General features: G+C 51.4%; 9 protein-coding genes and 5 non-coding genes across 17 annotated transcripts in view; 8 read left to right on the plus strand and 6 right to left on the minus strand.

Annotated features, from left to right (window-relative positions):
* Nucleotides 1-4,338: 4,338 nt before the first annotated feature.
* Nucleotides 4,339-13,514, minus strand: KCTD2 (potassium channel tetramerization domain containing 2). Its single transcript, XM_039562288.1, has 6 exons — nt 13,213-13,514; nt 11,732-11,840; nt 11,066-11,157; nt 10,321-10,416; nt 8,440-8,565; nt 4,339-7,731 (listed from the first exon to the last, which is right to left on the minus strand). Exons 1-6 carry the CDS (start codon nt 13,468-13,470, stop codon nt 7,702-7,704), a joined length of 711 nt encoding a protein of 236 aa, XP_039418222.1. The 5' UTR covers nt 13,471-13,514; the 3' UTR covers nt 4,339-7,701.
* A 37-nt stretch (nt 13,515-13,551) lies between these two features.
* Nucleotides 13,552-16,172, plus strand: ATP5PD (ATP synthase peripheral stalk subunit d). Its single transcript, XM_039562289.1, has 6 exons — nt 13,552-13,633; nt 14,055-14,184; nt 14,765-14,861; nt 15,352-15,423; nt 15,769-15,831; nt 15,958-16,172. The coding sequence occupies exons 2-6, from the start codon at nt 14,063-14,065 to the stop codon at nt 16,087-16,089; spliced, it is 486 nt and encodes a 161-aa protein (XP_039418223.1). The 5' UTR covers nt 13,552-13,633; nt 14,055-14,062; the 3' UTR covers nt 16,090-16,172.
* Nucleotides 16,173-22,142: 5,970 nt separating this feature from the next.
* On the plus strand, nt 22,143-22,215 carry TRNAR-UCG. Its single transcript has one exon. It is a non-coding gene; the product is annotated as a tRNA-Arg (tRNA).
* Nucleotides 22,216-22,437: 222 nt separating this feature from the next.
* Nucleotides 22,438-22,510, plus strand: TRNAR-CCU. The gene has a single exon. It is a non-coding gene; the product is annotated as a tRNA-Arg (tRNA).
* A 1,735-nt stretch (nt 22,511-24,245) lies between these two features.
* On the plus strand, nt 24,246-24,318 carry TRNAR-UCG. Its single transcript has one exon. It is a non-coding gene; the product is annotated as a tRNA-Arg (tRNA).
* Nucleotides 24,319-25,232: 914 nt separating this feature from the next.
* Nucleotides 25,233-25,305, plus strand: TRNAR-CCU. Its single transcript has one exon. It is a non-coding gene; the product is annotated as a tRNA-Arg (tRNA).
* A 993-nt stretch (nt 25,306-26,298) lies between these two features.
* Nucleotides 26,299-26,371, minus strand: TRNAR-UCU. Its single transcript has one exon. It is a non-coding gene; the product is annotated as a tRNA-Arg (tRNA).
* Nucleotides 26,372-27,001: 630 nt separating this feature from the next.
* MRPL58 (mitochondrial ribosomal protein L58) lies at nt 27,002-29,183 on the minus strand. The gene is made up of 6 exons (XM_039562597.1): nt 28,988-29,183; nt 28,647-28,683; nt 28,483-28,542; nt 27,789-27,871; nt 27,515-27,684; nt 27,002-27,237 (listed from the first exon to the last, which is right to left on the minus strand). Exons 1-6 carry the CDS (start codon nt 29,150-29,152, stop codon nt 27,153-27,155), a joined length of 600 nt encoding a protein of 199 aa, XP_039418531.1. The 5' UTR covers nt 29,153-29,183; the 3' UTR covers nt 27,002-27,152.
* Nucleotides 29,184-32,098: 2,915 nt separating this feature from the next.
* Nucleotides 32,099-51,877, minus strand: CDR2L (cerebellar degeneration related protein 2 like). The gene is made up of 5 exons (XM_010407488.4): nt 51,369-51,877; nt 38,925-39,037; nt 37,420-37,568; nt 36,344-36,508; nt 32,099-34,857 (listed from the first exon to the last, which is right to left on the minus strand). Exons 1-5 carry the CDS (start codon nt 51,445-51,447, stop codon nt 33,972-33,974), a joined length of 1,392 nt encoding a protein of 463 aa, XP_010405790.1. The 5' UTR covers nt 51,448-51,877; the 3' UTR covers nt 32,099-33,971.
* Nucleotides 51,878-54,583: 2,706 nt separating this feature from the next.
* Nucleotides 54,584-81,751, plus strand: HID1 (HID1 domain containing). Its single transcript, XM_039562336.1, has 19 exons — nt 54,584-54,778; nt 62,013-62,162; nt 64,456-64,626; nt 67,308-67,421; nt 69,014-69,120; nt 69,584-69,700; nt 70,419-70,641; nt 71,010-71,066; nt 71,163-71,303; nt 71,695-71,785; nt 72,425-72,576; nt 73,789-73,867; nt 74,500-74,664; nt 75,777-76,004; nt 76,487-76,620; nt 78,099-78,179; nt 78,562-78,653; nt 78,979-79,137; nt 79,602-81,751. The coding sequence occupies exons 1-19, from the start codon at nt 54,713-54,715 to the stop codon at nt 79,663-79,665; spliced, it is 2,391 nt and encodes a 796-aa protein (XP_039418270.1). The 5' UTR covers nt 54,584-54,712; the 3' UTR covers nt 79,666-81,751.
* Nucleotides 81,752-82,932: 1,181 nt separating this feature from the next.
* On the minus strand, nt 82,933-91,397 carry OTOP3 (otopetrin 3). Of its 2 annotated transcripts, none has more exons than XM_010407487.4 (8): nt 91,180-91,397; nt 90,026-90,229; nt 89,270-89,679; nt 88,060-88,196; nt 87,102-87,160; nt 86,411-86,529; nt 84,673-85,601; nt 82,933-83,948 (listed from the first exon to the last, which is right to left on the minus strand). In XM_010407487.4, the coding sequence occupies exons 3-8, from the start codon at nt 89,652-89,654 to the stop codon at nt 83,778-83,780; spliced, it is 1,800 nt and encodes a 599-aa protein (XP_010405789.1). In that variant the 5' UTR covers nt 89,655-89,679; nt 90,026-90,229; nt 91,180-91,397; the 3' UTR covers nt 82,933-83,777. The 2 variants fall into 2 exon arrangements, with proteins under 2 accessions (XP_010405789.1, XP_019146196.1); XM_019290651.3 differs by having other exon boundaries at nt 89,270-89,684; nt 91,180-91,396.
* Nucleotides 91,398-96,127: 4,730 nt separating this feature from the next.
* On the minus strand, nt 96,128-122,593 carry OTOP2 (otopetrin 2). The gene is made up of 8 exons (XM_039562546.1): nt 122,376-122,593; nt 103,104-103,306; nt 101,678-102,106; nt 101,081-101,217; nt 100,396-100,454; nt 99,606-99,739; nt 98,269-99,158; nt 96,128-97,720 (listed from the first exon to the last, which is right to left on the minus strand). The coding sequence occupies exons 3-8, from the start codon at nt 102,072-102,074 to the stop codon at nt 97,550-97,552; spliced, it is 1,788 nt and encodes a 595-aa protein (XP_039418480.1). The 5' UTR covers nt 102,075-102,106; nt 103,104-103,306; nt 122,376-122,593; the 3' UTR covers nt 96,128-97,549.
* Nucleotides 105,730-116,154, plus strand: USH1G (USH1 protein network component sans). Of its 2 annotated transcripts, XM_010407485.4 has the most exons (3): nt 105,731-106,448; nt 113,852-115,093; nt 115,788-116,154. In XM_010407485.4, exons 1-3 carry the CDS (start codon nt 106,285-106,287, stop codon nt 115,789-115,791), a joined length of 1,410 nt encoding a protein of 469 aa, XP_010405787.2. In that variant the 5' UTR covers nt 105,731-106,284; the 3' UTR covers nt 115,792-116,154. The 2 variants fall into 2 exon arrangements, with proteins under 2 accessions (XP_010405786.2, XP_010405787.2); XM_010407484.4 differs by lacking the exon at nt 115,788-116,154 and having other exon boundaries at nt 105,730-106,448; nt 113,852-115,097.
* Nucleotides 122,594-132,630: 10,037 nt separating the features above from the next.
* Nucleotides 132,631-135,288, plus strand: part of FADS6 (fatty acid desaturase 6) — a 5,373-nt gene continuing 2,715 nt past the window's right edge. The window contains exons 1-4 of one of the 2 annotated variants that reach the window (XM_039562552.1): nt 132,631-132,794; nt 133,023-133,375; nt 134,121-134,287; nt 134,547-134,727. In XM_039562552.1, coding sequence (XP_039418486.1) covers nt 132,757-132,794; nt 133,023-133,375; nt 134,121-134,287; nt 134,547-134,727 — 739 coding nt within the window. In that variant the 5' untranslated portion in view covers nt 132,631-132,756. Of the gene's footprint in view, nt 132,795-133,019; nt 133,376-134,120; nt 134,288-134,546; nt 134,728-135,288 lie in introns of both variants that reach the window. The other variant, XM_039562551.1, reaches the window with a different exon arrangement.

Here is a 135,288-nt window from a genome sequence, read left to right on the forward strand (position 1 = left end):
CTCCTGACTGCTACCAGAGCCTGTGCTTTGTGTAGAAGTGTGGTGCCAAGAAGGACAGCATTCCCTGAGGCAATGGGGATCTGGAGATGAGTCTGAAGAGGATGTTTCGTAAACTCACGCTGGAGGTGTCTTTGGAAGCGGGTCTGGCTCGTGCTGTGTGGCACTCTAACCTGCCACACTGCCCTGGCCTGCCCTGGGAGTGGGCAGAGGGCGGGACTGATGGTGGCATGGAGTATCTGAACACATGGAGGTCCTTGCTAGGAGCCTGGCTGAGGTTGCTGAGGATATCTGGAAGCTGCTGGTGCTTTTCTTCCAGCAATTGCCTGCGTTTGTGAAGATGAGGAGAGGGGTGTGTTCCTGGGAAAATGAGGCTTTTCAAGAAATGAAGTTACCTTGTCATTAGGAATTAGGAAAATTCCTGCAGTAGGTGAGATGTGGCAGAGGAAAGGGGCAGTGGGATACGATGCAGCTGTGGGTACAGTCTAACCCTGCTGCAGGGCATCTCTTTCACAGATTGACATTTTGAGCCTGAGCTGTGGCTGAAGGTTCCCTCTAACAAGCTCTTAATTATAATTATAATTGGCTTTTATTAATGAGGAATAAGGGACTCAGTGGGAGTAGGATCAAGAGAAGTGTTTCCTTGTGGCTGACTGCTGGGTCGATGGAGGAGGTTGTGCGGGGTTGAAGGTGCTCAGTCAGAAATTTTGGAGCATGGTTTTTAGGAAGCCAGCTGGTTTTTGGGCTTCAGCTATTCAGCTTGGCTTTTTATCTCTCAGCAGATGCTCTGCCACCCCAGCCAGGCCCTGCTCAGATCTCCTGTCCAAGGAAGATGTCCTGCTCTGAGAAAGGTATAGGTGATGCTTAGAGGTCACAACAGGGTAGGAGAGAAGATCCAGCAACTTAGTGCTGACACTTAGGCTCTTCCTGCCCATATCCAGAGTGATCATAATGCTCAATTTTGTGGTTTCTGGAAGAGGAAAGGCAGGAGCTTGTTATCCCAGTGGGAAGTGCAGATCCCTGTACACCTTAGGGTCATATTGTCGGGGGGGTATGGAAACAGTAAAATGTGGCTTTGACCCTGTGTTTCATGGGCAAATCCCCTTTGGTTTGGCAAATATGACCATCCCCTTCTTACTTTTTACATGTTTCTTTGTATTAAAATTTTAGGGACATTAGATTGAGGATGACCATTTATTAGGCGTTTTCTATCCCTGTCTAATCTTCCTGCTTTTCTAAGACATCTTGAACTCAGTGCTCAGGTTAAAGGCCTGTCTCCTTGCTTGGTTGCCCAAATGGTTTTCCTCATTTTTAGGCACTGTCATTTGAATTCATCAGGATCACTGGTGCATGTTTTCCTGGCTGTGGTAAAGGACCTGCTGCCCAGACTGTCCTGAGCTCAAGGATTTTCTTGGTGACACAGAGACCAGTGGAGCTCTCAGCTCACTGAGGGACAGTTTCATGTGTCTCACACTTGAGTACTCTCTGCACTTCAGACTGCTGATGGACTTGGGTCACATTCCCATCTGCTAAAGTCTGGGAAACACCTAGGAGAGCTCTAATAGGAAATATTGCCAGAAGGTCAATTATCTTTTGAGATAAGCCTTTTCTCATCTGTTACACCACAATCTGAAGGTAATTACTGGGGCATTGCAGCTCTTTGTTTACCGTGGTATGGAGTAACCAATGTGTTTCTCCAGCCTGGGAAGCAAGAGGGTATGTGGTGGTTATTTACCCATGTGAAAGTTGGGTTAAACCTTCAATAACTGCCTCAAAACCAGATCTAGGTGGAAGGACATGGCCAAGGTCCTTGTTTCCCAAACAAGTTACTAAGCTGGGTTGAAAATATCTGCAGGCTTCCTGTCTGCAGACAGATCTGGCTTGATTACTTTGTTCCGGGTGAGGGTGGGCGGGTAAGTGACAAATTGACCTTTGCCAGTGTGCGAGAGCCTGAGGCAGAGCAGAACAGCGTGTGGAGGGGTTGTGCAAGATGCATGTATGGCTGTAGCAGGACCTCTGCACCTCTGGGTTTCACCCTCCCACATGTGCAGAGGGGAAATGCAGCCGCAGTTTCCACTGCATTTTGCTGGAGCCCCAGGCCAAGCAGTTGGATGCTGATAGGTGCCTGACACTGCTGAAACCCTTTCCTATCTTTAATGTCAATTACTGTTTCCTCTTTGTCCACAGACACAAGCAGGCAGGCCGGAAAAACAAATTAATTGTGTTCCAGGCAAAACTGTTGGGCAAGGTGAGCTGCCAGCTGGGGTGACTAATGGGAATGTTGTGGGGAGGTGAGCACCAGCCCCAGGGAGTCAGGTGGGCCCTGGACACAGCCTGGGGGACAAGAGGGAGCCTGAGCCTCTCTTTCCAGAGGAGGATGTGGAATTGCTCCTTTCATGTGCTTTCCAATGTAGAAAAGTCTGATGATGGGGTTTTCAAGTCCCTCTCTCATAGCTTGGTGCATGCACTACCTACTGACTTTACCCTGGCTATCAGAAAATCTGTGATGTTTTGTTAGTCATCTTCCCCCCAAGCACTTGGCAAAGCCACCTGGAGAATTTTTTCCCCCTACTTGTCTCTGGGGGTAGGAGGGATCAAGTCCTGCTATGGGCAGGTACTAAATCCCTTGGGTGTTTTTGTGATGCCATTCACCTCCTGCCTTGGTGGTGGCACAGCCCCATGGACAGAGCCCCTCGCTCACAGGAGCCGCTTGTCCCTGGGGATGTCCCTTCACTGGGTATCTCACATCTTCTTGGGGCAACAGCATTTGGAGGTAGCCTGGGGTGCTCTGACCAACTCAGACAAGAGTCAGGGCCGTAACCCTCTGCTGAGGCCAGTTCTGCTGCAAACCATCCCCCTTTCATTCTCTGCTGCTGCAGCAGCTCTAGAGCAGCCTGGGTTTGGTAACAGCGAGAGCTGAGCTCTGGGCTAGCTCCTGGCAGCAGCAGGACCAGCACATTAAGAGCTGGTGTACAGGGTTCATTTTTATTTTGGCTAAGTTAACACACACTGCCAATCCCACACAACCTCTCGTCGCTTGGTAATGCTGAGGCATCACCTGTTTCCTGCAGCAAGTAAATAAATAAATTTTTAAAGGAGTTAATGGATTGCACAGCCTTGGATGGGAAAGTGAGGGATGGTGCAAAGACCTGGCAGCTCCAGCTTGTGGTTTCTGTAGGAACCACTGAGTGATGCTTGTGTCTCCTGCATGGTGATGTGGCATTGTGTTAGAGGAACCGCCTGCCTGACAGACCTGGAGCTGGTTAAAGGTCCTGCACAAAGGCTTTTCCAGCTGATGTGGCCTTATAGGACAGCCCTAAGGTGGGGTAGCAGGGAGGTTATGGCATTATGGAAATTGCTGGCTGTAACCTGAATTTCTGCTGACAAGCCCTCCCTGTGAACAAATACATGTGTGGTGTCAGCAGTGCCAGCCCTGCAGTTTCCACCTCTGCCCAAGACTCTGCTGGCACTTGAAGTGTGGCTTTGCTTAGGGCAAATTCACTGGCAGTGCAGACCTCAAGTCAGGTCTAGGATAGAGAGATGGGTCAAGAGGTTTGAAAATACTGTCTTAAATCAACTCATGCTATGTGGTGACTTGGCTCAGCCATGGTTTCTGGTGAGCTCCCTGTGTACAGAGTCTCATCCTCTTCCACTGTGCTGGTGTTAAACCCTGGTTTGGGGATGTGTCAACCCATCCCTGCTCTGTGGCTTTGAGGGTTGGGTGGCAGTGAGGATGGAGACAGGCAGCTTTCAGAGCACCCAGAGGAGGCAACAGCCACTTGGAATCAAAAGCAGGATTAAATCAATCCGGGATTTCCCATTCTTCACTTGTGTCCTTGCTCCTCTTTTTCACTGTGTTTGGCCTGAATCGCCAACTTCTGGCAGCACCAAAGCTGCAACAGTCAAGACCCTTCTTCTGTGTGGTCCAGTGTCAAGCAGGGGTTTAGCAAGTGACAGCTGACAAAAAAACCCCTCTTCCTTTTTTAGCTACTTACATTTAGTGGTTGTATTAATGTTCTACTTGCTTGTAGTTGTCAGTGGAAATGGTTAAGATAAATGTGGAATTTGAGATTATTTTATAGAAGAAAACAGAAACAAGCTTCAGTTGTACCTTTATCCTGGAAAGCAGCCTAGGACTCCAGAATCTCATTAGATTCTCCTTTTAGCAAATGATTGTTATAAATGAAATGAAGCCAGAAGCAAGCGCCCAATCTGCACATTTCTTCCCCCATAATGCAGTATCTGTGTGGTGCAGGGAAAGCAGCAGGCTGCACACCACCCTTCCAACTTTTCAAACCCATTTCAGAATCTTTATTGGGAAAAAAAATTAATCACAGCATCTCAACTGTTATTCAAACACATTTAATAAACAAAGAGAAACAGTAGCAAAGGGCACTGACATGTGACAAACTGTACAAAACCTCCAGGTAGGAGCCCATGGCCCGGCTGCTCCAGCCCCCACCCTGCAGCCAACCAGGCCCCCTTCGCCTCAGCCCACTCAGTCACCCCTGAGAAAAATCAGTTTTTAAAAATGTGCAGAAACAAAGACACTTCAAGAGGTTATTTCCAGTTTTGCCATAATGGAACAATTTAGGCCACTGGGAAAGTTTTTAAAAAAAACCTAAGTGTCATATGCTCCATTCCCAGGATTAATGCTTTAAAGTGAACCTTCCCAAGAGGCACAAGCACTCTTGGACAGCCAGTAGATCTACCCCTGCTCTCCTACTCTACTCATTGCAACACGCTACACTTTTTTAGAGAGGATGGGACACATTTCATCCTAATTCAGCACTAATTTTGATATAGTTGTGACTGAGTGAAAGGCAATGGAAGGAAAAGCCCTGTTTGAGCACAGAAGGGATGCAACTGGTGCATAATGTTGAGACCAGCCCTGTCTCAGGCTAAAGGTGACCTAGCACAGTCAGGGAAGGAGGAATCCTTCACTGGGAATGTACTTGCTCTGGATGGACTTCATGCCTGGTCCTAAATATCACCCAAAAGCTTGAGCATCCAGTACCAATGATTAGTTTTCTACCACACACTTCTGTGGAACTTCAAAGGACCCTGCAATGGAACCCAAAGAGCCTGTGGTCCTCTGGCACCTCCTCACTGCCAAAAGCAACACAGAAGGGAAAACCAAGACGCAACTCTGATCTTTCTTGTGCTCATCAGTTAAACAGCTCTGCCATTCACCTGCTAATGGTCACTTTTAGGTGCTCTGTGGCTCCAAGGGGAGAGCAATGGCATCAGTGCATCAGGCAACCCTCCAGTGGGCTTCACCATGTGTGGCGTTTTTGGTGACACAGAAAAGCTAGGGAGGTGTTTGTTATTCTTATCTACTTGAGCTGTACTGGACAGAAAGTCTCCCTCTGCAGCCAGCGTTGCTTTGAGCTCCATGGTTGAACAAGGTGCTCAGCTGGCATCAATGTGACAAACACAGCCTGACCAGTTCCTGTTGCCTTTAGTTTGGTATTTCTTGACCAGTTCCCAGAAACTCCCTCCTCTGAGGAAGGTGAATAAGACAAATGAGAATGTGAAAGGGCTTTTTACGTTGCTAACTTGCATACATGTGCTTCTTGATTTCTTAGCTGTAAGCACAGACAGTGACTGAGGCTACAGGATACGGACAGAGGAGGGAGATCTGTACACATCACAGTGTTGTTCAGGCCCAGCCAAGGTGTGTGGTCTGATCACACCAACACCAGCTCACCATGGTATAAACAGGGCAGCCAGAGGGAAGCAGAGCTGGGTTTTTCAGTGTGTTGGAAAGCCAGCTGTGATTCAACAGCCTGTCACTGACACAACGTGAATTCAAAGACATTTGGCACAGTCTGTTGTTACCAGGACTAATCTAGCCCAGACATTAACCAGTCTGTCTTAAGAATGAGGCAAAGGCTCCACCGGAGGAGGTACACTGGCAAAGCAGGATGGGGAGGACAGGCAAGAGGACGTGAAAAGGACTGGAGAGAGGCAGAGCACAGTGGTGCCACTCAGTGTCTTTGCTGCACGTCTTGGTCACTGAACTGGTTGTTAGACTGTTGGTAGGACCCTCTCAGCAACAAGTGGTTAAGATGGGAAACCTGCCCAATTCTATGTCAAAACTTTAAGCAGAACATGGGTAGCTGAAGCCCTCCAGAAAGGAGCCCAACTCCTCAGTCCAGGTGAGGAATTTTCTGGTAGCTTATTGAGAAACATCTGCTCTGAGCTTTTCAGTGTCTGAATTCCAGCATCTCTGAAGCTTTGCTGTAATGTCAGTTTGGGACTTGACTGAAAATGACCCAAGTGCCAGGACACTTGGGCTACAAAGAACAAAGCCAGGATGAAAGGGGAAAAACATGCAGCAAATTCCTATGAAATTCCATTTACCAGACTAGGAGGGACATGCCCTTGGTTAGGGGTGGCACAGAGTAACAGAGGGGAGCCAGTGACTGCAGTTTGGCTAAGATTAGAATTCAAGAGAGGCACAAACGAACATTTTGCACATCCATCCAAGGCATTCCAAAAAAAAAAAAAAAAAAAAAAAAAAAAAGGAAAGTCACAAAAGTTGACACATCACTTTGGACAAGAAACATTACAACAGTTTGGCAACTTTTCACCAAACCCCCCCCCCCACCCCAGCTCCGTGATGTCCCTCTGTAATTTGAGGTGATCTCTTAAAGGTGGGGACATGAGGGGGTTGCAGGTAAATCACTGTGTGTAAATAGGGGATCTCCTCCGCAAAGGATCTCGTGGGGTCAGGCAAACCTACCTGCTTGGTACAGTACAAAAGAAATTCTGCCTGGAGCCCTCCCTGGTGAGGGAAGGAGACAGAGCCCACACTGCTGGAGACAAACAAGGCAAAGCTGAACTTGGCAGCAGCAAGTCCCTAAACCTTGTGACTTTGCACCAGGCTACGACATGGCCATGGCAGGGTACTGGACAGGAAGATGTCACCACTCTTCCTCTGTGGAGAAGTGTGAAGGACAGGACTATCACTCTATCGCTATTTTGGGTGAACACAGGCCTCTTTGTTTATGCATGCAAAGTAATGGGCTTTGGAAAATACCAGGAGCCCATGTGTAATAGTGTTAACAGTGAGACCTGTGTCAGATGGATACACAACTCCCCTCCCCTCAGATCTAAACTCAGCTCTTAGGAATTGAACAAGGAACAAATACAAAGCAAGGATGGAAAAGGTTTGTGTGGGTTTTTTAGGAGTGGTTGTTTTGTTCCTCCTTTTAAAGCCCTGTTCTTTGGACTGGGGGGGAAGGGGGGAGCATTGCAAGGTTGCTGCGCTTTTTTGGTGGCAGACCTGGGTGCAAGAAATGGCACAGCTCAAATACAGACCTTCCCACCCACAGCAGCCTGTGGAAGGTGGGATTGATTACAAGGGCCTGAGGACCTGAGTAACCTTCACAAAGGTTCCAACTGGGAATCCGGCCCAGCCATTGTTGGAAAAATTCAATACAGCGCTGGCCAAGAAAATAAAACAAATACTTGTGGAAAGGACTATCCAAATGGAAGAGTCTTTTCCTTCCTCGGTTTCCAGGGTAAGAGAAAAGCCTTTGGTTATGACCAGAATTATTTGCCATTGGCAGGACAGGCTCGGCTTTGCTTTGCATTAGCTTGGTTACTGTACAAGGGCTGGGTTGCTCTGCGGAGAGATGCTCTTCCCAGCTGGACTGCCCTGTGACATCTGGGAGTTTAATGGAGTGGACACTTGAATTACATCCGGGATCCTCGTTCCTGAAGAATCTGAAACAGAAGAGACCTTCTATGAAAACCTCTGACAAGTTTAAATGCAAAAGTTCCTGTTCAGGGTCCTTGTTTTTTGCAGAGAAAGGAAACACAGACTAATGTGAGATCAGCTTGCAGGCTTTTATGCCACCACAACAACTGACAGGCTGGTTAAGGGTGAGTGAGCCCCTTCTCTAGAAATACTGCTCAGCTGCTTGCCAGGAGGTAAGGATGTTGCCTTTTGTTTCTATTCTGGGGAAAAAAAAAAGGTGGATTCATAAATGGTTTGGTTCAGAAGGCACCTTAAAGCTTATCTTGTTCAACCCCTCTGCCATGGGCAGGGACACCTTCCACTAGACCAAGTTGCTCAGAGCCCCATCGAACCTGGCCTTGAACACTTCCAGGGATGCGGATGGTTGAAAGAGAACAAAAATCTTGTCTCTCCCTGCAACATCCTTCAACCACAAAACCTGACTAACCTCAAAGGTCCTTGCTACTCTGTTCTCCTTCTTCAAGTTACTCTTTCCTTTAGTATTTTGGTCTCAATTTGAAGTGCACAAAGAGCCTTAGCTCTTGTCCTACAGTAAAACAAGAAATCCTCCAAGAAGGGATGATAGAGAAGGCAATGGGAAAGCTGATCCACAAAACTGCTGCAGCAGCTTGGTGCAGGGAAGGTTTTTCTTTCCTAGGGGAATCCAAATTGATACATCTGAGCAAGTGCCTTACCTTGGCCTTCTCGCTTGGCTCCTTGACAATGCCATTGGTAGAATTGTTGAGCTCCCTGGACACAACACAGAGGAATTCTGCCTGGTCTTCGTTTCCATAGTTATAGGAAGATCCAATGCTGATCAACTGTGCAACAGGAGACAACCAAGGTAACTATCAATAAGTCTTGATTTGATTCCTACAGTTGCTGTGAGATAGGACTGTCCCAGGAGATCTGTCCTGGACCCGAAGTGTCCCCTGCAGCCTCCGGTGTGCGTGTGTGTGTAAGGCACAGACACAGCCGAGCTCCACAGCCCTCTAGTGGCTGCTGGAGCCCCAGGAAGGAATTCCAGCCTGAAACTAATGCTGAACACAGCAGAACATTGCCCAGTTTCTGAGGGTGGAAAAAGGGAAAACAGATTGTGCAATATATAATATCCAGTTCACTCAGACGTGGGCAGGCACTGCAAATTGCCTGGTCCTTGCTGAACTCAGCTCCCAACCTGCCCTGTGACTGATGTGGAAATGGGAATTCTTTACCCCAGGCAGATGTTGGATTAACTGGGGACATGTGGCAAACAGACACTGTCCTTTATGTGGATGCTGCCAAGATGAAATCTGGTATCTGTGTAAACGGGATTATATTCTATTACTGTTGTGTTGAGGGGGTCTGGAGTCAATCCAAGAAATCCCATCTGTCTCATTTATCATTATTACATTAAAAGGACATCCTGGAGTGCAGAGCTAATTTGTCATTTACAACTCAGTTCTGCTTTCCAGAAAATAAATCCAAGTCATCTGAAGAAAGCATTGTGACTCTTATCAACTGTGTGTATCCAGGAAACCTTAATGTGCAGCATGCACCTTAACTTCCATGTCCTGATGGATTTTAGAAGAGCCAGCTCCATATTTATGTATGATAGATTTGAAAACAAAGATTAGGAAAGATCTAAGGGTGCAGGTTCCCATGAAAGGCACTGCCTGTAGCCTCAAGGTTTTGGGGATGTAGATATGGATGTGTGAAAGGCAGATTCTGTGACCTGTTGGACAGCAAAACATGGGAGTTGGAGAACTGCACTTCCATGGAGCAGTGAGTGGTTCTCGGTCACAAGATTTCACTATTTCCTCACAGGGGCAAGTTTTTGGCCGCCTCTCCACTCTGAGATAGTTTTCAGGTGTTACAGAACACATCCATAGGAACAAATGATGGGAATTGCTGTTCCTAATCCTCTGCCTCACTTTGTGTCAGCACATTTCCCACAGCATCCATTTGTACTGAAGCTGGACCAACTGGGAAGACACTGCTGTAAACCACAGAGCCCATTCTGTACTTTCTTAATATAACATAACACACAGGCCAGCTGGCTCCAGTTCTCCCTCCTCAGAAATAAGGGAACTGTGTTTGATCCCAGAAACCAAACCTGGAACTAATGCCATATGCAACTGCAGTGACACCCAGCCCTTGGAACCAGCTGCACTGCAAAGACATCTGCACAAAGTTCTCATATCACTCAGTGCCTCTTTAGCAAATGCAGCAGCTATGGCTTTGAGGTTCCAAGAAAGTCGTGCTGTTTCTTCATGACTCTGGTAATTTTCCTGGATACTGCTGGTGGATAGAACTGTTATACTGTGGCCTGGTGTATGTGAGGAAATGCAGGAGAAGGGAAGAATTGCTCTGGGATTTGACAAGGAGACAAGATGTCCTGAGAGAAAATGAAATCTCTCTGGCAGCTGGAGTGACTTCTGCTCTCCCCCATCAGTAACTGGACACAAGTGGATTGCTGCTCAGGTCAGGCTGCTTACTCAGAAGAGCAGAGCAGTGTGAAGTGCAACTCAACAGGAAACTCTGCTTATTTCATATTCAGCTTTTAAAGGAATTCTGCCATTCTTTGGTAATGGTACCTGTTCAAATTTCCATCCGTCGGACATGGTGGACACCATCTGTGTGAGCTCTTCCTCTTGGCACTGCAGCACTCTGTACACGTGTTTCACAGGTCCCTGGAGCACAGAGAAAAATTGTTGTAGTTTAGTAATTCCTGTCTAGTATCACTCTAGAAAATTAATAAGCCTCTCCTGCTCTTGTCTTAGGAAGTCAGAGCCCCACAGGCTTTCTAAGGGCTTTTTCATCCACCTGATTCCAAAACAGAACCATACGCCTGGCACTCTTCTCTTAAAAGCTTTCCAGGTGTCTAAGGTATAGTGACAGCAAAACTTCTTTAGCTTTCAAAGCCATTTGCTGCTTTTTGAAAATGTTTCTGAAATTGCATCTACTGGGTGTGCTGATACAAGCTGAGCATCAATGGGAAAAATGCCACAGAGAGACAAAGGGAAGACAATGGTTTAGAGAAGGAAGAGTTTGAGCTATTCTTTACCAAAGCAGTATGTTTTGCTTTATAACCACCCATTTCTGCTCCTGGCCCCTCTCCTGTAAGTGCCCCTTGCCTTTCCCTGCAGTGCTGTGATGACTCAGTGGTCTGTGCTTTATAGAGCCACACTGGAGACTCGTTCCTAGCCACACCCTGCATCCACCTCACAGCATTTATTCCCCTGTTACTGCTGAACTAAAGAAATGCTACTGCAAGGGTCTGCAGCCATGCCTGTCCTTTCTGTGGCACAGAACTGACTCCATAACCCAGAGGTGCGTTACTTGAGAGGTTCTGTTCTCGTTGTCCCGTATCCGCTCCTTCACCAGCCGCACGAGGGACGCGATGTTGTAAAACTCAGCTTCTTCCAGCACCCCTGAGAGAGGAACCCAAAGTACAAATTCTGTTACTTTGCACAGGGTAGAACGAAGATGATTCTGCCACAAGGATGCAACACCTGCTCCTGACTCCAAATCTAGCCCAAATGTCAGAATTCCAAATGTGCCACCCACCTCCTGCTCCCAGGCTAGGAGAAAATGCCTGACTAGCTGTCACCTCCTTTTGTGACTTAAGAAGATCTTTAAGAAAGATTGTTCCCCGTTCCCTGGGATAATCAGAAATCTCCAGGTACAGTGTCTATTTCTTCACCCAGCCCCATCAAGGGAAAGCCCTCAGAGCTGCCTGTTTGGGGAGAACCATGGTCTGTGAGGGGCAGATGGGCTGTAACAGACCTTGGGCTCAGCAGAACAGCGACAAGGTGTGCTGTGAGCTGCAGCCTCTGCTTTCGGGAAGACACAGAACCTGATGACTTAATCCCCGTTAATGAGCAATTAACAGTACTAACAGCACTCCTGGGAAACTTGCTCACACCCTCACACCAGTCTCTGATAAGGGCTCCTGGATGTGCTATCAAACAGCACTTACAGCATTTCCTGGTGTTTTTCTCTTACCTTCCTCTGCTAGCTCCTTGTTTATGATGAGCTTCCCGTGCCGGAGGTAGTTCAGTATCGGACCGAAGTACGTGGGGTCTCTGTCAATGAGATAGGCCCCTGTCTCATCCTGAGAACAAAACAGGCATGGTTCAGTGGTATAACGGAAAAATAATTTCAACCTAACATAATAAATTGAAAAGTTTCTCTTTGATAACCTGGATTCATTTGCCTGTGGGAGGTATACAAATGCCACATTTAAACCATTTTTGTTTTTCAGTATCTGATCCACGAACGTTGCAGCCCAGTAACGCTGGCAGATGCCTTATATGAAGTACTTGTACACACAGTTTATAGACCTGGAAAAAAAATCTGGGCTTAGGAGGGTTTTTTCACTGCAATAAGAATGAAAACCTGGCAGCTGTGTTCTGGTTAAGCGTGATCTCCAGACTAGTTTAACTAGGAGGCTCTGGAGGAAAATGGGATCTCCAGTTCTAACTAAGGGCACCTGACCTGAGCCAAAATAGCTCATTTTTTTTCCCCTTTCCACTACTGCAAACACACATTGCAATGCTCCAGCCATGTGTCCAGCAATACAACAACTATTGGCATTAAATAACCAACAATTTGCAGCCAAAAGCACCTCTTGAGCAGCTTTGAAGCACTGACAAACCCTCTGCAGAACTCTCACATCCCTCTCCTAATGACTTCAAAGCATTGTTTCTCCTGCCAATCGACTCTAAAGCAGTAAGAAACTGTGCAAACCCACTGTGAATATCTCCTCACTGACACTGCTGACTGATATTTCGATCACAACCAGGATTTACCTTGTGATTAAACCCTGAATGGAGCAGCAACAGACCTGGCTAATTGTGGCTGACCCCCTCACAACACATTGACAACACCTTGTGCAGCCCATCCTTTGGAAAATCTGCTGTTGCAAGAATAATTGTCTGCAAAATCCTTATAATAAACTGCAGTGACTTCAAAACTGTCCAGCCATGCAAGGAATGTGCACCGTGATCTTTGTTGAGAGCGAAGTGAAATATATTAAAAAACCAAAACAACAACAAACACGCTCAGGGTGAGAAATTGTAACAATCCTGTTTGTAGGAGTTTCCTTCCCTGCTCTCACTGCTACGGCAGGGTGGGTTGCTCCTTGAGCGGAGTCTTGTCATCGTGGGAGGTGGAGGGATCAGAGCCTGCGGCATCTGGGTGTCACAGGCACGAGGGCAGACCCCAACTCCCGTTCCTGGGGATGCCGCCACCTCCCCGGCCGCGGGACACGGGGGACAAGGCGATGATGTGTCAGAGTAACGCGCCCCTGCACCGTGGGAGATCGGCCCGTCCACACCCCGGGGCCGCAGAGGAGGCTCGGGGCCACCGGCAGCCGGGGGTGCCAGCCCGCCCGTGGGACGGGTGCTGGTGACACCGGCTGCCGTGGCGGCTCAGGGAGGGGCTGTCCCGGTGTGCGTGGGGGCCCGGCCCCGCCGCGGCCTCACCTTGTCGGAGCCGAGCTCGGGCCCGTCCTGGCAGCAGAGACGGCACAGGAAGGACTTGGGCTCCCGGCACAGCGTCTGCCGGGTGCTCACGAAGTACGTGCCGCCCACGTTCAGCCGCACCCACTTGGAGGCGGCGGCGGGCGGGGACAGCGCCCCGGCGGACCCCGCCGCCGCTCCGGCTGCGCGGGGGCTGGGCGGCCCCGGTGCCCCCCCGGGGCTCGGGCTGGGCGTGCGGCCCCTCGGCGGCCCCTCGGCCATGGCGGAGCCTCAGTGCCCGCCCGCCGCCATCGCCGCCCGCGCCGCTTCCGGCCCGCGCCGCTTCCGGGAGGATGACTTCCGGTGGGGACGCGTTCTGATTGGGTGACGAGGGCAGAGGGGGCGGAGCTTCCGGCGGCGGGGACGGCGGTGTCGGTCAGTGAAGGTGAGCGGGGGGCCGGGAGCGGGAGCGGGTCCGGAAAGGGGTCCCGGGGACGGAGAGCGGCCGGGGAGCCGGGAACGGGGATCTGGAATCCTGCGACTGCGGGACAGAACAGGCTGGGGAGGTCCTCGGCGTTGGGAGGCTGGTGGGAGAGGACGGGGGCCAGCGCGAGGTCGCGGCGGGGCTCAGGAGCGGCCCCTGTGTCCCGATCCCGCAGTGTCCGCATTCTCTCCGTGTCCCCGTCCCGTTCCGTGTCCCCGTCCCGTTCCGTGTCCCCGTCCCGTTCCGTGTCCCCGTCCCGTTCCGTGTCCCCGTGTCCCGCCCCATCCCGCCCCCTCGGTGCCGCGTTCCCGGCCGGAGCCGCCTCTCCGGCCCCGCTGCCCGGTCCCGCCGGCGCTGTGACCCACCGCTGTCTCCGGGCCAGGCGGTGCCATGGCGGGACGCAGAGCTGCCCTTAAGGCCGTGGACTGGGCGGCCTTCGCCGAGCGGGTGCCCCCGAACCAGCGAGCCATGTTCAACGCGCTGAAGACCCGCAGCGATGCGCTGACCACCCGGTGAGTGCCCGCCCGAGTGCCCGCCCCGCTCCGGCAGGGCTCGCTCAGCCCTCGCCCAGCCACCCAGCTGTGAGTGCTGGTGTCTGTCGCTGTCTGTGGTCCCGCAGGAGTGTCCTCACAGGTATTAAAGCAGGTCACCTTGAGGCAGCTGGTGGCTTTTTTTGGCAAGTCACCTTTAGTTAATCTTCCCCAGAGTAAACCCCGTAGCTGCGGTTCTGTGAACGCACTTTGCTTTGGCACAAACTTTATCACTCTGTTAAATGCTCTACAAATTCCTGTACAGTTCTCAAATCGTTTAGCATCCTCTGCCTGATACAAGTGCTGGCTGTTGCAGGAATGTTGCTGATTGATTGCCTCTGGCTCAGTGTTGTAAAACAGCCTCACCCTTCCTTAGGGGTGCACCCAGAGGGGCTGAGTGAAGCAGGGCTGAGCTGCAGGCTGAGCTCTGCCTGTCTGTCCAGAGGAGCCTGTTCCAAGGCCAGAGGGATTTGTTTCAAACCTGAAAACACTTAAACTAAACACAGTAGGCTGTGCTGATGCTCAGGTTGCTGCTCATGTCTGCTGTGCTCCATCCCTTCAGGTTGGCCGCGCTGCCAGAGAAGCCCCCGGCCATTGACTGGGCTTTCTACAAAGCTAATGTTGCCAAAGCTGGAATGGTGGATGAGTTCCAGAAGAAGGTCAGTCTCCTTGCCAGCTGGGTATTGCTCTTTGGAGTTTAACTGGGAAATTGAGAGGAAAACACCAGGCTTGGCAGAGGAGGTTGGTTGTGTCACTATGAAAATTTGCCTCCCAAGACTGGGGGTACCTGCTGAGCTCAGATGGGTCTGGGAGCTTTGTGTTGGGGGCAATAACTCTGTGATAGGGTAAGTCTGTGGTGTGGGACCTTCCTGCTTCCTTACAGTGCTGGAGGAACGGGTGGTGCTGTGTGTCCTGGGGGTGGTGGGCGGGACAGAGGAGATGGCTGGAAGCTCCTGGGTGAGCAAGTACTGCTTGGGAGGGACAGAGGACAGCTGCACTGATCACTTTCAGCTCATTAACTTACATGTCTGTGAGCAAATCCTATGAAGAAAGGAGGGAATGCTCCCCTGCTGCTAGAGAAGATGACCTTGATGTGAAGGATTGTTTCAGTCAAACAAACCTTACAAAAATTTGTCTTTCAATTTACAGTTCAGTGCACTAAAGGTTCCTGAGCCAGTGGATACAGAAACTGCCAAGATTGATGCCCAGGAGAAGGAAGCTGTAAGTGAACCATTCCCTACTGCTGGGGTTGTCCCTGCCTTCTGTGGGGCTGGGAAGGAGTGAGAGGCAGGGGATGTTCTGGCTGTGCCCCTGCACGGGCAGCGCAGCCTGAGCCAGGGCACAGCTGTGCCCTTCACACGTGTCCCTGGCTTTCTGAGCAAGGGGATCCCTGCACAGGGAAGGTTTGGGCTGTTTGGGATCTGCTGGAAATTCCATCGCTTACCCAGTGTAACAATGACGGATTTTAATGCCAATTTAAAGCGTGGAGGGGGGTGTGTGTGCAGGTTCACTCTGGGTCAGCGTCTTTATCATAACCACACTGCCCACATCCTCTGCTCTCCCCAGGCCAAGAGCACTGCTGAGTACATCCAGGCTTCCAAAGCCCGCATCGCCCAGTACGAGCAGCAGGTGAGGCTGGGCTTTGCTTAGGGAATGTTCTCTGGACCCCCCTGGCACACCCCCTGTTCTCCTGGGTGTGCTTTGCTCCTTCCTGCTGACCACTGACTTGTGATGTGTCTGTGCCTGCTTCCACAGCTCCAGAAGCTCAAGAACATGATTCCCTTTGAACAGATGACGTTTGAAGACTTGAGTGAAGCTTTCCCTGAAACCAAATTGGACAAGGAGAAGTATCCATACTGGCCCCACAAGCCAATTGCTGATCTGTAAACTGGTCTGGAAGCAGTTTAATGACTGTCAGACTCCATGATCTTATAAATAAAGAGCTTTCTCTCTCTGTGGCTTACGTCTTAGACATGAGTTCTGAGTAGTGTGGAGCAATACAGTAACTTGCAAACATCCCACTTTTCCTGGATTTGGTGTTTTCTACCCATGAGCTTGTTTTTGTAGCAAGGACCAAGCTCCCAGCCTGACCTGCTGATCAAACTGAGCCCTGTGAAATGCAAATAAACCCCCTGTCCCTCTCTGTAAGCACAAGGTGCAGGGGATGGAGTTCTCCTGCCCTTGCAGGCAGACAGTTGCTCAGAAGTTGAACGTGTGAAGCCCTTTGAGATGCTGGAGTGTATGTGGCAGTGATTTGTGTGTGTCTGGAGTGTCTCAGGACTTCTACAGGCAGAAGTCTGGGGCTGTTTTCTGGGCTGGTTGTGATTGTTTAGGAGAAGCCAATTGCAAAAGTTGTTGAAGCAGTGTTGGTGTGTTGAGATACATATTTAAAAATGGGGTTTTTTTTTAGTTATTTTTAAAAATATTTAATTCTAGTGATCCTATTCTCTTCTCTGCCCTGGATTTCTGAATGCTGGAACTCACAGAAACAGTAGTACAGACTTGCATTGTTTTATATAATAATCTGAGGTTTAATTCTTAAAAACCTTCCCTCAAGGTGGAGACTTCTCTAAGGGAAGGGAATCAACTCCCTTTTGCCTAGGGCATGTTTGAGGTCAGAATTACAGATACGTACAATGAAGGTGTCATCCCCAGATTTTACAGCTGTTTTATTCAAATACCTTAGTAGCCCCCAGAATACTTCAAGAACATCTGTAGTTCTACTGAACCAGAGTACAAAGCACTATGCATACAGATCTCAGGTCCTGTGGCTTTGGATTTTATTTTAATTTTATTTTATTCAGGCAACTGAAACAAGTGCAGCTCTATGAGTTGAGCAGGAGCAAACTACAGCAGAGGGTCAGAAGCAACACAGTGGAGAACAACTGAGCTGGCACTGGGCAGAGCTGATCTTCAGCTGCTCCATTTTACAGAAATCACAGTAAAAAAAAACAGGGACAGGAAGAGGTGGCTGTAAAGAAGCACCTTCTCCAGAACTGGCAGAAACGGGTCCAGCTCCTGCAGCTGCCAGAGGTGCTTGGTTGGCTGCCCTTGTCCCTGGGCCTTCCTGGGAGGGTGCAGCAGTTGGGGGCTCCCCTTGGCCAGGTTGCCTGGGGGTCTCTTGGGCAGCTCGTGTGGGTCTACAGAGGGCAAAGGGCAGTGCCACCACGGCTCACACTGCCTGGGGCACTGTTTGCCCTGAGGAAACCCACCCTGACTCCAACAAACATGCAGGAAAATGCCCCAAACCTGCTTTGTTAAAGGTGTTATGGGTTGTTTTACCTTGCTGGAAGCTTCTGAGGACCTTGTCCAAGCGCAGGGATTTGCGCTGCTGGTACAACAGGAAGAAGGTGTCTAACGCAGCCATGATCATGAGCAGGAAGGTGCCCAGGAAGAACACCACTGCAGAACAACAGGAAAACAGAGAAAACTCTGGATAAGTGGCATTTTCTTACATTCCATTGCCTGGTGGGGAACAGGAAAAGTCCAACTCCAGCAAGCTGATCAAACTTAGCTGTTCATGACTTCAGTGTTCATGAACGTGTCTGTAAACAACCAAAGACCTTCCTTAGGGCTGGTACCTGGGTGAAAATCAGGGTTTATTCGATAAAGGTGGGTACAGGTACCTATGATGGGTGGTTTGTTGGAAGAAGTTGGGAGGCTGTTGTTGAGAATCACAGCCAGCATGGAGCTGCCGAGGATGATGGCAATCTGGAAGTTGATTTTCTCCTCGAGAGAGCTGGGTCCAAACAACACAGCCATGTCCAGCAAGTACAGGGCACATGTTGGGAGGATCAGGTTCAGAACGTAGAGAGTCGGTCGTCTCTCCATGGAAATCTGTTGAAGAAGATGGGCAAAATTTAGGTGAGCAGGAGATGACTCAGTGTGTTAGCAAATGTTGGTCCCCTAATGTAAAAGATCCTCTTGTTTTATACAGGGTTTTTTTGGTGCCAAATCAGTGCAATATAATATGGAAGTGCCACCATACCACATAGGTGACCAGAGAAAATCCTCTGTCATCCATCATTTCCGTGTATTCAATGATGCTCAGGTTGGTGAACTTCCATTCTCCATCAGTTAGGAAGAAACTCTGGCTGTCTTTCATCATCTCAGCTGGTGTCCGTCTTGTCTTCATGACAAAGTCTGTTACTGCTTGGGCAGGAGGCAGAGGGGGGAGGGAAATTGAAGGAAGAATTTAGGAATTTGTTAGTGGTCAGTTATTCCTCTCCCTTTCCCACACAGCTGAGGGTGTGCAGACAGGGAAGGGGAAGGTTTCACGCACTGCTCGGGTTTCTCAGCCCATGAGGGAAAAATTAAAGAGGCTTAGCTGGACCTCTGGGAATGTGGATCAGAGGGGAAACATTTGGTGAATTAGGGCAGTTGTTCTTTGTGGATGGGACTCGGAAGATTTTGTGTCACCTCTGCTTATATTTCAGCCCTACCTGTTGGGATGAACTCTGACTGCAGTTTGAATCCTTGAAACTGTGCTGTTAATGGCTGGATTTGATGCCCTTGGAAATCTTTCCCAGCCTTAGGATTCTATGATTAATTTCCTCCCATTTCCATGGCTTTCAGGTGTGTTTAAAGATCAGTCCTGCAAAATTCTTTGTGAACAAGTAGCAGTTTTGCAGGAAGCCTCTTGTTTTGGGTCTCTCGGTTTGTAGAAACTGGTCCTGGGAGGGACTTGCCACAGAACATCCAGATTGTTCCAGAGATGTTGCTGGGAAATGTGCCAGGACAGAATGGCAGCATTTTAACTCATTTTCCCTGGTCTCACATGACCTCAACCCCACTGTGAGCGTGTGGTGCTGCTCAGGAGCCCAGGAGTTACCAGGGCCCATCTCATCTATTCCTCCTTCTCCAAATTCAGCCCAGAGGTGGTAAAGCCCAGCCTGCAGCTGTACCTGGGTAGAGGAATGAAGCTATAGTCAAGTTGCACATCTGGGTGTCGAAGGGGAACTTGAGGATTATCAAACTGCACGTCAGGGTGACCTGGAAGGGCCGGGTGGAGTTGAAGCTGCCGTTGTGCATGAGGACCATGTAATTCAGCTCCGGGTTTTGCCCGTTCACTCTGGAGGGAACAGAAGGGGAGAGTAACTGAGCCTGAGATGCTGCCTGTCCCATAAAACCAGGCTGTGGGCACCCTGTTGGCTCTGAGCCACCACCCAGCCATGGGACACAGCAGGAGGAGAGGAAACCAGGGCTGGGAGAAGGGCTCATGAGTCCTTTGGGACCAGGATTTGCTGTAGCTCCGCATCTCCTGAGCACCTCCTGCCTCTCTGCCCTCTGCTTCCTGCCCTCACCAGGGCAGGGGCTCACTCCTGGCTCTGCCTCCCACTCCTTTCTCCCTCTGGAGAGCTGGTGGAGGTGCCCATCCCTCTGTCAGACTCTCAATACCTTTCCATACACTACTAAAGGTCACTTTATTCCACAGCAGTGCTGGTTTCTGCTGCTTCCTCAGCTTTAGCTACAGCGCAGATGGGATATTTCAGAACCTGTTACAGTATTACGGAGCCACTAAGTGCTTTGTATAAACTGTGGTCACCAATAATCTAAATGAGGAGGCTCTCAGTTACAGAGAGCTCAAGGGAACAACTTTTAGCTGTCTGAGTTTATCCCATTTCCTACAGTAAAACCAACAGTTTGCATCCATTGGATTTCTCTTAAGCCAGTGCATAAAAATGAAAGGGGAACCTACCGCTCTAAGATGAAGATGGGGGGAGACCAATACGTATCCATGGGCAGGACAATTTCGGAAATGTTACAGAAATCCCGTGGGTCCCAGGTTGCAAAAGGGTTTTGCCATTCCTGAGGGAAGAAGTTGCCGGAGAGAGATGAGCTCTGGGCTGGGCACCAGGCATTGTGTTGAGCAAGAGGAGAGAAATGCTCTTGAGGGACCTACCAGGTTCAGGACAAAGTAAAAACTGACTGTCTGGAGCTTTTCCACCTGGAGAAACAAAGATATTTAGCTGATTTTCTTAGATGTATCCAGGGCATCCAGTGCAGAACCCAGAAGCACTTCCCTGAGCACAGATTGCAGGAACTTGGCTGGGGAGGAGAGCTCGTGGCTCTTGCTCCTACAGCTGAAGAGTGGGAGCACACGGTCCGAGGAAAAACTAACAGATTATTGTTAACATTTCCATGGTAGTGTCCTGGAAATGCACTGCCCAGTTCAGGCACTCTGCAGGGTTTTTGGAGCCTTCTACAAAGGCTGCTCATCTGGATGCGACTTCTGGAAGGAGTGGGAGAAAATACTCCAGATCTTCCAAAAGTGCTTTCAAACAGCAAAAAGCTGAAGTGGAAGGGGCTGATTCTCACCCCTGTGGCCTTGCTGGCAGAAGACTTAAATTAAACCCTAGCCTAGTAATAGCCCAGTTTCCTGTTGTGAAGACTCATTTTGAGTGCTTACCACAGAGAGAATTGCCACCAGGAAGAAATCCATCTTCACTTCCACAGGCTCCTTTAGGTTTGTCTTGGGCAGAATGTACGTGTGCAGCTTGTCGTGAGAGGAGATGTTCAGGTAGTCAACAATGTCATAGTAGGTGCAGAGGTACTTTGGAGCAGCCCCTGCTAGAAAGAGAATTCCACTTGAAACACAAGAACATCAGGTAAGACCTCACCCTGTGAGAGATGCACCAAAAGAGAAGGGGTGTGGAGCTGTGGATGTGAAAAGCATCATTAACACACAAACATTCCTTCTCACACAGATGAGAACAGAATTCCTTGAAGGTTTTCTATCCCCCTTGCACTTACCTGTCCCAAGAGAAAAGGTGAGGATGGCTACAAAAACTCCCTCCATCATCTCCTGCTTCCAAATAAGGAGGAGGATGGTACCGTGTGTCTTATGAACGGGTCCAGGACACGTCATTTGTTATGTAGAAGTTGATTTGATATTTATTAATGAGGGATGGATTTTTGTAAACAGACATGTTATCTATTGGAAGGAAGAATTTGCTAATGGTTTGATGCACTCAGCCAGCTCTTGGGAGCAGCCTTTAGTGTGGTCAAGGAAAAGTAAGTCATTAAAAAAAAAATCCAACCATTTGAGGGAGAGGAAAAGAAAGGGCCCATTCCCACAAAGAAAAGGCAAACAGCCAGAGCTACTCAGTAGCAAATTTGGTCTCATTTACAGGGCTGAGAGTTTGCTGCAACCCCACTGAAATGGATCAGGAATTAGTGCCTGTGTGACTCAGGGCTGTGGGGGATGCTGCTCTCCTTTAAGCCCAGTCCTGCTCCCCCGCAGACCACACCGTGTCCTCATTTCCCACTGAGCCTTCCATGCACCCATGGATTTTCTGGTTCTGCCTCCTTGCTGGTCTCCCATGCTCCCGATGTTCTTTTCCAAGTCCTCACAGTTAAGATGAAAGGCTCAGAGACTTCTGGGTTTCTTATCTGTCTGTGTTTTCCTCTGCTGCCTTCCTCTCCATCTCTGCCTTTTATTTCTGCTGTCACCTCAGTGATCCCTGTGGGTCCCTCCCAACCCAGGATATTCCAGGATTCTGTGATTCTGTGAATGGCTCCAGGGCAGCAATTGCAGTCAGCAAGTCCCACACTTGATTCCCCCTCAGGCAGCAAAAATCCCCACGGCAGCAGACGGTCCTTCCCCAGCTGTGTCTCCTTCCATCCCCCCTGTCCCCCGCGGACCCCCGTGTTCCCCAGAGACTTCTGTGTCCCCCACAGACCCCCCTGTCCCCCGCGGACCCCCGTGTTCCCCAGAGACTTCTGTGTCCCCCACAGACCCCCCTGTCCCCCGCGGACCCCCGTGTTCCCCAGAGACCTCTGTGTCCCCCACAGACCCCCCTGTCCCCCGCGGACCCCCGCGTCCCCCCCTGTCCCCGTGTTCCCGGCGCGGCCGCTGCCCGGCGGCTCCGGGGGTACCCGGGAGGGGCGGGGGGCGATGCCGGGGGTTGCCAGCATCACTAAGGGGGCTGCAACGCAGCGACCGCGTGGCCTAATGGATAAGGCGTCTGACTTCGGATCAGAAGATTGAGGGTTCGAGTCCCTTCGTGGTCGGCCTTTTTTTCCCGCCCCACCCGCCTTTAAAATCATCTTTTCCCGTTTCTCCCCTCGCATCTCTGCCCCTCCGGGGGGGTGCAGGGAAAACGCGAGCCCGGACTGGGTCCCGGCGCTGCCGGTGCGGCCCCGCCCCAGCCCCGGCCCCGTCTCGCGGGTGGTCCCGGGACGCCCCCACGGGGTCGGGGCCGTTCCCGCGGGCCGGGGCGCGCGTGCTGCGCAGCCCCAGTGGCCTAATGGATAAGGCACTGGCCTCCTAAGCCAGGGATTGTGGGTTCGAGTCCCATCTGGGGTGAGCGTCCCTCTTTTGCCTCGGCTCAGCCCCGTTTCCATGCTCTTTCTCCCCGTTTCAGTGCTTCCGGGCCTTCTCCTTCTCCTTCTCCTTCTCCTTCTCCTTCTCCTTCTCCTTCTCCTTCTCCTTCTCCTTCTCCTTCTCCTTCTCCTTCTCCTCCTCCTTCTCCTCCTCCGAGTTTAGCAGTGCTCTCACCTCCGCTTTCCAGCTGTATCTCCTCAGGGGTTGATGTGCCGGCAGAATCCAGAAGTGTGGACAAACCAGCGCACCTGTCTGAGCGTGGCACTGGAGACAGACCCTGATGAGGGGAAGACCAAAGCAGGAGGTTGGCGTGGTCCATGATGTGTTTTGGGACAGCGAGGTCCCCATGGCAGCTCCAGGCTCTCTCCCTGTGCCAAGAGCCACTGATGATGGGATGATGTGTCTGTCTGCTCCCGGCCAGTGGTCCCTGTTTAGTTTTCATGGAAAAGAGAAACAACGAGGAGCAGCTACAAACTGCCCAAGGCTTACGTGCAAAGGTGGATGTTTTGTCCGGCAAGGTGTGTGGTCCCAGGGCTCAGGTGAGGCTGTGATCAAGGGGGTAACAACCAGCTTTGCTTTGGGACCTGTGGATGAGAGGAAAGGTGTTAATGAAAAGCTGATTTTTGGAGGGATGTTAGTGAAAGCATGGCCAGGTTACAGACATCCTTCAAGGTGTCCCAGAAGGTGCTGAAGCAGAGCAGCTGCAGTTGTTTAATTATCTTTGTCTGGGCAGAGCTGGGTTTTTCTAGGGTCAGGGCTGAGCAGGGAATTTCAGCTGCATTTTTTCCCCCTCTGGGTGCTCCCTGTATCATCAGCTGCATCTGAACCCCAACAAGAAGCCCGTTAATGCTGGTTCATGTCTACCTTGCATGGGGGACCTCTTCCCAGAGCAGGGCAAGCTGATGGGCAGGAAGCTTTACTCCACCAGAAACCACATCTCCATGAGGGGCTGGTCAGCGGGGTCACAGAGTTTGGCTGTGGTGCCCTGGGACCAAAATCCTCCCCATAAGTGCCTTTGGGATAACGCCCTCTCAGATTTGTTGCATTAAAAAGCTGCCCGGAGGGTCTTTTCCTGCGGAGTTAATGGATTTTAAAAGGCAGCTGTGGTCAGGGTGATGCCACACCAGTAAAACACAAAGTGAAGTTTCTTTTTAAGTAGTTTTTCTCTCTTAGGTGTGGGAGGAAATGGCTCTGCTGCCTGGAAAGCAACGAACCTGCCCAAGCCCTGGGCCCTGGACCGCTGATTAAAATACCTTCCTGGGACGGGCTTTGGGAAACTGTCCTTGGGATTAGATGAGAAACACAGGTTTTGGGGAGAGTGGCTGTAGCGGGAGGAGAACGAACAGGAGATTAATGAGGCCGTGGTGTTTTTCCAGTGGTGTTATGGCGTTCTGCTGGTGGCACGGTGACTGTCACATCTACAGTGACCGAGTGGCACACGGGGTCCCAGGGGAGGGGGCACCTCCATCACCAGGGTTGGGTTGGAAAGCCACCCACACTTCCAGGAGGGATGGAGAGTGGGGGATGCCCTGGGGGTGTCTGGGGTGAATGCGGGGGATGCCCAGGGGATGCCCAGGGGGTGTCTGGGGTGAATGTGGGGGATGCCCAGGGGATGCGCAGGGGGTGTCTGGGGTGAATGCGGGGGATGCCCAGGGGGTATCGGGGGCACCCGGGGACCCCCCAGTGTGCGACACTGCCCGGGGGCACTCCTGTGGGTGACCACGTGGCCTAATGGATAAGGCGTCTGACTTCGGATCAGAAGATTGAGGGTTCGAGTCCCTTCGTGGTTGTTTTAAAGCCACGAGAGGTGCTCGAGGCGTTCAATCTCCTCGCGCCCGGGGTGGGCGGGGGATCCCTGCGGGTGACATCGGCAAAGACTCGGGGAACGTGCCGGTGCTGGGGGCGCATTTAGCGCATTCAGGATGGGATTTGCCCCGCGGCTCCCTTGCCAAGGAGGGGCAATTCCCGCTCCCCGGCGGGGCAGCGCTCAGGGACCGGGAATTGGGGGAGCCGAAAGCGGCGGCGGGCGGGGCTGAGCCGCAGCTTGGGCCGGTTCGTGGGAAAAGGAGAGGGCGGAGCCAGATTTGAGCGGGGTTTCCCTTCCGGCCAGGAGCGCCGGGTGAGTTACCGGGGAGCCGGGGCAAAGTTTGGTTTGGTCAGTCCTGGGGGGGGAATATCAACCCAGTGCCCCTTCTGTGTGCGGGGCGCCGCCGGATCTGGATGTAGCCGGAGCAGGGGGAGTTCAAGACTTTCACACCCTAAGTGGGACTCGAACCTCTTAATGCTGTGTTAGGGGTCCCGAGTTTTATCCACTCGGCCACCGGGGCCGCACAGGAACCGCTCTGCGCCCCAGGCCCCCCGCGCTCCCTCCAAGCGCCCCGTTCCGGGGACGGTTCGGGCCCTCCTTGCACCCAAAACCGGCACCGGCAGCTCCCGGTGGGGCCGAGCGGGCGGAGGGGGCTGCGCGGGGATCTCCATTCCCCTCCACACACATCCCCACTTCACCTTGGCGTTTCTGAGCTGCACCGGGGCGGTTTGGGAGATGGAGGGGGGCAGGAGAGCGGGGCCTCGCTCTGGGGATTGTTCAGACCGGGGCGGTCCCGGAGGTAACGAACGGGACCCCCCCATCCTTGCCCACGGTGGCCAAACTCCCGTCTGGCTAGGGGAGAGTTAAGTTAGGGCGCCTAAAATACGTGAGTACACAGCCCCAGTGGCCTAATGGATAAGGCACTGGCCTCCTAAGCCAGGGATTGTGGGTTCGAGTCCCATCTGGGGTGATTCTTTTCCGTGCCGGGGTGTCCCCGAGAAGGTCCGGGATCGTTCGCTGCGCTGCGGGGGAGAACGCGGGGCGCCCCTTCCTGCAGCCCCTGCCGGCGCCCCGGCCTCCGTCTCGCACGTCCCGGCGCGGATCAGACATTTTTCGTGGTACTAAACCAGGCGGAAGCTCGGAATCTGCGTTTAATCCCTGAAATTCCCGGCTCCTCCGCGCCCCGGTGTCAGGCCTTGTCCAGGGCTTTACGCCTTTGCTTGAACCAAGGTTTTGCAAATCTGGGGGAAAGAAGCCCTGAGCAGCGGGTGATCCTGGCAGCGAGGTCTCCTGGGGATGGGGAGGCTCAGCTGAGGCTGTTGCTGTCCTGGATGATGATGGCGGGATGACGTTCAGTGTCACAAAAACGTCGGAAGCAGCGACATGCCCCTGTTTGTAGAGGCCAGGGCACGACACCGAGCTTCAGACACCTGTGCCTGTGAGAGGGGTGCTGGCAGGGACCCCCCTCCCATGCCTAGGGAAGAAGGGGATTCACCGTCCCTGGAAGCGTTCAAAACGTGTGTGCATGTGGCATTTGGGGACTTGGTTTGATGGTGAACCTGGCAGTGCTGGGTTGGACTTGATAAATCTTAGAGGTCTTTTCCACCCTGGATGATTCAGTGATTCCATGCAGAGAAGCTTTCGGTGGGGGAAAATGTGAAATGTGGTGTCTGCTCCTGGTGCTGAGCAGGCAATGCAGAAGTGGAGGTGGTGAGGCCGGGGCAGGGCTTCCCGGGATGTCAGGATGCATTGGTGTGGTCCTGCATCCCCCCAGCATTCCATTCCGGGGAGGATCTGGGTTCTGAACTCTCTTTGCAGATGCAAACATTGTCAGGGGAGAGCTGAAAGCTCCCCCTCCAAAGGGGATGCAGCAAAGCCCTGACACCTCCCTGTACCCCAAACAAACCCCAGGGATGACTTCCCTTTCTATTTGGGGTTTTCCAAAAGCAGGACCACCTCTCCCCACCCCAGGTGGGACTCGAACCCACAATCCCTGACTTAGAAGGCCAGTGCCTTATCCATTAGGCCACTGGGGCCCTGCCAAGCATCAAAAAAAGGCTCATTTTGGTTTCTTTGAGCCTCCCACAGTGGAGTGGTGAAACACATCACACCACAGAGCTTCATTCTCATTAAACAGGGTCCATGAACGAGCCTGGCACACTCATCCAAAGGACTCTGGTGTCCCACTTCAAAGGCCAGAAGCCTCCTGTACTCACAGGGTGCGTTCTGTCTCCTAGTGCTGACATTTCTGCCAAATTCCTGATGTGGCTTTAGCTTAACCAAATGATGTGCTTTGTTTGGTTAGATAAAAATCAGTAAACGGAATAAAGCTGAAAGGAAGGAAATAGAAGGAAAGAAACAGTGGATACTCTAAGGGATGGACTTGATGATCCTTGTGGTTTTTTCCAACCTTAATGCTTTAAGATTCTATTTTCTACTTAGATATGTTGTTGAGACTGCTTTTTCTCTTCCCTTTCTTTCCCTAAAAATCTGCTGTAGCTTTGTGTTCAGCAGCAGACGGTGCTCTGATGGAGCACAGGCTGCTTGAGGAACACAAAAAACATTAAAAAAACAAGAGAGTGGCTGACAAAAATCAGAATTTTTAGTTCCTCTCAAATGTGAACGATAATTATTCTGGAAAATGATTGACAGGCCATCACAGTGTATCACTGGCTACAAAAGAAGATGTTAAATATTTTTATTTACACTTTCAGGCTATTTTTATTCAATACAGCTCATGAGTTTAGCATCATCTACAGCTGCCAACACCACTTCTTTAGGGAGATGGAATGCCAAAGACTTGGATCTCTGCTGTTCTCAGTCGAAATCTGCCTTCCTGCTCTGTTTTATAGTTGAGTGTATTTTTTTCTGTCGTAGCCGTTCACGGTTCATTTTTTCCACCCTAAAACAAAATCAAAAGATCCCTCAGTGTACAAAGAAAACATTTAAATATTCAGCTTCTGAGATCTGATGAACCAACAAACATCCTCAGATAGCAAAAACCCAGTCCCTGTTCTGGGGATATTACCCAGGAAAGCAGTTAAAATCGAATGGATCAATGATAGTCTTTAAAAAAGGTAATTTAAATGAGTATGAACAAGATTGTTTAAAAATGCTGCAAACTGAATTGTGTAACGTGATAGCCTGAACCCAAATAGAGACCATTTTAATGAAGATACCTCTCTATGAGCTTCTGTGTTGTCTCCTTAGACACCTCCTTGGGTTTCTCGATGGCCTCCGTGACCATGGTCCGGATTTTTTCCAGACAAATCGCCAGATTCCTCATTTGGTAGCGACTCTCCTCCGAGGTCACAATCAGTTCACCAGCCCGGTTTATCTTATTCCTGTGCTGAAAGGATGGGAAAACGTGATGTGACCACTGAAACCTCACTGGAACTGTCCTGTTCTGACACTAAGACATTGATACCATGGTTGGAAGGGGAGGGTTGGTACCATTAGAGCCATTTTTTCTCTCACAGCTTCGGGAATCCAGTCGGCCGATGCCAGGTGGAACCGAACCTCCGCCTTGGAATTCACTGGGAGGAAAAACAGGGTCTTTGTTTCCATGTCACAGCCTGCCTTGCTCAGATTTATGGGGTAATTCAGCCTGATCTCTGCTGGCTTTCAACATGGGATGATTCCATGATGAATCTCCTGAAAGGTCACAATTCTTTTCTTGCTGTATTTTTACACACCACTCTACAAGACAAACGTGTACCTGTCGTGGTATTTGCCTTTCTAGACACTACAGAATTTATTGCCAGCCACTGCCTACCTCATTTTTAATGGCAGAACAGGCAGTATTTTAGGTTTATTTGAATTAAGCTGAGAATTTATTGCACAGTGAACCTTCAGAATCCAGCTGGCTCTATTATATTTGATGTATGGATAGAGCTGGTGCTCCATGTGGCACCTGTAGCAGGAATGATCCCTCTAAGTGTTCCTAGGAGCATCAAACGTGCTACCACTGGTCTCCAGCACCACGAAGACTCAGAAGTTGTGTTAAAATGCAGGGTGACGACGATGAAGAATAAGTATCCAGCAGCAAGAAGACGCTGTTTAACTTCAAGTTCTCAACATTTGCCACACGGTACAGAAAACCAACCGGAAACGGTGATTTTTTTCCAAGGGAGGAGCTGTTCCTCACCTTTATTAACATTCTGCCCGCCGGGCCCGCTGCTCCGGCTGTAGGACACGGTCAGGCGAGCTGGAAGAGAGGGGCAGTGGCTGAGCCGGGACGGGGCCGAGCTCGGTGCCCGGGGGCGCTGCCCGGCCCCCGGCACGGGTGTGCTGGGGTGGGAGGGGGCTCACCCATGGGGATGTCGAGGGCGGGCGGCTGCAGCTCCTCCTGGAAGACACAACGGGGGCGGTGTCGGGGGGTCCCGGGGGGTTCCCGGGGTCTTGGGGGTTCCCGGGGTCCCTCCGGCCCCGCCCACCCGCGATGCCCCCGCCCCTTCCGCAGAGCCACGCCCACCCACGGTACCAAGCCCCGCCCCCTCGGCGTGGCCCCGCCCACCCCCTCACGCCCCCCGTGCTAACCCCGCCCACCCCAACAACCCCGTGCGCTAAACCCCGCCCACCCGCTGTCAATCAACCAAATAACCCCCGCCCAAACTCCGCCTCGTCTTCCTTTTCCCCCCCGCCCCTCTGACCGTGGTGCGGGCGGCGGGTCCGTCCTGTCGTGGCGGGTACAGCTTGTCCAGGCTGTGGGAGCTCCGGTACTCGGTGCCGGCGGCGGCTCTCTGCGAGAACCGGGCGCACAGGAGCGCCAGCCCCGGCCGCTGCCGGCACAGGCCCCGCAGCGTGTGCGCCGCCATGTTGGCCCCTGCCGTGCGCCACCGCCAGGCGTCCCCGCGGAAACGGCGGCCGCGCGCCGCGTTCCGGGGCGGGGCGGAAGGAGCAGGGGGGCGATTTCGGGGGATAAAGGGGCTCTTTTGGATCTTGAGCGTGGTCTCCGGGCTGGGGGGGCCTGTAGGCCGGGGAGGTGTCTGCAGCACTAATGGGAGGTGTATGGGGGGTATATGGGGTCTGTGGGCTGCCAAGAGAGGCGGATGTGGGACGTCTTGGGGGCACATGGGGCTTGTGGGGCAGCGCGGGGGCTTGAGGGGGATCAGGAGTGGTTATGGTGTCTGTGCACCCCAGACCTTCGTGGTGGCCGGTGCTGAAAATGAAAATACATCCAGCCTTTTTTATATATTGCTTAGTTTTTGCACCGGGGGTGCTTCAGTTTTCACATTTTTATCCTCTCTAGAGCACTAAAGAGTTACATACAAACACACACACACACACATACATACAGAATTATTTCTTTGAATAATAAAGCAGCACAAGATGCCGAGATGGATGTGGGATGCAGGGGAGTGAGGCAGTTGTGGAAATCCTTCAGCTTTTGCTCCTGTTGGAGCTGTCAGGCTGGCTTGACAAGAAGGGTGTGCGTTCCACAGGGGCAGGGATTGCTATTCCTGGCAGCAGGAAAATGCACAGGCAGGGATGGGCTGTCATTTGCTCTGGTGTTTTGACAGGAGCTGACAATCTCGTTTAAAACTGTGGATGAAGCCAAAATGGGTGTTCAGAAGCCAATACAGAGACTGTGTGACTGAGGATCTGAGCTGAGTCCCACCCAGATAATCCATTTAAAGTCAGGGAACTCAGTCCTAGGGAGGGAGCAAGTCCTGAACATGGATGGTTTTCTGCCCTGGCTGCAGCTGAGCAGCTCAGGGCCACAGAGGGCTCCTCACTTTGTTTTAATCGAACCTCTGAGTCCTGGGGTTCTGCTCCACTGCCCTTGTCCAAACTCAGCCGAAAACAAAATGCTCTAAGGAAAAAACACAGAGCTGTCAGAGGCAAACGGTGCCATCTGGTGACCTTAATTTCTAACAGGGAACAGGTAAATGTTTGTGATTTGTAGCCAGAGGGATGGGTAAAATACCCAAAGCAGGATGACTCATTTACCAGCTGTTGTCAAACATGTCTGGTGGTTGTTGTGCAGGAACATCCTCCAAGGACAGTGCCACAGAAGGGCTGGGAAAGGAGTTGGAAGGTCACACAGGTGAAGCCAGACCAGTCTAAAAGGACATTTGTGTGGTTTTGCTTCATTCCCACCCTGTGTTGGTCCACAGAACCTTGGTAAAAAGCTGGGTGATCTCTGTTGGATGGTTGGAAACTGCTCTCCCTCTCAGGCAGGGCTTGGGATGGCAAGGTCTGACTTTGGTGTGAGCCAAAGAGAGCCAAACCTTTGGCATTCCACCTGGAAAAATGAACTGCTTTGTCACTGGTCCTGGCTGAGGAAGCTACCTCAGCCTGTTTGGTGGTCACTGGTGAGCAACAGCTGTCAAGAGCCATTCCAAAAACCCGAGGGAAAGGCTGAGGTGTCCAAGGATCTGGTCACTCCTTGTGTGAGTGAGGGCACAGGCTGTTAATGTAGGAGCAAACAGGGCTTTGAGAGACCTCCCAGAAGGTCTCAGCTGCTGTAAGAGAGGGAAGATGCTGAATCATTCCTGTGGGGGCTTGAGCTCTGTAAATCCCTTGAATTTTTGCTTCAAGTGGCCCCTCCCTGTTTATAACAACAGGTGCCCTTCTGAAGGGTTATTCCAGCTGGTGGTACAGTGACTGATGGAACTGCACGTATCTAAATGGCAGCTTTCAAATTCAGCATGAAACCAGATTGTTGACAAGCTGTGCCCTTGTTGATCTTAATGCTGTGAGCTGAATAGGGTCACTGATTTTGCCAAATTCTGAAATTAAGAATTATTTCCTGTGACATAATACTTTTCCTCATCCCTTTTAATTGCATGCAGCAATTTTCCTTTTTGTCCTGAACCATGGGGGTGTGCTGTTAAGTAGCTGCTGCTCTCTGCTACACCAGTTTCTCTGGCAGAGTGGTTGCTCAGCACTATCTTGTTCCCTCTTAATGGAGTTGTGTAGCTTTCCTTGGTGTTCCAAAAGCAATTGGAAAAGTTTAGATCAAAGGTGGCACCAGAGGCCAGAAGATGCTTATTTTCTCCTCCTTTGATCACTGAAAGCCTCACTTAAGGCAGGAATCAAGTGACTCTGACTCACACAGTCAATCAGGACGTGTATATATGGCCACTAATATTTTTGGATGCAGAAAAAATTTGCCCTCAGCACTTTGCTGAACATGCTGCTGATACACGGCAGCTGTGCCTTTGTCAAGCCAAGTACTAATATCGTGTTACTTACATCAGTCATTTTTGGATTTGTGGTTTGCAAAAAAGGCCGAAAAAAATTAGGATTTGAATTGGGAGCTTAGAAATTGTGTGGTTTTACAGAGACTTCCGAGCTGACAAAAGAGGGATTTTATCGCGTGGCAGTGTTGGCAGTCCAAGTGCACAAAAATGTGTGTTATATAAATAATGCAGCAGAATAGTTCAGCATATTCTCTTTCCTTTCTGCAAGGGTGCCTGAAGCACTTTCTTGACCCAAATTGTACATGAAAATCAAAGAATTAACTCTTGTGTTGTTCTTAAAAGTAAAAAGAGCTGTAAGAGCTGTGAGAAAATTGGTGTTTCTTTGTATTCAAGAGGAGAATAGAGCATTTAAAAATATATTTAATGTGTTGTGCAGTTAACTGTGATGCTGATCCACATGGGATTGTTTAAAACAGAAGGTGAGGGTGATTCCCTTCCCACACCTTTGCAGCATCAGCTGACTGCAGGGCAAACACTGCCTGGCTTAAACCAACACTGCTACAAGTGCCAAGTCAACGGGTGGTGAACGCTCCCAGGAAATCAACAACGCTTCTCTTGCTGTTGTTGTTCATTTTTATTTATTTTATTTTATTAGACAACTGCTTTCCATTATAAATAAATAAGGCATGAAGGTTCTCCATACTGTTGCAGAGCTGGTAGCCACAGCCGTGTGTGCAGCTCCTGATGTGTCGGGGGCCGTGGGGCACCTGGAAATGCAGAGCGTGGAAGAGCGGAGCAGTTGGTGGTTTTGAGGAGGAGAACTCTGGAGCAGGGGTGGTTTGCACATCACACTCCTGCCAGCTTACCTCTGTGCTACTCAGCTCAACAAAACAGGGTGGTTTTGGGGGGTTTTCTGCATTAATTCCATGGGGAGTGAAAGAAAAGTCGCTCCTTGTAGCATCAAAGCCCTGGACTTGAGGGATAATTCCATTTGAACAGTCTTCCCCTTCCAAAGCCACATTCTCATTTATTTATCTCAATGTTGCAGAAGTCCCAGCCGTTGACCCAAGATTTTGGGATGTAAGCTGGTGAAACGAGAATCCAGATGTAGCTGATGGTTGCTCCAGGCGGGTACAGAGTAGGTTGCTTACACTGAACTGCTGGGTTTTGTGGCTCAATGCTCAGGGTGTTGCCTAAGCTGTAATGAGATGCTGCTTCTCTGCCTAAAACATGTCTGACCGTACTAGGTCATCATCTAGTTCGTGGAAATTGGACACTGGTGATTCCTGAGACTGCACTGGCCTTTTGGCTGTGTGTTTGCATGTCTGTGGAAGCAAAAGTGAGGAGATTTCAGTGCTGGAAAGGGAACTGGAACATGAGAGGCGACAGTGTCTCAGCCAAGAAAGATTATTTTCAGCAGGAAGCTGAAATCTGTCCTTGTGGCTGGGGAGATGTTTGGAGCAGGAGTGAGGGGTGATGTGTGATCCGTGCTACTGCCAGGGCCAGACTCCTGACCCGGGAGATGCTGCATCCCCTGGCTTGTGTGCGAGTCCCTGGGAGTCAGTTTTGTAAGCCCATGCAAGCTGTTTTTAAGGAATTTGCTATGATGGGACAATGACAACCTCTTGAAGAGAGCTGGTACCCAGACCATGAGATGAGAGTGTGTCTCTGATATTGTAATAGCACTTCTTGTCTCGCTATGGGAAAGCCCTGGGCACCGAGTTCCTACCAGGCACGGTGCTTCACCTGGGTTGAAATACCAGGGCAGATTTAAAGCGAGTAAATCCCATATGCCTGCAAGGTCTGGAGAGTGTGGACTGAAACACTGAGTGACGCTGACAGAGATGGAACAATCAGTTTTATGTTTCTCTTCAAGTTTTTCCAGTTGCAATGAGCTTGCATTGTAAAGAGCTGAAAAACCTGACTGATTAGAGAATGGCTTAAATAGCAAGACCATACTGCCCTTTGGGGAAGGCAGAGATAGACGTCTCTTGGGTTCAAGCGTAGGTTCTTAGCCATAAAACCAAACTGGAGGACTGGGCTACTGTGCTGGGGCAGCCCCTAAAGTTCTGATGGCTTTTTGTTTTACTTTGAGACGCTGTACTCCAGCTGTGGCAGGACACTGGAGGACATCCAGGCTTTTGCTTGCAGATAATTGGGCTGTAGGACAAGCTGAAAAAGGGTGGAGGGGGAGATTGGTTTCTTTTTTATCATGGTGGGGTTGACATTGCTGTTGTGATGTCTGGCAGCGGCAGTAACTCATGCAGAGATCCGTCATGTGGTTTCTGAAATCCTCTAACTACAATGTACAATTGTCCCAACAGGCTGTCCAGAGCCCAAGCTTAAAAAAGTGAGTTGGGTCCCTGTGACATTCTCTCGCTTGCAGACCTCTCGAACCTTCAAAGCAGAGGGGCCACGTGGCATTTCCTGGGGCTCAAGAGAAGACGTGGCCATTGCAATTGCACGTGGGAGCAGGGAGAGCGAGGACTCATTTGCTGCTCTTGTTTTTCACCTTTGTGGCATTGATGTCCGCTTTCGTTTTCTGGATGCGGGAGAAGATCTCCTTAAAAAGAGCCTTGTACTCGGGTTGGCTCTGCTCCAGCCGCTTGTCCACGGCGTCCACGTGTTTGCTGATGGTCTTCTCCATGGTTTTCCGCTCTTCCAGCTCGTGCCCCTCTCCTCGGAAGTCCCTGAAGGAGCTGTCGCGGGAGATGGGCCGGGAGGTCTGGACGCCCGTGTGGCGCACGCTGTCCTTGTGCTGCCGGCACTTGCTGAGCAGCTCCTCGTACTTCTCCAGCAGGGCGTGGTACTGCTCGTCCACCTCGCGCAGGATGGACATGCCCCGCTTGCGCACGTTGTTGGCGTGCAGGGTGTAATTGCCCTCGTGCCGGCTCACGGCGTCCTTGGTCACGATGGCGTTCAGGGCCGTGTCGCTGCAGCTTTTCCGCACGGGGTGGTTTGGGGAAGGGGTCATGGATGTCCCGTGGCTTTTCCCTCCCTCCTCCTCGGACAGGTCGATGTAATCTGCTTCCGGGGCGTTGTTCAGCGGCTCGAGGAGGGCTTCGGACAGGTTGTCCTCTCTGCTGAGCAGGTATTTCTTGACTTGTTTCATCTGCTGCAGCTCCAGGAGCTCTGCCTCCAGCTCCTTGATGCGCAGTTTGCAGTTCTCCATCTCGCACACCCGCTGCTCCAGGTCCGAGTACTCCTGGATAACCGAGGTGTACTCGCGTTCCACCCTCTCCTTCCGCTGCTTCTCCTGGTTCACCTGGGATCTCAGCGAGTTCACCATGGCTTGGAGACGCTCGTTCTCCCTCTCCAGCGGCTTCTGGTTGAATTCTGTGGAAGAGCTGTGGACTTGGAACGCATCCTCATACCTGAAAGAGGAGAAGGATGCTTGAGCGAGTCTGACCAAGCGATACTCTGGTGAGGGATTTGTGTTTTATTGTTATGTAAGTAACTCCACTGATGTCCAAAAAGGACATGAGTTCATGGAGTGAGATGTGCCTTCTCCATGTGCCAGGAGACCACAAGGTGTGGCTGGGGGTCTTCTGGACACAGAGACAAACCTCTGTCCCACAGAACTTGCAGTTTTATTGGACAGCAGTAATAAAAGACAGGAGGGAAATGAGACCCTAAAAGGTAAAAGACACATCTGATTAACAGACAAGCCACCAGCATTGCAGTGAAGCAAGAATGAGTGTTCAAGTGCTACCAGTCTGAGCTGAAAGTAGGTGGCTTTGGGTTTTTCCTAGTGGGAGTCCATCAGCTGCTCTCTGCCCCATGGGTTCACCAACTACCCACTGCATATGGTGACAACCCCAGACCCACCCAGCCATATGTGCTTCTGCCTGTGCAGCCCTGTGATTGGGAGCTGCTCTGGAGGGAGTGAGGGAAGATTTACACGGCAAGGCAGACAGATTTTTGATAGAGGTGCCCCTTCTTCATTGCCTGGGAAGTGATAACAAGCACTTCCCCCTTCCCTTCAGGAATTTGGGTTTTTCTCCTCAGTGAAGTACCCATGGCACCCTGTTTGTTTAGAGCAGATTGGAACAGTGCAAGCTCCATGGCTTCCCCTGGGAGGCACGGCTGTGGGGGGGGGGGGTATTGAACAGATTTCAAGGCGCTGAAGGGCAGCCTGACCTTCAGAGCCAACTGTGGAGCTGCAAGGGGACCCGAGGTCCTGTGGTATGGGGGGAGAGTGGGACTGGGGGGAAAAGAACAACAGAGACATAAGTGGATTTTGCTGGGGGTCAGGTTTTGGCCTGATTAACATCCCCATTGCTGCTGCAGTGAAAATGTCTTTGGTTCATACCCTCTGGCAGAGGATGCTTTCAGTAACAAAGTTTATTGATTGCTTATCTATTTAAAGATCCCTCTTTTGTGGACAAAGCTGAGCAAGAAGTGCCCTCATGAGGTCAGTGAATTAACACAGTGGCTGGGTTTTGAGGAGGATTAAGGCTGCAGTAGTGCTGGAGGTGTTTGTACAGCACTTGGCAGCACGTGGTGTATCCGGCTGTGCGACTGGTGTTCCTGGGGAGTTCTGGAGTCACACAGCACAAAATGCACCATCTCAACTGCCTTTGGGGAGCCAGAGGTGCTGGTGCTGTGCTAGTTGGGGAAGGGAAGTATCACTGTGCTGGGATCATGAAGGCTCTGCTTTGCCAACACCACCTTAGGCAGGTGGGTTGGTGAGAGGAACATTCCCCCCTTCAGCTCCAGCCATGAATTTCAGGCTCTGATGCCCAACCTCGATGTCTGAGGGCTTTCTGTGCACCCCCAGAGCGGCTCACCCACCGCCTCCCCTGTTTGTTTGTTTGTTTGGATCAGTTTGGAGGGGTGGCTGAAGCCAAGGCTCCGTACCTGGGGCTGGAGCACAGCTCCTTAAGGCAGGGGAAGGTGTGGATGGTTCGGCGCCGCTCCCTCTTCTCCCGCCGGATGCGGAGCTGCTCCAAGCTCCGCATTTCTTCCACCTGCTTCTGCAGCTCCTCCACCTGGTTCTGCAGCCCCTCGATCGTTTCTGTCAAGCTGCAGAGAGAGGAGGGAGGACAGGTGAGCAGTCAGGTGCTACAGGTTCCTAAAAGATGTTTTTTTCCTATAGAGAAAGCCAATCTAGGGAAGGTGCTTCCAGTTTCTAGTGTGTCCCCTAGGATCATGACAGCACTTGGTTGTTTTTTTTTTTTCTTTTGGTCTTTCTCTGTGTGGTCACTCTTGAGTGGGGTTGGTTATAAAAAGGGCAGGGGGATTGATTTGAGTCCTTCTGTCCTCAAATCAGTTGGCTGAAAGAGTCACCTCTGGGACATAAGCACTATCCTGGAATATCTCTGCACTTAAAACAAGTATCTATTCCTTTTGTTTATCTTACAGAGAAATACAGAGACTGGGCAGAGATTTTGTTTTGTTCTGTCTGTGGACAGTTTGTAAAACACTCTGCTCAGAAACTCCCTCTCCACAGAGTTGTTTGCAAATGACGATGCATTGCAAGGACATGGCTTAGGCTGGTGTTTCTAGGGATGACCTTGATCATGGGTTTGTTTCAGGAAAGAAATATTACTGATAAACTGGTGTTTCAGCGTGGACTAGCCAGGGTTTCATGAGTTGCTGGATCTGTGCCTGGTGTTTCTGCTGGGCTGTGTGCTGGGGATCTCCCTGATAGGATTATATACCTCTTCTTCAAGGAAACTGATCTGAGGAGAGGCTGCTGTGCCTCTCTCTCAGTTTCAGATACTCTTTTATCCAGCCCTCATCCCAGGGACGTCTGTGCTGTGGCTGACCCCTGCTAACCAGCATTACTGCAACACACTTGTGTTCTAAATAACTGCAGAACTGGGCTGATACGACAAGAGAATGGCTTAAATAGCAAGGACAGCCTGCACCTTGGGGCAGGGGAAAGGTGAGCTGAAGGCTCTTGCATCTTGAGGATCCAGGGGAGGCCGTACCAGTGGATCTTCTGTTGGGATGTCTTGCTTTCCAGCACGAGCTTCTGGTTAGCCAGCTCCAGGTCCCGTGCTGTCAGGTCCAGCTGCTCGTAGACTTTTGCATGCTGTTCGTTCATCTGCCGCAGCATCTCCAGTTGCTTGGTCAGGTACTGCAAGGAAAAGTCAAGCATGAGCACTCCACGTCCAAAATTCAGGTTGTTTCACAAGCAGAAAATTCCTGCAGCCTTTGCTTCCTCTGACAATGTGCTCTGTGGGTCTGCCTGGTTGAAGCCTCTTCCACAGATGAAATATTCATCCCCTTGCCCACTGTAAATAGTTTGAACTTGTAAATATGATTGAACTTCCCCTGCCCTCTATGAAGGGCAGTAACCTCAATGTCTCTCTATTCAGCTGCTTTTTTTATTCCCAGTACTAAAGAAAGTTGATATTCCTGGGACTGAAAGTTGACTGAAATTGGCTGGTTGGTTACTGGATCCTCTGACAGATCGATTGCAAAAGCTGTGTTTCCTTGGGAATTCAGGCTAAAACTCTTAGTCCGTGAAATATGAGGAGACCTGCAGTTCCTGTGGATTTGCACACCCTTTCCTGTAAGTCTGCCATTGCAAAATTTTATCCTGGGTAGACTGGGAGGGGAGCATCTGCTCTGGTGCTCACTCTCAGCTGGTGCCAGATTCCAAATCCTATGGTGGACGTGCTTCTGACAGGCTGCTGGAGGGGGGATGGCTAAATCCATCCACTTGTTCCCTCAAACATCGGTTGTCTGATCCCTGCAGCATCATGTGCTGCTCTTGTGAACTTGCAGCCCTCCTCTGCCCTGTGTCCTTTTAAATCAGAGGTGTCCAATCTTTTTTAACTCACAGATCCCTAGAAGGCTTCCAGTGGATGAAAACCCTCCCAGGCACAGCAGGTTTAAGCCTCTAAGATCAGTTCTGCGAGCTCGTAGAAATACTGCCCTGACCTCACAGGATGCTTGAAATGGGGGTTTAGATTGCAGCTCTTGGAGAAAGAGCTATTTAATGCCTCTAACAAAGGGGGCTGTGTTATGGGGGTGCTGAGAGGCCAGCTGGGAACAAACGCGATTCTGAGTCTCTGGGATCAAGGGAAAGCTGCAGCAGAGCAGAGAGAAATGAGTGTGAAGGCTGGCGGATGTGCAGGGAAGGACAAACGTGACCCAGATGCAGCCTGATGCCAAACTCTGGTGCCAAAATCTGGCATGCACATCTGGGCAGGGAGCAAGGATGTGAGAAAAGGGAAAATGCCAGTTAGTGGGGGAAAGAGACCCTCCCCAGGGCTGGGATGAGCTTGAACAGACTTTAATCCATCCTGCTTCAGGCACTTACAGAAGATACTTCAATTTCCATGCCCCATGGCACATCCCTGCCTTACTGCTGGCATCTGAGCTGCTGGCACTGGTGGAAGTGCCCCTTTCCCACCTTCACCCTTAGTGACAGTGGTGGCCAAGCAGCCCCCGTCCCCACCCCTGTCCCGACTGTGTCCCTACCTACCTCGATCTCCTGCACTTGCTCCTCGTTGGTGGCATACATCTGCTGCAGGGAGTCCTCCAGCTCTTTGTTTCGCTCCAGCAGTGTCTTCCCCAGCTCTGCAGCCAAGTGCAAGTCTGAAAAGCAGAGGGACAAAGCTGCTGTAGTTCCCACAGCTCCAGGGCTGGGTGTGGTGGGATCTCCCCCTGCCGCCACCAGAAATGACCCCACACCGAGCACAGCAGCACATTTTTCATGGCACTGGTTTTACTGGCATGTTTTGACCTGGATGCATGCTCTCAGAACATACAGGTTCTGGCCTCTTGTCTTGCTGGGGTGCAGGAGTGAGGGGAGGCTGAGCTCAGGGCTCTGCAGCTCCTCCATGCAATGAAGATTTGGTGCTTTGCTGGCTGCAAAACCCTTCTGCACTCCCTGCACACTGTAACCAGGATCAGCACAGAATCTGGGCTGTGGCAGGTGCTCAGCACCTCCATCCCCTATTGCTGAGAAGGGCTCAGCACCCACCAGAATAGAGCAAAGGGTTGGTAAAGACCTGCAGGGCCTTGGGGATGCTCTGTAAATTATATTATTATCTCTAACGAAGGGAGTGCCTTGCCTTCCCTGTCAGCCTCCATCCATCACCTGCTAATAGACTGACAGGAGTAATAAAACCCCACGTGGCCCGAGGGGACTGGAGGCACCTCCCAGATGTGCCACCCTGGCAGCACTGCAGTGGCTGAATCCAAGGCTCTTTCCCTGGGGCAGCTCCAGGGAAAGGACAAACTGCTTTGTGTTCACTCTCCGCCACCTCTAAACGCCCGCAGGAAGCTACAGAAATAGTTGGACTTCAGGAGAAGTGCAGGGAAAAGTAGATGTTGCCAGTGTGGTCAGTTTAAAATACTGTTTTTGCTGCTGGGAAAAGAAAAAGCCTCCAGGCCCTGTGAATCTTGTTGTTGGCCAAAGCTTGAGCACACAGGTGATGCTGTTTGTGGGGCTGGGACAGCACAGCTGGCTCTGAGAACAGCCCTTTGCTTTTACAGGAGTTGGTTGTCTTCTTAAAGCCTGACTATGAGCACATGGGTTTCATTTTTCCTGATGCTTCTAGAGGTAACAGCTCTTAGGGTGGCAGAGTGCAAATCTGACTTTAAACCTTCCACGAGGAAGGAAACAAGTCCTGGTGTGTGTTACTGCTCTTTGTCTCTCTGGTGTGGTTATCATGCAGCTGTAGGTAATTAAGGAGTGACAATCCTGCAGCATATGAGGGGACCTGCCCTGGCATTTTCTTAGCCTGTGTAATGCTCCTCTCTAGTCTGCATCTAATGATGTGTTTTGTAAAGGCTCTGCCAGGGCTGAGAGCAGCTATAATTTTCTCTAGTACTTCATTTGGCCATGGAGTTGATTGAGAAAGAGAGATACTTGGTCACTAAGACAAGAAGAAGGGGAGCCAGGACTCCTGGGATGTATTCTGTGCCTGGGAAAGCCCTGACCTCTCACACATGACAAAATGAGGCTCACGCTGACCTTGGACACAAGTGCTTGCCAGTGGGTGAGCTACAGCACTGTCAGTGCCTGGGATGGGGCTTTCCTGATGGATAATGCTGTGCTGTGGGATGTGCTGATACGTTATTAGTTTGTGTGTTACTCGTGTTTCTTTCTGCTGGCTCCCCAGATGTGGTGCTGCCAACAGCTGCTCAGTGTGTCCTCGAATCTCCCCCTTCCATGGGAATGTGCTCTCCGGCTGTGCCCTGCATTGCAGGGTGTTATTATTAAAAGGGCTCTGACCTTTTTAATTATAATCCTCATCATTGCACAGTGACCCAGTCTGAGAGCTGCAGTTGCAGCTCTCCCTGCAATCAAGTTATTGGCATGTTTCCCCATGGACAGACCTCCTCCACCTATTTGGTTTTTTCCAAGCACCAAATTTCCCTAGTTTATAAAGTGCCCTTGGGAGACCCGAGTGTTTGCTATACCAGCTGGGGCTGGGGGAACAGCCAGATGCCAGCAGAGATGAAGGATAATTTGTGCCTTTAAGCTGCTTGGGGCTGTGTTTAATGTCAGCATCACCTTGCTACAGCCAGTGTTGTTGCTGGAGAGTGGCACCTTGGAAACCACATCCCTGGCAGCAAGCAGGGCCTCGAGGTGGAGGTGTGTAGTGAGAGGGCTCTGTGCTGTGCTCCAGGTAATGAGTCAAGTGTGTCCCCGTCCCTGCGGATTACACCAGTGCTCTCCCACCATATGGCATCCAATTTAATCAGCTGGGGTTGAGTTAAGTGGATTAGGCAGTGCAAGACCCTGCATTGTAATTTAAAGGGCTCTGTCAGCGATAATTTAATGGGGGAAATGGGCAGCATTTGGGGATGAGTGGGAAAGATGAATGGGGCTCAGCTCTGAGGAGGAAATTGAGTCTTCATTTCCATTTTGAGCATAAGGGCCTGGGAGACTCCAAGCTTGAAGGACATGGGGGAATTGATTCTTTTAGTGTCTTTTAAGTGCCTCAGTCGTTGTCACACACACTCCCTCACTCTCTGCCCGCCAGCCAAAGCATCCTTGGTAATCCTGTCTCATCCACCCCCTTGTGCCCGAGTCCTCTTCCCCACCTGTTGGTCCCCCCAGCCTGTGGAGAGGGAGGGGATGCTGTGTAGAAGTGCTTTAATGTCGTCTTTAGACCAGATCCCTCTTGATCTTTGTACTAATTGTGGCTCTGCTTGGGCTGAGGGAGCACACAGCTCCTCTCCTCAGAGACCTCGGAAACCTGAGGCTGAATTTGAAATTTCACCAAGTTGTTTGGGGGAGAAAAAGAACTGTTTAGGAATTCAGGAATCCTTTCTACATAGTACTGAGGTTTCCCCACATTTTTCGTATTCCTCTTTGCTTCTCCACTGTCAGATCAGCCAGCCAGTGCTGAAGGACTTGCCCTAATTTAGCAGATATGCTGATGCCTCCCTTCCCCCTCCCCTCTGGATGCAGGAGGAGAAATAAAGTGCTGTGTGTCCGCTCGATGTGCCCCATCCCTCCACATCCTGCCTGTGCTGGCCAGTCCTGGCTGTGAAATGGCCAATGTTCATCTTCAAAAATGGGGTCTCGATGCTGCCAAATCCTATCAGGAGAGAACTGTGGAAGCAAACTGTCCCGGGCAGCACCAGCCTGGCACCCTGTATTGCAAGCACTGACGTGACCCTTCTAATTAACACCAGCCAAGGAGCCACGCTGTGTCCCCAAACAAAGGGCTGTGCCTATGGAACCCTGGAGGGGAGGGATGGAGGCTGCATTTCCCTGAAAGCTTCCATGGGAAAGGCCTCTGAGCAAGGAGGGTGGGGATGAGAAGAGAGACATATGGCAGGAAGGAAGCGGGAGCTGACTCCAAGCAGTGCTTGGTACAGGGGAGCAGGGCTGGGCAGAACATCAAGGAGGCACTGTCCTGGAGCCACAGCAGCAGGAGATCAGCAGCAGCAGCCCAGCTATAATTCTGCTGCCTCTGTGCCATTGAGGAAACTTGAAAAAACCCCATCCTGATGCAAAAGCTGTAGCAGGTTGCCTTTGATGGAAGGAGGCTGAGGGACAAACTGCAGGGTATTCCCTCACGGTAGCATCGTGTGGCAGTGCTGGCACAGGCGGATGTTCCCTGCTTGGGGCTGCGGCAGAGCTGGGCACTTCCCCAGCCGTGCAACGAGGCTCAAAGAGGATTCGGAGCTGTTTCTGCCTTCCCAGTGCTGGCCTGCATCTGTTTGGGCACAGCACTCTGCCACAGCCCGCCCTCTGGAGGGGTTTCTTCCCTCCAGCACGTCCTGGCTGCGGCTTTGGGAGAGCGTAAGCCTGGTGCCGTGCAGGTTTCGGCTGCTCTTGGCACGATGATGATCTGGTAGCTGTTCAGATGCTCTTCGTAAATGCGGCTTTCTGGAGGAAGCCACCATCTGGTGCAGCTGCTTTGGACTTTCCCCTGTCATCTCTCTTGCAGCGAGGGATTCTCATGTTTAGGTTGTGAGAGAACACACTGGGGATGCTGCACTTGGCTCCTCACCTTTAATAAACCAACCCTGTCCCTGTCCTGCAAAGCCAGCAGCTTGCAGGGGGCACAGAAGTCCTTTGCTATGTGGTGCAGATGAGCAGGGGCTTGTGGATTTGCTGAGCATCTGTAAAGGAATTACTTGTGGCCCCTTCCTAAATGTGGGGCTGTGGAAAGGGCTGCTCCTGCCCTGTGCTGCACACGGTGAATGCATCCGCTGAAGAGCAGGGAGGAGGGTGTGGAGGTCTCTGGAGGAAGCTCAGGGTGCTTGTAAGCTGATGGATGGGGTACATTGAGAGTTAAGAACTGATGTTTAATGCTGTTGACGTTTAATTTAATGGCATTTGCTGTCTGCTCCATTACACACGGGTACTTAAAGTCAAGGGTGGGTGCAATTATTCCTTTCAAAGTCTAAATGAATGATGCTATGCTGGTTTACCCCGGGGTAGGGTATACTTGCTACTCATTTATTTTCCTTCTTAGTTGCAAGGGATTGTGCTGTCTGGATATATTACAATGAAGATCAGCTTTTGTGTATCACTTACTGCTGCTCCATGGCAGGTGATGGAAGCAATCTCTGTACTTGGCCTGTATAAGGCATTACAATGGAACTTGCTGGGGTGCAGGGAAGCAAATGCCATCTGGCAACATCTTAAAAACAACCTGAAAAAGCCTTTTCAACATGCCCCTTCCACAGAAGATCGTGTTTCCCAAGGCCAGGCAGAGCTTCCAGAGAGTCACCAGTGTTGCTGCTGGGACATGGATTCCCCATCCCTTTTACACAGGTGTAACTCAGACATTGCTGCTCAGTTCAGCTTTGTACTTGGTGTTCTGTGTGTTTTTTGGCAGGATCTGCTGCTTTGGTGTAATGTGGTGTTCCACAAAGGCAGGGCTTGCTTTGTAAAACAGCCCCAATGAAGCAGGTGGGGAAAAGCCGCTGTTGGGCTGGGTGAGAGCAAATGGGGTGTGTAAGCCCTTGGCAGTACAGCTGCCTCCTCCTCTTCCTTCTCCCCCTTTCAAGCTGTGGCTCTCGCTGGGCTGAGCTGATGTTGGTCACACTGGCATTTTCGTTACCCTAATGAGATTTGCTGGATTTCCTGCTTGGTTTTTTTCTTCCTTTTCTTTCTCTTGTGTAATCTGTTACGTGCTCCTGTGCTGCCTTTGGCTTTGCAAGTGTCCCTGGTGGGGAGCCTCAGGTGGTGGCAGAAGGGTATTTGGCAGGGGGTCAAGGCAAGCCCAGTGCACTGAGAACAGCTCCTTCCATGCTATCTTGAGCCCCCTGAGCAAAAGTGGCATCACCAAGGAGTGGAAATCCCTGACAAGGCGCTCAGGGACGCACTGTCTGTGCTGTGCTGCAGAGAAGCCCTCCAGCTCCCTTAGGCCCTGCTGCTCCCTTCCTTGCCTTCTGTATTTTTCAGTTCTATTCGGTGTTTTCTTTATCTGCTCTCCTTTATTCTTCTCAGATGCTCACCAGACATTTCAGATTTAATTTATACCTTCTCTGTCTTCCCTCTTATCATCCTGCACCCCAAATTCTCCCCTCTATATCAATGCTTGAGACCCAGGATGGTCACCTCTGCTTACAAGCTGAGTCTCTACAAACACACACAGAGCAGTCCCATCCCTGTGCCCACAGCAATCGCTGTGCCTTTTGCCAAGCTGTTAGAGCGTGAGAACACAGAGGATGTTATTAGACCATGGCTGAGGCCCCATCTGCATCTTTTCCTGCTGTTCTCTTATCTAAACAGCCTCAGTGCCTGTGTTTGCCTTATAGGCTAAAATGGTTTGAAAGAGCTTGGTGACTGGTGGCTGTGAGGCTCTGATAGTGCACCTGGATCAGAATGTCCTAAATAAATATATACAAGTGGGGCTGTTGAAGAGAAGGAGCAAAGAAAGAGGAGGGAAAAAGGCAGCCAGAGCTTTCCTGCATGCGCTCCTCCCCCGGGCAGCAAATCTCCAACTAATTAATTGTGTTGGGTTGCAGAAAACCGTGAATAAAGGCTTCTACTCTTTTAAAGCTAAAGACACAGGCATGTGGATGGCTGCCACGTGGCAGAACTCCTCTCCCCTGTGTGTTTTGGGGGCAGGAGGTTGTAAGTGACACAGGATGGACAAGGAGGATGAGCACCAGGGTGCTCAGCACAGTGCTGTGCATGTGCAGAGCCCCGAGCAAAGGCGCCCTTCGAAGGACAGGTCACTGTGCTCACGTGGCAGGGACGGTGCCCACAGCACCGGGCTGCCACAACCGTGTCACTTCTCCTGCCCTGCTCCTGATCACACAACATATTCCCCTACTCTGAGCCATTCCCAGCCAACTTGGATGCCCTTGTTCCCCTCTTGCTGGAGGGAGGCAGGTGGAACCACTGATCCTGAGTGATTTGGACACTCGGGGAGCAAACATTCCAGCACAAATGTCACTTTGCAGCTGTAGCAGCCCCCAAGACCCCTGCCAACACTGCCACTGCTGGTTACTTCTGTCTGCTACCTCTCATGTCCAGAGGCATATAGGTACAGAGACCTTTCTTCCACAGCCACGTGTTACAGCTAAATGCAGAAACAGCCTGACCCTCTGCAGCAACACCAAAAACCTGCCCACCTCTTATCTAGCAGCCCTGTTTCTTGACTTTGGAGAAAAGTGTATCATCTTGCAGGGTGCTGCCCCACTACTGCTCCCGGGGAGGTTAGGAAGCCCTGTTCCTCCAGGCACTCAGCTCACAGCCCAGCTGCCTTGTGCCTGGCTATTGGCACAGGCTGGAGATGCTGCCCATGTGGAAAGAGATCCTGACCTCAGATGAGTGATCAGTGCTGTTTGTGCAGCTGCACAGGAAGAGCACAGGGCTGTAACCTTCCAGTCTGAGTTTCCAGGGAAAGGGAGTCATGGAATACTTGATGTACTCTCCAAATGGTGTTATGTCCATCACTAGTCCTGAACAGGATGCAGAGCAGTACTTCTTTTGGGGGCCCAACACCAAAACCAGTGTCCCTGACACAGTTCTGCTGCAAAGACTGATGCTCATGGGATGTGCTGTGCTGCTCCTTGCTCTGCCTCCTCCTGCAGGCACCAGTGTTTGGTCACCACCTCCCAGTTCAGGTGCCTTCCCAGGACTCAACACTTGCTCATAGACCAAGAAAACTTGGAGGATGGCATGATCATGTCCTTGCTCCAACTGCTGCATATTTGGAAGAGGCCAACATGGACCTGGATATTACACACTCAGAGGTCTGAATTCTTCAGGGAGGAGGCAAATTAACTGAGCAGGGCCAGGGCAGCTGCACAACACATGGGGTAGACTACAGTGACTTCCCAGAAAGCTGCAGAGGAACAGGCTGTTTAAACCATTAGAACTGTCTCTTGGAGAGATGGTTTATAACTGTTTGTAAAATACACATGGAAAAAAAGGAAAAATAAACTGTAACATAAAATCCCTTTGAAATTCCCAGCTGTGCAAAAAGCAGCAGTTGTGTAACATCTGGTCTCCTTCCTTTGGGGTGTTTTGTATTTGAGATATTTTCCTAAATTCTTGGCTCATGTACCTGTTTTGGGCAGATTAAGTAGAAGCTTTGGAAGTCCTGAAGATATGTTTAGTGTGAGCGCATAGATCTGTTGGAGTGAGATGAGGTGGGAATTTAGCACTGTGCTGCTCTGGGAAAGCCTTTTGGGAGAGGAGATGGAGTGTGTGAGTGCGGGAGTGAGCGAGCCGTGCGTTATCCTGAGTGCTGGCACTGCTTTTAGCAGGAGCAGAATGGGACCCTGGTGCTCTCACTGCTCTAAGTGGTTCCTGCCTGTCACACTGAGTCAGTGCATCTGCCCTGTCACCAGCCAGCACTGGCTGGTACAGGAGCAAAGAAAGAGGATTGGAAAATGCTGGGGTGGGGGGACAGGCTCCACGTGCAGCGTGTTAGTGGCCGGTGCCTTGGCTCCCAGTCCCTCAGGCTCAGAGCCGCTGGAGGAAAATGTCCTTCAGGATTCAGACCATAAATCCTTCATACACGGCCTTGCCAAGGAGAATTGCCACTGTTAGCTGATTGTTGCAGGATACAAGATACGGAAAACTCTGATTTTGGTGTGGTTTGTTTTTTGTTTGGTTGTTTTTTTGTGGGGTTTTTCTTTGGTTTTGTTTGTTTGCCTTTTTTCTTTCCAGCGGTTCCTCTAATTCTCCTCCCTCCCACAGCTGGAAGTATGTGCCTGGGTTCAGCAGAGAGGAGCTTCTGGTCTCTCACTGAGAGCTGCTGTGTGGGGCTTTCTTGTGTCCCTTTTTCTTGCTGTCTTCATGTAACAGGGGAATTTTCACTCTAGGAAAATACATCTATATATATTCTTTTTTCCCCCCCTCATATTTGGAGCCTCTCATCCCTTCCTTAGACTAACCTGTCATCTTATTTCCCTTTCTCCTGTGACTTTTCTAGTCCCTCTTGTCATTCCTAAGCAGCTCAGCAATTAGTCACTGAAAACTTTCCACTTCCATAAGCTACCTGCTGTACTGTACTGCTAAATAAATAAGTGGCTCAGCTACTGCAGGCAAAGCTCTGTCCTTCTGGCTTGCCTCTGGGGAGGGAGGGAGGGGAGTTAACTGCTGTGCTCCTGGAGGACAGGCAAGGTGTGTGCCTTGTCCCTGGACTACTGGGATAACTGCATCATGAGGGGCAGAATATGGAGTTTCAGCAGCTCCCCCGTGCAGTGAATCCTTTGGGGAAGCTGATAATGGATTGCAGTGCTCTGGACCACCTGGGTGGTGCAGGTAAGGGTGCTAGTGGGTGCCAGGACAGATCCCCTGGGCTCACCCCAATGCCAGGATCTGGCCACTGGAGCACTGGTGACCCTGTGTCTTTACACGGATGAGTTGGAAGTGGTGCAAGCTCAGCACCTTGTGTCATTTTCCTTCTTAGCACGCAAGCAATCAGATGCTTGGCAAGAGGAGGAGGACTTTAAAAAGATCCTTAAATCTGGAGACCTTTAGAGGTTATAGCTGTAACATCCTAAGCCTGCATTGCAGATGGTTTGGCCCAAAAGTTTCTGTGGCTGCCCAGGACAATTGGTCTCAGAGTGGCAATGAGGTGATGTGCTGGTTCTTGCACTTCCTCTGGTCCTGCTGCCTATCTCAGAGCAGTGAGAGGCTGTTTATTGACATGGGAGGAATCACCCCACACTTATAGAATCCCACAATATGCTTAGTTGGAAAGGACCCATCAGGATCATCAGGTCCAACTCCTGGCCCTGTGCAGGACACCCCAAGAATCCCCCCATGTGCCTTAGGCTATGGTTAGGTCCAGAGATCATAAGGGTGGCTTTGAGGGGCCTCCTCTTGGGCTGCACTCTGCTCAGTGCAGACCTGAATGCTGGCAGGGGGATAGGGAGGCTGGGAAGATCAGGGAATGCAGTGGGATGACTGCAAGGACTCATCTTGGGAGATTGCTGCGGGGGAGATGATGGCTGGAAGTGGCTGGCAGAGCTGCTGGGTCTGTTTGGATCCAGATGCAATTGAGTTGGCACACAGCCCTCCCAAACACAAACACTCCTGATGAACAGGAAAGGTGCCCCCACTTATCCGCAGCTCAGACTCTCTAATTTTAGCTCATTCATTCTCTTGGGGTCTGGCTGCACGTAGGCCCTGTGCGCAGGGTGTGATGCAACTGTAGCCACATCATCAGTTCTCAACAGCTGGAAAAAGCTTCACCAGAATTGTATTCTGGTTTTAACACTTAGAGGCACAGATTTCCCAGCCCATGGAAGGTGGCTGGACCAAAGCAGCACTGATACCTGTTCATGCTTACAAAGCAATCAGCTAAGTCGTGGTACCAGGGAATTGCAGCTCCATTTTTACCACTTTCCTCAAATCAGAAAGCCTTCCCAGAGGGAACATCATTACAAAGGAAACCTCACAGGACACCACTGCTGTTACCACGTCATTGCTGCGGGTCCTGGCTGAGATTTGAGTCTCTGCTTCTATGTAATAAGGCATCTTGGTATAATGCCTTGAGCCACAGAGTGTTACAGTTTGCAGGAAACAGGTAAAGGAATCTGAAAGGCACTGGCTTAATCTGAAGGAGGCTGGAAGGGCCTTGACACTGGGGACCAGATCTTGCTGCTTCCAAAGCATGTGGTGGATGCAGCCAGTTGCTGTGGACACTTTAGGGGAAAGAAAGAGTGATTGGGATTTATTCTTTTGAAAAAATCAGTTACTTTGGCAAGGTGAAGCTCATGGAGGATGAGGAGGAAAGTAACAGGTGCTTGGTGTGGAGCTGGAGGCATGATTTCCACTCTGGTGCTAAAATGGTTAATTAACATAATCATCGCAGAGCTCCCAGTTAAGCCATCTGTTGCTTAGCAAACAGTTTTGGATGTAAATGTAATAAATATTTGATGATGCTGTGAAATGACGATAAAGGCCCAGCAACCAACTGGTTCACAGAAGAACCTTCTCTGCTCTCCTAGCTTGGATTGTTTCCTGTTTCTCCCACCGCTCGCTCCTAAGGAACGGTCTTTAAGCCTCTGCTTTTGTCCTCTGCCCTCCCGGCGCTGCTGCCAGGCGTGGGTTTCTGTGCGACCCTGGGCTCTTGGCATGCCAATCCTCTTAGTAACGCCTCTAATCATGCCACGCTGGATGTCTTGTGCTGCGCTTCCACCCCCCATTCCCAAACCAACAGCTCCACGGCTGTGCCGCCACCAAAGACCTCTGGGTGTCCTGCAAAGGCGCAGTGTATGTGGACAAAGTCTAGCACTGTCCTTCATGATGCTTTGTGCATCATGCAAATTAATTACGGTTGTAATTACCCCGTAGGACCTTTCCACTTGGCTGATTCCAGTTAAAGCCTTCCCACATCTCTCCTTCTGAGTTTGTGCAAGCCTGTGCAGCCCCTATTCATAAACAGGAGGCTGCAAGCCCACAGCTGGGCTTTGTTTTGGGTTTGTGTTTTCCTCCAGTTCTGTATGTGCTCAAAAGTGGGGCCTGTCCCCAGCATCAATCCATCATCTGGAGACAGTCATTCTCTATTTAGGCTGCTGGAGCAGAGCTGGGAACGTGGCCTGCAGTGGGAAGGTGCTTTTATTGTTGTGAGCCAGTTGTACAGTGCCAGTGCTGACTCATGAACCTGACACCAGGGACAGCGTTAGGCTAAAAATCAATTGGTCCCACGTTGTTCAACACTCCCTATATTCATCCCTAGTTCTGCTGTTCCTCAGCCTGCATCCTGCCCCTGGACCAGTGCCCAGGCCCCTTGTGAGCCATGGGAAGACGTCACCCAGAAATGTGAATTTCTGAGCATTCAAAGGCTGCACTGTTTATCCAGCTGATAGCTCCATCTCCGTGCTCTTGGCTTCGTTTGAGTGTTGTGTTTCAAAGAACAGAGCCCAGTATCCCACTACTTCCTGCTAATTGAGAAATCGGGGTTAAAGCCCAGCTGTGACAACCCCTGGGGGGCTGGTTATCATTCCTTGCTGGGCCCCTGTCCTGCAGCTGAAGTTGTATAAACTTCAAATCATGACATAATGTACTGGAGCAATGGTGGGCTGAGGCACTGCAGCTGGACTGCACATCCCTGCTGGCAGTCAGCTGGGAAAAGCAAATATAAAACTGTACCTATAGTGCAACATGCTGGAGGGGAACTGTGTTTAGGTAGGAATGATTTTTTGCTATGCATTGGCAAATCAGTTCAGTTCATTCCTGGGCCACTGGCCTGAAATGGGACTTCTTCCAGTTATTTACTTACTGCATGTTGAATCAAAATATTAAGATAAGAAAAATAATATTTAAAAAAGCCCCAAATACTCACAGGCACCAACTGTCCAGCCTTAGGATAAATATTCCATTGAACTAGGTACAGTTACTTCAAAGCAAACTACACAAGTGAACGTTTATCTTCTAACACGGCTATTTTTGCTGTTTGAAACTTGGCCTTGATTTTTTCTTCTCTTCCTCTATTTTTCCTGGTTTTATGGCTGATTGGAAAAATCTCCAGAAGTAATTAGGTGACTAAGAAGCTGAAGATCCCTCTGGATTTGGGCTTGGATAGCAAAAGCTTTTGAGAGACTTTCAGCATCCTCAGCAACACATTATTTGCCATGTATTAATTTCTAACTAATGTGCCTGGTAACTCTACCTTGGACTGCTCTGAAATAAAAGCAGTGTCATAACTACCCCTGCTTGATTCTGCCTGCAGCAAGTTTTTTGGGGAACCAGCTTTCTTGGAGATGTAACACAACAAATTATTTACTGCCCTGGTGCTCAGGACAGCTCTGGGCTCCCTACCTCTATCCATCGGCTTTAAACTTTCCTTGGCCAGGACAGTGGTTTGGAGCAGCAGAGCCGAGATTTGCCGCTGCAGGATGAGGTGCTGGCTTTGCCAACCAAACAGCAGACCAGAGAGAAGGTATCCCACCCTCCCATCCCCGGGGTTTGCCCGTTTTCTTGCCCGCGCATCCTCTGGCCCACCATCCCTGGCAGCTTGCGGCGTGCCCCCATCCTTACCCTGCTCCAGGTCCTGCTGGTCGTACCAGGGCTCCTCTTCCTCGCTCTGAAACTCCTCCATCCTGTCGGCGCTCAGCATTTAGCACCAGCGGCCCGGGGAGACGCGCAGCATCCGCCGAAGGAGGCCCCGCCGCCTCCGAACCGCGGAGCGGGATGGATGCGGGGATACGGGCAGGGATGCGGGCGGGGATGCGGCCTCGGTGCCCCGGCCGGGCCGGGAAGGAGGAGGTGGCACGACGTGGCAGCCGGTGCCTGGCCGCTGCCCCGGCTCTGCGTGTCCGGAGGGGCGGCTTCCTCCTGCCTCCAGGGCCGGGGGGGCTCCGGAGGGGGGGGATGCAGCGGGGACGTGGCGGCCGGGGCGGGGGGCACGGCTTGCACAGGGCTGGGGGATGCACAAAGGAAGGAAGAGGGCCCGGCGCAGCCAGGCAGATCCTCGTTCCGCAGCTCGGTGGGGACCTCTAGCATGGAAATGCTGCAAAGAAAACCGGCGAGAGGGAAGGGGGAGGCGAGGCGAGACCGGCCTCCTTCGCCTCCTTCTTCTCCGCCTCTGCCTCCTCCTCTCCGCCCAGCCCTGCCGCGGACAGCGGGGCGGGCGCGGGGCTGCGGGGAGAGGAGCGTGGGGCGTCGGGGTGGGGCTCACTCGGGCTGCGAGGACGGGGAGGTGTCCCGCAGTGCTCCTGCTCTGTCCCTCCCGGCTGGGAGGTCTGCCAGGAGCAGGGCTTGCGGTTGGAATGCCGTGTCCTGGCCTTGCCATGGGCTTCACGGTGGCTTGGGACAATTATCGGGACCTCTCAGTGGAGGTGTCAGGGTCTTCTCTGCCTTGCTGGGATTGTGTGGGTTGTTCTTCAATAAGATCATCCACCCTCCCTTAGCTGGGGCTGCAAAAGGGGACACCCCATACAAACAGCCCCACAGCATCACCTCAGTGTGGTGTCTTCCTCCAACCCTGTTTTGCACTCTGATGGGAAATCAGTGCCTCTGATGCAGGTTCCTCTTTAATTTCTCTTACCTTGCTGAAGGATGGAGTGAGCTTAAAATTCAGGGAAATGAGGATTGATACAGTTCTGAGGAGGAAATGTGTCTGTTACATATAAGTAAATTCAGCAAAAATCTTGGGATTTTGGTACTTGCTTTTCACCTTAATAGAATAAGGGTTAGAGATGGTGGTCTTTCTCCTAGATGGAGTTTGGTCCAAGGGATTTTATTTGTGCTTGTCAGCCCTGGAATCTATCAGAGATTCTAAGGTCCAAGTCAACTCCTGTGACAGTAACCCTGGGTTTAGATGATTTTTTTTTTTTTTTTTGGCCTTCTGTGTGATGGAACTCCATGGATTTATATTTGATTGCATTACCTTGCAGTGATGCCTACAGAAAAGGCAATATAAAGTGTCTATGCAAGAGCAGCAGACTGTGCATCCAGAAAAGATGGGATTTGTGTCAGAAAACTCTATCCAATCCAGCAGTGACAGGCAGCTGGGAGCTCCTGGATGATTAAAGCGAGGGCTAGTACTCAGCTCTTGCGTACAGCAGCAGAGGAGGGGGATAAAGCTGGGAATAAGAGAGGAATTATAGACTATTCCTCTCCCCTTTTCTCCTCATAGACCTCTCCATGACACATACACATTCTGAAAATTCAGTGGCTGCCTGGAAATTCATCTGCCTTAATACAGTCACAGACCAGAATCAAGGATTCTCTTTAACTTGGCATTTGTAACTCAGCAAACATAATCAAGCATTTCTGGTGCATCTGGGAGAAGGCCATCTCTAGGTACTAGATCTTTTTCTAAGCAATTTTAATACAGAAATGGGAAAATCTTAACTTTCTCACACCTATTGAAGAGTCATGTGGACAATGCCCTTAATGACATGCTTCAACTTTTGGTCAGCCCTGACGTGGTCAGGCAGTTGGACTAGAGTTCTTCTATTATTTGTGAGAAATAATTGCTTTTGGAAAGTATTCTGTTCCTAACAATAAATTCATATAATTTATCTGTATATTGTAGCCATATTGAGTGCTTGGATGCAAAGTCCTAGGCTGTTGGGCAGCAAAAGCCAGATTACACGATTTTGTGAAAATATTTTTTTCCTGTAGGTTTTACGAGAATGTCTCAGATCTGATATGTCACTCAATCGAACAAAAAACCACTCCTGTACAGGTTATATGCCAACAAATGAGAATTCCCACAGTCTGCCCCAGCTGGAGAGTCAGCACATTGCTTTCTTTTGCAGAACGATTGGAATTACCTCATTTCCTCTGAAGAAAAGAGGTTCGCAGAGCTGAGCATGTGAAATGTAACTCAGGGACACCAAAAAGACCTGCTTGCAGTTCACAGAGCTGCTCGGAGCAGAAATGCGACGATGGCTTCAAAGGCAACACTGAATGCCCTCAAACAGCTGCTTTGAGGTGTTCAGTGAGGGCCAAATCCTGAATTCCCAGCACCCAGGGTTATAAAACATCCTCTCCTTCTGTGTGGGTGGAATTTCATTAGGGTTAATGGGCCACCACATGCAATGAGCTCCTCATAAGGTGCTCAAACAGGGTCTGTGGTACAAGCCTGCTTGTTTTTGTCTCCTTTCAACCCAGGACTAGGGACAGGCTGGAGCTGGCTGTTGTCCTGGCATCGTGCTTGCACCTCGGAACCATCCAGGCTTGGGAGCAGGCTCTGAGAGTGGGCGGTAGTGGCTTGACAGAGCTGTCACTGGGCTTGTGCCCGAGAGCAGCCTGGCACAGGAGCTTCAGGGGACAAAGGCTGTGGGCAGAGGAGTGGGAAAAGGGGCAAGAAAAGGGGAGAAGGGATGACATGAGGGGAGAGGACCTTGATGCAGGATAAGGCAAAGGATGGAGCAGAAGAGAAGGGCTGTAAAGGAAAGCGAAGGGCAGAGAAGGCGGGGGGAGCGTAGGCAGGAGGGGATAGCGAGGAAGAAGAAATGAGAAAAGCTGTGCTCTGCCGTGAGCGGAGATGAGGGAGGGTCTGTGGGGACCACGGCCTGGGGAGAAAAGTGTGGGAAGAAAAGGAACGGAGGAAAAGGACTGCGAGGAGGAGGGCGAGAAGGAAAGAGTGAAACGGCGGACGGATGGCAGGCGGAGGTGGGAAAAGAGGGGAGGCGGCGGGGCGGGATGTAAGGATGGAGAGCTGGCGGAGGAGGAGCCGCGGGCGGAGGGGAGGGAGGGATTCGGGCGGAGGGGAGGGAGGGCCGGGACCGGCGAGCCCCGGTTTGACAGGAGAAGGGAGGGAGGCAGCGGGAGCCGCCGGCGCGGGGACGGGGATGGCGTCAGCGGCGGCCCCAGGAGCGGCGGCGTGAGGGGACAGCCCTGCCCGGCCCTGCCCGCAGCCGGGCCGCACCATGGGCAGCGCCGACTCCAAGCTCAACTTCAGGAAGGCGGTGATCCAGCTCACCACCAAGACTCAGGTGAGGGCCGCCATCTCGGGTGGGGGGCGAGGGGGCCGCGCCATCTCGGGAGCCGCCGCCCTCAGGGGCCCCTCACACCCGGCCTTGCCCGAGACACCCCCGGCGCTCCTGTGCGCGGTCCCCGAGCGGGTCCCTGCGTGTGGGGCCGGGGCTGCTGCGGACCCGCGGGGCTGGGGCTGCAGTCACGGGCGGCCCTGGCCAGGATCTCCCGGCGGGGCCGGGGCTGCAGTCACGGGCGGCCCTGGCCAGGATCTCCGGCGGGGCCGGGGCTGCAGTCACGGGCGGCCCTGGCCAGGATCTCCCGGCGGGGCCGGGGCTGCAGTCAAGGCCGGCCCTGGCCAGGATCCCCTGGCGAGGCCGTGCCCGAAGGCTGGGGGCCGGTGGGGCTCAGGGCAGGCTGCGCCCATCCCCATGTCACCGGTCTGTGGAGGGGCACCAGCCGGTGTCCGGGGCAGCCGCCAGAGCTGGTCGGGCCCTGTCACCGCCTCTGGTGACATCTTGTGCCTTGCTGAACAACGTCTCGTGCTAACTGAGCAGACTCTGCTGTCATAAGGGATGTCCACAGCTCCTAATGTATTCAGCTTGCGGGTTTACATCACACGGTTTGCCACTGCTCCCTTTTCTGTATCCTTTCCCCACACCCCCGCGCATAATGGGTGGAGAACCTTGCCCTGTTTTTAGGTAATAGCTGATGCAAAAGGCTGTTGGGCAGCTGTGCTGTTTGCAGCAGAGGTTTCCATCTGTGACCTGTGAAATAATGCTTTATTTCTGCAGGCTGAGGAGGAGAAGGGGTTAAGTGAAAGTCAGGGCTGTGGGAAGGGAGGGTGGCTGCCTAGAGGTCTAACATATGTTGTGCCTGTCCTGGGAGCTTGCTTAATTTTTGCTTTAAGTGGAGTGCCCAGTAGCGGCAGCACACTGGCAGAAAATTAGTAGCCTGTCCTTCTGTCTAAGGAGCAGAGGGATTTTGCTCTATTGAGAAGTCACATCCCAGGTTCTTCTGAGCTACAATGGAGAACAGCTGTTATGATCCACGTTTAGTAGTGAGGCAGTAACAACTGCTAAGAAAACATGGGGATGATGGCAGAAAGCTAATGATGGGGAATGAATTCAAGAAGAGGGTATGGATGCAAAGGGGTAAAGGGTGATAGGAGAAAATCTGTGAAAACTCAAGAGACAGGCTACTACTGGGAGTTGAATTATAGATGGGTAAAGCTGTGGAAGAGCCTGGAAAAAACATGTTTATACTTTCTAAAGCAGTATCACGTTTATCTGCATTGCTAAAGAATGTCTTTTGTGAATATATTCTTAAAAACCACTAGTTGTGGATGTAGGTAAAGAGAGAAGTGGGTGAATTGATGTTTTAAGGGATTCTTCCAAAGTCTCTTCTGCATGCTAAATAGTTCAGAGTGCCCTCAGATTTGGGCTGTTCTTCCTTGGGAAATGTGCTTATAAAGTGAGATTGGGGGGTAAATCAAGCCTATAGGGCTCTGCCCAGTCTACTGTTCACAAAGAAAATCCTGTATGAGGCAATCCCTTGGATCGTCAGCCCAGGCGAGAGCCCTCCCCTCCTCTGGTTTATCGACCTGTGTAAGGGAAGAAGGTTCACTGGGGCCCGGAATAAAAAGGAAAGAGCAAAAGCTTCATTCTTGGCTGGATTCATTTCACGTCTCTGTGGTCTAGGTGAAACTGACTGCATGTGGAAAAGGGTGGGGTGTTGGCGCTCCCATATTTACATTCTGTAGAAGGGCACCGGTGTTTGCTTGTGCAGAACGCGTGACTGGGCTCTCCTGAACCCTTCTGATCTCTGACCAGCAGCAAAACCTCCTGGTCCATGAGATCCTGGATCCAAAACCAGGCTGCAATAATGGACAGAGACAAATCCTTCTAAGCTATTGGCTCACAACACACTTTGCTTCCTCAGCAGCCTGCCTCTTGTTTTGCAGCCTTCTCTTCTAACATTAGGGAGCTGGACAAAGAGATTTTCATCAAATCAGTAACGTGAAACTCTGAGCTCAGAATGCACTGTGAGGTGTTCCTAAGGCTCTGGTGGGAAGAAGTGGTTGAGCAGAAGTCACTGTTCACTCATTGGTGAAGGTTTAGAGTTGGCACAGAAGTTACTTTTTTCTTAAAAATAAGTTTTTATAATCTCCAGGCTTTTATTAATTAAAAAATGAGTGATCCCATGTGAGCATTAAAAAAAAAAATTAAATAAATTTGTAAGGAACATAACACTTGAATGTTTACAGCACACGTGGAGCCCAGAACTTGAAAGTGGAACCAAGTCTGGATGCAAATGGAATTGACTTAATTGATTTTTTTAACTGCCAAAGAGAAACTCTAAAGGTGTAAGAGTATTAAAAAAGAAAAATCACTTCAGAATTATTTCAGTGATTAAAAAGGGCAGTGATACCAGAAGGAAGAAATTAACTTACGCTACAGATGTATATTTATAATCACACATGCAGAAATGGTCTTTAGGATTTTTATATGATATGTATATATTACATTACACTGCACACATTTATACTGGTAGGGCCCATCCCTTTGATAATAAAACAGATGTGCTTCATAATAGAGAATGTGTGAGCCCTCCCAAATTGCCCATAAAAGTGCTGTCTATTTAACAGATGAAGGGAAACATGGACTGTGAATATGACAGCTCGTCAGGGCTGGTCAACTGCAGGGAACTGGTCTGGGAGCTTTAACTGCTGGGGAACCACCTTTTCTTTTCCCAGTCAGTCAGGGGTCCTGCCAGCAACCAGCCAGAAGAGATTTCAATCTTGTGTACCAGCTTGTTAGATTTTAGTGGGAGCTATGCCTCTGCTTTTAAAGAGACAGGTAGGATCAAACATGTGGGACAAACCCCAGTCCTTTCCTTTTCCCTGGTGTGGAAATGCAGGAGTTCAATGTAGCTTGAGTTTGATAAATGCACATCTTGTGCTTGGAGAAAGGCTGGTGTCTGGCAGCCCATTTCTTCAGTGTTCAAGCTTGACTCAGTTGTCCAGGAGTCTCAGGTTGATCAAAAGCAAAGTTGTCTTAAAAGCAAAGCTGTAACTAACACTTCACACAGCTGACTTTTGTCCTGGGCTTTCCCTGCCAGACTTCTACAAATCCCATTTTCCAGTTTGCTTTGCAACACTGTCTCTGCTGTGAGAGCAGAGAACTGGTGGCAGACTTGAAGTCTCTCATTGATTCTGCACTGCTGACTGCAATCCTATAGAAAAAATTATTATTGCTCTGAAGCCTGTGTGGAGGTGCTGTCCTTGGCAGCAGGGATGAAATCTTGCTAGTTATTTATATTTTGAATAAGTCTGTCTTGAGGCATTCCTTTTGCACAGTGGCTCACAAACAGGCAGTACAAAGATGTGGGAATTGCCTCAAACTAATCCCTATCCCTCCAGGGTTACCTGATCTAAAGCTCAATCAGGTGCTCCATGAATGGTCATTATACACTGCAGTTCTGCCACATTTGGGGTGGAAAGGAGCAACTGCTGTAACATACCACCTGAGCTTGTGCAGTACTGGCTGGAAACCCTGGGCAGGGATGAGGAACTTGCTCTGCTCTTGGGCTCCAGAAAAACGAGAGCCCCTGCTCCAAAGGATTGCTGCCTTGGCTGGTGGGATGCTCAGTTGGCGTGTTGGCAAGAAGCAAAAAGAGAACACGCTGAGCAAGGCTAGTGGCTGCTTGTTCCTTTGTTCTCTGCTGATGGTTTGCAGCAACCTTAGAATTAATTTCAGGACAGTCCTCTGGTGGGGGCCTGTTGGAGGAATTGTTAGGAATGGACATTTGATTTAAGTTATAAGTGCAGAGAGCTCTTTGTTGGGAGGAGGTACAAACACACACACACATACACACACAGCTGGAGTTTGTGAGGAACTGTGTCTGAAAGAGAAAGTAAAGGTGGTGTTGGTGTCAGGCTGAGGACAGTAATGAATAGGGGAGACTGTGCCTTGGGAGCTTTTCCTGTTTTTAGGACATGGTCAGCCCCTCTCTGTTTTCCTGTTTCCTGTGAGGTATCCTGTTTGCCTGGGGATTGCCTGCTCAGGCTGTGATTCTCTGCTCAGTAAGTGGCACAAGGCTTGCAAACTGAGTCTTCCAAGTCCTGCAGCGTGTGTGTGGTGTGCTTCAAAGAACCTGAAACATAACATTTACAGCTAGTAGAAAACAGAGAATGGAGGTGTCTAGAAGGACTGGTTTTACCTTTGTTTGGCCAGTGTGCAGGTGGGAGGTCTTTACTGAAGGGAAAAGTCTCCCACTTTGCCCACTCTGAGATGTCAGATCACCTTGGATCTGCCCACTGTGTCTGCAGCAACACTGTGCTACAGTTACCTCACCCCTTTGGTATGGAGCTTGGTTTGGGCCTCAGAGTCTCTCTTGGCTCTGTACCTTCAGCAGCCTCTGCCATGAGATGTGTATGGGTCAGGAACTTCCTTTGCTCTCCAGATGTGCCAGCTGTGTTTCCAGAGTAGAGTTGAGCTACTGATCCCTCAATTCATATTCTCATTCCTCTGCTAGTGCAGAGCTGGTTGTCTGCACTGTGCTGGAGGAACACTAGGCTCTTTCTTACCTGTGCCGAGGATTCAGCTCCTTGTGAGCTCTCTGGCTAAAGCACTGTCAAGGCTAGAGGGGCTCTGGGATTTATGAGTACAGCGTGTGCTGTACCAACACTTGTACCTAAATCTTGACATATCCAAATGAAGATATCCCTGGCTGGTGAACAAGGCTATTCTAGGTCTCTGTATTTCTCTCCTCTGTGAGGCTGGATACAGTCTGTTGGGTGAGTTCAGCGTGAGGAAATGGACATTTAGATCCCCAGAGATGCTGTGTGCAGAATACAATCAGCTTAAAACCAGCCAGTAATGTTCTATCAAGGAGATGAATATTACGTGGATCGAGTAGCTTCATGATGCCGGGCTGGTAATTAAAACAGGGGGGCAGTGGGGATGTGAGTGACTCAGTACTGCATCCATGTCCCAGCATTGTACATGGGATACCATCTGTTGATGAGGAGCTGACTTGCTGCAGCTATTAAAAATGCAAGGTACCAGTGTTTTAGCTTAGTCTGGTTGCCAAGATGGCAGCTGAGACATAAATGGTGCTGCACACCCAACATTGCAGTTCAGGGAATCACCCCTGTGCTTCCCTACTCCAAGGGACTGCAGTTGGAGGCCGTGTTCCTCAATCCGTGTTGTGCTGCCATCTGTAAAACAGCGCCTGTGTTCAACCTCTGAGGAGGCCTCAGGCTAGTGGGAGGTAAAGGGATCGGTGTCTACTGGAGGGAAATGGTTTTCTGCTTCCCCTCTAGATGAGAGTGAAGGCATTATTTATGCATGATGCCCAATTAGCAGCAATTGCTGCTTGCTGTTGTCAGTGGGAGTGGCTGTGGCAGGCGGCCAGGATATACATGTGGTAGTTCTACATGAGGTTGTGGTGTGTGGTTTGAAATGGGGTGTAGGAACTGAAGGGTATTTCATGCATTACATACATCAGATTTCCAAATACTTGGCTCTTTTAGAGGAGTACAATTAGAGGTAAGATGTCCAAAATAACTTTCCTTCCACTTAAGTGTTTCATGCCCAGGTTACAAAGAGCACAGCTCCTTCATGTGCTCAGCTGAAAGTCAGGCTGTGAATATTGGATTGTATTGTTCCTAAAGATCCCCTCTGAGGAGCTGTGATCTTGAACCATTTGGGAAAAGTTGCTCTTCCCTTGGGAAGAGATTTGGTGGGATCTTGCATTAGTGTCCAGGTGATAAAATTAGGCTTTCAACACCAGGGCTGAGTTTAATAAGATGTCTCAACACACATGTTTTTTTTTTTTCTGGTTTTGTTTTTAAAGACTGGAGAGTTGCTTGGGCTGGTTCATTGCATGACTGGAAGGACCAGGACCAGCAGCACTGAAGCATTAAGGCAAAAAGCTGCAAGGCAATAACCTGCTGTACTGGTTATTAGGGTCTGGGGTAGCCGGCCCCTCTCACTTTTTGGCCTTTGGTGGTGGTGACACATCACGTGCCCATGGGCTGGGGCTGTTACTCCAGGAGGTGACAGGCAAGGGGGCAATGCAGCACTTCTCTGTGTGAGCTCTGAATGACCTGTTCTCCCACAAGCGGCATCTGAGCTGCATTTAGACACAGCATAGAGCTGGGCAAGTTTTCTGCCTTCTACAGCATATCTGGGAGTGGACAGGAGTTGTTTAAATTAAACACACAGTCATATTTTTGCCCCTTTCCTATCTGACATGGAAGACCTGCCCACGGTGCTGATTACTGCCCTTAGTGAGCGCTGCTGTTTGCTTTGGAGCCGGTGCTGGTTGAAGGCAGGAGGCTCCTCCTTGCCCCATGCCAAGGGCTGGGGGTGCTCAGGTGAGCAGCTCTTCTGATCTTCCAAGCGTGTCCACACCGTGGCTGGTGAAACTCCTGTGAAAGCTCACATTTTCTTCTGACTGAAATCGTGGATCCATGTCTTTCACACTGCTTGTCATAAACAGGCACATATTTATCCCACCTCTGTAGCTGGACCCTTGGGCAGGATGAGCACTCCCAGCTGTGTTTGGGCAGTGCCTATCTCTTGGCAAGTATTAGCAGAAAATGTAATGGAAAGAGGCGTGTTCCCCAGGGCCGGGGCTGGGCTTCTGAGACCACAGGTTTGAAATGGATTGTTTTCTTTGGTCTCTTTCTTCCATCTCCTCTTTGAATGGCACACTTAGTGCTTTTTAAGAACAAAGCCTTGGCAGCGACCGGCTGCACCGAGTCCAGTTCTCTATAAATATTTGATTCAGAAAGATCAATTGCATTTTATCTGTAAGTGCTTTGAGGTGGGTCTGTCAGTTCCGTGGGTCTGTTCGTGCCCTAATTTGAGATGTTCCTGATTGCTTCCTCGAGACTTTGGTTACAGCAGAAGTAATTCCAGTGCACACTCAGGGCTTCCTTGGCTTGCTCTGAAGGTGGCAGAGTGCACAAGGAAGGCCCGGCCCACATGCAGTCAGGAAGATCTTGGATTACTTGCAGTAGTTGCAGACAAACACGAAGCCTCCTGTATGTCTGAGGAAATGTTTAGTTTGGGAGATAAATCATCTGAAGCCCTGGAAACAGAGGCTGAGGTATAAAACCAGTGCTAATATGTTTTATTGAACCTCTTCTTGCCTCATCCCATCCCCAAGCCAGGCATAATTGCTGATGACTGGATCTTATGGAATGGTAGTTCTGCATCTGTAACCACATTTGTCTCTCCACAGCCTGTGGAGGCCACGGATGATGCGTTTTGGGACCAGTTCTGGGCAGACACAGCCACTTCAGTGCAGGATGTCTTTGCCCTTGTACCAGCTGCAGAAATCCGAGCGGTGAGAGAAGAATCACCTTCAAATTTGGCAACTTTGTGTTACAAGGTAAGTTTGGTGCTGTTTTATTCCCTGGAGCTGTGCTAACAGGTGTGTCCCTGGATCGATAGCACCGTGGTTTCCAAGGGGTAACAGGTACCTTTTACCACACAATGTGCTCGCTTGTCCCTATCTCCTCCTGAGGGTAATTCTCAACCCTTCCTCTCTTGGGTTAGCACAGACCACAGCTGGCATTTGATCAGTTTGGAGCCTATTTCCTCTTGTCCCCTTCCTGTGTTTCACTCTGTCCTCTTGGGTCTTGCCTGCTCTATAAATTATTTCTTGCTCAGGGGACTTTGTAGCAAGGCTGCATGTTTGCAGTGAGTCTGGAACATCCCGTTCCTTGTCTGCACCTAATTGTACCTCACCATGCACCAGTCTGGCTTCAAGCTGAGAGATCCCAGAGGGATGTGCAGACTGTCACTGCACAAGTGTCTGGATGAAGTTCAAGGAGGATCTTGAAACTTTTCTTCCTTCTGCTGTGACAACAGAACATTTCTGATGCTGCTTCTGGTGTTGTCACGTCCTTGTGTGGAGCACAGGGACATTGAACAGCATTTCCTGCCCTGCCAGGTTTGCCAATTTGCAAGCTGGTGAGCAACAGCCTGAGACTTATTCTGCCTGGGAAAGTGCAGGTGTTAATAATGCTCCTGATTTGAGCCGTGCCAAGAGTAGCCTTGAATTTGTAGTTGAAAACATTTGGAATGGCGTTTTTCCAGTTTTAAATAGTTGCTGCCATCCTGTTTTTCTTTCCTCCTCCACAATATATGAATGAGACTTACTGAATCATAGTGAAGGTACCTCCGACTGTGAATTGTAGACAGATGTGTGTAGTGGATACTTGAGAAAAAATACAAACACGAGGGAAAATGCAATGTTTTTTTCCTGGTATTGGCTTCTGGCAGTTAGCATATTGGGAGTTGAGAAGGGCTTAGGAGACCTGTAACCCCTTTGTCTCTGTGTCTTCTTTCTCCCAAAACCAAGACTGAAATATTGTCTCTTCTCCCTACTGGAAGCAGGTGTGTTGGGAGATGTCATGACTGTGGGACTGTTTATCCATGAGCCGTAGGTCTTGGGATATCAGTGTCTTAGGGGCCTGCAAGACTCCAGCAGTGCTTTTGCCAGTCTGAGGGCCCCAACCTGTGCCATGTACAGTGTGCCACTGGACTTAGCAATGCTGTGTGATTGTGGAGAAATGTAATTTACAGTCATGGCTGGAGACTCAGGCTATACAGTCATAAATGTGCCTGAAGAAGTGGTTCAGCTCAGTTAGTGTGTGACAGGCCAGGACAAACAGCACTTAAACACCCATTAATGCAGTGACGCAGGCTGGCAGAGTCAGTGACCCAGGCAGTCTGCCATGAAAATAAGCAGGGGCACATGACCTCATGAATTAAAAAGCAGCAAGGTGAATCCTTGTTAAATGTTTTAGCTTTCATTTCCCCTCTGTTTCCCCTTGGGATCAGGGAGTAAGAGCAAGTGGGTGCAGCTGTGGGGGGAAGAAACTGCTTTTTTCTGTCTATGGGTAAAACCTCCTGTCACTTCCTCCTGGTGAGACCCACATCTATTCTGAAAAGCCCAGTGACCCTCCACCGGCAGTTGCAGCAGCCACTGGATGGGCTGCAGAGTCTCAGCCCAGAAGCTCTTTCCAGAGCAGCAGTCCTGTTCACAGGGGCAGTGGGGAAACCCAGGCTACCACCCTCTTCTGCAGCAGGACCTTTACAGATGCTGCTGGAGGCTGTATCCCTATGCTTAACACAGGCAGCAGCTTAGCTCCCACTTCCTGAGTCAGGAGAGGTCCCTGCTGTAATCACACCAGCACAGACAGAACTGTCAGACTCTGTGCTTCTGTGTGATCATCCCCTGCCAGCGCCTCACATGGTGCAGCACAGTGCTGCTGCCTTGGTCTTTCCTGCCTGCATCTCGGGTACTTGCTGCAGCTGATTAATCTCATCTGCCCTTTTCAGTGTGTGGTGTGATGGAGCAGTGTTGGAAGGAAGCACCTTCTGGTGCTTTGGCTGTCTGTCTCACGTGGCACCACACGTGTGCTGCATGGATTAGCCCTGGCATTTGAGGTCTCTTGCAGTGGAACAGCAGAAATTCAAGAAGGTCTGTTTAAAATCATTAACCCTGTTTTTTGCAGAGTTTCAGACAGCAACAGTGCCATTAAACTGAGAGAAAATTAACTCCCAAGAACTGCTTACAACTCTGTGTGAGGGTGTCACTAGCAGGACAGACCTGCCTAACTCTTGCTAACTTGTGCCCAGGCTAATGCTGCCTTCCTCGGTTTTGTTTCCTTCAGGCTGTGGAGAAGCTGGTGCAGGGAGCAGAGAGTGGCTGCCACACGGAGAAGGAGAGACAAATTGTCTTGAACTGCTGTCGGCTCCTCACCCGTATCCTGCCTTACATCTTCGAGGACCCCGACTGGAGAGGTTTCTTCTGGTCAACTGTCCCTGGGGCTGGCCGAGGAGGGGTCTGTCTCTTGTCACTTATTCTTCTTTCTGGAGGATGAGGGGGGCAGCTGCAGTGAGGAGACACTGAATATTTGGGGGCAACTTTATTCCAGTTATTTCTATGTGGTCAGAAGTTAGGTGGCACTTTGTAATTTCTTTCCCTTCCTTTGGTTCTTGCTGCATCTTCTGAATGTTTCACTTGTGTGTGTAGCTGTAGGAGAGCACTGATATGTGAGGGAATGCTTCTCCAGTACAACCGGAGGTGTGAATCTTAATGAATATGAGAGCTGTACTGAAGGCTGTATGACTTTCTTTGACTGAAATGTCCTTGTTCCATTAATTACAGTTGATTTAAGTTTCAAGTCAAAGCAACAGCGTGTTGTTTCCACTGATTTTACAATGTCACATTTAAAGTGAACAGTGCCAGAGAAGCTCTTGGCATCATGATGCAATACCCTGCTTATGAGCTGAGTGATACAGTTTTAGCCAGGGGCCTAAACTGGGAGATGAAGCCCACAACTGAGCAAGAGCAGTTAAAGAGCGGTTCTGTTTCTGGCTCTGTCAGTGACGTGCATAACCCTGGGGAGTATCTCAGCCTCCCCACATTTCTCTGTCTGGAGAACAAGAACAATAGTGCTCTTTTGCATCTCTCAGAGGAACGGGGTGAAAGTACTTTAGGATCTTCTGCAAATAGGAGGGATAGCAGCACTGAGAACACAGCTGAGTTATGCCAGGAGTAGGTATTTGCCTGCTTGCTCCCTCAGCAGCTGCTCTGTGAGAGCCCTCTCCTTTGAGTTTCTGATCTGCAGGTCAGTGTGGCTGTACTGAAGAATGTGGTTCTCCTGAGTCTAAGTGCACTGCAGTGTCTTTGGGGACAGTTAAGAAGGGTTGGCAGTGGTTGGTACAGGATAAACTGGCACCTTGTTCTGTCTCTGCCTGTCACCTCTAATCTGCTTTGCCTGAGGGCACGTCAAAAGGAAGTTCTGGGTGGTGAAAAGGGACGTCTTAGCTAGTCCTGCTTTGTGATTTGTATGTTGGGAGTGTGGTGATTGTCCATCCGTTCATCCCTGCAGGGGCTGGGGAGTGCTGGAGAGGCTTAACAATGGAGGAAGTTGTTTTGGGAAGGAACGTGCAGGGGTGCCTGGTGTTCTGATCCAGCCAGGCTGCTGTTACTCCTGTTTTTCCACTTCGTTCAGCACCTAGAAGAGAGTATCTCAGCCTCAGAGTGGTGGGGTCACCCCAAGGTGATCCAGCCCAGTCCATGTATGCTGTGTTGGGGAACCCTCCTGAATGTGGGTGCAGCTGTTGTGATTCAGTGTGCTCAGTCATTTAACCATGTGCATTTAACCTGTAAGGCTGGGAAAACAAATACAGTCCCAGATGTTAGGGAAGCTGGGATCACATCTAATCTAGGGGCAATAGCTTTGCTGTCTGGTGGCTGATTTCTGTCTGGGAACTGAAGATGATGGTATGCCTGGACTCTTAGCAAATATCTCTGTGATTATCCTTCACCTGCTTCACAATGGAGTGATGGATGGCAGAGCTCCATGGAGCCATGGATCCTTCCTCCTCTATGGGAGTCTGTATCATGTTGAGATCTACTGGTTTGTTGTGTGTCACCATTTTGGATGTGGTGATACCTAGAGCCTGCAGGGGCATTTTTTCTGGCAGCCGAAATATTCTTAGCAAAGATCATTCTTGGAAAGTAAATCCCCTTGGACCCTAATGCTTGTCATTTGGCCTCTGACTGTGAGCACAAGTCAAGGCATCTTCGCTGGCTCCATCCGTTCTCTCTGTGCCTGTCCTTATATCCAGGTTGTTTGGGGTATCCTCCCTGCTGTCACCGAGACAGATTCAGAGCCACACAGACCATTATCTCCATAGCTGCCTGCTGTGATTGAAGAGCCATGTGTTGTGCTCAGGCTGACAGAGGCCTGGCTGAGGTAGATAAGCTCCTGCCATTCCTGCTCTCTGCCTTTTCCTCAAGCACCGGTGTGTGGTGGGAAGGCCTCCCAAGCAGGATGCTCTTTGACAGGCAGGATCTGGCAAGGTTTCCCGTGGCAACAGCTGCAGAGGAGTAGCCATGCGTGCTTGGAGAGATTGCTTTGAACGCTGGAGATGGCACAATCCTCTCTGCTGTTGTGCTTGCTCTGCTGTGGCAGGCTGGGGCAGCCCCTTGCCTGATGCCTCTCCCTGTTCTGTCACCTCCAGTTTTGGGCAGCCCATGCAGAATTTTGAGGGGTTTTACACCTTATTGCTGCTGGTTGGCTTCTCCCCATTGCTGTCTCTCTGCACCTTCCAAATCACCTCTTTCATGAATGTAAAACCCTCTTCTCTGTCAATGCTTCCCTTTCCTTTTTGTCTTCAAGAAGCAAGCCACGTGGCAAGGTGTACCCACTGCTACTCTTCTGACATCTCCAGGCTTTTGTCTGCTCAGTTTGCTGTCATTAAAGAGACTGTTTAGTTCCTGTTTAGTCATCACCATCCGGGGAGAAATTTCTTTCCTGTACTGTCTGGGTTTTTTGTTCCTTTGTTCCTTTTGTTCCCTCCTGTTCCCTCCTGTTCCCTCCTGTTCCTGTGTAATGTCTTGCCTCCTTGTGTGTTTTTGGACAGGGTATATTCTCGTGCTGTGTCATACTGGTGTTACTGTGTTCTCTTTGCTCACCCTGAGCTGATGATGCTCTTCTGTTTGTCCCTTCAGGGAGATGAAGATGATGAAAATGCCCGGCCACTGGCCGAGTCGTTGCTCCTCGCTGTCACGGATCTGCTCTTCTGTCCCGACTTCACTGTGCAGAGCCACCGGAGGAGCACGGTGGTGAGTTGAAAGTTGAATCATGAGATTGTCTGCATAGAGGCAGATTAGCTGCACAGTGGGGGGGACCCTAGGAAACCCCAGCAGCTTCCTGCAAGCCTGCAGGCAGGAAAATCTGGAGTTGCTGAGCTTGAGCCCACAGTGACTAATATTGATCATCATTTTGGGTTCATTGTATGATGTTTGTGCCTTCTAAAACAGATATTCTGAGGATGAGTCTCAAATGGAGTGGCTGGCAACTACCCCCACACTACAGCTCACCCCTCAGGAAAAAGTGGTTGTGCTGGCAAACATTTGCTCTTCTGTTGTTGCCAGCAGAGCAGAGACCTTTAGCACCTTGTTCCTTTCTCTGGCGGTTTGGTGGAGTCTGGGGCAGGAAGCAGCTGTTTGCCTGCTCATGTGTGCTGTGATCTGAATGAGTAGATGGTCTCTGTGGTGTCTTTCCACCTCTTCTCCCTCTTTGTATCATGGCAGCAAAGGCATTTAAATATGTTCTGATCCTTATGGTGAGTGTCTGTACTTCAGAGGAGTTTCCTGAAGCAGGGATCTCCTACCAGGTGTGCTAAGAACAGAGGACAGATTTTGGTGCATCTCCCTCCTTCTCTCTCCCTGCCAGTGACTCTCATGTTTTTTGTAGGTTCAGTCTATAAACAGAAAAACAGCCCTCCTTTTTGGGGTAGATCTGACATCAACTAAAAATGAGCATGCTAAACCGTGGTGTATTTGATGGCTGCAAAATTCCTTGACAAATCTGAGTACTAAATTGCTTGCTTGGGGTTTCTGAGTAGCAGAAAGAGAATTGAAATCTGTTACCTGGGGCTGAAGGGGCAAGGCTGGATCAGAGCTACTCGTGTACTATGAGTAAGTGGGGCTGAAACAGATGGACTTGCTGTCTAGTGCTGTCACTTGGGATGGATTGCATAAGTCAGGGTAACAATGGGTTTTCCTGGGAGAGCCTCCCTCCACCACCTGCACCTGTGATTTTTCCCTTGGCAGCAGCCAGACTGGTTTTTCAGGGTTCTGGGCAACTAGAATTTGACACTGAGATTGTGAATGATTTATGTTCCTTGCTGCTGGCTGCTCGTCTGCTGCCTGCAACCTCTGTAGTCTTTGCTGAGCTGACTTTCCCTCTCTGGGCTTGGTCTGACTGCAGCTTAAGAGCAGGGAGATGGGTACCACCACCTCATGTTCATGGCAGAGCAGCATGAGGCCCCAGAGATACAGGTTATGGTGGATGTTTGCTGAAGTACCACTGAGTAAAGAGGAAGAACTGTGAGAGAATGGGCAAAGGAGACACAGGATTCACCCATATTCCCACTGAAGTCAGCCCTAAAATTATGGCTAGAAACGTGGTCCCCCTCCATTGTGCACAGTGCTTGTATCTCTGTGTTTTATCCCTTACCTGCAAAGGCTGAGCACTTTGAAGATATCAGCACCTGCTTTTTCAGGCCTGGGGAGCTTCTGTACAGTTCAACTGTCTGGATGCTCCTCTGCTGGTTTCTTCTAGAGAGAGGGGCTGAACTGCCTTGGATACCACCAGTGCTGCCAATTCTGGCTCCTGCCTTCTGTGATTCAACCTCTTATTTCTCCCACAGGACACAGCAGAAGATATCCACTCCATTGACAGCTGTGAGTACATCTGGGAGGCAGGAGTGGGCTTTGCTCATTCTCCACAGCCCAACTACATCCATGACTTGAATAGGTAAGAGCTTCTGCAAAGGCAGAATGGAAAGAAACTGGGCTCAGGAGAAGGAGATCTGGGGAAGATGAGCTCTCTTTGCCTCCTCGACTATCCATGATTCCCAAAGAGCTTTCTGCTTGCTCCTTTCTGAGCTAACAAGACTGGCAACACAGAAAAAAACCCAGCTGACCTTTTGAATAGCTTCTTGTATGGGAGTCAGACTGTCTGCAGCAGGAAGTGGGTAAACACTGCTGTTCTGGAAATGCCAAGGAGCTCTGTACTGGATTTCTTTTTTGTAAGGTAGCAATTCTGCTGAGCTTTGTGCCAGTGACAGCAGTATGGCTTAGGAAATGAAATGGGCTTAGCTCTCTCTGGGAAGGACATTCTAGGTGGGACTGAGCCTTCCTTATGTGTTGTGTTGATTGTGCCTCCTGTGCCCAGTCCCTGCTCCTGAATGGCTCCAGGCCTTTACTTCTCCTTCCAGGACAGAGCTGCTGAAGCTGCTGCTGACCTGTTTCTCCGAGGCCATGTACCTCCCTCCCTCCTCAGACAGCAGCAACACCAACCCCTGGGTACAGTTTTTCTGCTCTACGGAGAACAGGTGAGGATGAAGGATGGGGGCCTGGGTGCCGGGGGGAGAAATACTTTCAAATCTCTTCCATGGAGTGTGTTGGTAATGGGGAACCATAGGATTTGTTACCTCCGACATCCAGGGGCTGTTCTTTTACTTTGTCCCTGTCTCATGTACACCCCATTAGTATTTCTGCGTAGTGAGAAGTGTTCCCCAGCAGCAAAAGGAGAGTCTGAGCACGGTGCCCACTGGAGTGTGCTGCAGGAGTGATCCCTGCGCTGTGGGAGATGGCAGATCCCGTTCTCTGCTGTAGACCCTTGGGAAGAGGGTGTGGTGCTGGTGGCGAATGAATGCCGCCCTCTGGTGACATTGTACCTCTGGGACTCTCAGCTCTGCCGGTGACAGAGCACAAACCTGGCTGGAGGCTGAAGACATACAGTTTTGTCTTTCCAGAGGCTAGAGAGCTTTGAAGTCCTTTCCCGTTTTCACATTTTGCACAAGATTCCTCTGGGAGGCCACGTGGCCTTTTTCATCTCCCCTTCCCTCTCAGCTGTAGTCCAGGAGCCCAGCTGGGAGTGTTGGCTCTTGGGTCTGGGCTGCTCAGTCATGGACTGCCGTCACAGGTTAGAGAAGAGGATTGTGTTTTGTCGTGGCCCCAGACTCTTGGGGAGAGATATGCCTGTCCCTCTCCAAGTCAGTGCCTTTTTTTTCCTGCTGCTGCCTTCTGAGAGCATTTTCTCCTCCTCAGACATGCACTCCCACTCTTCACCTCGCTCCTGAATGTCGTCTGTGCCTACGACCCCGTGGGTTATGGGATCCCTTACAATCACCTGCTGTTTTCTGACTACCGTGAGCCGCTGGTGGAGGAGGCGGCCCAGGTGCTGATCGTCACCTTGGACTATGACAGCTCCACCAGTTCAAGCCCCACTGTGGATGGCACAACCACTGGCACAGCTATGGATGATGTGGATGTGAGTGATACTAGAATCTGTATTTGCTGCTCTCCTGAACTCACTGGGGTCCTCTCACACCAGCTTGTACTGAATGTTAGGCTGTAGGACTCAGCACTGCTCCTCCCTTCACAATCTGCTCTCTCTGGTCCAATCCTGCTTCAGTCCTGTAGTCACAAAATACTAGATTTTGGTCACTGACTTGAATCAGGAGCTTGTAAGTGAAAAGCCCCTGACTTTACTATTCTGTGCAGTGCTCTGTCTCCTTGCATTTAAAGCTGGGTCATTCAGAGCAGAAGGCTGAAGCGAGAGACCTTGATGGTTACATTTTGACTTCTTGAATTCACCTTGTTGCCGCTGAGCATTTCCCTCCTTTTCTTTGAACGCAGCCTCCTGGACCAGACAATCTGTTTGTGAATTACCTCTCAAGGATACATCGAGAGGAGGTAACATGCTCCCATCCTGCACTGTTCCCTGTCTGATTTCATGCTGATTGCATTAGCCCTGGGCCCACCACAGTCTCTTTCCTGGGCTATTGGCAGGATTTCCAGTTCATCCTGAAAGGAGTGGCTCGCTTGTTATCAAACCCGCTGGTCCAGACCTACCTGCCAAACTCTGCCAAGAAGATACAATTCCATCAGGAGCTCCTTGTCCTCTTCTGGAAACTCTGTGACTTCAACAAGGTGTGGATCTGCTTCTTGCTGAGCTTCACCCCAGCTTGGATATTGTGGCTCTGGCTGGACCAAGCCCTGGTGAAGGGCTGTGGTGGGTAGTTGGCAGTGGCTCTGGGGTGCTGTGGTCAGCAGCACTGCTCCCTGATGCAGGGGCTGGGAGTCTGGCTGTAGGGACAGCCTGTGAGAGGGGCTGCAGCTCCAAAGGTCTGTGCTGGAAGCAAGTTCTGCAGCAGGTATTATAAAAACTCTACAAGTAACACTGGAGTTGATGAGGTAGTGCATACACCAGCCTTTCTAATGTTCTTGAGAGAATGATTAGCTTGAGACTGCCTGTTCTGAATCCTGTGGATGGTGCAGGGTATATGCTTACGATTGTCTGAAATCCTCCCCTTTCTTCCAGAAATTCCTCTTCTTTGTGCTGAAGAGCAGTGATGTTCTGGACATTCTTGTCCCAATCTTGTATTTTCTCAATGATGCCAGAGCAGACCAGTGTAAGTTGGTTATTTTCAATATTTGAGATGATTTGTGCCTGACATTTGAGCTAGAATGTTTTTGAGATGTTTCCTCCCTACCACTTGACAACGTCTTGAGTGCATGTTCCTGAGCTTCTACAGACATGGTGTGGAGTTGTCCAGTTAATTGGGTTTTAATGTTTGCAAGAGGCTAGAAGTAGGACATGATCTGTCCCACAACACAGGGAAGGGAGATCCTTCCTTAGCATATGTTAACATTTTGAGTCCTCATGTTGAAAATGGTGTCCCTGATCCAGTGAAGAGGGAAAAATGAGCAATCTGCTCTTGCCATGGGAATAAATCAGGCATAACTCCATCATTGTATAGTGAAATAGTCAGATCATCCCTACTATGAGGATGGGTTTACGTTAAGGACATAATGAAGAAAAGCATCCAAGACTTAACACTGATAAGACTTTAACACAGATGTGCTTGGGAAGGACACTGGTACTGACAATGGAGGGAGCTCTGTGTGTCCCTTATCAGGGTGGTTTAGTCTGTGCAGTTTTTTATCAGTCCCATAGTGTTTCTCCTCTCTCCTCACTGCCCCTCTGTTTTCAGAATTCCACTGACCTCACTGTGACATGTTTTTCTGTTGTTTTTTTTCTCTCCTTGCAGCACGAGTGGGCTTGATGCACATTGGGGTCTTTATCCTCCTGCTCCTCAGTGGGGAGCGTAACTTTGGGGTGCGACTGAACAAGCCGTATTCTGTACGAGTGCCTATGGACATCCCTGTCTTCACAGGGACACATGCAGATCTGCTCATCATCGTGAGTACAGCTCCAGCACTTCTTGAACCCTCCTACCTCCACAAAGAATTGTCCTCCTTCAATGTGCTCGCCCTCCCTAGACTGGAAGCCCACTGAATAGCTAGGAATTGTGTGGGATGCACACTTTTAACCTGAGGTGATGTGTCTGGCAGGGTGCATATGTATGAGGTGCAATTCCATCTGCATGATATCCTAAAAATCAGGACTCCTGATGGTGCTGGACTGCTGTTCAGAGGACTCTGGGACTGGCATGAGGGGGGTGGATGCATGCCCTCTACCAGACTTGATTGTAGGTAGGGAAGGCAGGAGATCTGGCTCTGTCCCAGGTAACCAGAGGTGTGTGGACCACATCTGTCAATGGGGACAACAGTGATACCAAGCTCAGCCCTACAGCTTTGGGTTGCTGCAAGTTTCATTGACCTTTCAGTCTGCCCACAATGCTGCCTATGAGCAGCTGCGTGCTTTGCGACACCAGCCTCAGGTGCTTCCCTTCTGTCGTGTTCTCATTTGCCAGAGAAGAGTCTCTCAGCAGCTTCTGATAAATCTCCGAAAGGAGATTCCCATTAGAAGGAGTAGGAAGAAACCTGCCCACTGTAACTGCTCTTGATGCTATGTGTTTTGCTCTTGCATTCCATTAATCTCAGATCATCTCTTTGTTTTAATTATGCTCAGGACTTCTCCACAGACATGCCAGATAAAGGTGGGAAGGCCAAGATTGTGAATGTCTGAACTGATTACAAGGCACTTGAATCTTTTCATGTCTGAGGATATAGTTAAAAATAGGACAAACATTTGAGTTAGAAGTTTGCACTAAAATCAAATGTAAAATGATTCATTCTGTGGCATTTCAAGCAGCTATCGTAAGGGTTCAAAGTCCATTGGAGATGAAGGTGTCTCTTACTTCCTGGTGGTTTAGTTTTGTCCCAGGCTGCCTGAACATTGTGGAACAGCTGACAGTCAGTTTCTGTTTGCGGTGTTGTAGGGCCCTCATCACGTTCCCAAAGGATTCCTTGTAAATGAAAGCTTGTACTCCTGGAGCGCGAGTCTGCAGTGAGAGCAGCCTTCCCCACCTGTGTAATTGTGGAGTGTGCAGGGCCCTGCCTAGGAAGGAATGGTGTCAGGAAGCGATTAGTGTGGGGGTGGCACTGGTTTTGGTTGAGAGGGTGCTTTCAGTAAGGTGCTGCCTTGCTCAAGAGCTCCTTCCTTCCACAGGTCTTTCACAAGATCATCACCAGCGGGCACCAGCGGCTGCAGCCCCTCTTCGACTGCCTGCTCACCATCGTTGTGAACGGTGAGCGCTGTGTGGGGTGAAACCACAGCCCACAGTGCTCTCACTCCCCTCTCCCTTTGCCCCTGCCTGTGTCCTCTAACACTGGCCAGTGCCTGCTGCTGGAAACTCATCCCTTCCAGCCTGTGCTGGAAGGGCCAGTGCAGATCAGATCTGCCTGCATGGTCAGATGGGGCAGAGAGGGGGGGACTGCAGAGTCCTGGAGCTCCCCTGGGGTGGCAGCAGGACATTTGTCAGCAGGCCTGGTGAGGGTGGTTAGCAGTGCTGTCCCTTTCCAGCAGGGAGTGCCACCTCCTCACGGTGGCGGTGCTTCCCTTGGGCTTAGTGAATGCCCACGTGGCTCCAGTTGTGAAGCTTTTCAGGAGGCGCATCAGAGGTGCTGTTATTATTAGTGTAAGACTAAACAAAACCCTCTGAAAGCAGCAATGCCTCCTTTTACTAGGCAATATCTCTGTTTCATTTCCTCTGTATTTGGAAATACTTCTGGGGAACCCTGTTTGGCTCAGCTATTCCATGAGGCTTTCTCAGAAGTGCAAGGGTGGGAAGGTCATGAAAGCAACATTTTTAGTGGTGTGTTTTTGAGAATAAATACACCTTGGTTCTTTCTCTTGTTTTCATTTGTTTGCCTTCCACAGTGTCTCCATACCTGAAGTCTCTCTCCATGGTGGCTGCTAACAAGTTACTGCATCTCTTGGAGGCTTTTTCCACCACCTGGTTCCTATTCTCTGCTGTCCAGAACCACCATCTTGTTTTCTTCTTGCTGGAAGTTTTCAACAACATCATTCAGTACCAGTTTGATGGTAAGAGACTGCTTTATTTAGTGGATTTGCACTAGTTTAGTCCAAGAGAATGTGAGATGGAGGTTCAGAGGAAGTCTGAGGAGATGAGAAGTGTAGAAATCAGCTACATAGGACTGAGAAGTTGAGTTAGTAGATAATCGGCATTGGGTCCTGGCCCAGGCAAATTTGCTTAGAGCAAAATGAGATGGCAGCTAATTACCAGCATAACCTCAGCCCTCCTGCAGAAGGTGAGATGCATAGAGAGGAAAAGAGACACAAAGTGAGTGTGTAACACGTAAGTTGTGACTGGCTGGATGTTGCTGTGAAACTGCTCATGTTGCTCAGCAATGTATTTGATGGGACAAAACAACTTTCAAGTGCCTCTCAGTTCTCCTTTGGCAGGTTACTGGGGGCTGAAGACCAAACTGCCTCATGCAAAGAAAGTTCTGCCATGTGCTACTTTCCAGGAACTGCCTTATGCTTTCCCTCTTAATAGTATGATAGTCTTTTACCTCAAAGAAATAATAAAGTCAAGTCCCTAAACCTGGTCAAAATTTAGTGTTTTGCTTTAAACTTGCAAATCAAGAACAGCCGTTCTGCTTCCCTGATGGGAATCTTGCATGTGGCAATTGCCAAATCCAAAACCAACCTTTGTGGGTGTAATTTGTGTTTTATATTAGAGGATGATTTCATTCTGTTCTGTGCCATCTTGCAGGCAGTGAGAATTCTGGCTTTTTGGCTTTGCTATTTCAAGCCTGTGTCTCCTTAAATTAAATGCCCTGTTTTGTTTTGTGAGTTCTTTTGAAGATGGAAGAATCTTGAACCTTGGCTAGTAACCTTTTCTTCCAAAATAGACGCTAATATGTAGTTTAAACTGTCCTTTTTCTTCTCAGCTGTTTGAATATCCCTCACCAAGCCATTTCTTGTCAGCTTTCCAGCCTAGGAAGGATTTCTCTGAAGTTTCTGTACTGCTTAGTAACAGATAGGAGGATATTGATCTCTGTTCTTTCTTCCCTGTGCCGCTGCCTTTGTGGGTGGGAGCAACCATGCTTTGTGTACGCAGCAAGCTGGGCTGGGCTGGGAGAGCTCTTTGAGCCTTACTTCTCTGCTCGTTCTGTTGCTGTGATTCCCAGGGAACTCCAATTTGGTCTATGCTGTTATCCGCAAGCGGAATGTCTTTCACCAGCTGGCCAACCTGCCCACGGACTCCCAGTCCATCCAGAAGGGGCTGCAGCGCAAGAAGAAAACCCCCGAACCCATTTCTCGCACCAACTCCCAGGACGGGGTCTCCATGGAAGGGTCACGTCCTGCTGCCCCTGCTGAACCAGGGACGCTGAAGACCAGTCTGGTGGCTACTCCAGGTGAGCTTTAGTTTACCTTTGGAACAGGAGAGAGGTTTGTTTTCTCTGTGAGATATGGTGTGGGCTCACCTTTTCACTGGGTGTGGAGAGATTAAGAGTTTACATTTGTGAATAACTTAACTGCCTTTCAGTCTTGAGTTTCAGATCAGTTGGCCCAAGCTGATCACAAACAAACTGCCTTCAGTTTCTGTCCTCTCAGACTTAGTGTGGCCATGACCATTTGTCCTAATCTTGACCTGTTGCCTTAGGTTAACTCAATCCATGTGAACCTGTGTTCCTCCTCAGGGAGCATTTTTCTAGAGAAAAACTCCTTTGGGGTTGTGAAATCAAGGCTAAATCTTCCTTCTCCTGTTGAAAGGAGCGCTTTTCCGGTATCAGCAGAGACACAGGGTGTCAATGCATAGTGGGGCAGAGAAGAACCCTTTGCTTTTAAACATACTTAATTAACCTGTGTTTCTGAGCTTTTCCTCTTTTGAACACAGGGATTGACAAGCTCACGGAGAAGTCCCAGGTGTCGGAGGATGGGACCATGCGTTCATTGGAGCCCGAGGCTTCCCAGCTGTCACCAGAGGGAAATCCACCCACAGCCCTGAGTGATGGGGAGCCCTGGAGTGGGGTAAGGTCAGACACTGGTGTGCAGGGAAGGTCTAGGTGTGAAAAAAATGAGGGGTTAGAAGAAGAGGTCTGTTGGCCCCATTGAAGAAAGGCATTGCACTAAAGGCAGTGTGCACATGTGCAGAGTGCTGGGACACAACGTGGTTCAGAAGGGCTGTTGCATCATCTTGGGTGTTTCATGTTTGTGCTACGACACAAGAGCTGGGGCACTTGAGTGAACTTTCTCCAACATGAAGACTCTGACAGAGCAGTGAGTGTAAAATTGCCTGGGGAGGCCATGAAACCTCCTGATCCTGAGGTTTTCAACTCAGGTTCTTACTGCTGCTTCTTTTTCCTCTCCCTTGGGATGGAGAACTCTACCAGAATCTTCTGTCTAGCTGGTGCTGTGAACAATGTGTTCCCATGAAGGCTGGGCTGAGGTGCTGCCCTCAGAGTGGCTTTGAATAAATTGGAATGTACAGAATTCCCAAATTCCCCAGGACCAATTTTATTTACCCTTCCTGGCCTTGCCTGATACCAAGGCCCATGGCCAATGAGACATCTTAAGCACACAATTAATTATGTTGTCATTAAATGAGATCTTGACTGAGAACTTGCAGAAGAAAGGTTTTCTTCTTCTAGCAGCACATGAAACATAATCATGGGTCATTCCATCTGTGTCCAGCAGCTGGCTAGAGCTGTTCCCCAGCTGGAAAAGCACTGGCACAGCTCTACCCCAGGCTGGCTGTTTCTGGTTGTAAAGGTGATGAGTGAATGAGTCTGTGCATGTGGAGGAGGTATAGGATGGCTGTTGGAAGGAAGTGCTGTGCCCATTTGTTTTGTAGAAAAGTCAGCTCTAGGCTGTAGCAGTGCATGGTCAGGGTGCATTGCTAAAGGAAAAAGCCTCTCTTCACCTTGGGCAGAGATCAACAGTGATTTTAGAGGGTTATTTCCTTCCTTCCCACCATGAGTGTGGAAAGCCAGGTTGAGTGTGTCATTCCTCAAGAAGCAAGAGTTGTTAGATAAGAATTGCTGAGAGCCTACCCTTGGAAAAATGCTCTTCAGGATATTCTAGGATGGACACCAAAAATCCCAGAGATACTCAGTAGACAGAGGCTGGAAAATCTGTGGCCTTCAGCTATTTAATCTCTGTGCCAAAAGAAATAAGTATGCCTGAACAGTCTCTTGTCAGTCCTGTTTTAACTCTGCCACTGTGGATCGTTCCAGCAGAGTGTCAACAGTGGTGACTGGACCTGTGACCTTCCACAGGGCCCTCCAACTTCATCAAATATTGCCACTCACTGGGTCAGAGCACATGGGTTTGGTAAAAGAAGGTCTGGTGGTTTGACATGTTCTAGGGACAGGCTGAGCTGTCTTTGCCAGTAGCGGTCTAGAAAATCTGGGGAGAATATCAGCAGAAAATGGATTGTATTTCTTACTCTTAAGTGTGATTTACATTTGGGTTTTTTTTTATTTGTTAAAAATAATGTTTATTGATAGGAGGCATCACATTCCCGGCGGGATCGAAGGCGTCTCTCTAGTGCATCCTCCAGTGGACAGTGGACTCCAACTCCTGACTGGGTAAGGGCATCTGAACAGAGGAAATCAATAATGAGGAAGGGTTGTGGCAGAAATGCCTCACAACCCCTACCCCTTCCCCTGCCATCAGAGACTCAAGCAGCATTTCCTCACAGGTGCTTGAGGTCAAAGCTCCAGAACTTTAATTTACTGACATCTGCAAAGAAATGATTTGTTTTACCTCTTTCAAACCAATGCCGCACTGGTCTCATTGGGTGCCTCATAATTCTAGTGCTCCAGGATTTACTGTACTGCTCCTGTGCATTCAGTTCACCCACCAGCTTTGTGATCTTTGTAAACTTCATTTGTTGCAGAGATTGTGGAGACAGCTGTAAAAGCCTGCTAATGTAGTGCGCTGATGTCCCTGTTGCTTTCCTACCTACAGGTGATGTCTTGGAAGTCAAAGCTTCCCCTGCAGACAATCATGCGGCTCTTACAGGTGCTGGTCCCTCAGGTGGAGAAGATCTGCATTGACAAGTAAGGAGATTTTTGGAGAGGAAGGGCTGTGTGGTGTTTTAAGGAGCAATATGATGTTGGCAGAGTTTGAATTTGGAGGGCTCATAAAGAGAAACCTTGTAAAGTTTAATTGAAAGCATCCTGGGCTCAGCAGAGTTGTTACTTTCCTTGCCAAACATCTTGTTTGTCTGATCCCTTCTCCGCTCTGTTTACAGAGGGGAGCAGGAGTGTTCACTTTGGCTATGGCTCAGTGTCTGCGTTTGTTTAGGCTGACCCTTTGTGCTGCAGCAGTTTTGGAGATGTCTGTGGGACATGCTAAGGATGTTCCTGGTCTGTGTCTTGGCAGGGGTCTCACAGATGAGTCAGAGATCCTCAAGTTCCTGCAGCATGGCACCTTGGTGGGGCTGCTCCCGGTGCCTCACCCCATCCTCATCCGCAAGTACCAGGCAAACTCGGGCACTGCCATGTGGTTCCGCACCTACATGTGGGGAGTTATTTATTTAAGGTAAACCAGCTGGCTGCAGCCTGACTTGGTCTTTTCCAAAGTTTTGGGAGGCCTATAGAGAGAATTGCGTGTGCTCAGCCAGCCCTGGGTTATCTCATATTTACAGGATAGAAAGATGTTGTTCCCTTGGAAGAGACTGGGGTGAATCAGCTGCTCCAAAACTTTGAGTGGGTGACATGAAGGGGGTTGTTCTGGGAGTGCTGCTTGTTTGGGAACTGGCAGCAGCAGGGAATAGAAAAGCTGCCCAGAGGGTCTGGTGCAGAGATTTCATGCAAAGCTCTGGCTTTGTGGGATGTTGTAGATACTGTCATCCCTGTAAGGTGCATTGTCTCTCAGCCAGTGATCTCCTTTTATGCAAAGTTGAAGGCACACTGTGCAGCCAGCTCCTGTAACCTTGGCTGTGAGATTGGAATTCCATGTACCTGGCCACAGGGAGTAAAGTGGCTCTTGTCTTTCTCCCTCAGGAATGTGGATCCCCCGATCTGGTATGACACAGATGTGAAGCTGTTTGAAATTCAACGGGTCTAAAGAGAGCACTTACCTCTACTGAGAGGAATACACTGGATCTAAGGACTGCGGTGTGCTGCTTCATCACAACTATTCCTGCATTTCACGTCCAGCTGAGAGACCAAAAGGACAATCACTTCATTTACCTCCCTGTCATTTAAAGCTTTAATCGGGACCTGCTTGGACATCCCTCCCCCCAGTTCATGTCTCTTCCCTCACCCTTCACCATGAACCTTGAGTTAAAGATATCTAAGGGATTGTCCATTGTTGTGGTTGCACTAGAAATCAGACTGTTCTTAGCTCCTCTGTTACTCTTTTGCTTCTGGATGTGGTTTGATAACCAATATGACCCTGTCCTTGCCCTGGTCAGAGTCAGCATTTAATTGAAAAAGACTAGCTGTACATTGGGTGCAAGGGAGAAGCTGCTATTCCTGCAGGAGACAGGGTTTGGAAACTGCAGTTACTTCCGTGTAGCTCCATAAAGTTTCCAGGGCATCCCTTCTGGCTGCAGGTGTCTCTCTGGTGTCTCAGTTGCATATAGGGAAGTCTTTCCCACCTAAATGAAAGGAGAAGATGTTGAAGGAAAACTTTGTGTCTCGGTTCTGAATCTCTCTAGTCCTTTCCTGGAAAGATGCTTGAGAAGTTTTGTTGGTGTGGCTCAGAAGTTTTTCCTTGGCTTCCAGGCCCAGCAGCCTGTCCTTCATGGTGGGCTGTTGCAAAGGAGCCTGTCTCACTTTTGAAAGCCCTGTTTAATCTGTGTGAGCACACAAGGAGGAAGGGATTGGCTCAGTGAGAGCAAGGAGAAGAGACCTGACTGTTAAATTCTTTTAAGTCTTCTCCCACTGGCTGAAAGGACACAGTCACCTGGGTTTGAAAGGAACCACATCCTTCCATCTTTGCCTGGCAGGCTGATGCAATGCAGGGAGCAAAAGGGTCTTTTGCACACTACCGTTAAGGCAAGGGTTTGAGGGAGGCACTCAGGGAAGTTGTAGGAGGAATTTGGAAGTTGTAGGAGGAAAAGCATCTCCATGTCAGTAGGGAGTGGAGACTGCTGAGGCAAAGTTTAATTCTTCACGGCATTTTGTTATTGACCAAGTTATTGAGTCTTGAATGTATTGGGTCCCAAGCACGTGTAAAATCTGGGAAGCCAGAATGGGAACTGGTGGGAGATCCGCTGTTGCTGGCTTGGTTCAGCATCGTGGGGTTACACATTGTTAAGTGGAGACGCCCTGGGGTTTGAGTCAAATTTTATGTTCTGCTGGGAGGGGCTGTTGTCTTAGACCCACGTGGTCTTTAGACAATGAAATGTGAGGGGTCCTGTCATGAACTGAGACCTTTCCCTCTCCAGCAAAGCATAGTCCTTGGTGCTCTTTTATTCAGGCTCTTGGGAGGATTGCTGGCCATGAGCTGTTTGCCACAGGTTAGACCACAGGTCTGTCACATTTAAGTACAGGGACAGTATGACACAAGTCTGTGACTTGTAACCCTGGCCTAAGCTTTGCAGTGATAACAGCATGACCATCCTCTCCCAGAGAGCTGCTCCAGTGTGCTGCTGGCTCCCACTGGCCTGTAGTCAGGTGGTTTCCTTCTCTGGGCACTGAAAGAGGATAGAGTCCCAGGCCAGTAGAAAGTGAAATAAAACTGGAATGGTTTTCTGAAGGATAAGAAATGCGTGAAATAGAGAGAGGTTATTCCCCCACCTGCCTCCCATCTCTAACCCACTTTGCCACCCAGCACTACTCCCATCCTGACCCCACCTCTGTTGGTGTAAACAGGGTGAGGGCTCTGTTTCACCTGGAGAATCTCTCATGTATAAGAATGTGATTTGGTGGGGCCAGACTCTGATTGTATGGCACTCGCACCTCACAGCTGGAACGGGGCCTCCCGTGTCCCACGTGCTTTGCCTCTTCCCTCCCATGGATCTGCTGGTTCTCACAATCTCTTCCGTCCTCTCTTTTCTGCTTTGTTTCTTTGTGAGTTCCTCTGGAAGCCTTTTTGTTTGTTTCTTGGTGTTTGGAGTCTGATCCTTGTTCTGTGGAAATCAACTTGCACTGTAAACTCTTTGCTTACTTACGGAGAGAAAGATAAAGATTAACTGAAACATGCACTTGGGTCCTTTTTTTTTTTTTCTTCCCCAGAGAGAAGTTTATAATCTTGTTTGTCTTACATTGAGGTGATTTGTGCCACTGGGGGACCACAGGCTGGCTTTCTCTGCAGTGGTAATTTTATTTATAATCAGAAATTAAGATTTGACTCTGGAAAATGAGCCTGAACTGTGTGGGTTTGGCTGTTTCTATGTTTATAGCATCATCAAAGATCAAACAGGATCAAGTCTCCTGAGTTAGTGAACCATGTGCTAAAACCTTTGTGCAGTTGAGACCTGTAAAACAGGCACCCTGGCCCTGGGGGCTGTTAGGAAAGGGCATGGAGGGCCTTGACTGTTTATCTGATCTGTGTGGCTGTAGGTGAGAGTTGGAGCTGGTGGGCTTCATTCCTGTCCATGCTGATCATGTCTTCAGTCATGTATTTAGTGTTCATTCCAAAGTCACCTGCTCTGTGAAAGCTCAGTAACTTAAACCAGTGTTTTATCCATTAAACTGGATAAAATCCAGGTCATGGTTTGCCCATGAAGTGTCATCCTTCCTTGTCCCCAGGCTGTCAATCACTGGGAAGAAGGTTTGAGGTCAGACCTTAGCATGTATGTCCTGTGGATCACTGACATGAGAATAATAATTAACTTTATTGGAGCCTAATTTATCCAGCTGTTATTTCTCATTACATATTTCTGTTGACATGGGCCCAAATACAAACACTGATTGGGCAAAGTTCATGCTCATGAAATCAGTCTCACTTAGAGTTTCACAGAAAGGTGCTATCACTGCCTGAATGCTGAATCCTCACTGTTACTGTCTTGGGAGAGTTTGCTTTTCTATGGAATCACAAAAAAAACCCCAGAAATAGGCTCTAATCCTAAACCCACACTGATCCTGGGGTTGATTTACAGAGGAACAGAAGCAATAATGAGAATGCCTTTTGTACCATGCTTGGGTAAGGGTCATGACAGATTTTGATTGATTATAGAGCAGGCCTACTCTTAAATCTCACAGAATCCCAGAATGGTTTGGATTGGAAGGGACCATAAAGCTCATCTGCCATGGGCAGGAATTCCTTCCCCTAGGCCAGGTTGCTGAGAGCCCCATCCAACCTCGGAATGCAAGAGCGGTTTAAGTGAGTTGACTTTGAGCCCGTTGAGTGCAGAGCAGACCCAGAGATTTCACAAGACACAGGTGAAAATTCAATCTCTTTATTTCCATTCATCAGGCTCTGGATTTGGGACCACAGTCACAAAGCCCCTTGCTCTCCCACGTGCCTTCAAAGCAGGCATGCCTATGGAGCACATCCTAGCAGGTCTTTGATGCAGGCACCTCGCTCTGCAGCTGCCTTCCCTTGTGCATGGTGAGCTCGAGAAAGGTTTGTGAATGTGCAAGGCAGCAGCAAGGGCCAAAGTGTTGGGGTGGGGAGGGATTCACAGTGGATGTGGCAGTGGCTTGCTCTTGAACTAGCCCTGTGTGCAAGGATGGGACCGTGGCTAGTCCACACCAGTGATAACATCATCTGTGGTGAGTAAAGATCACCCACAGTGCTTCCCTAGTGATTCCCACTTGAGGCTCTGGGAGTGCCTGTAGGGAGAAGTAGTGTTTATTCTCAGTAAGGCAAGGTCATGTTATAGCTTTTATTTTTTGATTGCTTTTGATTTTCTGAACTGGTGCAGGCCAGTCTTTGTTGCTTTTGCTAACGGCTGCTCTTGCATTCTTTTATCTGGAAGATCTCAACAGGTGTGGGTAAAGTCCCACTTGCTGCCAAACAGCATCCACTGGCAGACTTGTGACTGCATGCATGGTTCCTGAGAGCAGTGAGAGTTTGTTTATGGGCTTTGAGTCTATTCTCTATGGTGGAAAAGGATAATATGAAACAACCTCTTCCGAAACTCACGGTAATGTACAAGGAGAAGTCCAAGCAGAAGCCGGAGGGGAAATATCTTAGAAGCTTCCACGTGCATATCTGCTGCTTACTGCATCTTTGTTCAGCATCACTGGTTCTCCCCAGCCCTTGGGGTGGGGGTCCAGCTTGGCTCAGGCTGTGACATAGACTTCCAGGAGCCCCCCGACCGAGTGCATGCGGTAGAACACACCCAAGGGGAGCCCGAAGTTCACGATCACAAACCAGGTGGAGTAGCCGTAAAATGACCTTTCCATTCCATTCTCGAAGACAGGGTGAGCCCCAAATGTGGGCATGACCCACAGCTGGAGAGATGTGAGGGAAAGAAACACAAGTGAGAGGATGACAAACTGTCCTCTACCTGCACCCTAATCTCAGCACTGGCTCAAGTGGTTGTAGGAATATTTCAGGAGTATCATAGTAGTCTCCTTGCCAGGAAGGAGAAGGAAAATCCCATAGTTATGCTGTTGACTCCTTGCCATAATTCAAATCATGTTGAAACCTTGGAAACCTAATGACAGCCCCATTCTGCCCCAGCCTGCTTCATCTTTGTACGGGCTTTCACTGTTTCCTTGGGCAATGTGTTTTCACTGGATTAAGGCTGCAGGGTTGACTCAAGATCCCAGACCACAGTGTACTTTATTGGGTGAGTTTCAAACCTGGAGACTCATATTTACAGAGGCTTAATGCTGGTGCCTCACATTTCTCCACCTTTCTCATGAAACACCCTTAATGAGCCTAATGGGGGTTTTTTCAGAGGCTAAAATCTTGGCAAGTAAGGATTTATCAGCTGTCTGCACCCATGAAACCCAGTAATATTTGACTCTGAGGGTGAAAGAGAGACTTCCTAATTATGAGAGTGGGGTATTAACAGCAAAACCGGTCTTGACTTGCCTCACCAGTAGGTTGAAACTTGGTGGGCAAAGGTTTTTTGTCTGGAATGCAAGAGAAAGACAAGGAGATCACATCTGTGTCACAGGTCACTGTGGCACAGCCGACCTGTGATGGAGCAGAGAGCACAATACTTACTATGATGTTGCACAAAACCAAGAAGAACGAGATCTCCCTCAATACTCTTCTCTTCCAGCTCAGGTGAGAGTAGGTATGGATATAGGACAGGGAAGCTTTCCGGATCTCCTGTCCCAGCTCCAGCACGCTCACTCGTCTCTGGCTGTAGGCTTCACCATTCTGCTCTTTAGTGTCTTCCTCTTTGCCAGGAGGTGTCTGGCTGTGCTCCTGTTTGCTGCTCAGCGTGGTCTCCTCTTCCCCAGGCAGCTCTGCAGCCACCGTGTGCTGCCCGGCGTGTCTGGCATGTTTGGCCTCAGTCGCTGCTACAACGCGCCGCCGATGGAGCCCGTCAATGACAAAAACATTTTGGCTGATGTTCTGAAAGATGAGGAGGATAGAGTAGGACAGGATGAGACTGTTCAGCAGGTCCCTGGGGTCAGTGGCCACCAGGGCCACAATGGAGAAGTAGGACATGCCGATTTGGCCGAGGGCTGCCCCCATCAGCAGGACCACGTCCAGGCTGCGGGTTGGGTTCTTCAGTGTGTCCAGCTCTTTTTTTTCCAAGGCGTGGATGATTGTCCCTATCACAGCGCCCACACTCATCAGGGGCAGGAGCACAATGTAGTAGGAATAATAGATCACAAAAACCTGTCGGCTGGGGGCCAAGCTGGTGGCCTGGATCTGATATATCATGAAGACACAGGCCCCGATGATTACAGCAGCGGTGCCCAGCAGTGGCCCAAAGACCACCCCCTGGAGCTTGAATTTGGGCTTGGTGTGCAGGACATGGTGGTGGCTGATGCGTCTCCCCACGTTCTTCCACATGACGTAGAGCACGGAGCAGCAGACTAGGCAGTACTCGGTGTTGAAGGGGTAGAGCAGGATGTAGCCCTTCTGGAAGACTTTGCAGATGGTTGTGTTTGGGCATGTGCACAAGGTAGTCTCGTTGCCTGGAGCAGGAGAAGAGGAAGGTGACAATTAAGAGGGAGATGGCCTGGATTTCACGGCTGTCTTTGGGAGTTTCTTGTGTGCAGGCACAACATGTGTGTCATGTATTGGAAACAGGGATCAGCAGGAAGTTAAATGGCTACTGCTCAGTCCTAGAGGATGTGAGGATTCAGAATAACACAATTTAGCAAATGTCTTTTCCCATCCATGGTCAGCATGGATGAGAGACACCTCTTCCTTCACAGCAAAGCCTTCTCTATCTCTACCCCTGGAATATTAGATTCCCCTTTTCTTCCTCTATATCCTCAGAAAGAAGAGCACAGCAATTACACGAGCCTCTTCTAGTCTGGCAATCTTGTGCTTGCAGTTAATAGGTAAAAATGAGCAAAAATGCTAATTTATGGTGGGCTTTTCCTTTCCTAGCCCTCAGTTTCAGGGTTTCATAGCAGATCCCCTCCCTCCAGGTGAAGATGTTCTCCCCTTGCAGCCCATTTCCTCGAGACAGCCTCCAATAATAGGAAAGTTGCAGCATTTGGGGGAACTGCAGATATCTGAATCACTGAGACCCAGAGGCTCCTCAGAGAAGTGCACCAGCCCCAAGCCCTACAGAGTTCAGAAAGGGTTTGGACAATACTCTGGGGCACATGGTAGAATTCTTGGGGATGGTCTTGTACAGGGCCAAGAACTGGACTTAATGATCCTTGTGGGTCCCTTCCAACTCAGCATATCCTGTGATTCTGTGAAATGCTGTTTCCCTAGAAGTCACCTGTGTCAGCCTAACACCAATGGGGATGTGAAGAAGGAGCCTTGCCTGAAAATCGCCGCTCCACCTCGCGCAGCTGAGACTCAATCTCCACGTGCAGGGTATCATTGGTCACGGCCAGGAGCCAGAGGAGCAGGTTGGTGGCTATGGTCAGCATCAGCCCACACCTGGGAGGAGACACAGGACTTGTACAATGTGTGGAGATGGTTCATGGCCAGTGTCTCCTTCCCCTCTTGCTGGCCCACGCACAGATTTGAGTACACACGGGGTGTTTGTGCCTGCTCTGCCTGAGGCCCATGGGGCGTGGCTTTGCACAAACACAGCTGAGCACATTCCCACTTGCCATTTGCAAAGGAGCAGGACAGGCAGTGCCTGGTGAAACTGACCTAAGCTGAGACATCTCCCAGAGATAGGAATGGGGAGACTACCCTCTCTCATCCTCCAGTCTGTGAGCTGGTCCCTGACACAGGCAGCAGGAAGATGTTTGGGGGGAAGGAACAAGCTTTGCAGCAGTCCAAGGCACAAAGGAAAACTGAAGGGAGCTGGTGAGCCCAGGTCAGTGGAGGGAGGATGGGTCTGAACAAGGCATAGCTTGGTTCTTGTGTGACCCAGAATACAGGGTCTGTGTAGGAGCAGATAACCACAGTTCTAGCAGGAATCATAACTGACATCACAGGCAGAAAGGAAAAGTGTCTTTAGACCAGTAAAAGGCACCAGTAGAGCAATCTCTTTTTTTTACCTGGTGAAGTTGTGCTGGACTTGAATGCAGTCCTTAGAGTGATGCCACAGAAAGTAAGCCTGCAAGTGGAGAACAATAACAGCGTGAGCAGGGTGAAGTTGGCAGCTGGCTGCACACGTGGTGGAAAGGGACAGGTAGACAAGAAGGTACAGGTCCAAAGCAGGAGCAGGCCTGCCTCTGTGCAAGGGTGCAAGGACATGTGTGCACCTGCTGAGGCAGGTGCTGGCATCCTTGGGTAAGGGCAGCTTTTATGTGTGACTGCACTGAATGCACATCCTGGAGCTCTGTGTTCCTCTGTCCTGTCCATGTGGGCATTTGCTGCTGAGGTGGGAATTAGTTTACTTTTCAAATATGGCTTTGGGTCTGTAAAGAAGAGGGCTGGTGTTGAATTACAAGGTAAAAATGGTGTGAGATATCTTTGTGTACGAAGGATTTTGTTGGGCGGATGGATTGGCAAATACAAAGAGGGGCTGAGGCTCAGACTGGTGCAAAGACATCTCTGGCAAAACCTGAAAATTTCTTCTCCTCTCTCCTTACTTTGCTTCAAATCAAATTCCTCTGGATCCTATGGTATGTCATATGAACACAGTCCTAGCAGGAATCTTAGCGGACATCACGGGCAGAAAGGAGAAGTTTCTTTAGACCAGTAGAAGGCACCTTTTCTCCTCTTTTTTTTTACCTGTGCTGGACTTGAATGCAGTCCTTAGAGTGATGCCACAGAAAGTAAGCCTGATTTCTAGGGTAATTTTTTAATCTTTCTCCCCTGTCTCTCAACGTGGCACACAGGGAGTGCAAGCAGCATTTGAAGTGGCGTGTGATGTTTTAATGCCTTCAATGCTCAGGAGAATGCCCCATGTTCACTCACTTTCCCACGTCTCCCAGCTTCCCCCCAACCCTGGGGCTCCCAGGAATGGGATAGAGAGAATAAAAAAGCTTCCAGAAGGGTAACGTGCAGTACCTGGGTGCAAATAAAAAGGATTCCAATGCTGGGGAACACAATTTCCACCCTGGATTTGCACTGGACGAGGATTGTGCTGTAGCCAATGTGAAACACATTCAGGAGGATGCTGCACGTGCCAAACAGCAGCACTGACCCTGGACAAACAGCAAAGCACCAGTAAATAAACACAGACACGTCTGTGGAGCATCCGAGCTTGGCTGGGGACAGGAGGTGTTGTGCTTCTTGGATTTGTGTGGATCTGGCAGTCTTTCTCCTGGAATTCTCATAATTTTAGAAGAAGAGGACAAAGAAGAGCTTTATTCCTGAACCTGATTGTGTGCTTTGACTGGTTAAAGGTGTTAAGAAAACGCAGGATATTTTCTTGTGCTTGGATACAGGGTGGGAATGGGGTTTTTGGGCTTTTCTGTGCAATGTGGAATGACAGGAGTAAGTTAAGGGTGGGTGATGCTTTCTGCCTTGTGGAAGAAACCTGAGATGAACACAGGTCAGCTAAGGCTTGTAGCAGCCCCATCTGCAGGAGCTGGGACCCTTTGATTGTTTCTCCCTTTTGCCTTGGACATGTCTCTACAGCTCTCAGGTACCTTGCAGCTTCCTTCAATTGATTCTCCATGCTTAGTTAACATGACAGTGCCTAATTAAAAACTCCATAATAGACCAGAGGCAGGGCTGCTGGGAGAAGGGTAATTTCTCAAAGTGGGGCAAATACTGAAGGGAAAATCTCCCCGGAAAGCCTGGGTGTCACTGGGATGTGACTCACTGGGTAAGAATCCTTCCCTGGCAACGAGGCTGCAGTGATGTTAAACAAGGATGACGGTGACATAGGACCACTGGTGCTCTTGGAGAGTAAACACAGTGATTCTCCTCTCACTTTTCAAGGTGCTCCTGCCTAAAACATTTCCTATGTCTTTCCCACGGTGCTCAGTTGCTGGCCTGGAAGTGGGTTATGCCTGGATTGCTCTTTGTGAAGGGACCAGAGAGTGAAGTTGGACTGGAGGCTGACGGGAAGCCGAGTTTCAGGCTCTCCTGGCTGCTCTGGTTCCTCTCTGTGGTACCCACTGTGCCCATCAGCCTGACAGGAACTGGGAGATTCCCGTGCCCTAGCTGCATATCCTATGGCTTCTAGCTCTTCTAGTAACAGGGGAAGAATTTCTTTGCCTTCCAAGCCTTTGGAAGAAGACATGAGAGAAGAAATAAAAGCAGAACTTACCCCTAATCCAGATGGCTCCGGCGTGGGAGTCCCGGTAGAGCACTGCGTGTGGCTGCCGGCTGGTGCCCAGCAGGTAGTAAATAATCCAGAACAGGCACAAGACCTTGAGGATGGAAAGCAGGATCCAGACATCTGCCAGAGTGATGGCCACCTGGTTGAAGATCATGCTGCTGATGAAGGCACTGCCCAGAAACACCACGTTCATGGCCAGCAGCCCCGAGAAGAGCTGCCCAGCCTTCTGAGCTTGCCGGTCCCTCTGCTGCACCGAAGAGCAGTGACGGTACAGCCAGAACTTCTCATAGTGGATCTTGGAGGTGTCTGTTGGGGCTGATGCTGACCTGCTCTTGCAGTGATGGCAGGGCCTGGAGACTTTCTTGTCAGACATGGCTCATCTGCCTGGGAGTCACTTGCTGCACTGAAAAGAGGGGAGGTTTAAAAGGGGGATGTGCTGAGATGGGAGGCTGTGTGCTCTGCTGTGAAGGCCACTTATGTGGTGACCTCCCTTCCTTGCTTTGCAGCTTCCCCTTCCTTCTCCAGAAGCTGGATGAAGGGGAAAAGGAGATTGGTTTTTAGCCCAGGTTAGGCATTAAAAATTTCCCAGTGGACAGAGTCATTGCAGGGCACTGGGGAAAGGCCCTTCTGCCAAAACCTGTCCAGAGACACCAGCATTAAAGTGGGTGTTTGATGTCTCTGCCCTGCCCCACCAGTACTTGGAGCTGCTGGGACCAGAGGTGCTCAAACAGTTCCCACCCTCACCTTTCACAGCTTCTCCAGCCCTGGGTTCAGGTTTTCTCCTTTCCCTTTGTTGCCGTAAGGATTAGGTGGAAATGAAGAGCAAGCTCAGACCTGCTCTGAAATTCAGAGCTGTTGATTTTCAGTTGATGGGTCCAACCTCTTCCTTTTGTTTTTGGGCTCTGAAAGTTGCAGGTTCCTTGAACGGTCACACAAATTGTGGGAGAGCTGGAGAGAATAAACAAAGGGTCTGTAAAGTTTGGAATAAGCTGCCTACCACCCAGGTGGGCTGAGACTGGGACACAATTAATACTTGTTTTTCTTTCTTTTTCTTCTTGTAGCACAAGGCTGTGAGGACCCTGACACAGAGGAGCTGGAGAGGGATTGGCCCAGGTAGATATTCAGAGCCTGGGAGTGCTTCCATCCAGCTTTTGGTAAAATTTTGGTAGGACTATATTGCTCTTGAGAGTGAAATACTGCTCACATAAAGCAATCAGGCAAGATCAGCCTCTCTATAGATTTGGTACATGGAAAGATGCTTTCATTCCAGTGAGTGGCTCTGGCTGTAGTGAAGGGTGGCTGGAGTGAAAAAAAAGCCCCCTGAGATGTGCTTGGGGTGGGGGGGAACCTTAAACATTCTGTGATAGGTAGTCTTGGGGAGAAATTGTTTGAGGAGGGATGGAAATTTAGTGTTTCCCTTTTCTTTTGCATGTGCACAGAGGTGCTCAGTCTGCTCTTGCCCCTGGGACTCTGAGGTGAGCTGATCCTCTGGGTTTTGTGGCTGGCAGCAGGGATTCAGCATTTCTCTCTGAGTTGGTGAGTTTAGAGGGTCCATTAGGAGAGGATGGACCTCTCCATGGAAGGAGAAGATTAATTCGTGTGTCCCAGGATGAGCTCCCAAGCCCTGAGTTTCTTGGCACTTCTCTTACTGGAGATTGATCCTAGAATCTTCCCCATTTGTCTCCAAAATGCTCCTAACTTAATAGCAGAGGAGCAAACTCCCTCCCCTCTTCTAGGGCCATAATTCCTCTGCTCCAAAGTGGCCTTAGAGACCATAAAATCAGCAGGAAGCCCATTCAGGCTGCACCAGGAGGTACCCAAGTGCCCAGCCAGGGCTGCACACAGAGGCACCCAAGCCTTTGACCCCGTAGCTGTGCTGTGGGGACCACAGCCCTTACCTGTCTGCAGCCTCCTGCTGCCTGAGGAGCTGGCACAGCCTCGGATATGGCCGATCTTAAACCAGTGGTTGGAATGCCACCAGGATGCACGGGAGATCCTGACAGCCCAAGGTACAGACAGGAGCCGTCAGGGCCGCTCCTCACTAAATGCAGCCTCTGCTCCCAGCCCATTGATTTATTTTCTTTCCACCTTGTTTACTTTGTGTCTATTATTGCCATTACATTAATTACTCAGTGGGAAGCTCTCAGATCTGCCGTGGGCAGCCAATGGGGAGCTGCTCCTTTATGCACCTGCTGGGTTGCCCCACGCCAATGGGCTCAGCGCAGGATGTGCCAACTGGTAAAACCACAAGCGGTGGTGACTAATTTGTGCCATGGCTCAGGCAGGTGTAGAGCTAATCTCCTGGCACAGGCTTGTGCTGGGAGTGCTTACCCACATTGCCTTGGCCAAATCCACTTGAGTTCCCCACTCCCTTGTTTTTAGGTAGATCCTAAGATTTTTTTTCTCACATGTATCACTTCTTTGTGCTTTTATCCAGGGCACAAATCTGACCCAAAAGGTAAAGCTTGCAGTCCACCCCTGCACTGGTGCAGGAATGACACCAGTTTGATGCCTTTTTGGCAGAAAGGTGCTGGTTTTGGGGGTGATAACTACAACCTACTAATGCTGACCTCAGAGTGAGACCCACATGTGCCAACCCCACAGGGGTCAGGGATGCTTTAGGTCCAAGCTGTGCTGTTCTTGACCCTTGTCCTTTTGCAGGGCAAACTGATTCTGCCTTGGGACTCTGTGGTGAGATAATGGCCCAGGTTTTGTGGCTGGCAGCAGGGATTCAGCATTTCTGAGTTGGTGAGTTTAGGGGGTCCATCAGGAGAGGATGGACCGACCTCTCCTTGGAACGAGAGGACTTACTTGCGTGTCCCAGGATGAACCCCCAAGCCCCAAGGTCCTTACAGCTGGCAGACATGTGAGCTGGGAGTTCAGAGCCATGAAATAATTCCCAAGAAACTGATTAGGGGTAGGAGTGGGTGGGGGAGCAGAGGTTATCGTGTGTGGGGCTGTGACGAAAGGGATGGAAAACAAGAGCGAAAGGGGCCCATTTCTCCTGGGTGAGAGCACCGGGTGTGTGCTGGTGCAGCCATTGTTTGATGTCTGCCAGCAAAAGGGTCATGTTTAATGTCTGACCAACCCCCTGCACTGCTGTGGTGGAGCCCAGGTGCTCCAGTCTGGGCAGGTGTTCAAGAATACCCATGGCTGGATTTGTTCTGCCTTCCCCCAAAGCATCAGCATCTCCAGCGTGTCTGGACAACCTGCTTGGATGTCCTTGCTCCTTTCTTTCATGTTTTGAGACCCCCTGAGTGCAACTGAGCTCTTTCAGGGGCCTCATTCTTTTCCAGACTCTGTTCCAGAGATCAGCAGGGAACTGGAATATTCCAAGAGCCATTTGGTGGCCTCTTTGTTGGCCAAAGCCAGCTATTTCTGTGCAAGGCATTAACAAACCTGCTGTTTTTCAGTGCTATGATCCTAAATTGGAGTGGCCATACAGAAGTGGGAAATGGAGGCCATGAGTCAGAATGTATCCTAAAGTTTGGCTGAAACTGGGGATTTCTCCTTCAAAGATGGACCTGAAATAAAATGTCGGTGCCTGCTGTGCTCCACTAGTTTTGTCAATGGGATTGTGCATCTGTGTTGCAAAGATGAGGCCTCCTTTCTAATCTGACTTGCCCTATCTTGGCTTTGGAGCTGAAATTGAACCCAGAGGAGTTGTAAAACCCTGGGAAACTGGTTAATCCTCCTTATTTGGTCCTTGATTTGAAGAAGAACAGGTGTTTTACTGGCATGTATTGACACAAGTTTAACTAAGTCATTAAGTAAGCAAGTGTGCAGGAGAGGGGCGGGAAAAGAGGTGAGTCCAGCTCACTGGTTCCATCACAGAACTCATTGCCCTGGAGAAGCTGCCTTTACTCAGAGGTTGGGAGAAAGCTGGTAAATGTCAGGAGCCATGTTTACCCCTCTGCTATCAGCAGACTGCTTATTAATGCTGCTATCTGTGCACTTAGCTGTAATAACAGCCCGGCCAGGCCCAGCAGCTCTGTAAACAGGGCCTGGGAGGAAGGAGGTCCGTGCCCAGCCGCTGTGTTTGTCCAAAGGCCACCTGAGGAATGCCAGGCTCCTCACATCTCCCCGGCCTGCCCACGCCCTTCCTTTGGCACTGATAACCGAGGTGGTGACATCTCCTTGGGGCTGGGAGCGAGAGGCTTCTGGGGTGACTGCAAAGAGCAGCTTCATCCAATGTGGGTGAGGGTGAGCTGTGCTGCACTGCCTCGCTGCCTCCCTCTTCCCCTCTGATGGGCTCTGGGGGTATGACCTGGCTCCACTTACGAGTGTGTCTCTATCTTCCCTGCTGCCTCTTGGTACCTTTTGACCTCCTGCCAGCACTGAGTTGCTCCTCACTGCTAAGGACCACTGGGAAGTGCCTCTGCTGCCACCACCTCCTGACCTGGTTCTCAGCACACCACTGGAGCCGATCCTGCTCACAGGCACCTTGTGCTGCAATCCCATCCCTCATCGCCAGCCGTGTGACCTTCTCAATCCATCCACTTTCCATCTGCTGCACTGACAGATAATAACTTGGATTTCTCCCATCTCAGGCACACCTCAGAGCAAATCACCCAGATAAATGGTGGTTTGTTTTGGGTTTTTTTTTCCCCTAATAAAACAAATCTCACCCTCAAATAACAGATGATTAAGAAGCAGAGGAGGGGACGCAAAACCCAGGTAGGGGTGGGGTGGTGCTTCAGGCCTGACCCTGGCTATGGTCTCCCCTGCTCTTTTCTGAGCAGTGATTTCTGTCTCCTGCTCTTCATCTCTTCCTTCTCTTGCTGCTCTCCCTTGCTGGCTCTGGCACCATGTCCCTCAGGCCAGGGTCTGAACTGAGACCTTTTTAACACTCACGCATTGTCCCAAGTCCTGGGACTGGAGCTCCTGAGCTCAACCAGTGCTGAGCTCCTAACCCTGCCATCCCCTGGGGAGTGATTTCTATTTGTGGGGATCCAAGTTCCACCAAACCCCTGCAGCACAGCAGATGCTCAGATCCCTGGGAGGCCAAGGTGGATTTTATACCAAAGTGGGGAAAACTGGAAGCCCCTGGCAAGACATGGTGAGGCTCAGGGCAGCCCTTTGCTTTCCTATAGCTCTTCATTTGCAGTGACTGCCATTTAAACAGCCATCCTGAAGCACATCTCTGTCCTGGTCCCCCATCCCTGAATAGGGATGGGATCTCTGCTCCGTAAGGCTCTGGCAGGAGCAGTCAGCAGGATGCTGCTGATGGCCTTGGGGCCCAACCTCATCCTCTGCTCTGACACAGGCTCTCTGCTCACCCAGCTCCTGTGCCTCAGTTTCCTTCCTTCCAGGCATGGAAGATGGAGCTACCAGCAGTGTTTTTCTGCAGGGATCTGTCACAAAGATGTGTGTACAAAGGGCCAAGCGTGATCCCTTCATGTAACTCAGGTACTCTGTGTTTGTGGTGTCCTCCCCTCCCACCAAATCCACCATCAGGAAGATGCATCCCACTCTTTAACCAGGCTTGAGGAGCTGTGTCCCAGACCTGAGGGGGAAGGGGCACTGATGGAGCAGCCAGCAGCAGGCACCTGCATCACCTGCCAGAGGGGAATCCCAGGGAAAGGCATGGATCTGTGCACTTAGGAGATGGCAGTGCCACTCCAGAGTGTGCCTGGGTTTGGGTGACACGCCTGGGAGACTGGGTGTGCCAAGGAGTTGCCCAGGGACATTTGGATGATTCTCCATCAGCCTTGGAGCACACCCCTTTGCACAGTAACTGACCGTGAGCTGATACCTTCTAGTAGATGATTCTTGAACCCACAAGAGGGTTTACAGTGGAGTTTTCTTAGGGTTTGGATTTTTTTCCTTTTTTGGATTTGTGCTCCCTTTCCCTCTGGCAATACATATGCCCTCCTCTATGGATATACCCCTTTCTTGGTATATAGCTGGGGTTCACTGGGGTTTGTGGCTGGAGGGCAGAAGAAGAATTCAGCCCTTGGTTGGAAGCCCCTGCCATTCCTGTGCTTGCAGCCTGGAGATACCTCAGGTTAGCCAGGGAGCCTCTGCCATCCCCAGAGCATTTTGGTTTATCCCAACAGGACTGTGGTTGGATGTTGTGGTTCCAACTGACCTACCACCCTGGAGTGGTTGATTTGGGATTATTGCCTGTATCAGTGCTGCTTGAGCTGTTGGGGGGTTCTCCTGACACCCACCCTGAGTTTATTTGGCCCCAGAAGTGCCCCTACAGTTGCTGTCCTGGAGAAAAGAGCAGTTCAAAATGTGCCCTGCTTGACCCAGTGCACCCATTGCTGGGAACCTGGGAGCAGGCACCACCAGCAAGAGCATGGAGGAGGAAATCTAGTGTCCCCCCTGGGAACAGACTGGGTGATTGAAAGTATTTTCTGCCCCTGCGTGTGCTCAGCAGCTTGGGCTCAAACAATGTGTGGGGCTGTACGTAGGACTGACGTCTGTGCACTGTTTGCGTCTCTTTTCTGACTTAATTTCAACTGCAGGAGCCACAGAATAATGAGGCTTTTGTTTTAGGAAAGGTAAGGTTTCTAGAGAAAGATTTTATCTTTACCAGAGCAATGGTAAAAATAGATCCAGGCCTTTGCAGGGTCGGTGGGGCTGGGGAGGACTCCCAGGCTGGTGAGGGGAAGGACTGACCCAACTAGAGATGCTGGATCAGTGCAGCCCTCTGAGGGCAGGGGAATCTGGGGTTTTCCCCATGTTCTACCCAGATCAGAGAAAGGCTGGCAGACAGGAACACTGGTGTCAGACCAGCCAGAGGCACTGGTCCCTGCTGGTTTGGTGATCTGGGCTTGGAGGGGAAGGTGGTTGGAAATGCGTCAGCCTGGCTGTGGGGTGGAAAATTGCATCACTCCATTTCAAGTACCATGATTTCCATTTATTATTTTTACTTTGGCAGATGCGCACAGGTCCGTAGGAAAAGGCTTGATGATTTCTGCCACCTCTGCAGTGTTTGTTATTGGAACAATAAACCCTTTATTGGAATGGTTAAACCCTGATTTCTTGAGGATGCAGATAGAGCTCAGCTGTGCCAGTTTGACATGCACCCTCCTGTCCTGGCAGCGAGGGCTTTCTGAGGCTCTGCTTGGATGCTGGGTACAGCAGAGGGGCCCATTTCTACCTCCTGCAGCCCAGGACTCCTGCTCTGAAAGCCCCCTCAATCATTCAGTGGTTCATGGAGAGCTGCAGGCACCCAGAAACCTGAGTCAGGGCCCCAGGGCTTGGGTGCAGGGCTGTGCTCTAAGCCTCAAAGCACACACAGGCTTGAGGGTGCAGCACCAGCATCCTTCAGGACACTGCAGATCAAATTGGCCATGGCATTGCATTGATTTCTGTGTCATAGGGTCCCTTCAGGAGTTCAGTTACAGTGAAAATCAATAAATAACTTTGCATACAAAAATGTTCATATATTTTAAAAAAAAATCATTATGTATTAAAAAAAAAAAGAAAAAAGAAAAAAAAGAAAAATCTCTTTATTATCCCCCAGACTGTATTGCCCACTGCCCACATCATCTTTATGATTCTTGAGCCCTGATTCAGGAAAGCTGAGAAATAAGTGTGCTAGAGCAATCCCATATCAGGGCTAGCCCAGGACCACATGCACAGCTCTCCCTCCTTGGGAAGAGGAGGCTGCAGTGGTGCCTCCTTGGAGAGGAAGGCAGGGGCTGGCACAGGGAAGGGTCGAGAGGGCCCATACACACGGGCAATACAGAGCGGAAAGATTAAAACGGTTCCCAAAGCCTTTGGTGGTTACCAGTTTGTTTTTCACATCTCTGCAGGGGAGTGATTTCCGACTGGCCGTACCAGGAGATGAAGTGGTTTCCCTTTCTGTCCTTCCAGGCCTGTGTCAGCCCCTTGCACTCTCCAGCTCTCTGCGTGCAGGGAGGCTCCGACTGCCCAAGGGTGCTGAGGACCCTCTGGAGAGTCCATCGGTGGCACGGAGTGAACAGGCTTTACCAGGAAGGTGAGTCTCTGCATGAACCAAGGGTAATCACCATGTCCCGCCCTAGACACGTTCCTTTTTTTTAATCTGTTCTCTTTTAAGCTTTAAGAACTTCAGACACACACAGGCACACCCACACATAAGTAGCAAAAATAAAATCTGAACTATGTTTGGATGATCTTCACTGACAGTTCATAAACGCCCCAACACTGCAAGGGGACATGATTCAGGCAGTGCTGGGGACCCCTGGGGACTTCTGGGCAGCCTCCCAGCCCTGGGGTAGGAAGAAGGTGGATTGCTTAAGGAGGATCTCATCTTCCTTGCAAGGGAGCTCTTTAGGACATGATGTAGACCTCCAGCAAACTGGCCACAGCGTGCATTCGGTAGAAGATCCCAAAGGGCAGGCAAATGTCCACGATGGCCGGCCACATGGAATCGCCATAGAAGTTCAGTTCTGTGTCATTGTCAAACTGGGGCCGGGCACCGAACGCTGGCATGATCCAGAGCTGTGGGAGGAAACAGAACAGCACCACAGTGAGAAAGGTGTGTGGTACATCAGGGACCTGCCCAGGAAAGGAGCAACCTCCTAGGCTGTGGATTTTGAGAAGAGATGTGCTACCATGTCTCAAGAAAACCCAGACTTGACCCCAGATATTTGTCACTTTACATTCTTTCTTTAGGGGGTGAAGGGAATGGTTTAATGTAATTTATTGCTTTTAATAAGCTGTCCTACACATCCACTAATACACAATAAAAATACTGAAACTGATTCTTCTCTTGCCCCCACCTCTTGTGTCTGATATTCTGGTGATAAGTGACAGGTCTATTGATGTAGCCTGAAATGTCTTAACTTCAGGGCAGTTGCTCTTTTCTTTTTAGACAACAAGGGAATCACAACTCTGCATTTATAAATATAACTGATGCGCTTTCTGCACAGGGGAGGCACAGAAAGGACTGTTTTCCATAGGCCACATCCTTTCCTTCACAAACCCTTCTCCCTTGTGCTTGTACCCCTCTCCCTCCCCCACAAACTCTTCTCCCTGCATGTACTCACTATGATATTGCTCAGCAGCAGGAACATGGAGATCTCCCTCAAGAACTTCCTCCTCCAGTTCATCTTCTTGGGGGCGGTGAGGGACCTCACGAGGTCAGAAGCGTGCATGGCTTCTGTGCCAGATGCCGCACCGGCGGCCAAGGTGCTGCCCGTGTCGGGCACCCGCAGGGACACGGCGTTGATGTTGACAAAGGTGAGCCCATAGAAGTCCTTCTGGTGAGACTCGTGCTTGTAGTCCTCCTTGGGGGGCTGCCGGTGGAGGCCCTCGATGATGAAGACGTTCTGGAAGGTGTGCTGGGCGATCATTAGGAGGGCGTAGGTGAGGTTGAGCGCGCTGATAGTGTCCCTTGGCGTGCTGGCCACGATGGCCACAATGGAGTAGTAGGAAATGGCATATTGCCCCAAGGCTGCCCCCATCAGCAGGGCCACGTCCAGGGTCCTGGTGGGGTTCTTGTGCCGGTCCATGTCCCTCTTGTCAAACCGGTAGACGACGGAGCCACCGATGCAGACAAGAGACATCAGGCTCAGACAAACAATGTTGAAGATGTAGTACATGGTGAGTGCTTGGCTCTTCTTGCTGGATTCAGTGCTGGAATTTACCTGCACCTCATACAGGATGAGGACTCCCAGACCACTCACGAGGATGATGAGGCCCAACATGATGCCTACAAAGAAGGTCCTTCGGAAGAGCCTGAACTTCAGGCGCTGTATGTGGTGGGAGTGGTGGTCTATGAAGCGTCCAACATTCTTCCACATGACATAGACCATGGCAGAGGCAAAGAGACTGTACTCAATGTTAAAGGGGTACAGCCAAAAGTAGCCGTTCTTGAAGATCTGGCAGATTTGGCTGTTGCAATTGCATTCTTCAACTGAGCTGCTTCTCATTCCCACTGAAACAGGACAAAACCAGACAGATGCAGAGGTATTAAAACAAGGAGCCAACACTTCTCCCTGAAGAACGGGATGCTTGGGGTCAGTGAAAAGCAAGACAAAGGACAGAAGAATACGTGACCACTTTGAAAACAAGCATGCTTCACCCTCAGCTTTCTGGTGCCCAGGCTCTTTCTTAAAAGGTTAACTGTCAGGTTAAATCTTTCTTTTTCCTTCCCTTCTTCATTCCCATCCCATTTGTACAGAGTCTTCCACCTCTCTGACCCCTCTCTGATCGAGGTCAAGAAATGAACATCCAGACTTGGCTTTTAACAAACCAGCCCTGCCAAAGGAATCTCCAGCTCTAAACAGACCTTCTGAAAAGGGATAAAACCCGACTTGCTAAACAGTTTCTACCTGATGGGATCCCCCCCTGGACCAGATAGCTTCACAAAGGGGCAGACTACCTTTCAGGAGCCACCTGAAGATTTCCTCTGTCATGTTTTTCTTCAGCTTTGAATGTGCCTTGTGGACAGACTCGTCTGTCACTGCTGACATCCACACCGCCAGGTTTGTAGTCAGCGTTAGCATCAAGCCACACCTGCAGGAGGAGGAGAAGGTTTGTGACATTAAAGCAGTGGCTCTAGGCCATGTTTCTCCCATCTGTGGTTTAGGTGTGCTCAGAGGGACTGTGGCATCTGCCTGAAGTGGTATGAGGATTCCAGTGGTCCAGGCTAGAAATCTTGATCCTTTCTTTGCTGCCCTCACTCTCTTCCTACTTTTTGTCCATGCTCATGAGAATTAGCAAGGCCTGATTCCCACAGTTGCTTTTGAAAGAGCTTCTCAATAGTGAATAAATTAGTAGATCTAAATTGGTCTCCAGGAGATCCAAAGTGGAGTGCAAAAGTGGACAAGATCATATTTTAGCCTGAGGCTTGCCCACTGCATAGTTATCTTCCCCAGGGAAGAAAAAGTCAACTATGAATCATTATTTAATGACAATTATTTATTTAATACTGTCTACTTTGAGTAATGCTTGTATTCTTGAATTGAATCCCAACCCTGATAGATGCACAGGTCATTAACCACAGCTGCTTGAGCTGGGATCTAAGTTTAGCTGGAGACTGAGCAGGTTTAGTTTTGGACAGCATTAAGGGGTTATCCCCTGGTTACATCTTAGCTGTGTGAGGGAGTACAGAGGGCTCGTGGGGGCCCAGATCTGCTGGCCAGCGGGATTCAAGGAGCAGCAGCGCTCACCTGGTAACGTTCAGGTGCACGTGGATGCAGTCTTTGGCAGAGACCCACAGGAAATATGTCTGCAGGGGAAAGAAAGAGAGTTGTTATTTCCAGCAAAACAAGAAAGCAAAGCACATCCTTCCAAAGGAGGGGTTTCCCTGCAGAGCAGAGAGCAAGCTGGAGCCTCTTTTGCTTGGGTCCACTTGGGCCCACTTGGGCCCAGCCTCGTTCATAATGCTGGCCCTCTGCTGGATGTTCTTTCTTTGCTTCCACTGCCATTGCTCCGCCCATGGCCACTCCTTGTTCTGTCTGAATTGTCCCTCTCTGACCTCTTCCCTCCTTGGCATTGTCCCAGAGCAGGGGGTCCTCTGTTTGGGATCTCAAACTGCAAGCCCCTGCCTTGACTGTCCTTCTCCTCCTTTGTTCTTCATGGAAAAGGAGGCCTGGCTGGCTGGGGGCTTCTCAGAGTTTGTGACAAAAATGTCATGGGATAGGAACAAGTTTAAATCAATGCCTTAGAGTGAGTTGAGTTGCCATAGATAGAAGCTGTCGTGGTTGGAGGGAGAAGATGTGGGCTGGGTGGGGGCTGAGCTAAGCCCTTGTATTTTCTGTGGGGGCAGTTGAATTAAATCCAAGAGATCAGAGCTCCTTCCACTGGTGCCTGTGTCTCTCTACCCCTCCCCAAGACAGAGCACAACCATCTCACCTGGACAACCACAAATATTGCCTGCACAATGGGGTAGATGATTTTGATTGCAGACAGGCAGCTGTAGAAGCTCGAGTAATATCCTATTTTGAACACATCCATGACAAGGCTGAAAATGGCAAATAGGATCAAGCCTCCTGTTGGGGAACAAAAATACTTGTGGTTGGACACATATGTGCATACATGAGCTAATGCAGATGGGTGAGAGGAAGAAGAGGAACTGTTGTCATGAAGAGGCTTTGCTTCTACTGCTGTTTTTCCTCTCTCAGCACCCAAATTATCTTGGCAACAACAAAATAATACAATAATTTTGGCTGGAAATGATTTTCAAACAGCCTGGCATGCTGGGGCTAACAGCTCTTGCAACGGCAGTGGGAGGGATCCTGGTGTAAGTTACCAAGAGCCTTTGTGGATAGAGGGAGACCAGGCAGTGAACCCCGTGGAGGGACCAGGAGCTGACCTGAAGCAGGGCACGGTGCCATGCCCCAGTCCATCAGCAGGAAGAGGCTCTGCCCAGATCTTTGCTGCTTCCCTTGTAATAACTGATGCTCCCATGACCTGTCCATCCTGCATCTCCCCTCCAGCCCCAGCACATACCTCTCAGCCAGATGGGCCCGGCGTGGGAGTCCTTGCCGAGGATGGCACCCGGGCACCGGGAGGTGCCGGCGAGGTAGAAGATGATCCAGATGATGACTATCAGCATCATGACAGTCAGCAGGAAGAAGACATCGTAGTCGTGCACAGCGATCTTCTCGAAAGCCCCACTGCTCACCAGCGTGCAGGCCAGCAGGGCCAAGTGCACAGCCAGCAGGATGGAGAACATGCGGCCACCCTTCTTCCACACTTCCTTGGAGGCAGGAGTGGAGGGGGCCTGGTGGCTGAAAGATGCTATCTGGCTCGAAGCCAGGCTGGCTTTGTCGTCCTTGTGTCCGCAGCCCATGCTGGAGTGGGGGTGTCCGAGCTCGCTGTCCTTCAGCCCAGGCTCCTCGGTCATGGTTCAACCAAGGCTCTGCCTGAGGGTCTGTGCTGTTGGGAAGAGAGGCCCATGACTGAGAGGTGCATTTGGAACGGCCCAGGACTGGGCCAAAGCAGGACACGTGACGAGGAGGAGAGGATGTATCACAGGAACAGGGAAGGCTGAGACAGGGAGTGCAAGAAGAGGGATGAGCTCATTTTTGAACTTTCCTTTCCTGGTTCCCTGGAGGTTTTTTTGCTTAAGATGCTCTTGCTCGGGGAGATCCCAGGTCAGTTTAATCAAGTGTGTTTAATTGGTCACACAACATTTATGTGCTTATTGATGCAAGATTTGGAGAAGCACCAAAAAGAACTCGCAGGATCAAATATCCTGGGGCAAACAGCCAGTGTGGTTTGAATTCTAAATGTCAAACAGTAAACATTCTGAGAAATTGTTATACTTCCTTGCTGAAGAACAGGCTAGCACAAGGTAAGAAACCCCCGGGAATCTTTGGACCATCTCATCATAGTTTGTAGCAGTTCCTGCAGGAAGGGTGTGAACTACCTGAGTTGTCATGTCCTCTAAAGCCCCCCTGCCTCTGCCAAGTTTCGGATTTCATTGATTCTCTGTGAAAAGCCTGAAACAAAGCAAATTAACCATCCAAACTGAAAGGAATGCGATGGATTTGTCTTTACAAACAAACTGTGGGTCTGCTGATAGGTAAAGATAGATACTGAGAGATGAAAGAAGCAATGGGAAGAACCATAAGTTCCATAGGAAAAGAAAAAGGGGGGTGTACATCAGAAGGCGGGCTGTATTAGGTGATTCGGGAAGTCTCTACCTCCTAAGTACCTCAGCCAATGGGGAAAGACAGAGGGAAATGCAGCCAGGAAATAGGATAAAAAGGAGGCTGCGTCCTCTAACAATTTGAGAGACCCCAGGGGAACTGCCCCGTGGCCTCTCCCTTTATTCAAATAAAGTAGCAGGGCTCCTCTGTCTCCTCTTTGGACATAAACCTCTGGTGTTCGTGGATTCATTTTCCTGACAAAACAAAGCCATTCCACCAACCTGTTTTGCTGCCTGGGATCCAAATCTCTGCTCCTGCCAGGCTGAGAAGTTTCCCTGTTGCTGCAGCTTGGTCAGTTGAGGAATTTATACCCGTTGGGACGTCTCTGTGATTTATACCATGTCTGGAGCTGACAGCAGGGCTTTGTGGGCTTCTCAGAGAAACTCATGTGATCCATTTTGTGCAATAGCTGATTTTGGGGAAGCTGGAGAGAGATGAGGAGATAAGGGTTATTTGCCTAGTGAGAACAGGAGTTGACAACACTGCTAAGCGTGGCACGGACCGCTTGGTCATAGGGTCATGGTCACCACAGAGCAAGACCACCCCACCAAATCCATCTCCTTACATGCATGACGTCTCTTCCCTTGAGAGGAGATTGTTTAGGTGATGAACTTATCTTTGGCAATGATTTTGTGCTTGGCTTTCTGCTTACTGGAGAACGATAAACATTGTGCCCCACCCTGTGCTATTCAAATCAGTCCACTCCATGCCTCGGAGGTTCTTGAGGAAAAGGAAGAAATTTGCATTTGTACCTGTTCAGTGCCAAGGGAAACTCAATCCTGTCCCACCCATGATGTCATCAACGAGGAAGGTTTAGCACTAGAGAAGGGCAGGATTTAGAGACTGGGATTTGTGTTCCCCTTTGCTGACGCACTGCCTTTAACTTTTCAGGGTGGGATTACTGTTCTCTGGACCTCAGGACCTTAACTCCTCTCCTTCCAAGGGAGTAACCATGTCACAAACCACAGGGCAGATATGATTCAAACATTTGTCTGGTAAGGGGACAGTTTCTGCTCAAGGTCCCTTTCACCCAGCTGCATGTTTTGTGGGGGAGCTACAGGAGTCCCACGGCAGCTCTGGGTGGATGGGGACAAGTTTTAGTCCTTGAAATGCCTCTTTTGGAGATGTCTCTCCTGCTTTCCCCCTTCAGGGCAAGCACGGAGCTGGGGCCATTTGCTGTGTGTTTCCTCAGTACTGTTCCTGCCTGCTCACCGTGTCCCTCTTGCAGCACTGAATTGTGTGGGATGGGGAAGGAGAGCTCAGGATCCACTGTAGAGCCCAGGGAGAGCTCCGTGCGTCCCTCCCGTGCTGCCACCAGCAGCACCGGCTCTGCCCTGCCTGGCCTCTGCTGATCCATAGGGATTCCTGCTGGGCTAAGTGGTTGCTCTCCTCTCAGCCTGCGGCCTTTCCCGAGGAAGCCCGGGCCTCCCTGAAGTAAACCCGAGCTGATAATCGTGCTTTTGCAGAGGCCAGAGGTTCAGAGGCCCCTCGGGCTAAACGCACTGGTTTATCCTCCCTCTTTCGTCCTTACCAGCCAGCAACAGAGGAAAGAGTGTTACTGCCTTGGGCAATGCTCCCAGTCCCCCTGGCAGCCACCGTACGGCGCAACAAACTTAATTAGTAACAATACAAGAATCATTAAATAACGCCGGTAATGAATTGCAGGCGTTACTGTGCTGCTTTTCACCTGCAAGGATCCCAGCAACAAATACCTCCGTGGCTACTACATCCCGTCAGGACTTGCCCAGGGAGGCTGAGCTGGTGCAAACCGACCTGTTGAGGTGAGCAAAGCCCGCAGGGAGCAGAGCCTGGCTCTGATGCACTTCCAGGTGTCCCCGGGCAGCCGGGAGGGTGACACCGTGTCGGTCACCCGGGGATTAATCACTGCATCTTGCATGGATGCACCTGGCACTGCTTTAGGGCCGCCCTCCTCCTGTCTTGGGGCATTTTTTCTTCCTTACAAAAATAAGCTGCCTTTCTCACTGTTTAAGCTCCTCTCTGCTCATTGCCTTTCAAGACTTCCTGATGCTGTCTTACAGTCTTTCCCCATTTTTTCCACTCTCCTCCCATTTCTCAACCATCTGATGGCTCTGCCTTCACCCTCTACAAACCCTGTGCCTGTCCTAGGGCCATGGTGACACACACAGGATCCGGCCCTGGAGATCTGGATCCATTCCCAGAGTCAGGACATGACAGGTAAAACGAACAAGAGAGTAGCAGGAAATTCCTCCTCCACGTCAGCATGTCCCAGGGGATACAATCCACCGATTCACCCTTGAGCGTAATGGATTGGGACAGCTTCGTGCTTCGGTCAGCATCCAGGCTTGGCTCCCTCTTTTCCGACAGCAGAGGGTGCCCGGGACCCGGGAATGCGGTGCTGGAGACATTGCCTGGGGCCGTGCAGCTCCCCGAGGGTCTCACCCAGCCGGGAATTCTGTGTCAGCATAAAAGACACCAGAGGCCGAACACTGCACCCCCTGCACATCGCAGTGAAGTACCGAGTTACACACAGAGTCTGGGTTTTTTTTTTTTTAGTCTCCAGAGAGGGAAAAGAGGTGAGGAAGGGAATTTTTCCAGCCTTTATGAGTTTCCTTGGTTTATCAGATTCCTGTTGTGCAGTTTGTTGTGCAATTCTTTGGAGAGCAGAATTCTGTGGGTATAGGCAGGGTAGATGGGGGACAGGGATGGTGACTGGGTCTGCTGTTGTCTTCCTAGTGATACTAGGGAGATTAAATATAAATATAAATATAAATATAAATATAAATATAAATATATATGTATCACTCTCTCTCTCTTTTTTTTCCAATGGGAAAAGCTGAGCTGTGAACACCCCTGGTATTACTTTGGAATCAGTCACCAAACTGCTCTCAGCCAGCTCTGCACAGAGCAGGACTATCTATCACAGGGCTGTGAGTGGAGGCCGTGGGGGCTCGTGCTCCACTGACCCACTCTTCCTCCTCTGGCTACTGCTGCCCCTTCCTTGAGATGGGGTCGCTATGAAATACAGGCATATTGGGCAGGACACAGCCCAGGAGAGCCTTTCTGACAGCCTGCTGTGCTTTGGGGACACGTAAACCTGGCGAATTGTCACTGTGTGACCCCGTGCTGAGCCCGACAGAGCGATGCTGCTTAATTGGAGCTTTTAATGTGCCGTGGAGCTGGTGCGTGTTACAAGGAGCCGGGGCCGGAGGATGCTTAGGACCCAGGGGAAGCGCTGTGGAGCCTGGCTGGCTGGGCTTGGAACAACTCCTGCCTCCCCGGCCAGGACTTCTCAGGTGTCCTGGTACGCGGAGCTGTGCGAGGCGAGCGGGGCCCTCCTGGCAGCTGCCCCTGCCCCACGTCCCTGCCCATGCTCTGAACCCCCTGAGCACCCATGTGCTGGCCCGGGGACCCCTTCACACCATGAATGACCAGTACCACCGAGCCGCCCGGGACGGCTACCTGGACCTGCTGAAGGAAGCCACCAAGAAGGACCTGAACTCGCCGGATGAGGATGGCATGACCCCGACCCTATGGGCCGCCTACCACGGCAACCTGGATGCCCTGCGCCTCATTGTCAGCAGAGGGTGAGTGTTGGCCAGGGCACGGTGCTGGTCTGGGGAACAGAGTAGCTGAGACCCCCTTCTTTCCCCCTTCCCTGCTCGCAGGTCAGTGCACCCCACAAAATTATGGCTTCTGTCCATAAGACCCCTGCTCCTGTCCTCCTTGCTGTTACTTTTCTCTGCTTGTGGTGCTTTGAATCTAATCCGACACTCCTGGTAACTGCTCTGTGTTTTCCCAGCTCCTCTGACCCTGTAAGTGCTCCTGCCCCCAGCCCTGCTTGCAGCACCCTGGGTAGGGACGAGTTGCCCTTTCCAAGTGCTTTGTAATCTTTTACAGCTCCTGTAAAGACAAACACATTCTGTTGCTGAACTGAAAAAAGCCCTTTAAAGTGAGGGGGCAGAGAGAATAACTGCTCCCTCTGTCCCAAGAATGCTCACAGAGGGATGTGTGCAGTGCCAGCTGGCAGTGGGTGGCACTTGTCTGTTTTACCCAAAGCAAGGTCTCAGTATGTGACCTCTGGGCAGCTTGTCATACACTTGGAGCCTGGAAAATTCGGGTTTTCCAAGAGCAGATTTCTTTAAGCCCAGTCTCCCCCACAGGGCCTGCTCCATACTGGTCTGTCTCTCTGTACCTCACCCTGGGCTGCCAAATCTTAGAGTTTCTGGCTCCCTAAATGTGGATGTGGTGGAGAGGTGGGAGTGGGATTTAGGGGACCTGTTAGACTGGAGGGATTTACGCCTTGGTGTTGGGGGAGGTCTGTGCTAAAGCAAGATCTGCCATTCCTAGTTCTTCTGGGACAGTCTGTGACTCTCCAGTTCTTACCAACCCCCCAAGGACACATCCCAGTGCTTCCTTCTGCTCCAGTAGCTTTTCTGAGCATCTCATCTAAAGCCATCCAAGCTGGAGTGGCTTCTGCCTTGTGTTGAGAGGTTGCTGGTGCTGATTTTGATTTATGTCTTGCTAATATTGAGGGATGGTACTGAGGTCAGCAGCCTGGATGGACATCACACCTCCTTGGAAGGGCTTTGCTTCTCCATGTTGGGCTTGGTGGGGCTGTCAGCTCCCATGCAGGGATTTTTGGTCCATCCTGTGCTGTGTTAGCAGCTCTTGTACCTGTCCAGCCACATCTCCACTGTACCTGTTCCTGGGCTCTTGCCATCTCCTGATACTCTGGCTTGCTTGTGCAAAACCTTCAGCCAGTACCCCACCTGTGCTCACAGGCAGAGCTCCTCCATCCATTGTTGTCCTTTCATTGTAAATCATTTCCTTTCAGATCCTGGGGGAAGAAAGGCTGTGTACAGAGTAGCTTTGAGAAGTCCTTGAGCACCTGATGCAGCAGGAGTGTGTTCAGGAAAAGATTGTTTCAGAGTCTGGAAGGGAGAGAGCAAGACAGTGCTCCGAGTGGAGCATCCTGAGATGGTCCTGGGCTGAGAACCCTGTGATGCTTCTCTGGGTGGGGGCTCTGTGACTCCCCGTGTACCTCCCAGGAAAGACTGCACCCAGCAAAAACCTGCCCAGAGCTCCTGTCAGGACAGGAATTGCTAGCCAGGGCCAGAGAGACATGGGAGGAAGGCTCAGGGGATGAGACCCTGAAGTTCAAAATGGTTCCAAAGACTTTGATGGCCAAGAAGTCAATCTGGAAGGCTCAAGCGGAGGATGAATGCCCCTTCAGAAAGGCAAAGCCTTTTGGACTGACTTTATAATCTCTTTATAACACTGTATCTCCTCATACTGCTCATCTCCATCACAAGGCACCCTGCAGCACCCCTGCCTGCCCTGCCAACCCCCATCCAAGCCAGCAGTTTCTGCCTCTCCACAAAGCCCAAGGGCTGCTTTTATAAACTCACATTGGCTTAAAAGGTCCTTGTGGGCTTAAATTGTGTTCGAGTGCAGCCTGGCTGCTGTTTAATTAACAACCTAATATACATTTGTTCCTGACAAGGAAAACAGCCTGGCAAAAGCCCAGTGCCCTTTACATGATGGATGGTGGAGCAAGGTACGTGGCTGTGCGACTGCAGGATGTGTTTGCATTCTTGCACTCATCTCCATGTGTCAGATCCTTGCCTAGGGCCACAGAGGGACCAGCAAAGTGCTTGGCATGGAGGCAGGCACATCCCTGCTCCTTGGAGCTGGCTTTGGGCCTGTGAGAGGCAGGGAAAGCACCAGCCTGGGGACAAGGGTACCAGAGAGGTGCAATTGTGCAAGACCCAGGAGAGCCTGAGGGCAGACCTTGTAATTTTCTGCCAGTGCCCAGGATGATGTGCCACAGTATTTAAGCCTTGTTCAGAGATGAAACTTAATGCTGTGTTATATAGGTTACTATTACACCTGCACAGTAACAACTGTGAGGCAAGAGGGAGGGCTCTGAGTATCCCAAAATATCAGGGAATTGCTCTCTGGCCTCTGCTGCCAAAATATTCCTCCTTTGGTTCAGAGAGCCCCACACTACAAGGCAGGGGAGTGTGGGACTATGGCACGGGGCAGTGTCTAGGGGAATGGGGGCTTTGGGGCTGGCCTGGCTCCATGCAGGGATGGGGTGGGAGGCATCTTCAGGGTCTGAGCAGGCTGGTGAGCCTCCAGCTGGGATGCATGGGGATGTCAAAGCACAGAGGGTGATGGGGGAGTCCTGGGGCAGCAAGAAACACCAAAATCTCCTTGCCAGTTCTGGGCAGCTGTGCCAGTGCCCAAACAAGCCAAGGCATAGAGTGCTGGGACCAGGCTGTTATGAAATGTCCTAGTGAGGGTGGCCAGAGAAACCCTGAGAAAGCAGGACTGTGGGAGGGGGCTCCTGGGGGCCAAAATCATGGCTCTAATGGTCATGCCAGGCAGGTGGGCACATCTAGGCTCTGTCATCAGTGAAGGAGCACCATCCATATGTGCTCAGCAGGTTGTGGTGTCAGGCTGAAAGAGGGAGGGGGAAAGAAATCCTTTGGTAGATCCTTGAGGGAAGCTCGTTGCCCCAACCGACATGGAAGGGGTAATGAAGCAGACTTATTGCTGTGCCCTTACCAGCTGCTGATGTGTCTGTGCCTCTGTGCCCCCTTTGCAACGGACAGAGAGAGGGTTTGGGATGGAGGGATCAGCAGTGGCTCATCCTTCTTGTTTGCCACACAAAAAGCCTTTTTCTTCCTCCTGGCTGGGCTCCAGTGAGGAAAACAAACTCAATTAACATGATGGCTGGGAAGAGGCAGGCGAGCTGGCATTTAGCATTGCAGCTTTTCAGACACAGTAATTCTTCAGTGGGGTTCATTAGGAACCACGGTGGCCGTGGCGGGCACCAGTCCAGCTCCAGTTATAGGCAGGTCTGGGGGCCTTTGCTGGGATCAGCCAGGACTTCCTTGGAGTGGACAGCAGGAGAGGTGAGGATGTGTCTGCAGGTCCTCACTCAGCTTTGTCACCCAGCAGAGCTGGTCCTCAGTTTCCCTTCTTACAAAAACAGGGGGTGGGGATACTTTGAATGTCAGTGGCAGAGGGGACAGGTGGCTCAGCCATGGTTTGGGGGTGACGGTGGCTCCTGACATCAGCCAGGCTGCTCAAGGGCATCACATCACCCCAGCCAGGGCAGGGTTGCAGCGGAGGTTGCAGCAAAGGCACGTGAAGGTGATGTGCATCCTCTGCACGCCACAGGGCCGGAGGCCACGTGGGAGCCAGGGCAGCCTGGCTGTGCTGGTGGGGACATTCCCTGCTGGGAAGGTGAAGGAGCAGGGTGGGGCACTGCTGCAGCTTCGTGGCTTCCGGCACCTGAGCTGTCTGCTGGGAGTGAGGGTGAGCCCTGGGCATGGCGAGGTGCTGAGCCAGGAGACGTGGCCCCGGGCACTGCCCCAGCATGGACAGTCACCCGGCTCAGGAACTGCCAGCCCAGCTTTCTGCTGGGACAAGAGGCAGAGAGCCCTGGCACGACCCTCATCTACAGTGTCTCTGCTGGATTTTTTGGGATTTGAATTTGGAGAACAGCTGAATCCTTGGGCTACCACCACCTGGGCAAAACTTGGCATATAGGACCCAAAGCTCTGCTGTGGGCCCAAAACCTCATATTTTCTGTTCTTTTCTAGGCTTTACTTGGCTCATTGTCCTGACTGACTATGCTGAAGGTAGTGAGGATTGTTCCTCAAGCCATAAATTATTTTTTTTTACTCTTCCTCTATTCAAAACCATTTTATGGGAGCCAGAGACACTCTGCACCCAGCCAGCTCCTGCTCTGAGGCCTCACACACAGCCAAGAGCCAAGGGTGAGCCAGCCCTTTGCTATTGGAGGAACTTCACACATGCAGCCAGGGAAGAACATATGTAAGTGCCACTGGATTCCCCACTGGCTAATTGGGATCCTACGGGAGAAGCACAGGGGAAAAACCAGCAGGAAGGGAGTGAGTGTGCATGTCATGGTGCAAACGCAGTGACTCAGGAGATGCACATGTCCACCTAAGGGGCCCAATTAACAGTGTTTTAATAATGATTATTACAGGAGTTGACTCAGTGCTTGAAAACGCTTTGAAGCTGAGAAGTGCTGCACTTTACACCTGTTATTAAAATATGTTCCCACTTAGTGGACCCTGCAGTCAGCATCTCCTCATGTGCAGCACCCCGGAGGTGAAGTTTTGCTCAGACAGACACCTGCCAGAGGGAGGGCCTCATGTTTATTATCTGAGTTGAATCAAACATCTCTACTTTGCAAGTCACCGTTCTTCTTTTCTTCTGATGCATTTTTAGCGCCTGTGGCAGGCATTTATAGGGCAGAGGGCCTGAGAGATCTCATTTTGCTCTGATACTCTTGCTTCTAGACAGTGGAAATGACCACAGAAAGCTGGTTTGGATGTTCTTTCCCCTCACTCTCTGAGCAAAGTAGACCTGCACATATGAAACCCTCAAGACCTCCCTGGCTTAGCCCTGAACCAGAGAGACCTGAGAATAGGCTCCAAAAGGTACTTTATGGATTGAGCATCCACACACTTGGTTTAGGGAGCAAGACTGTTTCCAGGGAGTCCACTGCTCAGTCACTGTGCACATCATGAGTCCATGTACACACTGGGACCCTCATGGTGCCCTGGCTCACCTGCCCACACATGCCAGGCACACAAGTGCCCTTTCAGAGCACACCAAACAAACCAACAGCCCTTCACACACCAGAGTCTCTCCACCAGCACCAGCAGTTCCATGTGGAACAGCTTCACTGGCTCTTTAAATCCAGCTCCATCAATAATTTACTCTTCTCTTGCAATTCATCAAATATTTATCCTACCCATGCATTTCCCAGCCTGGACATGTCACTACGAGGGTAGAGGCAAGGGCTGGGGAGTTACTGCTCCTGGGAACTCAGCATTGCCAGAGTACTATCATCAGCTCCCTTCTCTCCTTTTCTTGGCTTCATGTCTTCTCAACCCCGTGATCTCCTGCCTTCCCCCTCCCTATCACCCATCTTTGAAACCTTTTTCTCCTTCTATGAGAGATGTCAAAGGCTCTGCTCAGAAGTCCTGAAGGGTTTGTGGGGTTTTTTTGCCTTACAGAGTTTTGAACCTTTTGACTAACTTGCTGAATTTGCCAATGAGCTCAAGGTTGTACTTACTACGTTTCTGTGAATTTAGTGAAAACACATTTATGATGGAGTTACAGCTCATGCTCCCACAGAGAAAGCTGAGTGCACCTCATAGCAGTTTTCAGGGAGTTAGGAAGCTCATACTCTGGGTCCAAATAATCTCCAGCTTAAACTCTGGACAGGCTTTATTGTTTCTGTAAAACCTGAGGATTGCAAACTTGGCATTACACTGACTGGGCAGCTCCTCTCTGTCTCTGCTGCCCCTTGGACAGTGTTCCAAGCAGGCAGTGGGGTCCCTGTGTGGGGGTGAATGTGCTGGATGAGGCTGTTTCTGGGGTTTGTGCATTGGCACAAAGTGATGAAGGTGCAAAGCAGCAGGGCAAAGAGGTCCCTCTGCTCCTGTGATCTCCTGCTCTTTCCCTGGAGAAGTTTTCGGACTGTTTAAAGTCAGACAAGCCATAGCTCAGACCACATGGGATTTGGGAGAGGGCTCTGGGCTCTGCTTCTCCCAGCTTTTGTCACCACAGAACTTAAAGCAGCAAGGAGTTAAGTAACCCTTGCTGAAGGTCTCAAGTGTGCATTTAAGGAGCTGGACTTGATGATCCTTGATGGGTCACTTCCAACTCTCCATATTCTATGATTTGCTTTCTGCACTCCTGGTGTCACCATGGATTGGAGATGAGGTCTGCTGCGTTCCTCCGGAGCTCGCTGAAAGGGTGGTGTGGGAACAGGCAGGAGCTGTACTGAACCAGAGCTCTGCCAGGGCCCTGCTGCCCACGAGGAGTTGCTCCTGAGGGTGGTGGAGCTGCCCAGCCTTAATAAAAGGCTTTGCCATATCCATGTGCATGGAGGGAGAGCGCCCTGTTGACAGATACTGCTGCTGGCTGCATATCATTAGCACACACGCTCAGGAGAGGGCTGGTGCCAGCAGGGGTGTGAACTTTCTCTTGTTTCACCTGAGCACAAATACAGAGGAATGTCAGGAGGACAGACTTCCCTTGAATCCCAGATTTGTGTTTGTCCTGGCACAGGGGGCAGGAGATGTGGGCAAGTGGTTGTGTCCTGCCAGCAGCTTGCTGGGGCAGGGGCTGCAGATGCTACTGGCAGTGTCCAGCTCTTGAGGAGTGCAGAAACCTAATCTCCACTTTCTCTGAAACTGGATTCTCAGGATGTGCTAATACCAACATGCTTCCAGCCGTGCTGTCAAGACCAAGCACAGTACGGCAAAATCCCCCAGAGAACCCCAATGCCAAGGCCAAGGACAGCCAATTCACTCTTATTCTCTCCTGCCAGCATTCCCCTTTGTGCCACAGATTTCCCCAAGTGCCAAGGAACAGGTGGGTGGGAAGGTACGGCAGCTGGGGGGTTTCAGAACCGCTGCTGAGGATGGGTGTTTCATGGTGGGATCCCAAGGTCTCCCACCCAGGATGTGGCATACAGAGAGGCATTTTGGCATGCCCCCCCACAGAGTCTGAAAGAAGCCAAGATCTGAAGACAAAATCTGACTAGAATTTAATGGGATATTTGAGATTTGAAATTTCCTACCAAGCTTAAGGCCTAAGCTGGAATCAGACGCATACCTCAGCTCTGGGCTGTTCAGAACCTGGCTTGCCTTCCCCCAGAAGTTGGTTTGATGCAGGAATACATTTGTCTTGAGACCTAAATTCAACTGACATTGCCACAGACTTGCACGTGGGGCACATGATTCCACGTCAGTAGTACACCCCTCCAGAAGACCCCTTTAAAATTAAATTGCAGGAACCAGAGGCATGTAGCTTGATATTTCAAAGAGCCAACAGTTCATGGTGCTGATTTGCCCCTGCACAGCTGGGAATATCTCAGTGGAGTCTGTCATCAATCCCTGCATGCTAACCAGTTGTTTTTCTTGCTGCCTAGGGGAGATCCAGACAAATGTGACATCTGGGGGAACACCCCCCTCCACCTGGCAGCAGCCAACGGCCACCTGAACTGCCTCTCCTTCCTCATCTCCTTTGGGGCCAACATCTGGTGCCTGGACAATGACTACCACACCCCACTGGACATGGCAGCCATGAAGGGGCACATGGAGTGTGTGCGGTACCTGGACTCGATTGCTGCCAAGCAGAGCAGCCTCAACCCCAAGCTGGTGAGCAAACTGAAGGACAAGGCCTTTCGAGATGCAGAGAGGAGGATTAAGGACTGTGTGAAGCTGCAGAAGAAGCACCACGAAAGGATGGAGAAACGGTACAGAAAGGAGATGTCAGATAATTCGGATACCATGAGCTTTTCCAGCTATTCAAGCAGCACCTTAAGCAAGAAGTTCCAGCACATGTCTATGGTGACTTCCCTGCCATATTCACAAGCCACCATCCACGGCACAGCCAAGGGAAAGACGAAAATACAAAAGAAATTAGAGAAGAAGAAGCAGGTGGACGGGACATTCAAGATCTACGAGGATGGGAGGAAAAGCGTGCGCTCTCTGTCCGGTCTGCAGCTGGGCAACGACGTCATGTTTGTGAAGCAGGGCACATACGCCAGCCCCAAGGAGTGGACTCGCCGCAATATCCGAGACATGTTCCTCACGGATGAAGACACTGTCTCCCGTGCCATAAGCGACCCGGGTTTGCACATGGACTCTGCCCACTCGGAGGTCAGCACCGACTCCGGACACGACTCCTTGTTCAACCGCCCCGGGCTGGGCACCATGGTGTTCCGGCGCAACTACGTCAGCAGCGGGCTCTTCGGGATCGGCCGGGAGGACGGGGGCGTGCTGGGGGAGGACAGCGCCGATGGGATGGGCATCAAACTGCGGAGCCGCCTGCAGCGCTCGCCAAGTCTCAACGACAGCATTGGCAGTGCCAACAGCCTGCAGGAGAGGAACGCGGAGGAGCTGCCCTGGGATGAGGTGGAGCTGGGCTTAGACGATGACGACGAACCAGACACCAGCCCCTTGGAAACTTTTCTGGCTTCCCTGCACATGTTTGAGTTCATCTCCATCCTGAAGAAGGAAAAGATTGACTTGGAGGCCCTCATGCTGTGCTCAGACAATGACCTGAAGAGCATCAATATCCCATTGGGCCCCAGGAAAAAGATTGTGGATGCCATCCAGAGGAGACGACAAACGCTGGAGAAGCCAGATGTCATTGTAGACACTGAACTGTAAGTAGGAGATGGGGTGTCTGAGAGGTTAAACTCTTCAGCAGGTGGAGATGTGGATAATGTAATGTCTTGTTTTCAACCTGCTTGGAAGAGTAGGAGTCCAGGTAACCTCAGCACTTCCGTGTGTGGGCAAATTCCTGCTCGTGTGGAAAGGATGAGAGTTTGGAGAGGTGGCAGTAGCATTAGTTCATTACTCAACAGCCCTAATGTGACTGGGCAGGACGTGAAGCCCTTGTTTTGTTTCATAACCCATATGAATGCAGACTGCTCTGTGGTCTGATGCTTCTCAGTCCCTGTAGCTGAGATTTTCAACCACGCTGGGGCTTGTCTTGACTCTTCACCTTTTGAAGACGTTAGGAAATCAACCGCAATTCCCGGTGGGAGCCGGCTGACGGCAGTGCCCGGTGGCATTGGGAATCCTTCCCCAAGTGCTTGAGATCTTACTCAGGCCTCTGGAGATTGCATATCTGGGTTGGAGCTGTTGCTGTTTTATGGTATTTCCAGGGTTTGGTTGGTAGAGTTAAAGGACCGTGTGCCTTTCAGAGAGGTGAAGGGAAGGCCACGTGCACTGACACCCCAATTCACTGGGTTGTTTGGGCTTCCCAGCCTTCAGATATCTGTGTGCTGCTTTTACAGCCTTTCAGTACAGCTTGTTCTTGGAGGTGCTGATAGATTTTTCTCTCTCCCTTTGCAGATAGCAGCAGCATCTTTTTTTTTTTTATGCTCGAGAAACAAACCCAGTTCTAAGTTGCCAGAAAACACAAGCCAGAGACTCTCTTCCTGGGGCAGCTGAAAGCTACAGCCATCCCCACCAGTCCCACAGGACTGCTCCCTTGCTCTGCTCCCTGTCTGTGCGATGCTCCTGGGTGGTTCCCGGCACAGAGATCGGACCAGGCAGCTCCAACCTGCCAACCTTCAAGGGACCACTCACTGGAGGAAGGAGTGAGCTGCACAGCTGGCTGGGACGCTGCTGTCACAGGCTGTGAGACCACACCAAGCCATGAACGGAAGGAGATAACATGATATTTTCAAAGGGATCCAAAATAAATAATTACAATCCATTCTTCCCTGAGCAAGTGGTTGTTTTGGGGTTTGGGCTTGAGGAGAGGAGGGTTGGGGAATTTTGCTCTCTCTCCTGGTGAGAAGGATCATCTTGTCTGGTGCTGTGTTTTTGGAAGGGAGTTCTGATTACCGTGGTCTCAGTTTGAGATGTGCCAGCCCTGACTTTGGCCAGCTGGTGCCCAGTAAGTCTGTGAGTCCGGTCTGTGCTGTCTTGAGGGCAAAATCCAGAATGAAGATGATGCTTTGAACATGTTGGTAGTTGCCTTCCAGTGGTCAAATGGCTGTTTCACAGACGCAACATTTCTGTCCCATCTCTCCGGGGCACTGAGCTGTGTCAGTAGGTTGTGTGCAAAGGACCTTGTCTCTGAAATCCAGGAATTTCCCAGGACTGAGCACAGCAGCGAGCTGCAGCCCAGAGCCTCTTCTGAGCATCCCTGATGCATCAGTGCTCAAAGCACAGCTCTGAACTGCAGTGTCAGGTGTTTCCACAGACCCGTCCCACTGACCATTGCACTCCCAGCTCCACTGCAGCATTTTACAGGTGATCTGGGAATGGCTCCTGGGGGGCAGGAGTTTCTGGGGTGCAGCAGCAGGATGGGCAGTGACAGATCCTAATGAGGGAGAGTCAGCAGCCCATGCCATGGGGTGTTGGCAAAGTGCCTGTTCAGGCTGTGATGCAGACTGCCAGATCAGAAAAATGCTGCACGTTGTTACTGGTGTTGCTTATCCACTTTATTTTGCAGGGATGCAAATGATAAGGAATGACCTGTTTGTGCTCGTCCCAGGCCAGGCTGGCATCTGGACCCCACTTAGTCCCTTTGGAGCTGCAGAGGCTGTGGTTATGCTGTTTGGAAGACAGGGACTGGTTTGGTGTGAAGCAGCTGTGCCACTCTGCCTGTGCTTGCCCTGGGTGTGTGGGTGTAGGGGAGGAAAATTACTCTTTGCAAGTTAGAAATACTCAGGTGTCCTGCTGCTCCCCAAGTGGCTGAATCCCCACCAGGAGAGGTGTGGGGTCCCAGCCTCATGCCACTGCACACAGGGATGCTCCAGCATCCCCCACACACCACCACTGCGCTGAGGATCCGAGATCTTTCTGCACAGATGCAAACTGATTTGGTTTTTTTAAGCATTTTGAAGACCTAACAGTGCATTTATATTTGAAATTACAAGTTCTGCATAACTCTTGGCTCAATTTCCAGGCAAAAGGGGGAGAGATCAGATGTGCTGAGTCAGTGAGTTCTCCAAGAAGGCTGCACTACCCCAGCCCCAGCACTGTTTTCTTTGGTCCCTTTCCAAAGCCCAGGGCTGTGTCCCAGCAGGGAGAGCAGTGGTTTGGCTGATGTCACAGCTCCCTCTGCCGGGACCGGGTCTGGGAGAGCAGGATAGGACCCACAGCCCACTGGGATCCACTGCTGCCAGCAGGACGTGCACCCTCAGGCCAGTTTTCAGGTGAGGCTGTGATGACTAAATTCACCCTCTTCCTCATGCACATGTGAGCCTCATCCAAGCCCTCTGGCCCTTCTCTGGATAACTGCCAGAGTGCCAGCTGCCCACCACGAACCAGTCCCCAGCCCCAGTATCCCCAGGGATGGATTGTGCCTTTGGGTCTGTGCTGGGCACAGGAGGGGAGTGACTTGCCATGGCTCACTCCAGTGCAATGGGGACCAGTTTATCCCAGCAGATGGCAAAGAGAAGTGGATCTATTGGCTTGGCACCCACTGGAGACCTTAGCAGGCCAGGCACTGGGATGTGGAGGGTATTTCAGAGCTCTAGGCACTTGGGGTGTGCACACTCCCTAACTTTTGCACTGTTGCTTAGGAGCACCCAGGCAGTTGCTGATGTTGAGCTGATGCTGACAGAGATCTTTTCTCCCAACTTGTCTTTCCTTCAAAGAGCCAGTGAAATGTTTGGTGACATGACAGTACCCAAGTGCCATGGGACGTGTCGTGCATAGCTAAGACCAAGCCCAAAAATGCCATTTGGGATCACCAAGCCCTGAGATCAACGTGGTCACCTCTGTGATGCAGGGAGAGCCAAAACTGAGCTGTGGCATCAATGCAGAGCCAAAGAGATGGGCTCTGTGGGATGAGGAGGGTGGTCTGTGGGCATGGGGTGGCTGTCACTGGCATCAAAAGCCCCAGAACAAGCACCTGCATTTGGATCTCATGTGTGTTCCTTGTCTTGAGGTTTGGTCCACAGTTTCCAGCCAGGTTTGTCTCACAAAGTGTGGGGCCACAGTCCTTGCAGGACACAACATCCAAAGCCCTGGCCAAAGAGGTGTTTCCTGCATTCCAATCCCCCCTGTCCAGCTGAGTTGCTGCATCCCACTGGGCTCATGATGCAGCCAGGCTCCTCTTGCCCTGGGCATGAGGAGGAAATGTGGCTGTCCCCAGGTTCTCAGAGCTCAGCTTGCCCTGTGGCTGCTCTGCCCATCGGAGCTTCCACGGGAAAACCTCACGGTGCTCATTACACTCCACAACGAGAACAACAAGCTCCTTTCTGAGAGGGCACTTGTGAAAGCAGGGTGGAGACCAAGGCTGGCACACCCTGGAGAACACCCTTAAATACCCTCCCAAACAGAAACCCAGCCAGGCAGCAGGTTTCCCCGTCCCACTGCTGCCAACCAGCAAACACAGTCCCTTGTCCCGGCCTGTGGCACCAGAGCAGGCAGGGCCTGCAGTGGATGGCAGCATGTGCCCGTCAGGGAACCAGTGACCCTGGGGACGCTTGTCCTGTAACACCCCAAGCCACAAACACCAAACCACCCTGTGCCTGTGTTAAATGGGGCTTCCCAGCAAAACCCGTCCCCTTGGTTTAGCTTGGACACGTGTTTCCTTGCTCCTGACGGTGTAGAAGGTGGTCTGTAGGGAGTGGAGAAAGGCCAATGGGCCATGCCAGTGGTCAAGCCATGGCATGGACACTCCATCCTTAAGCTGGACATCCTCAGCTCCTCAGCTAAAGGAGCATTGCTCACATGATGCTGATTCCCAGGCCCTGCCTTTATCCCCAGGCAGCTGCTGCAAGAGGGGCTGTACTGGCACTCATTAGCACTCAGGTGCTCCAGACCACAGTCTGGAGCTGGGAGAGAGCAGGGGAGGTTTTTGGGGATGACTGAGGTCCTACAGTGGTGGTGTTGGAGATGTGGGTTTGCAGGCACCACTGAAGCATTCCTGCTTGGCTGCTGGGTACCACCACTCGCCCATGGGGACGTGGCTGCTTCCCCAGGCTGCTGGCAGCACCAGGTTATTGGCTGCTGCCTTCAGATGGCACATGTGCTCAGCCTTGCCACGTGGGATTGACATGGGAACTGAGAAAGGACATCGACCACAGGACACTGGGTAGGTCCTACAGGACACTAGATAGGTCCTACAGGTAGAGAGGACCAGGAGAAGGCATCTTCCTTGGGCTGGAGCACCTTGTCCTCAGCCCTGCATGGTGCTCCTCTCCCCCAGGCTCGCCCGGAGCTGGTGACAGCCACGGTGCCCACACCGGAGGGTGACTCTGGGGTCCAGGACCTGCCAGGCCAGCGTGGGCCATTTCACCCCACTTGCTTAACTATTTCCTGCCCATCCCACCAGGGATTCACTTCCTGGCCCAGCAGCTGAGTAATGCATGGCTGCAGGAAGGTGCATGGCCAGGATGGAGGCAAGGGGCAAGGGGATTGTTGCAGAGCACCCCCGGCATGCTCTGGCTTTGCTGTGCCTTGCATGGTGTTCCCTGGCAGCCCAGCACAGGGATGGATGTGCCACTGATATGGGTTGGATGCAGCACCTCACAGGGGCCTTGCAACTGCTTTTGGGAGTCTCCATGGCTATTCCCAAAACTGAAGTGCCCCAAAAAGCAGAAGCATGGACACAGCTCAGCGTGTCTCCCCAGTGACACGCTGAGTGGACCAGGAAAGTGGGAGAAGTTGAGGGCCATTTTATTTAAATTCTGGCTTTAGATATTAACAGGGCAAATAATTTTCTACATTTACAACTCATAAATTTTCCACTTAATGCCCATTCGTAAGTATTAGCAAAATATCAAGCAATGCCATGGATTCTGACACCAGTTTTCTCAAGGCTGGAGTGAGCTCCCTGGTACCCACTGTCCTGGTACCCATCATCCTGGCTTGCTCCCAAGAAGGAGCACAGGGACACATCTGCAGATGGCACCGAGCATCCCGGGGGGGAGCCAGGGCAGAGAAAGGTGTGAGGCATCACCAGTGTCCTGGGCCCACTCAGGATTCATCCCACTGGGCACTGACAGTGCTGCTGGGGAAAAGTGTACTTGGAGCACAGGCACCACCTGACTATCCCAGGTCATTGCCCAGGACATCATCATCCCCAGCTGCTGAACATCCCTGGTCCCCCATGACACCCAGGCCCTGGCACAGCCCTGAAACCTGCAGGGAGGATGGGCTCCTGGAAACACTGCTGCAAGGAAACTGAAACTGGGGAACTATTTTAGGAGGACTTGACTCAAGCCCAGTGATGGAGCTGGCTCTGTGCCCTCCACGTGCTGGGGTGAGAACACTGAGCAGTCAGGAACAGCCCCAGCACCACAACATCCCCTGTGTGAACAACAAATCAGCTCAGCAGGGATACCTGGATCCCAGGGGTGATGGCAGGTGGGAAACCCTCAGTAGCCAGGACAATACCAACAGTGGCTCCTTGGCAGTGCTGGTAGCTGTGACCATGCTGTGCCTGGGGCAAATACTTGCACTGCAGGATTGATGCTCTGGATGGCCTGTACATCCTGCTCTGGACACTTTGGTGGGAGAAAGTGGGGGGCAAAGGCACTGAGGGGGTTGTGGGACCCTTGGCTGGTGTGGGGCCAGGCCAATGACTGTCACTACATGTGCCATGGCACCGCCTGCCCTGTGGCACCGGGGATCCCTGTTCACAGAGCCTGAGCTCCAGGGTGCCTCTGAGGGCTGTGGTGATCCCAACTTTCATCATTATCTCTCTCCTTCTTGGAGTGACAGAGACAACCTTCCTGCTGCTCCTGATCTCTGTCTAAGCTTTAATCTTTCGGTCTGTACTTTGACAACAACTATATCTTCCTGTTCTAACACATCGGCACTCTACACAGCCAGCAGAGCCACCCAGCCCAGAAAGTCCTGGTGGGACCAGGAGCAGCCATCACCAAAGGAGACACCTGGGTGAAGGCTGGGCCACCCAGTCCCTCATGGAACTGCACTGGCTGGAGCAGCAAGTGCAGGGCTGCCAGGGTGGCATCCAGTCCAAACACCACCTAAACCCAGACAGTAAGCAAGCATGGATGGACTTCCCAAGGCTCCCATCTCCTCTCTGTTGAGGCTGCAGCCACCGCTGCCTGGGCAGAGGTAGAAGCAGGCTCAGCTCCAGCCCAAGGACGGGCTCTGCCCTCACAGGAGGCGCCAGCGACAGATCTGTCTGCCACAACATCCCTTTGTTCCCATCCATTATCTCTACCCCAGGAAACAGCAAAACTCAGCAGGCATGACCATGTCCAAGCAAAGCCTGGGATCCTCACCCACGCTCATCCCCCCAGGACACTGCCCTGGGCTCTCTGGCTGCGTTTTGGAAATGCACCCATGTCTGGGATGGCCGGGCTTCACATGTCCCCATACGTGGAGTGCAGTGCCAGCAGATGTGGGCAGCACTGGTGACCAGTGTAGAGAAATGTGTGGGAATTCCAGAATGCCAAAAGGCCTGAACAGGGCAGAAGGCGGATTCTGGAAGCAGGCCTGGTGCTGCCTTTTACGTCTGCGGTGATAAACCCACAGCCTGGCCCTTCTCCACAGCCACAAACAAACCCTGAGCGTGGCACTGTGGCTCGGCTGACCCGGGATGCCTGCGTGTCACAGCACCAGAGTCAGACGGGGATGCTACCCCCAAACCTTTCCACATCCCTGGCACTGCACACCTCCCACACCAACGCCCCTTATTTCAGCACCTCGACCCCACCAATGTTTTGGAGCAGACTTCCCAGGGCAGGGGGATGCCGTGGGGTCCCACGAGGCCAGGGAAGGCTGAGCAGCACAGCTGCCCACCTGGAGAGGGATGGGAAGCTGCACAGGGCATCCATGACCCCCTCGGAGCCGCTACCTCCGGAGGAGCAGGGAGCCCAGCCCTCGGCCCCGGCTCAATAACCGAGCTAACGAGAGCCGCTGTCAACAAGTCCGCAGCTCCCCAGCCGGCGCAGGAAGGACGCCTGCTCCAGGGATCCGGGAGGAGAAACCTGTTTCACTGACCTTGCTCCATCACCGCCTTCCTGGCTGCGCCGTGGGCGTTTGGGGCTGCGGCGGGGGGCGAGCGGCTCGGCGGCCCCTCAGGGGCACGGCGAGGAGGAGGAGGAGGAGGAGGAGGAGGAGGAGCGGGGCTGGGGCCGCATCGCCGGCGGGCCGGGGCGCGGGGGACGCGCCGGGCGGGAGGGAGGGAGGATGAGCCCCGCTCCGTCGATGCCGAACCTCGGCGCGGCTCCTCGCCTGCCTGCGGAGCCTCGCTCCACCCCTCATCCGCTAATAAAGCCTCCGCCGCGCCGGTCCCTCCTTTGCCACTGACTCACGAGCTGACCCAGCCCAATCCCCGAACTGCCCCGCACTTCCATTTTCTGACCTACAAAGCCCGGCTCATCCCCGCCACTCTCCTGCTCCTTTACATAAGAGCACCCGGCTCCAAACCCAACCCTGCGGCACTGGGACACTCTCAAGGGATGCCCGAGGGGCCACAGTGGGTGCTCGATGGCGGGGTATGGGCTCGGTCATCCGTGCCCAGGGAAGTGGACCCCAGCTGTGGTTTCATGGGTGCTGCACAGCCCTCGAGGGCACTCGCTGACACCCACAGACAGCATCTCCCCAGGGGCTTTGCTCGCATTTCAGGGGGTGGGAAGGGAGGGTGAGCAGCAGGTGCTGTTCTTGGCATGGTGTCCTGCCTGCTTTAGTGCCAGGGAATGCCTTCACCCCGCTGCCCTGGTGCATTGGCACCCCTCCAGTACCCCGAAACCCAGCCAGTCGGGTTTGAAAAGCAGGCCAGGGATGGCTGGGGAGGTGGAGGCTTTATGGGCACTTGTCAGACTGCGATGGGATGTGCTGGACTCATCTCCACTGCTGGTCAGGGAGCAACTCTGGCCACATCCTGCCCCTTCTCTTCTCACCTGGGAAAAGCATAAAAACATCTTCTTTTTTTTTTTTTCCCCCAGTTGCTTTCACAGGCAATGGCAAGTGCTGCTCTGTGAGAAGCAGGACTGTGCCCCAAAAGGTCGTGAGGTGGAGGATGAGCATCCTTGGGTCACAGTGGGGATCAGGTGACAGCAGCTGCCAGCATCCCTGCAGGAAGGCTACAGGGCAGAGAGGTCCCCAGGGTAATCAGAAGATGCAGGGATCCCCAGGGAGTGAGACCTCGGAGCTCTGTGTCCCAGGACTGGATGCAGTGCCAGGCCAGGATGGGTTGGGAGAGGAGCTGGCTCAGCCGTGGCCCAGCGCTGCCTGACGTAAGGGGTTATACAATCCAGTGCAGGCAGGGTGCTGGGAGCAGCACTGGCGTGTCTGTGACCAGAGCCCTGCTCCAGCTCCAGGGTAACACCTACAGGAATGGGGACAGCCCTGCCCTGTGCTGGGCATCCCTCACGAAAACCCGGGGTGCAGTGAGGGCTCCCTGACCCTCCCCAGGAGGCATTTTGGAGGTGCCAAGATAGGCTCCCTGGTGCCAGCGGAGCAGCATGGCTCCTCCCTGCTGGCATCAGGTGAGAGATCAGCCCCCGGTATTCGAGGCAGGCGGCTGAAGGTGTTACTCACTTGGCCCGGGGCTGCTTGGCTCCACCGGGCAGAGATGCCACGTGCTCAAACTGCCTTTCCCAAGGGAGGATCAGCCAGTGCCTCCTGGGTGGCTTTCCATGCCAGGGGGGATGAGCAGGTCCCCAGCCCTCCCCAGGCATCCCACAGACACCAGGGCCTGAAGGAGGTGACATGGAATGGGTGTCTTCTTCTGTGAAGGGAACTGCAAGCTCGCTTTCTCACCACCCCAGGGACAGGTGATGCCAAGGACTGTGCCTGCCCTGACAGCAGGATAAAGCTGTGAAGGGACTGAAGGCTGAAAGAATTACCTTTTTACACTGTTTCTTCCCAAAATTATTATGTATGTAAAGAAGGGGTGGGATCTGGCAGCTCTGACTCTCTCTCCTCAGATGTCCTCCTCACCCTGGATCCCCACCAGTCCTGCCACCAGCAGAGCCTTCCCAAGGGACTGAGGGCAATCTGCCCTGCACTTCCATGGGACAGGGAATGGGCACTGGAACCCACTCATGATATCACTGTGGACTTGTCTTCAGGAAAGGTAATTTTGTTGACCACAGGGCTTCTTAGGAAAGGGAAACCTACTGCTAGGGGAAAGCAGAGATTATGGGGATATTTTTGCTGTCTGACAGAAGGTTTTCTCCCACTCTAGAGCAGATGGAGTGCGTTCCTAGGTGACAAGTTGTCCCGTCAGATTTGGAAAAGCCATCAATCCATGTGCAGGCTCAACATGAGATTTCCCATGAATTTCAAGGAGGCTGGTTTCACCCCTTTTTCCAACAAAACATGAGTCTTAGTCACTTCCCGTCCAGCAAATTTCCCGGTTTTCTGAGGGCATCACCTTTGCCACGTGCCAGAAGGAAACAACCTTGGAAGCGGGCTCAGGCTGGGCAGAAGGGCTATTCCCAGAACTGCCTCTGGCCTCTCTTGGCAAATTCTGCTATCAGCTCCCTGCCTGGCTCCAGCTGGCTGTGGTCCAGCCAGGGATGTGGCCACAAGATGCCTTCTGTGTTTTCTGGCAGACCCAGCTGCCCTTGGGCTCCCTGGGCTGGCAGGTGCCAGGGTGGTGCTGGTGGCACCTCGTGAGTGCTCTGTGTGTTTCGCAGGAACCCTCTGGGCTGTGCCAAGGGCCCTATGACTCTCATGGTGCCACTGTAGGTGCTGCAGGAGGCCAGTCTTATCTCACCTTGTGCCCAGCTTGGCTCATTGTTGATTGTTCTCTTCCCAGTTAGGAAGAAAGGTAAAAACAAACCCTACTTTTTCTGCAGAACTTCTCTGAGTCTCCATTTGTTATGTGTCACTTCTGGGTGTGACACTTCTGGGGCAGCAAGGACCCTCTGGAGGCATGTGGCCATCCGATGGACCAGAAGAGCCCTTGCAGGATGAAGCAATGGCTTTAGGGCTGAGCTCTTGTTCATTTTGCACCCAGCCTCATCCCTGGAGTCCCTCTCTCCCTGTGGCCTCCAGCCCAGCAGCTCCCAGAACCAGAGGATGGAAAACCCTGGAAACCTGGTGAGGATGCAGAGGATGGCTCGGAGGCGCTCTGGTCCCCTGGGCTGGCAGGGCAGCCAGCTCCACCTGCCACGACAGCTTCTACACCCACAGTTTAGCCCTAACCTGGTTTCTATTCTAAGCCCTATTTTTTTTTCATGGGCCTCCTCCCTCTTTTGCTGTGCCCCACTTTGCCCTCCTGCCAGTGAGGTCCAGCTGCCACTGACCCCGATCCCAGCAGGACCTTGCTGAAGTCGGTAATAAAATGCACTGGTGAGGCGAGGTTGCTTGGGTCAGGGTGGCTCCTGCTTCCCCAGGCTGGGATTAAGGAGCAGCACATTGGATTTACCTGCAATGGCTTATGGTGGGAGGGGAAAAGCGGGAGGAATGGGGCCAGGGAGACTTTTCTTTCATGGGAAAACCACTTGGAGGATTAACAGCTTTTCCGGTGTTTGTGTTTTCTTAGTGGGCTGCAAAAAAAGCCGTTTTTAAGGTGCTGGGGATGGAAGGCAGCTTCTTCACCCAGTGCTGCTGGCAGGGCTGGGTTTGAAGCCATGTGCCAGCCAGAGCTGACCCACAACCTCCTCAGGGCTCGTCCAGATATTCCCTCGGTCGACTGGGAACCAGAGCACCACTTCTCCAAAGGTATCATTAGAAGAATCATGTTTTTCCGAGCTAACTGGTTGTATGGGTCTGGCTGTGCTGATGAAATAGCTGCCAGGCAGCATGTGAGTTATCCCTCTGGATGGCAGGGAGCATTGGGCACTCACCTGGAAGAAGAAACAAAAACTGCCCTCGGTGAGTGCCCAGTTCAGCAGGGCTCTGGTGGTCTGCCTGTGCCCACTGGGAAGGATGTAATGGACAAAGTGGACACACTGGGTGCTGGTTGGATGTGTCCCTAAGCCTGGCAGGAAGATGGAGCTGAGACAGACCCTCTCCCCATCCCCTCAGCTCAACTATCATCTCTCCACAGCAGCTGAGAGTGGGAAAATAGGTAACAGCCACGCGAGACCGGTGAGGTGGGGATGCATTCTTGGAGTCCAGCTGGATTTGGGCAGCCCTTTGGCTCCCAACCAACTTTCCAGCCCGAATGAGTGACACAGCACACTGGATTCCCAGGCTGGCTGGGCGGCTCGCTCCCTTCCAGCACTGCCTCCCGGGCACAGCCAGTTACATCATGGCCCTGGCTGCCCTCGCCTACCCTGCGGCCGGAGCAGCGTGGGATCGGGCACTTGCCCGCGGACTGTGGCACCTAATTGCTGTTTGCATCCAGGGTGGCACCAACCTGCCATGCCAGGGAAAAGCGTGGACACATGCCCAGAGGAGGGCAGTGCCCATCTCAGGTGCAGGGGCTGCACGGTGCAATCTCTCCTCTTGCCAATTAAAGCTGTACTGGGGCTTCTTAATGAGCAGGGAGCTTTCTGTCTCGCAGGAATTCCTGGTTTCCATGAATTCAAGGTATCCTGATACCACAAAGAACAGGAACAGAGAAAAGACAGGTACTGGCTGGTGCCCACCTTAGCTCTGGTTTCTTAAAATGGGCAAACACAACAGCCCCAGCAGAGCCTGTTCAAAAACTCCTGGGGAAGAAAGGAAGAGGCACTCGGCCTTGAGCCCTGCACTCCCTGCCAGGCCCTTTCCCTTCTGGCATGTGAAGCCAGCAGTGGAAGCTGGCAGGGAGAGCTGCCCCCCAAAAGCAGCTCTGGGTAGTGACACTCAACCACCCCAGCAAACCGTCCTTGCTCAGTCACAGATTGGCCCAAGGTGGCAAGTGCTGGCTAATGCCATCCTGGGGTCCACATCCTCCTTCTGCACACTGAGGAGGTTGGAAATGTCCCTCTTTCCTCGAGAGGGCAGAGGATGGAGCCTGGAGTTACACTGCCTGCACCGAGTGGTAAAAATTTTGTGTGGGCGTCTGATAGGAAGCTGCCGGCCTGGGTGCCTGCCTGCAGGGACATGTGTGTGGCCAGCCCCAGTGGCTCTGGCTGGGGACCAGGAGGGTACCTGGGAGCTGGGACGGCTGGGGTTGGGTAATGCCATGTTTACAAGGAGAAACATACTTAATTTTTGAGGACTGGAAGCGTAGAGTTGTGTCCAGGAGCATCGTTCCAGCCGCTGGCTGCTGACTGGCACTGGAGCCATGGCTGGTTCCCTCCTCAGGGCTGATCCTTGCCAGGACAGGACCCCACAGAACCTCAGGGTTACAAAAGAGCTGCTGGGCTGGCAGAAGAGAAGACTCGGCCATCCCTTGGTGGCACTGTTGGGGGCAGGCTCAGCATTTTGGCAGCGGAGAAGGACGGAGCCCACAGCATCTCCACCGCGCACCTGCGTTGGGTAACACCTGGCCAGGCTGTGACGCCAGGGACACAGGGGTGGGGGCAAGCAGTTTCGGTCGGGGCAAGAGCAGAGGCATCCAAACCAGTGATTACCTTGGCCCTGAGCTGCTAAGTGGAGGAAGTCTGTGATTAGTTGACACCTCCAGCCAGGCTTTGGAAATTAAGCTGGGCTGGAGCAGGGGTGGATGACAACTGCTTTATTCACTGCTGATATATAAAACTGAAAACACAGCCTAGGCACGGTATCAGGATATGCTGATGGTGGATATGCAGTGAGTCCCCAGGGGCTTTGGGGGTTCTCAAGGGGAAAGGTGGATTTTGGTGCTGTGGATTTGAGCCCTGGGCTGGGATGTCCAAGGACTCAGAGCAGGGCTTTTTGTTGGGTTTGGTTTTCATGTGCTTTGAATAAACCTCTGTTCACAAGCCACTGCTGTGAGTCTCATACAGCCTTGGGAAGTAAAGAAATTACACGTGGTGCTGATCCCTGAGCTTTGGGATTCTTGTGTTTGCACGTGGCTACTAGAAAGGGAAGAGGGGAGATGGTTGTGTTTGGATCTATGGCACAGCTGATACCAGGCACGTGTTTGACTCTATGCAGGGAAGAATCTCCCACTCTGTCAGGCAGTCTCACAAGTCTGTCCCCACCCTGCAAGTGGGGGGATATTCGTGGTCTATCCCTGCAGCACAGCAGCACTCTGGCCTAGCTGGGGCCTGGAGGACCATTGTCCCAACCCCAGAGCCAGGAGGGTTCAGGCTCTACAATGCCATGTAGCCCCTACATCTTACAGGAGTGAGGAGTTAGGTTGATGTCTCCATACCTGGCTGCTGCTGGCAGGTAAATCCCAGCTGTTCTCACCCCGGGGTGAACATCACTGAGGTTTAGCAGAGCAATTCCCCACCTACAACCCCTCCAGCATCCATCTTGGGGTCAAATGGATGAGAAAAATACAGCAGCAATGAAAAGGATGGTGTGAATGACACTGGGGGTGTGGGGCCTCCAATGCCTTTCTGGCTGGACAATGTCCTTTGTGGGGTTTTGCCATTCAGCCGGAGGTGCTGGGGCAGCGCAGGGCAGAGCTGGACCAACATGAGGCCTGGATAAGACCAGGCTTCTGTCCACAATTCCTCCCCCACAGCCAGTGCATGACCCAGGGCTCTGCCCGCCCCGTCTCGCCGTCATCCGGTCTGTGCCATGCAAACAGGTCGGCCAGATTAGCCAGCAGCGGGATCCAGCTTTTTCCCGGAGCTGCTGAGCATGAGCAGGAAGTTTTCTGTGGCCCAAAGTGGCCATTTGGGCCCTGCAAACAGTGAGACATCCTGGGGAGTATTATTTTATTTAAGGTTAAAAGCATGACCTTGCCAAAGGAGGATGTGGACTAAAAAATAGCCCTTGATAGGTCTGGCATCTCACCCCCCCCTGCCAGCACCACTGGAGCTCTCAGAGAGGCTGTGGCTGCACCCAAGGTCTTGATCCCTAAGAGGGGAGTTTGCAACCCATGGGATGGGGCTCAGTGTCTATGTCCCCCCCAGCATCCAAGGTTTTGGTCCCTGGAAGGGGACTTTGCAACCTCTGGGTGAGGGCTTGGTGGCTGTGCCAGCTCTGGTGTCCGCTGAGAGCTTGTTGCCCTGACACACAGATCAGGCTGGGTCTCACATTTTGGGAGCCCAGCAGCTCAGGGCTAAGCATCCCTTGGGAGTCCACCAGCTCAATTTCCTGCACTTTTGGCCAAACGACAGTGCTAGCAGCCGCTGCACGGAGCTGTGACTCCCTCTGGTGCCTGCCCGGTGGCTCCCGAGCTCGTCCTTCGCCCTTTCCTCATTCCACAGCCCCAGGCAGGGAGGGTTTGGGGTGCCCCAGCTGGCCTTGGGGTGGATGAGTGAGTGGGGACCGGAGCTAATCTCCCAGCTTGGCAGCAGCTGCGGGAGCTGCTCGGCTCTGGAGCTCGGGATATGACGAACACCGTGTGCCAGGGCCGGAATGCGGGAGGAGGGAGCTGGTTTTGGGGGTGATGGAGGCAGAGCTTTGCCTGCAGATGGAGCTCCTCGCTCGGCCTCCGGGCTCAGGGAAAAGGGAGGAGTGAGGGGATGAATCCGGAGATTTTCTCCTTTTTGAGGACCCCGCAGCTCAGCCAGACCCCAAAAGACAAAGAGAGGCGGTGCTTAAGGTCTCCCTGCTGGGCAGGGGATAGTGGTAATTAATCCCTCATTAAGTTAATTACCCAAAAGCGCTTGGTCTAAAAGAGGTGGGGGGAAGTGCCGCCCCAAACCTGGGTATTATAAAAGTGAATCTCTGCAGACTCAGCCACGTCAGGGGAAGGGGAGGTGGTGGTTTTGGGAGTGTCTGGCTGAGGCAACCAGGGGATCTGGTGGTGTCCCACTGCCAGCCCCTGCAGCCTGAGCCTTCCTCCCCCAGGGAGGAGGATGAGGGTGTGCAAGGTAGGCAATTGGAGGGAGAGAGGGAGGGGCTGCTGAGGGAGCTCTACCCCCTCACCACGGCCCTGGGGTGCAAATACTGCAGCTTTTCCAAACTCCTGGATTTGGGCTGGAAACTGCACTTCTGGGGCTGCAGCAGGTGCTGTCCCACGGGCTGGGGGGACCCTGGGAGGGCTCAGCAGGGAAGCATGTGCAGCTGCTGGGTCCTGATGGCCTGACGTGTGTGTCCTTATGCCAGGCTAAAATGACCTGTTTTCCCCTCTTTTGGGAGCAGGGACATGGGGGGAGCTTTTTGGGAGCCAGGTGTAGCCTTTCTAGGAGCTCAGTTCTAGGGGCAGAGGGGGTCGGATGAGGACCGTGGCGGGGTTCTGATTCCCGTGGCTCCCTCAGGCCGGCAGATGCCTGAGGAGGCAGTGGGGGCTGCCTGTGGGACCCTCGTGCTGCCCAGGACAAGGGACAGCCAGAGGGTCAGCAGCTGCTGGCCAGAGCTCGCTGCTCCAGGGATTACATTGATCCCCTCCAGCTGCCCTGCTGTGTGCTGAAGGATTTCTGAGCCTTACACGTGTTTTCCTTGCTAAATTGGAGGTCTTTGTGTCCACGGTGCAAGGGCCAGGCCAGCATTTGCTTTGATCTCTAAGATCTCAGCTGTGTCAGGGCAATGGTGTGAGTTGGCCTGTGTGTGGGGGGAAATCAGACGTAAATTGGGGTTTAAAAGTTTATTTTGGAAATGGAGCTCTGTAAGGTGGCAGATTTAGGGTTACAGTCCTGAACCTGCTGCCTGTCCTGATGGCTCTGCAGACTCCTACAATTTCTGGTCTGTTGTCAGCATTGTGAATCACACCTTGGCTGTACCTTGATGGAAGAAACTCTTTTGGGTTCAGCACTTTTCCTCAGGAGCCAAAACTCAGCCTCTCCCGTGTGGTTTTCAACCCACTATTTGTTCTCTTCTCCCAGGTGGTCTCTGGTCCTGGTGGCAGCACAGAACTGAGCGATGCCATGCTGCCTCTCCCTGTGCCAGCTGCAGTGGGATCCTCATCGATCGTGTTGGTCTTGGATGTGTGGCTGATTCCCACCCCCTGCTCCTCCTCAGCTGCCACCACGTAACCGGTTCTGCCCCACTGTGCAATGGGGCACTGCTCGCCCTTGGCCCTGCCAAACAGCACCCCCTGAGCAGGGCTGCCACCCTCCTGCCGCTGTCCCTTTTGTGGTGACATCCGAGGTGTGACAGTGAAGGTTTGTGTCTCCCAGGAGCAGCCTCAGCCGCCCCACCCGATGCACCTGTGGGTCTGACACCCTCCTCCCCCGGCCTGGCAGCACCCATGGGTGCTCTCCCAGCGTTGGCAGGTGACAAAAGCCATTCTGCTCATCAGAATGAATCGCTGGCTGGGCTTCACACACCGCCGTGATTCCTCAGCGCCCCTGGCTCTAGAAATGGTCTTTCCTAAATGAAAGCTCAGCAGGTCTCTGATGGACTCTCAGCTCTGCCCCTTTTGCAGCAGCTGGGATTTTTTTTTTTTAATTGTTATTAATTTTTTTTTTTTCCCCAGAGGATGATGGCAATTCCCTGGGGCTTGGTGTAACTTGGGCGTGGGGTTTGCTTCCCTGAAAATTGCAGCAGTGATGTAGTGTTACTGGAGGTGCTGAGCCCATCCCAGTTTGGGGCTGGGATACCCTAGTGATGGGTGTAGCTAACCAGCCTTGTTTGTTGCAAATCCATAGGGATTTGATGGATGTCAATGTTCATTAAGGTTTTGGTGAATCAGTTGAGCTGATTTGAGGTTTGGCAAGGAGAAAATAACAAAGCAAGAAGAAATCCAGTGCCACAGTGAGGAACAATGCGATTTTAGCTTTCCTTCATAAAGAAATAGGGCTCTGGGGGCCCTGGTCTGTGCAGGGGCATCCCCAAAGCTTTTGGATGCCTGTGGGTGGGTGGAGGACAGTGATGGAAAATGGAGGAAATTCACACAGGAATAGGTCAGAAGAGAAGAGAGACCCTGCGGGGGTCAGAGCTGGTTGCCAGAGCTGCTAGGGACAGATTTGGCGTGGCCTGGCCCCTGGCGGGTGCCCCCGGGCTCGATGTGCCCCCGGCAGAGCGGAGGGTGCTGGGCGGCTCTCAGCAGCAGCAGTTTGGGCAGGCGGGCACAGGCAGCCCCTCCTTCCCGCAGCCTGCTCCTTGCTGTGGAAAAGGTCGGTTTTCTCCCCAGAACGGCTCCCTCGTGGGACAGACAACGTTTGCTCCCTCTCCCTGGCAGAAGCGAAACCCTATCCCTGTCCTCTGTGCTCCGCTTGGGTTTCTCAGGGCTATTCCTGGCGCTTGGCTTCTTCGCCTCCAGCATTTCCAGCCTCTCTCCATCTTTTTTCCACTCCTTCCCTCCTCTGCTGCCGTCGCTTCCCTGTGCCCTCGCCGAGCGTCCTCCCCGCGGCCCCGCTGCCACGGCTGCTCCCCGAAATGGGCCACCAAGGCGGATTATTGCCATCGCTAATCTGCATTCGCCCTCCCCCAGTCCTCCCCCGCTCCTCCCTTCTCCAAATCGCGGCTGCCCTGGTGCGCGGAGCCGCGCGGGCTGCCCGGCCGCCCTGGGATGGCCAGCGCCGGGAGAGCCACCGAGCCAGGGCTGGCGTGAGTAGGGGGCTGTGGCGGCCGGGGTGTCCGTGTGGTGGGAGGATGGGCGGCTCCTCCGGCCGTCTCCGCTGGCTGCGTCCTCCTTGGATTGTTTGTTTTTTTTTCCATCCCTGCCCTTCCCGTGTCCTTCGGCGGCAGCAGGAGCCGGGAAGCCCGTCCGCGGTGGGTCGGGGTGCTGGGGTTGATCGTCTGGGGGTGACACCCTGCGTGGCCTCTGCTCAGCAGGGAGATGCCGCTGGAGGATGGGGACCCGGCGAGGCCGAGAGGACGGCAGGTCAACGGTGAGGTCGGCGGTACCTCCCGGCTCAGGGGGATGGGGGACCCCTCGCTCCGCGGCACGACAGCACCTGGTGGCAGCAGGACAGAGGTGATGGCAGAGGGCTGGGAGTGGGGGCCAGCACTGGGTGACGGGGACGTGACCCCCGGGGGAGCCCCAGAGCGAGCAGGGCAGCCCGAGGAAGCCCTGATGACCGAGCTCTCGGAGCTGGTGCAGAAGGTGGTGAAGAGCAGCAGCTGGTGGGAACGGCACGGTGTGGACATCAGCATCCTTGCCTGCAGCTTCCTCCTGCTCCCAGCAGGTAACCGGGCTCAGTGCCCCCCAAACCACAGCCAGGGGAGTCCCCAGGGGTCCCACTGCCTCCTCGTGACTGCTTTGTGCTGGGAGCCTGTTGGCACCTATTGAGGTTGTAGCAAAGCCACAGTAACTCCTTCACCCCGTGACTTGGTGCACCCTGACCCCACAGCGGGTGACAATGACACCCGGGGGACAGCCTGGGGTGTGGGGACAGTGGTATCTGAGGTACAGCCTGGGCTGAGGGGATGGTGCCCAGGCAGATGTACACAGGGCAGGACGGGGGGTGATGTGTCCCACCATGGGACAGGGAAACCGTGGTGGTTTTGGTGGCAATGGCCCTGGCTGTGGTGGGTGCAGGGGAAAACGGTTGGGCATGGGTCTCTGGCTGGAAAGCTGGGACCTTCCCTTGCTTTTGAACTCCTGGGGATGCTGAAATCCTGGCAGGGTCATGACAGCAGGGGGATCCCACATCCCAGAGCTGTGGGGTGGGATCGGGCACCTGCAGCACCTGTTGCCATCAAGGCTGGAAGTGGCCAAACCTTCAGCACAAGGGTGAGTGTGACTGGCCCAGTCATGAGGGTGATGAGGAGGCAGACTCTGACTTCTGTGGTTTAAATACCTGTAACTATGGCTGAAGAACAGGTTTAGAGCCGTGGCTGGTGTGTTTGGGTGTAGCAACACCTCCAGCCTGGCTCAGAGGGCTGCAGGACGTGCATGGCCGAGCTCCTGCCCAGCTGGTTTCTCCACAGGATTCTTGTGCCTGCGGTCAGCACAGGCCATCCCTTTCTTGGTGGGTGTCCTCACCCTTGGCGTGGTGCATCACACCCTCACCGTCAAGGGCAGCCACCTGGCCAGCCACAATGCCTTGACTGAGTCCAAGTCCTGGGGCAAAGTGTGGGCTATCTTCTTCATTGAGGTGAGTGGGGCAGCCCCCAAAACCACCCCATCAGCTCCTTGCCGTGGTGGGGAATGTTTGGAATGGTGGGAATGGTTTCTAATGCTTAACTCTTAAAAGTCCATTTCCAGACTGGTTTGGGGTCTGTGGGGTGCAGAGCATCTCCCCATGGTGCTTCGTTATGGTTCCAGAGCATCTCCCTGGGTTCCTCCCACACACACAAGCCCAAGCCAGGCAGTGCCCAACCCTGGCACCACAACTTCTCTCTCTTCCCTCCCAGCTCTGCTCATCTTTCACAGCTGAGCAGGCCACCTACAACCATGTGAAGATCCACCACGGCTACACCAACGTCATCGGCCTGGGGGACTCCAGCACCTGGAAACTTCCTTTCCTGAACCGCTACGTTTACATGTTCATCGCGCCTCTCGCAGTGCCCATCCTAACCCCTCTGGTTGCACTTGGTACGTGTCCCAGGCACCTGGGGACAGGGTGCTGGGTGCAGGGAGCTTGTACTGCCCACCCCACCCAAGGGTCCTGCTTTGTTTGGAGGCATCACATTAACTACACCAGCCCCTGGAGGGACACTGGGCTGCAGGAAAGGCAGGAGATGCTGCACTTGCCCTGGGGACCCCATGTGCTGCATCTACTTTCTGCTGATGCTGAGAAAACCCTTCACCATTTCCTCTGTTGAATGTCGAAATCTCTGGCAAAAGCCATCATGAGCCTGAAGCACCCCAAATCCATTCTCCTTTAACTCAGATCTGTGGCCATAATGGGTGTCACAAGTGGGTCTCAGGTTGATCAGAGCATCACACGGCGTGTTTGATGGCTGTGTATGGGGTGGAGGTGTGGGGGGCAGGGGCCAGACATAAAGAGCTTGGGCAGGAAAGGTGATGGTGCCAGAAAACAATCAGGGAGAAGAGCCCAGAGAGCAGTAAGAGGCTGGGGAAGCAAAGCCCTCCAGGCTGCATGACCCAGCTCTGGGCAGTGCCAAATGCACGGACAATGACTTGGCAAATTGT

This window comes from Corvus cornix, chromosome 18 (genome assembly GCF_000738735.6).
Source record: "Corvus cornix cornix isolate S_Up_H32 chromosome 18, ASM73873v5, whole genome shotgun sequence".
Lineage (NCBI taxonomy): Eukaryota > Metazoa > Chordata > Aves > Passeriformes > Corvidae > Corvus > Corvus cornix.

What these genes read in the sequence shown, in the direction of transcription:
- KCTD2 (XM_039562288.1), bottom strand. Translation starts at nt 13,470, where the DNA reads ATGGCCGAGGGGCCGCCGAGGGGCCGCACGCCCAGCCCGAGCCCCGGG. An exon ending in CAAGGAGCTAGCAGAGGAAG is followed by an intron (nt 11,158 to 11,731) that starts GTAAGAGAAAAA and finishes TTCCTCTCTCAG; the next exon opens with GGGTGCTGGAAGAAGCTGAG. An exon ending in ACGAGAACAGAACCTCTCAA is followed by an intron (nt 10,417 to 11,065) that starts GTAACGCACCTC and finishes TCTGTGCTCCAG; the next exon opens with GGACCTGTGAAACACGTGTA.
- ATP5PD (XM_039562289.1), top strand. Translation starts at nt 14,063, where the DNA reads ATGGCGGGACGCAGAGCTGCCCTTAAGGCCGTGGACTGGGCGGCCTTC. An exon ending in ATGCCCAGGAGAAGGAAGCT is followed by an intron (nt 15,424 to 15,768) that starts GTAAGTGAACCA and finishes TGCTCTCCCCAG; the next exon opens with GCCAAGAGCACTGCTGAGTA. An exon ending in TCGCCCAGTACGAGCAGCAG is followed by an intron (nt 15,832 to 15,957) that starts GTGAGGCTGGGC and finishes CTGCTTCCACAG; the next exon opens with CTCCAGAAGCTCAAGAACAT.
- MRPL58 (XM_039562597.1), bottom strand. Translation starts at nt 29,152, where the DNA reads ATGGCGGCGCACACGCTGCGGGGCCTGTGCCGGCAGCGGCCGGGGCTG. An exon ending in GACCCGCCGCCCGCACCACG is followed by an intron (nt 28,684 to 28,987) that starts GTCAGAGGGGCG and finishes TGTGTCTTCCAG; the next exon opens with GAGGAGCTGCAGCCGCCCGC. An exon ending in CGGGCAGAATGTTAATAAAG is followed by an intron (nt 27,872 to 28,482) that starts GTGAGGAACAGC and finishes TTTTCCTCCCAG; the next exon opens with TGAATTCCAAGGCGGAGGTT.
- CDR2L (XM_010407488.4), bottom strand. Translation starts at nt 51,447, where the DNA reads ATGCTGAGCGCCGACAGGATGGAGGAGTTTCAGAGCGAGGAAGAGGAG. An exon ending in CCAGCAGGACCTGGAGCAGG is followed by an intron (nt 39,038 to 51,368) that starts GTAAGGATGGGG and finishes TCTGCTTTTCAG; the next exon opens with ACTTGCACTTGGCTGCAGAG. An exon ending in TCCCAACAGAAGATCCACTG is followed by an intron (nt 36,509 to 37,419) that starts GTACGGCCTCCC and finishes CTCTCTCTGCAG; the next exon opens with CTTGACAGAAACGATCGAGG.
- HID1 (XM_039562336.1), top strand. Translation starts at nt 54,713, where the DNA reads ATGGGCAGCGCCGACTCCAAGCTCAACTTCAGGAAGGCGGTGATCCAG. An exon ending in TACATCCATGACTTGAATAG is followed by an intron (nt 69,121 to 69,583) that starts GTAAGAGCTTCT and finishes TTCTCCTTCCAG; the next exon opens with GACAGAGCTGCTGAAGCTGC. An exon ending in GAGAAGATCTGCATTGACAA is followed by an intron (nt 78,654 to 78,978) that starts GTAAGGAGATTT and finishes GTGTCTTGGCAG; the next exon opens with GGGTCTCACAGATGAGTCAG.
- OTOP3 (XM_010407487.4), bottom strand. Translation starts at nt 89,654, where the DNA reads ATGTCTGACAAGAAAGTCTCCAGGCCCTGCCATCACTGCAAGAGCAGG. An exon ending in TCCTTTTTATTTGCACCCAG is followed by an intron (nt 87,161 to 88,059) that starts GTACTGCACGTT and finishes CTCCACTTGCAG; the next exon opens with GCTTACTTTCTGTGGCATCA. An exon ending in TGGTTTTGTGCAACATCATA is followed by an intron (nt 83,949 to 84,672) that starts GTAAGTATTGTG and finishes ACATCTCTCCAG; the next exon opens with CTGTGGGTCATGCCCACATT.
- OTOP2 (XM_039562546.1), bottom strand. Translation starts at nt 102,074, where the DNA reads ATGACCGAGGAGCCTGGGCTGAAGGACAGCGAGCTCGGACACCCCCAC. An exon ending in CAATATTTGTGGTTGTCCAG is followed by an intron (nt 100,455 to 101,080) that starts GTGAGATGGTTG and finishes TTTCCCCTGCAG; the next exon opens with ACATATTTCCTGTGGGTCTC. An exon ending in TGCTGCTGAGCAATATCATA is followed by an intron (nt 97,721 to 98,268) that starts GTGAGTACATGC and finishes TTCCTCCCACAG; the next exon opens with CTCTGGATCATGCCAGCGTT.
- USH1G (XM_010407484.4), top strand. Translation starts at nt 106,285, where the DNA reads ATGAATGACCAGTACCACCGAGCCGCCCGGGACGGCTACCTGGACCTG. An exon ending in CGCCTCATTGTCAGCAGAGG is followed by an intron (nt 106,449 to 113,851) that starts GTGAGTGTTGGC and finishes CTTGCTGCCTAG; the next exon opens with GGGAGATCCAGACAAATGTG.